The sequence below is a fragment of the Xenopus laevis genome, chromosome 3L (genome assembly GCF_017654675.1).
Source record: "Xenopus laevis strain J_2021 chromosome 3L, Xenopus_laevis_v10.1, whole genome shotgun sequence".
In the NCBI taxonomy this organism is placed as follows: Eukaryota; Metazoa; Chordata; class Amphibia; order Anura; family Pipidae; genus Xenopus; species Xenopus laevis.
The window spans coordinates 68,265,899-68,410,077 of record NC_054375.1 but is presented as its reverse complement, the minus strand read 5'-3'; the positions used below and the strand labels follow the sequence as shown (position 1 = coordinate 68,410,077).

At 39.4% G+C, this 144,179-nt stretch overlaps 3 protein-coding genes across 6 annotated transcripts; 2 read left to right on the top strand and 1 right to left on the bottom strand.

The window, feature by feature from the left end:
• Nucleotides 1–42,917: 42,917 nt before the first annotated feature.
• Nucleotides 42,918–55,009, top strand: e2f7.L (E2F transcription factor 7 L homeolog). 3 transcript variants are annotated; one of them, XM_018251294.2, is made up of 13 exons: nucleotides 42,918–43,282; nucleotides 43,798–43,918; nucleotides 45,911–46,189; nucleotides 47,518–47,677; nucleotides 48,322–48,609; nucleotides 49,147–49,305; nucleotides 49,478–49,615; nucleotides 49,963–50,154; nucleotides 50,238–50,319; nucleotides 50,506–50,926; nucleotides 51,701–51,932; nucleotides 52,015–52,406; nucleotides 53,142–55,009. In XM_018251294.2, exons 2-13 carry the CDS (start codon nucleotides 43,826–43,828, stop codon nucleotides 53,310–53,312), a joined length of 2,607 nt encoding a protein of 868 aa, XP_018106783.1. In that variant the 5' UTR covers nucleotides 42,918–43,282; nucleotides 43,798–43,825; the 3' UTR covers nucleotides 53,313–55,009.
• A 22,270-nt stretch (nucleotides 55,010–77,279) lies between these two features.
• csrp2.L (cysteine and glycine rich protein 2 L homeolog) lies at nucleotides 77,280–97,687 on the top strand. 2 transcript variants are annotated; one of them, NM_001093973.1, is made up of 6 exons: nucleotides 77,280–77,298; nucleotides 90,769–90,891; nucleotides 93,340–93,508; nucleotides 94,212–94,338; nucleotides 95,652–95,745; nucleotides 97,381–97,687. In NM_001093973.1, the coding sequence occupies exons 2-6, from the start codon at nucleotides 90,780–90,782 to the stop codon at nucleotides 97,455–97,457; spliced, it is 579 nt and encodes a 192-aa protein (NP_001087442.1). In that variant the 5' UTR covers nucleotides 77,280–77,298; nucleotides 90,769–90,779; the 3' UTR covers nucleotides 97,458–97,687. The 2 variants fall into 2 exon arrangements, with proteins under 2 accessions (NP_001087442.1, XP_018106552.1); XM_018251063.2 differs by lacking the exon at nucleotides 77,280–77,298 and adding an exon at nucleotides 77,309–77,466 and having other exon boundaries at nucleotides 97,381–97,683.
• Nucleotides 97,688–105,518: 7,831 nt separating this feature from the next.
• zdhhc17.L (zinc finger DHHC-type containing 17 L homeolog) lies at nucleotides 105,519–143,937 on the bottom strand. The gene is made up of 17 exons (XM_018252481.2): nucleotides 143,426–143,937; nucleotides 138,367–138,473; nucleotides 137,654–137,776; nucleotides 136,653–136,730; nucleotides 131,438–131,582; nucleotides 127,545–127,609; nucleotides 126,632–126,794; nucleotides 125,997–126,122; nucleotides 124,203–124,345; nucleotides 122,205–122,305; nucleotides 120,080–120,204; nucleotides 119,839–119,901; nucleotides 117,608–117,701; nucleotides 112,404–112,487; nucleotides 110,894–111,051; nucleotides 109,790–109,884; nucleotides 105,519–109,584 (listed from the first exon to the last, which is right to left on the bottom strand). Exons 1-17 carry the CDS (start codon nucleotides 143,486–143,488, stop codon nucleotides 109,446–109,448), a joined length of 1,872 nt encoding a protein of 623 aa, XP_018107970.1. The 5' UTR covers nucleotides 143,489–143,937; the 3' UTR covers nucleotides 105,519–109,445.
• Nucleotides 143,938–144,179: the final 242 nt, after the last annotated feature.

Below are 144,179 nucleotides of genomic sequence, written 5' to 3'. Positions count from 1 at the left end.
GTGTTAGATAACTGGACTTGATGAGTAATATTGAAAATGTTATCACTCATCCTAGCAGCTTCTTCATCTTGTTCAGATGAGTGAGGAGACACATTCAAGATTACTCAGCAAGTACTAGATCATCTACATCATGGCCTGGATAAATGAAAACCTTCACAGACATATATTTATACCCATCATATTTTGAACATATCAGTTTAATGAATTTAATGTTTCTTTTGTTTGATTACATGCCCCAGACACCTCCGTGCTTTTTAACCAGTGAAACCTGGCTGCTTTGACCTGCCTAACTATTGCACAAGGTTATGCACATAGACCTCGATGAGTTACAAATGAGACTTGAAATTCTCTATTCTTGTTGTATAAGGATTAGCATTATTTTAGTGAACACTTTAATCTCATTAATTAGGCAGTTCCAGAAATCAGTGTTTAGATGTTTTCTGTAAATGCAAATTACAGCTTTCATTTTTTTTTTAAATGTGCAAACTGAGCATTTACCAGATAATCTAGATAGCAAAGAATGTTGTTATGGGTTGCATACATAAAGAGTCTGAGGTATTTTTGTCTTTTGCCTATTTAAGACTCTAATTTTGTGAAATGTTCCCATTACTATGTTAAGGGAATGAAGCTATTGTCTCACACTGATACTGCCCAATCGAAAATTATTTGGATGGAAACATTTCCCTATTGTGATTGATGTATCCTGTTTGCCAGTCAACATCAACCCATCAGAGGTCAAGAACACCATATTCAGGTCTATGGGACTTATCAGGCATATAACTGTGTTACTATTGTTATTTCTACAGAATCTGCAAGGAATTAACTTTTGAAAGCTCTCTAAATGTTCTCTTTACTATTTCTAAATAACATAATTAAATAAATACTTTGTGTTTTTTACATGAGCAGTGATTATAAAAAATATAAAAATAATTACCAAAGACTGAATTTTCTGTCATTTGTGTGTGTTTGTTCATTGTTTTATGTATTTTTATGGGTTTTCTATTTGTTTTCAACAAACTATTTCCAACCTTTATAAAGATGATCTTTAAGCCCTGCAGTGGACATTTCTCAAGTGCTCTGTGGATAAGTTGGCTATAGAGAAACCATTATCATAGCTAAAATTAAATTCTAATTTGGTATTGCAAAAACAACATTCCTTTACTTCTCAACGAGCAATTAAAAATGCAAATAAGGCAGAGCAATGATAACAAGCACATGTGCTTACTGATTATACTGGCATTTTAACATTAATGCTATAGTCACTGAATATGTCCCTCAGCACCAATTAGCTCTGTTTGGAGTTGCTGTCTCTCAGTATTCATGTTTACTCAGCCTGATAATGTGCTTTTTGATAAATAGATATGAATAAAATATAATAAAATGTGTAATATTTTGGCTGTGTCATATCTTATCAAATTAGCAGCTGTATTTATTTATGAAAAAAGCTATAATGGGTGTTCTGTCCTCCCCACGTATTACCCTGGGGCAATGTGTAGTTCAACATGCAGCTAAACCTCCCCATACTCCAATAAAGAGACTGAGAACTGAAGTCTGTAGATCTTACTGGATGGCAAGTGGAATAGATAAAGTGGAGAGGCGAAACAGCGATGCTACCATGAGGAGGATGAGAAACTATGTGCTTCTTACACAGCATGGACTGTAAAATGGAGTCTTAGCTCCCACAAGGTGCTGTGCTGGGTCACATGGTAAAACTACGGTAGCCGGATAAGTCCAAATGCAGTTCTACCATAAGCCATGTGGAGGTGCAGAAGAAACATGAAATGGCCTTGTGCAATTACAACAAGTGTCCAGTGGAGGGAGCCCACAGAATGTGTCGGGAAATCCCAAAGCATGGTAAAAGCTTATGCTGGAGACATGACACTCCTCGTCTGGTATCTATAGATGCCACCACTTTATTCCTCAGGTGATAAGTGAAGTCAGTTCAGAAACTGGTCTGAGGGACAATTTTGTTTCCCTTTGTTTGGAGGTTTTGACCTCAACTTTGCGGACTCTTCCATCCTCATTTGGAAATGTTTTGGTGACATGACCTAAGGGCCAACATTTCTCTGTGATTGACAGTCTTTCCCGAGAACAACATCACCAGATTTGAGGTTGGGTTTTGCAGTTTGCCATTTACAAAGTGGCTGCAAAGTGGAAATGTATTGCTTTCTCCATCTGTCCCAGAAAGTGTTTGCAAGGCTGCTTCCTACTCTCAATAGGCCAGTTTGGTTAAGGAATGGCTCAAGGTTTGTTTTTTGTGATGCACAAGAATGCTGGTCCTGGGAGCCAAGTTGTGTTTTTGAGCTGACTTGCAGCAACAGCTCTGGTTGCGTGGTCTGCAGGGTTGTAGTCCGTGGATTCGTATTGCCAGTGTTCTGGGCATGTAGCTCTCCTGATTCCGAGTACTCTGTTACTGACATAAACACGCCTGGTTTCGTTATAGATGTAGCCCAGAACTACCTTGCTGTCCATGTAGATTTGAGCTCCATGCCTGTCTCAGTTGTGATAAGCTCGGCTAGTTCCACAGCTAGAACCGCAGCAGAGAGTTCTAGTCTGGGTATAGTGTGTTCGGGAATTGGTGCCAGTTTTGCCCTGCCCATAACAAACCCAATGTGACATTGTCCATAGATATCCACAGTCTTAAGGTATGCAATGGCAGCTATGGCTTTGACAGAAGCATTGGAGAACACACAAAGTTTATGGCTTTGCACCTCTATAGAAGGAATTGAGGCATATGGGTGTGTCACATGAAAGCTGAAAAGAGCTGTTAAGGAACTCTTCCCCTCTGCCCACAAATTCCTTTTGTCAGGGGCCAGTGGTGTATTCCAATCAGATGTTTTTGATCAAGGGTTAAGTCTCTTAAAAGTGCTTTACCTTGTATAGCAGGGGTCCCCAACCTTTTTTACCCATGAGCCAAGTATAAAATAATGTTGGAGAGCAACACAAGCACGCAAAAGGATCCCAGGGCTTCCAAATAAGGGCTGTGATTGGGTATTGGGAGCCCATATGCGGACTTGCAGCCAACTGGAGGCTCTGTTTTGCAATAGACATGTTTTTATTGCAACTAAAGCGTTGCCAGTGGGAGCAACATCCAAGGGGTTGAAGAGCAACATGTTGCTCACGAGCTACTGGTTGGGGATCACTGTTGTATAGTGACAGGAGCAGCGAATCCTAAGGGATCATATAGACTACTTATTGTGGACAGTACACCTCTGCAAGTGAAGGGTTTTTCCTCTCTGTTTACTTGGAAGGCAAAGGTATCAGACTTTAGGTCCCACAGGAGCCCAAGACTCCGTTGCACTGGTAAAGGGTCAGACCCTAAGTCTAGGTCTCTTAGATCATTTGAATGGTCTTAAGAGAAGGTTTTTTGTGAAGCCTGAGGTTGGAGCAGGCAAGTGCTTCCTGCACTCTTTTGAGAAGACTGATTGCAGCTTCACTTAAGGGTAAGGATTTTAAGCAGTCATCCACATAGAAGTCCCTAGAAGTTCTACCAATTGAGCGACATCTGACCCCACATTCCTGAACAGAGCGTCTGAGCCCGTAGATTGCGACTGCAGGTTAAGGACTGTTACCAAAGATGTGCACCCTCATGTGATACTCTGTGATGTCTTCAGAAGGATCATTTTCTCTGAACCAGAAGAAAGTTTCTGTCTTTCTCTCTGACCCTGCCCGTCTCTCCCTAGAAGTTCCCTCAAGGGGAACTTATGCAATTAGGGGCTACACGCTTGTCCCCTGAGGAAAGGGCCTGAAGGCAATCCCTGGGTCTGTGCATATATTGTGGGGATAAGGGTAATTTCCTTAAGAATTGTCCCAAGAGGCCTGGAAAAACCTCAAACCTAAATGGAGAAGGGGAACTCCATTTGGGTAGAGAGATTTTGTCACGGTCGGCACCCAACACCAGAACAAATGGCAAGCACCCTGGTCTTGGCTCGTGCTTCACCTGTAGTGTGACCGCCTTTGGCCTCGGGAGAATGCCTCAGCTACTTAGATGCCACCAGGGCTTAAATGAGAGGTGCAAGACTAGAGGGTCTAGATAGGCAGAGGGGCATGACTGTTAGCGAGAGTCTTTGGGCAGAAGGTCGTAGTACAAGGCGTTAGGCAATAAAGTAGTCAGATCAGGCCGGGTCGAGGCAGGCAGAGAATAAGCGTAGTCAGGCAGGCAAGGGTCAAACCGGGATATCAATCAGAAAGGATTTAGCAGAAGAGATAGTCGGTATTCAGGCAAGGGTCAGGATCCAGAGGTCAGAATAGTCAAAAAGCATGCGCCTTTAATTAGAAGAGAAACGAGGCGCCCGCGCCTTAGAAAAGATTACTGAGGAGGAAGAGTGTGTGGTGGGCGTCCCCGCCAAGGGGGCGGCAGGCGTCCCTGCCGTCCCACCACTAGACCACCAGGTTGAGTCAATTTTGTTACAGATTTCCTCTCCCCAATTCACCTAAAAAAAAATTAGTACCTGTTGTTTTGTCCTGGCCTGGAGGTTCAGTTAAAGTTTCCGCCTTCGTGGATTCTGGGGCTGGGGGGAGTTTTTTAGATGCTGCCTTCGCAGAAAGGTATAATATTCCACTTACTACCCTTATACTTCCTGTGAAAGTTTATGCTATTGATCAGAGCCCACTTGGGTCAGGTCTAGTAACCCAAAGATCCAAGGCATTGTCCATGTGTATTAACAAAAAAAATATCTTTTCACATTCTTGATGGTTCTTCGTCCCCATTAATTCTGGGGTTACCCTGGCTACAGGTACACAACCGCCACATTGATTGGGTAACTGGGGAGGTTATTCAGTGGGGTTCCAAATGTAAAGACACATGTCTAGCTTCCACTCTAAAGGTTGCAGTTGCTTCCCTAGAGAAACTCCCTTCTGTTGAGCATTGCTCTAAGTCTCATTCTGGGGTACATAGTTCCCTTTCGGCAGTTACATCTGCTCAGAAAAAGCAGTCGATAAGACACATAGAGAGGTACCCAAATATCAAGCTTAAAATTCAATTTCTTAAGCGAGGGCCCAGGTTTATTGGTTCATACCCGATTGTGGAGATTGTGAACCCAACCTCTGTCTGTCTCAAATTACCTGATATATGTAAATTATCTAACTTGTTTCATGTTTCTATGTTGAAACCTGCCATTCAGGTCCACTAGTAAGTTTGCCCTCCTCCAGTGTTGGAAAAGAGTCTGACCAAATCTGATGTCTGGGCTGACCACCTTAGGAGACAGTCTCCTGGTAAGCTTGAGGGTCCAATGGCCCCTCCTCGAGGGGGGGTAATGTAAGGAATAGGAAGTGACCAATCAGTCACTTGAGGGGGGGGCACATGGCTCATAACTCTTGCTTTTGAATCTGAGCTGAATGCTGAGGATCAATTGCAAACTCACTGAACAGTTATGTCCTATGTGGCCCCCCTTCAAGTCGCTGACGAACTCAGAGTTATAGAGCTGAAAAGCAGAAAGTTGGATTCTGTTATGTTAGACACTCCATACATTACATTTTTGCTATATTAGAAACATTTTTTAGTTTGCACAGCCTATTTACTCTGTTTTTATTTTTACACTGAACTGTTCCTGTAAACTATTTACGCCAGTATAGGTGAATCCCATAATTGCTGATGCAGCAATGGTGTTAGAAATGACAAGCAATGCATTCGGTGCTGTTGGTTTACCTGGTAGAAAAAAAGAGAAGTAACACCTTCTCTAAGCAAGTGTTAATGCCAGGGTTTTTTTGCATCTGTGCACCATGTACATTGCACAAGGAGCAGGTACTGACAAATACCTTTGTGATTTGATTTTGGGTGAATGCAACTTGCATTCAAAAATAAGCCGTAGTATCTCTCAGACATGGCATAACCCTCAGTTTGAAAAGCTCTATGACATTTTATTGTATTAAAACAATGCAGGTAAGCAAAATGTTCTAGTATACAGTAGGAAAAAATGGTAATTTCACAAAATAAAGCAGCATTATACAGGATATATAAACTAAGGATTACTTTATATTTGCTTAAAATTTGGTTTAATGCGGAGTGCCTTGTCTTGATGTAATTGTTCATACACATTCAATTCAAAATGACAGCTTGCGGAGTCATTTCTCTGCCATGTGGAAGCTTGAATATTTTTCTTGAACTGCATTGTCTATAAGTCAATTCCTATCATTCTGCATCCTGTTGGATATGTATAAAGCAAATGAGGTTGTCCTTTTGGCCATGGCAATATATTTTTGCAATTCAGCAGTACCGTAAATCACAGTTATATTATGGATTCTTTATTACCATGACCAAAAGGACAACCTCATTTGCTTTATACATATCCAACAGGATGCAGAATGATAGGAAGTGATTTAAGCTGGCCATACATGAAGAGATCCCCTCATCTGGCGACATCACCAAATGAGTGGATCTTTCACCGATATGCCCACCAACGGCAGGGCTATATGGGGGTAAACCGAACATTCTATGGCTGAACGATCGGATTACAATGTGGAGCAATGGGTTTCGATGGGTTGGTTTGCGGAAAAATTAAACATTTCTAATCGATATCGTGGCCAGATATCGATCGGGAACACCCGGCGGAAGCCTCCATACACGGCCGATTGCTGAATTGATCTAAAGGGCAGTTTTATCTGCCTATGTATGGCCACCTTTATAGATAATGCAGTTCAAGAACTGGTGGAGAGAGAGAGAGAGAGAGGTACAGAGATAAGGCGTAAGAATAGAGAAAGAAGAACACTAGCAGAAGTTATTGGAGATGTGTGTGCACAACATACTCTAAAATCCAAATTGAGGTCTGAAGGACATTTTCAACTCGCCCAGGTAGTAAAATTTCATACATAGCAGTTGTCTAGGGTGACTAGGTGCTTGGAAATGAGGCAGTCTGTGTTTTATGAATCAAATGGACTTTTTGAAATAAGAGATATTCCCTTAATTACTTTTTTTGGCTAAGCCTGTCATGCAGTGCATCTGACATATGTGCAGTGAATGCTATTTTTTTTATTTATTATTAATTTTCATAAGGCATGGGACCCGGTTATCCAGAATGCTTGGCACTTGGGGGTTTCCCGGACAAGGGGTGATTCTGTCATTTGGATCTCCATACCGTAAGTCTACTAATAAAAAATCAATTAAAAATAAATAACCAAACAGATTGTTTTGACTCCATTTTTAATTACATCTTAGTTTGGATCACGTACAAGGTACTGTTTTATTATTACAGAAAAAGGAATGTTTTCTAAAATCTCTCTCTCTCTCTCTCAAAAAGAATAATGAAACCTATACCTTCCTAGGAGGTATAAAAAAACTGAAAAAGAATTTGAAACAAAGCTTTATTGTAGAGATTGATATAATTCACTATATCAAGATCATTTGTTTCCTCTAATTTAGTTCCTCCACATCCATATTTTGCAACACTATTTTTTCCTCCTTATATGTAATAGCCTATGTTCATGAAGTTGCCTGGCAACACTGAATTTACTAAACAATAAGAAAAGAAAGCTGACTGTGATCAAAGTCAGTTCTAACCTTCAATCCAGCACAATGGACATAAGCACAACATAGTGCCACCAAGTGGATCACAAAGAAAACTGCATGGGAATAGTAAACTATAAAATTGCGGCATTTTTCGTTTGCTTTTTCACTTTCCTTTTGTTACGAATATTGTGAAAAAAATGACAGTAATAATGTAAAGAATAAAATAATAATGTAAAAAAATCTGAACAAAAGATGATCTTTTACCAGCTGCATTGCTTTAGTAACATTTTATTTAAATGAATTTGTCTACAAAGAAATAAAACAACTAAGGGTGTAGACTAATCTACAGGGCCAGTAAAGAGAATTTAGCATTTCTTTTTAGTGTGAACTACCAGTCAGAATTCCTGCATGATGCCTGAGTGGCTCCAGCGAGTTGGCATTACTGTAGCAGCCAGTAAAGCAGAAACTCAATCATCTCTGATATATACCTACGCTACCAGGGAAAATTCAGAGTCATCAAAACTAAAATCTTCTCTTAGAACAGTGTTCTATAAACCACTGCCAGGGAATTCTGTAACCTTGCGAATATGATTTGATTTAGATTCATTTCTGACACAGTAAATCCAGTGAACTGCAGATGATAGTACATGGGAACTGAACTCATTTCTCATTTTTCCATTCTATTATTATACAGTCACAAAGAAAAGTGTAAATATACTTCTTTTTTAGTGCAACCGTGACCTCATGACGTGACCCTTGCTTTTTGTGTTTGTGATTCTTTATTGAAGGCATACAAGTAAAATGTATCTATCTTTATGGGGGCGGTTGCCATAACAACAAAGTATCCATTAGACAGAATGCCGGATTGAGTTTAATTGCTAAATTTATCACTTGAAATGGTTTTGTACAAATGAAGGACATTGTTCATCACAAATATCATTGTTACTGCCATAGATTAATTTATTCGCCCATAATGCGATTCAGATTTACTGCGGCAGGGTTTTATTGCTAAGGATGCAGCGGCAATGTTAGTAACTGATTGTTCTTTAACAAACTGCTAACATATTCTTGAAAATGGAAACATAAAATAATAAAACAAAGTTTGACCATAGTAGAACATACAATCAGAGGCAAAACATAAAAAAGAAACCTATTATATTCCGAGGCAACTGTGAGCCAATGATTTGCTTAGAACTTTTCTGACCTGCTGGCAGGTGTTTTTATATATCTTCAAATATGTAATGTCTTGTGGCTGACAGACATGAATAATGCTAAAAACATAAGAATCAATGAAAAATTGAGATGAACAGTAAAATATATGAAGATTTATTACTCCAGGCTTAAAAGAAAGACAACATTGACTCTAGTGTTATGGGGGGAAAAACCCTATACAGAGATGTAAAATATGCTGGAATACGGCCCCTAGAAAATCATTAGCCAAGGATGATCTTTTATTCTAGCACTGTTTATGCTATGAGCTAAGTACACATTACAGGACTCATTTAATAATGTAACAATAGTACAAGCAAAGTAAAAGGTAGAAAAAACGCTGGAAAATGGTACATTTTTAACCAATAATGCAGTTTTCCCAGCATCACAGCAATACATAGAGTGCAGGTTGCAACATGTAATGAGAAGGGTGATTCACCTTTAAATTAACTTTTAGTATTTTATAAAATGTCCAATGTTAACCAACTCTTCAATAGGTCTTCATTATTTATGTTTTATAGTTTTTTTTATTATTTGCTTTCTTCTTTTGACGCTTTCCAGCTTTTAAATGGGGGTCACTGACCCCATCTAAAAAACAAATGCTATGTAAGATTACAAATGTATCGTTATTGCTCCTTTTTATTGCTCATCTTTCTATTCATGCCTCTCCTATTTATATTTCAGTCTCTTATTCAAATCAGTGCATGGTTGCTAGGGTAATTTGGACCCTAGCCACCAGATTGTTGAAATAGAATTCTGAAAAGCTGTTGAATATAAAGCTAAATAGGTCAAAAAACTGAAGAAAAAAAAAAAACAATTTCAAACTGTCTCAGAATATCACTTTCTACCTAGGGTTGAAACATGGCCAAGGCCGGGGCCAGTATTACAAATTTACCAGCAATGTAGCTGCCGGTAAATTTTTAATACGATCAAAAGGAGCCCTCGGCCTGCCCCCAATCACCCCCAATCCCCTGCAACTTACATTTTCTTTTGCCTCTTCTTCTAGCGTCCATAGCGTGGCCCCGCCCCTTTTGACATCACATCCCAGCCCTTTGAGGCCCCGCCCCCCAGCAGCCGGTAACATTTTTTATAAAAGGTGGCAACCCTATTTCTACCTCATACTAAATGTTAACTCAAATGTGAACAACCCCTTTAAAATCTACTCAGGGCAGGTCTAAAGTAATAATAACTTTGAAATTCGACCATCAAATTGCAATAATACGATTTTCTAAGTCGAAGTTTTTTTTGATCGAATATGGCCATATGCGATAGAAGTAAAATAGCTCGATCGATTGATTAAATACTTTGATTCGAACAATTTAACTGATCGTTCGAATGATTTTCAAAAAAACGTCGCCAAATTTTGGCTACAGGTTCTAGGAGGTCCCCATAGGCCAACATAGCAATTCGGCAGGTTTAAGGTGGCAAAGTGTCAAAGTTTTTTAAAGAGACAGTACTTCGATTTTCGAATGGTCGAATATTCGAAGTATTTTCAATTCAAGTCGAAGTCGAATTTGGCCTATTCGATGGTTGAAGTACCCAAAAATTACTTCAAAATTCTAATTTTTTAAATTTGCAAATTCACGTCGACCCTTAGCAAATGTGTCCCATAATGTAGTAACCTGTATGGCCTCCCATAGACTTATCAGTTTCCATGAGTGTGGTTTTGGTCTATTGACACAACTGTCCGAGACAATCAGAAGCATCTGGAGTAACTCTCAGAAAGACATGGAGTGGCCACGACAGAGCTCCTCCTGTGTCATTCATCTAAAAACTATCACATGGATAATTAATTTAAAAATTCTGATTCAGAAACATCAATTTACAGCATAGAATTAATAATCACAGATTTTATGTATATAGGCATTGGTTTAAAGATAAAAGGATGTGGAAAAATCACTCAGTAATCTTCTGTGTACAGAAGAATTAGCTTGTTTGATTGCAAGGTCATTTACATCTATTTTTGGTGTTTATAAAGCAGATGATTATGTTTGGTACAACTGATGAAAGAGTTTCAATCAGAATATCATTTATGCAATGCATTCATTTATGGATGTTAACAAAATGAATGTGACATTACCTGAATCTGTTAGCTAGGGCAACTATTTGTTCATACTGCAAATACTGGTTTTACAAAAAAAATGATTCTACTCATATTTGCCTATGAAAAGGGGAAAAAATTAACAAGACTGACACCGAAGACTGGACTACAACACAACAATAAAGTGCAGTTAATAAAGTTGTATTTAGAAAAACAACATTACAAATCAATAAAAATATATATGCATTTCATGCCGATTAGGTGCACTTAATTATAGGCTAAATGCAAGAACAGAACCATTGTAGGTATGACCTGTTTAGAATATAACAACAAGTGCAGGGTATACAAAGTACCACGAGGCACATGAGGCATATACCTTAAACATCTACATATCAGAATGCCTATCAGTCAGAACTGTTTTAACAGAACCAGAACTTAGAATTCCTAGGTTAGAATTTCTTATACGGTGTAAGGTACTGTGTTGAGGTAGACTCAATTAACAGTGAAAACCAGAGCAACTACGGTGCCTAAGGAATAGAGCCCTTGTTGGCTGGCCCAACCTAGTCTTATGAAAGTTATAACTGGATACCACTAAGGTTACAGATCCAAAATAACCTCAGTGCAGCTAAAGGGAAATCCCATGACTCGTGGAGGCAGGTTGGATGCCCTGGAGAGATGGTTAGAGTCACCCACGAAACCGGTGTTTTCATCCCACCTGTAAGGGACATATTTATATGTGGAGTCCACTTCACTACATATATAAACTCCCTAAGTGAAGCTGACCTTAAGACTGGAGCGGCCCTATGGATGTTCCAGTAAGTGTCAGAAGGGCTTCTAATCCACTAGAGCCATGCTGGGTCATACGTATCAGAAGTGGCACAGCAATGTGTATCAGAGAACAAGCAAGGCTAATAGAAGTGTCACATCTGGAAAGTTACCTGGACAGAGAGCTCTGTGAGAATGTACAATAGACCCAATTCAGACCCAGCCAGTGTAAATGTAAATCCCTATAGTATAGGAAACAATGTGATAGACATGGACAAAACAGACATAAACACATTCAAACATCCTGTTTGAAGCTAGACAGATTTGCAGGACAGATACTTAGAAAATCCTCAATTCATTCAGAAAGAAATGAATTAGTCTGGCAGATGTAGGAGAATGCACTCTACTGTAATAACTGCAAACGTCTCACATAAGGGAAGACTATGATCCTGCTCAGGAGAATCAAGTACGTTACAGCCTGAGGCAATAGAACAGGTAGAAACACCAGTATATAATTGTGAGGAGGCAGATTCCAATATTGCTTGTGGTTCAAGAGGGCACTGACCTAGAGAGGAAAGATTAGCACTCATTGGATGCTTCCATCTGCTGTCTAATCAGTTACCTATCTGGTATGGAAGAACAGCCAGCCCTTTATTCTAAAAAAACACTAACTATGGGATTGGAAAATTGAAGAAAAAACAGACCCAAGTAAGTCTGCCTTCTTGGCACAGAGCAGAAACCTGGCCTTTAAGCCACAATTATGCTTTGTTTTGCTGGTTGTTTAAGCAAACTACTCCTATACTGGGCCAGTCCAATTTATAACTTGAACAAAGGCCATCTCTATTGTCTAACGGACACTTTGAGGATTCCTATAACCTAAAAACTTTTGGTCTGAAGTATAGACTTTAGGCATGCAAACAGCCTCATTTAAGAGAAGACCTAAAACTTCCCAGTGGCCTGATGTCTGTGTGTACCCATCTATCGTGACATTAAGCTTATCAGTAGTGCACACATATATGTTGCTTGGTAGACTCCGTTGTATTATGGAGCTTAACCATTAATTGAGCATTCATTCTGAAGGCATTATCCCCCTGCAGGGTGTGGGCCATGGTGCTAGCATGTATTAAACTGTGTGATTATTACATATGCCTCGGTCAGGGCCCTAAGATACTGGTTCTGGCAGAGCACCATGCCCAACCCCAGAGCCCCAGCAGTGGATAGTAATTATACTGCACATTTGACTGAAATAAGCAATTATTACCTCGCCCTCCATTCATGCAGGCAGTGATCTGTAATACAAGGCTGCTGAATATGGGAAAATTTACAATCAACGGCCCCAAATGTACTACATACCTGTGGTTATTGTTAACCCAGCAATCCTTATGACAGACAGGCTTAAAAAAACTCCTGTTGGGCTACTTGTTCCAGGTGAGCAATAGCCAGAACATATACTGCAGAACAAGAGCACACATACAATCACAGCAACATGGAATACAAATTTTAGATAAGCTTCTGCTTAGTGCAAGCATATATCAGGGCCTAGCAGCCACCCAGCCCAGTGATCCATATTCAATAAGGCTACAGATGTCATGTATGCAAATGGCCTAAACTCAGCACCCTGCATGTCAGTATACAATACATGTCAGCATAAGAGCATGCTAGCCCATTTATCTGTTTGTATTATGGATACTGGTTTCAGGTGGGCAAACAACCAGAAGCACAGTGCAGGTAAGCATATAATTACATTGCATGCAAGCAGTTAGTAAGAATTTAGTACACTGCAGAGCAGCATATGGACACGCTCCTTACCTGCTGCTTATTATGCAAAGCTGTAAGCAGACCCCTTAATGCCACATATTTCAGGACACTCTCTACATCCATTAGGAGGTTCATTGTTAACAGGAAGACAGGCCTCACAAGTTTACTGACAACAGCAGTACTTACCTGAGGCTTCTGAAGTTCTAGTCTGCTGAGTTTAGAGAGTGGGGGGGCCATCTCCACTTGCTATAGCTGGCAGTTGCACAGGAATCACTTGATTATACGTAGCTGGTGTCAGCACAGACAGAGGAATAATCTGATTTGTCTGCATAAACAGGTAACCAAAAGCAACTGCTGAGGTTATACAGAGGCAAATTGGATAATGAGTCTTGGTGCCTCCTGCAGTGGCCCAAGTTTGCTGCTATTTTGACTACCTCCACCTTAGGAAAGACTGTTGAGGGAGGCAGCTGGCCATAAACCTGCCCCCATTAAAACTTAAAAGAAAACAAAAGTAACAGGAAGCAGTAAGGTTCAGGCCCCTAACTAATTATGCCTAAACTAACTGCCGCCTCCCTCGCCCATCCATAAAAAATGGGGTGTAGGGGCCACATACACCACTGCCACCAGTTTTTGATGTATTTAGCTTTTTATTTGGCAGCTTTACAGTATCCCAATTCAGCAATTGATTGCTAGACTCCAAATTACCTATATATCTATAAACCTCAAGCATAATTGGTGCTTCTCCAGAACTTTATCCTGTAGTTATTTTGATGGCATCAGGGAGCCTGAGTAGCTATTTTTTCAAATATGTTATTTAATTATTTGACATTTGTAGGCAACTGCTTGCACCAGACCTTATTTAAGGGGTTCACAGCAAAAGGGGTGAATACTTGTGCAATCTAGGCATTTCATTACTTGTAAAACATTTTGAAAATGATATGTTTTTAACACTTCAGTATTATGCATTATTTTTTTAGTGACATGTAATCCTATTAAATACATTTTAAATGTATAAAAAAAAAAATACGGAAAATGTCAGACACTGTATGTTGGTAAATAAGCCCTTAAGTGTTTGCTGTGTATTCCTCCTTACAATCTATTTTCCAATGCTTCAAACTCTGAAAATCAGAGGTGCTAAAATGCATTTTCTTGAGATTAATTCTCAAGAAAGGTGTAAGACTCAGTTTACATTTTAAAATGCCCTCATTAAACTGTATTTAGGAAATAAAAGATCTGATGAAACTGTATTGTGGCTTGTATTTAGACAGTTCTGCTGAACAGGCCATGGACTTTTTATAGCCTCTGTTTTTATTCGTAATGCTTGAGACAGTGTTTTCATGGTTACTATAGCTTGCATGACCCACCAATATAAATAAAAGGAACATCTAATACAGAGAAGTTACAGTATCGGTATTAATAATAAGACACTTTTTACTGATAAAGCACTGTAAAATTATAACTTTCTTATAATTGTAAAGGTAAGAAAAAACATTAATGCTATTCTCCACAATGAAAAACCAACAGGGCATTTTATTTAACTCAATATATTTCTCTAGTGCTATGCACAGTTCTGCAGGGCTGGACTCTACACTAAGGGGCAGATGTATGAAGGGTCGAATATCGCGGGTTAATTAACCCTCGATATTCGACTAGGAACTAAAATCGTTCGACTTCGAATATCGAAGTCGAACGATTTAGCGCAAATCCTGCGATCGAACGATCAAAGGATTATTCGTTCGATCGAACGATTAAATCCTTCGAATTGAACGATTCGAAGGATTTTAATACAACGATCGAAGGAATATCCTTCGATCAAAAAATCTCAGGCAAGCCTATGGGGACCTTCCCCATAGGCTAACATTGACTTCGGTAGCTTTTAGCTGCCGAAGTAGGGGGTCAAAGTTTTTCTTAAAGAGACAGTACTTCGACTATTGAATGGTCGAATAGTCGAACAATTTTTAGTTCGAATCCTTCGATTCGTAGTCGAAGTCGTAGTCGAAGGTCGAAGTAGCCCATTCGATGGTCGAAGTAGCCCAAAAAACACTTCGAAATTCAAAGTTTTTTTAATTCGAATCCTTCACTCGAGCTTTGTAAATGTGCCCCTAAGTCTTGCATGCTCGCTCCTTGCTCTCCTGAGACGGAAGGGCAGCTTTGCATGTTTAGGCCTTTTCCATTTGAAATGTAAGGAGATGCTTTTTAGTCATTTCCCTGAACTAAAGCGTTGGAGATTCTGGATCTCTTATACATATTCTCAGGGCTATGGCACATGGGGCATTTTGTCTGCCTCTGCCATCTGGTGAAAAAAACAATGGCGGATAAGAGACACCTCTCTGCCTGTCACTGCTCTTAATACTAGTGAATGTGATGCACCAATTTTAATGCACACATAATGATAACAATCAGACCTTGGCGCCCAAATATGGCACGTTTTATTCATTAGTCTTAGAAGCAATGACAAGCAGAGAGGAGAATGTTTTTCTGCCACTGTTTCCAGTTTTGGACAAAGAAAATTTTATGGTGAACAACCCATTTCATCTAGGTTCTCTCCATGAGCCCTTTGATCGCCTACCCCCAGTGGCCGCTAAAGATGATGGCAAAATAAGCAGGTATTAAACAGGTATTCATAAAAAAAAAATATGATTGTGAAAAAGGATGTAGCAGACAATACTAATGAGCATTATTATTATCATATATATTTCCCTAGCATAGCTTTGATACGTAAGTGCCAACTGTGACAATGTTATTTGGGTATTTGCTTTCCTTGGATCAGATTTGATATTACAAATACAAACATTTGAACAATTAGCCGGCCATTGGTGAAACCTTAAAGCACCCTGGTCTCTAACAATATTTTACTTATAGACTAACCAATAATTGTATTTTATAAGCTACATCTGACTACAACCAATTCCACAATCCCTTTCAATTATTGATACGGATGGCACAAACAATGGTGAATGGAAAAATATTGATAGACTGAAGGTAAAACAAAGTAACAAGTATAGAACAATTGCAGATCTCTTTACAGCCATGCAAGTTATCATTGTGTACTGATAACCCTGCAATATCAATAAACCATTTTTTGGTATATTTACCTGCTTACATTTTGCTCTTAACCTTCCTGTTTTCACCTGTCTCACTACTCACTACTATTAGAAACACTTCTGGATGCTGGATAATGTTCTGCTCTCAGTTTCCATAGTAACACGCACTACATCATTCAAACTTCTGAGCTTTCTCTGCTGGATGTTAGAAGATTATCAGGGCACTGCCTGCTGTCATGCAGCATCCATTTCACTTAATTAAAGTGGCACAGATGGATAAATACAAAAAGAGTTTGTATTTTTCTTAAATATTTGTTAATCATATCATCTCTTTGAGATAGAATGATCTTTTTAGATGGGGTTCCATTACCTTGGTGGGTACTTGCTAATTAAATGTGGATAGGTTTCGGCGTATTTTGAGCTTTTCACTTATTGCAATTGCAATGAATCCATTATCTTCCTGCCTATTCCTTTGTTACCAACTGTTTTACATTTCAATATTGAATCTAGCCATTCTAGAATTAAACAATTCTATTAGAAAGGGGTAAGATGAACTGCATTTTCCAAAAAGAAATTAGCAAGGATGCGTAAAAAAAACACATTGTATTTTTAATTTTTGAAACCTGTTGAGTGAGGTGTGCAGACTTGGACTAGCACAACAGCATAAAACTTAAGATGGATGTGCAAGTTTATCGTCCCAAGAAGAGACTCTAGCACTACTGCTTGACATGCTGGGTAAATCCCTTAGTATATGACAGAAAAAAGTCCCAGTTTTAAATAATTATATAAATAAAACATATTGTCAAACTAAAGAACGATACTTTAACGGGGCCCTTCTATTTTTTCCCAAAAGTTAAGACACCTGAAGGAAATCTCATATATACTAGGCATTATGTCCCTGGCAATAGTAACATAGTAAGTTAGGTTGAAAAAAGACACAAGTCCAACCTTTTAATTCTTTCAATCTGCCTAACTGCTAGTTGATCCAGAGGAAGGCAAAAAAAAAAAAAACATTTGAAGCCTCTCAAATTTTACTCAGAGGGGGAAAAATTCCTTCCTGACTCCAAAATGATAATCGGACTAGTCCCTGGATCAACTTGTACTATGAGCTATCTCCCATAACCCTGTATTACCTTCCTTGCTAAAAAGCCATCCAACCCCTTCTTAAAGCTATCTAATGTATCAGCCTGTACTGATTCAGGGAGAGAATTCCACATCTTCACAGCTCTCATTGTAAAAACCCCTTCTGAATATTTAGGCCGAACCTCCTTAATTCTAATAGGAATGGATGACCTTGCATCAGCTGGAAAGGCCTACTGGTAAATAAAGTATTAGAGAGGTTATTATATGACCCCCTTATATATTTATACATAGTTATCATATCACCGCTTAAGCACCTCTTCTCCAGCGTGAACAACCCCAACTTGGCCAGTCTTTCCTCATAGCCAAGATTTTCCATACCTTTTACCAGCTTAGTTGCCCTTCTCTGTACCCTCTCTAATTCAATAGTGTCCTGTTTGAGTGATGGAGACCAAAACTGTACGGCATATTCTAGCTGGGGCCTTACAAGTGCTCTATACAGTGGAAGAATGACCCCCTCCTCCCATGAATCAATGCCCCTTTTAATACAGCTCAAGACCTCATTTGCCACTAAACTGCCCAGATTGCCAATTTGTCCTGTCCTGCCTTATCCTGGATGGAATTAATTGGGCTGGATAGTTTTGTGTCATCTGCAAACACTGATACATCACTTACAATACACTCCCCTGTGAACAAGTTAAATAAACATGGGCCCAATATAGAGCCCTGAGGGACCACACTAAGAAACTTACTTGAAATAGAGAATGTACCATTAACAACCACCCTCTGTACCAGATCCTGTAGCCAGTTGCCTATCCTATCCTATCCATGTGCAAACGGTTTCTGCCAGACAAATCTGATTTTTATGATGAGGTAAGTAAGATGCTGGACAGTGGGGGAGCAGTAGATGTGATCGCATATTCTTGCTTTATCTTTATATACAGAGGCTCAGTGGTTGGTTCATAATCTGTATTTTCTGCCACAAGTACAGGTATGGGATCCATTATATGAAACCAGTTAACCAGAAAGCTCCAAATTACAGGAAGGCTGCCTTCTATTAACTCCATTTTAATTAATTAAATAAAACTGTAAAAATATATTAAAATTTTCTCTTTAATAATAATGCAGTATTTTGTACTTGCTATAATTAATCTTTATCAGAGGCAAAACAATCCTGGATTCTGGACAACAGGTCCAATACCTGGATTACTTTAGCAATGCTTACCTTGATGTAACTGTGTTTTTACAGTAGGTCTTTAACAACAATGTAAATGACCCCACATTTACATTTCAACCGGTTTCTGATATGGTTTCTGATATAATGCAGTCTGTATGAGTAGGATCACCATCAGAAATCACAGGGCCCAATACGACAATATTTCCTGGGCCCCCTCAGCTGCGCCCACTGCAAGCCCCACCTACAGGTCCGCCCCCACCACACAGTAAAAAAAAAAAATATATATTGGTGGCGAGGGTTCCCACATGTTAATAAAAAATAAAAAGATATTGGTGGTCAGGGCCTCCCATATAAAAACATGAGGGAAAAAAATTGGTGGCCAAAATTGGTGGATAGGCCCCCCCCCCATTATAAGAAAATTGGTGGCCAATCAAGTAAGTGTGGCGTGGCCCCCCTTACCCTCAGGCCCCCTACAACTCTCCCCCTGCCCCCCCCCTGATGGCTGCCCTGTGTATGAGATCATTAGCTGCCACTGCCAGTCTCTCTCAGTGGCTCATCAGATACATGCGCCAAATGATGTCAATGGTTGTGTTTTTTTCTGTGCTTGTTTTGTTTTAATCAGCTATGGCAAGATCAGATGTTGGCTAGCCAAATTGCTAAGCTGGATTTATAGAAGACCGTACAGTTCAGTCTGAAATCAGATGTTTTAATGATTGGCAAATGTCTTGATTTTCTTAAGCTTGCCCACTGACCAAAACATGTAGAGTACAGAGCTATTGTGCTTCTGAAAAACTGGATATATATCTCCAATAAAATCTGGAGATATTACAGCAGTAATGTGAGTACTAAACAATGTTATATAATAACCATACTAGAGCTTGAAAATATACACAGAGCTTCTTATCTTTGTTACACCAAATAATCACAAGAACATTAAAGAATGCATTTCAAAAATCCATGTGTAAGCAGTTGATATGCTTTCTGTATTTTATGTCTTTTATTTCACCATTACCAAAAAGACACAATGATGTTGCTACACAAGGATCGTCAATGTATAAATTAAAGTATAGTAAGTATAACTATAGAGGAAGCAGGATCAATTACTAAAATAAAATGGACCAGGGAATGTGCATTGAAGTGCTGTGGTTTTAGCCATAGGCCGGCTTGGGCCAACATTTATTCTATCAGGTCATGGGTGGGTGGTATCCCTAAACTTTGCCCAAGGTCCTCCCCCACTATTTACATGACTCTGTGTCATAGAGTTTAGCATTTACTGAAGCTGTAATTATGCACTGTTGCAATCTTATTTTAGCAATATGAACCACCAGCTTCCGATTTATTCAGCTTCAGAAAGTTAGTTAGTTAGTAATTATAGCTACTTTCTCTGAATAAGAGTTGCAAAATTATATGGCACATACTTCGGATATAAAAAGATAAGATACAAATTGCTGCAGTAATATACTATTTGACAATCAATTAAACAATACTCTAAGAATGAACCCAAGGCTACATATTTATGATTGCAATATCATTAACTCATTATAAATTAATAACAATACATTGTTTATTTAATTAGATAAGCATAAGGCTAAGCAATTTCTGTACTACTTTCTTTATAAAAAGCTATTTCTCTCCACAGACTTTTTAAAATTGCATGCAGAAAATCTTCCTACAAAGATTGCACTTTGAGGTGTAACAAACCAAGGCAGTAAGAAGATTCAGTGCACAATAGCTTACAAATCTAATGGTTTGGAGACATGGCACAAAGCTTGGTTTGTGGTAGTTCTGTTCCAAGCCAATTTGGAGAAACCGCACACCTCACAAACCTGAGCAGAGCTTCCTGGTGCTCGGTGGTAGGGGAATCGGCAACCACTTGCTTGACAAAGGGGCGTGCCCCAAAACGTTGCACTGCATTAATAAAATTGCAAGGGCTTGCCCTGCTGACCAAACTCCTGTGTGCCGGTGATCTTTCTACGTATTGTGGTAGTTCTGTGAAATAGTTTACCATGCTTTACAACTGTCACATCATGCTACTTGAAATTACAGGGGTGCATTAATTATCTGCTGTACAGGAGATAGTTGGAAGTGTCTAAGGGTGATAAAGTTCCGCAATGGACTTCACCGTTTTCAAGAATAAAAAGCCATTGCTGAACTTTGTTGTACTAAGTGGATTGTGGCCACTACTGGAGCGTGCACCTAGAAACTTGAGGAGTGTGTACTGACTCAAACATTTCCGTGTTTAAAGGGATACTGTCATGGGAAAAAAAAAAAATTTCAAAATGAATCAGTTAATAGTGCTGCTCCAGCAGAATTCTGCATTGAAATCCATTTCTCAAAAGAGCAAACAGATTTTTTTATATTCAATTTTGAAATCTGACATGGGGCTAGACATTTTGTCCATTTCCCAGCTGCCCCATGTCATGTGACTTGTGCCTGCACTTCAGGAGAGAAATGCTTTCTGGCAGGCTGCTGTTTTTCCTTCTCAATGTAACTGAATGTGTCCCAGTGGGACATGGGTTTTTACTATTGAGTGTTGTTCTTAGATCTACCAGGCAGCTGTTATCTTGTGTTAGTGAGCTGTTATCTGGTTACCTTCCCATTGTTCTTTTGTTTGGCTGCTGGGGGGGAAAAGGGAGGGGGTGATATCACTCCAACTTGCAGTACAGCAGTAAAGAGTGATTGAAGTTTATCAGAGCACAAGTCACATGACTTGGGGCAGCTGGGAAATTGACAATATGTCTAGCCCCATGTCAGATTTCAAAATTGAATATAAAAAAATCTGTTTGCTCTTTTGAGAAATGGATTTCAGTGCAGAATTCTGCTGGACCAGCACTATTAACTGATTCATTTTGGAAAAATTTTTTTTTCCCATGACAGTATCCCTTTAAGGGTGATGGCACACAAATTAAAAAATATGCAAAGAAAACATAAGTGCATAAAATAAGCTAATTTTTAATTGTTTCACTACATTTAGGGGCCCATTTATTGAAACTCGGTTATCTTCTGGTTGAAGCTTTTATGGTGAAAAATCAAATTTTGCGTGTGCAAAAAACCTTGAATCTCTAGATCTTTATCATACCCCAAAGCTGCTAAAAAATCCAAATCCTAAAATACGCCATCTCAAACCTGTTAGAAGTCAATGGTAGATGTCCCTTAAATTATTTCTTGACATCGTGATCTGTGCTGATTAATCTGAAAAATTCAGGGTTTTCGGCTGATAATCAGAATAAATTTAGTTTTTGCAGCGATAACTCGATAAAATCGAGTGTTCGGAGCATCATTCGTACGATATGAATTGACGCTAGATTTTGTTGTGACGCTTTGTCGCTTGAATTTTTTCAAGAACAATTGTTTATAAACGGCAGAGCGTTTTGTCGGATTTGTTCAAAAAAACAAATAAGATTATTTGAGTTTTGCAGAATCCACTTGACAAAGGCCTTGGCGCCGAAACGTTGGGGCTATTCTCATTCCTTTGATAAGTGTATCCACTCCTTGTTGATGTTTGTTTTTGTCATGTTTAACCAATGGGTTTGAATATATTTGATATGTATTGCTATATGATGTAATGTATAATATATGCTAATTCACTATTGTACTGTTCTTGAGAACTTTTTTGCATAAAAGTAAAGCATTATCTTTTATATATACCACTCTTGTCTCTTAAATTGTATTTGCGAACCTATAGACAAATTGTATAGTATTGTGTTACCTTGTGTACGGGTAACCTATGGTCTCTGCACCTCCTATATTACTATCTAGAATGTTTTCACTAATTTGGTGTGCCCTCCATCCACTGTTAACTCCACTGTATTATTTGAGTTTTAGTAAATGTGTCGCTTAGTGTCTTGTAGTACAACAAGCCTTTGAAAGTGCGTCCCCCTAAAAGGGGGTAAATCATACATCTGAGAGGGGAGACTGGGAAATAAAATACCACTACATAGCAACCATAGCACTGTACATCAATAAATTGTATTTAACATAATACTGCAAGCCTACAATGGTAACTTATAAGAGCACCTGAAGCCATTTATCAAGTGACCAACACAGCCTGCCTTGGAATGGGATAATCACATTTGTGCCTATGCTTTGGACTAGATTGGCTTTGAACCCGCAGCTATGAACACTGCTCTCTAAAAAATGGTCTAGAGAGGCAGACAGTGATACCTTGTTTTACTTTGTCTTTCTCTATCCTGGATGCTTAAACAATCCAAATACAGCTCATTAAATGCTAAATTGCATAGTTGAATACTGTTTTTTTCCAAAGTGCTTAGCAGCAATACCTCTTCCACAATAAGCACTGCTACAGCAGATTAAAAGGTAACCTCCACTTGTATTCTGGGAGTTATCCTGTGCTTTGTTATTTTGGTTTTGATTCTTTCTACTATGCTTGCTTCTGCTGGTGTGCTGTCCTGTATCAGTTTGTCTATTTTATTTATAACTCCAGGCCTGACTTTGTTGCCATCTACCAGTTCTAAAGAGCCTTCATTTCTGAGCTATTAATGGCATATCTCAAACTGTACCTGGCCACCTTTATGATCAGAAATGCGTTAGGATAACTTATAAAATGAGTAGTTATATCCAACTATTTTGTCATATGTGGTAGGTGTAGTGCACTGCACCCAGTCCCCAACATTGCATATTACAAAGGCCCAGTGCAGCTCCAAAGAACAAGCATTCCATTCGATCCTTTTATACTTTGGACTTATATTCATGCCAACCTATCAAGGCCTACATTCGACTGAACAGATACCTAGACATACAAAAAAAATCAACAGTTTTACAAAACAGGTTTTGTGTACAAACTGCTTTAGAAAGTGGCTCATTTGTTTTAACAGCATTATAATACTTTGTGTAATGTTGAAGGAGCACATTCATATACTCAGAAAACATTGTTTAGACTTTTCACTGTTGCTTCCACCTTTAGTACTAATCCTCCCAATGGTCTTTGTTCTTTTCAGACTTTCTGGAGAAAAGCTTGATGTACATTAACATATCAATACAAAATCTAAACATTGTCTGAGACAAGTTGCAGACAAGAAAGTAAATTTTAGTTAAGATCTCTCATGCATCACTAACCTAAATTCTCTTTGTTTATATAATATAAGCATAGTATAAAACTATGGCACCCATTTAACATATTACTAATTTTTTCTCTACATTATGATTCATCCTTTTATAAAAATTTGTGGATTTGTGCACCCTGTATATCTGAAAGAGGCAAAAGTTAGGGGGTGGGAGGGTGTCTATTTGCCTTTCCCCTTAAAAATACATCTTGATTGCTATGACTTACTACACCTGGGCAAACATAGTATGGTGCATTAACTTACCTTTACGCAGTGTGCAAAGTTAAATTTCAAGAAAAATCACCCTGTTTCTTCCCACAATGCAGAATTTTCCCCAAAACTCTAGCGTCAATGCTGGCGCAATGGGGTGTTGACTTGACCGCAACTCCGCTGTGTCTGGATACAAGTACTAGAGTTAATGAGAGGGTTTTAGACAGAATTCACAGTGAGGAAGCGCAAGCATGGAAAAGGACCTTGGAGTCCTTGTAGATGATAAACTTGGCTGTAGCAAGCAATGCCAGTCGGCAGCATCAAGTGCAAATAAGGTCTTGAGCTGTATTAAATGGGGCATAGAGTCACGGGAGGAGGGGGTCATTCTTCCCCTGTATAGAGCACTTGTAAGGCTCCATCTAGAATATTCCATACAGTTTTGGTCTCCATCACTCAAACAGGACATTATTGTATTAGAGAGGGTACAGAGAAGGGCAACTAAGCTGGTAAAAGGTATGGAAAATCTCAGCTATGAGGAAAGACTGGCCAAATTGGGGATGTTCACGCTGGAGAAGAGGCGCTTAAGGGGTGATATGATAACTATGTATAAATATATAAGGGGATCATATAATAATCTCTCTAATGCATTATTTACCAGTAGGTCTTTCGAGGTGACGCAAGGTCACCCATTCTGATTAGAAGAAAAGAGGTTCCGCCTAAATATTCAGAAGGGATTTTTTTTTAGTGAGAGCCGTGAAGATGTGGAATTCTCTCCCTGAATCAGTGGTACAGGCTGATACATTAGATAGCTTTAAGTGGTTGGATGGCTTTTTAGCAAATGAGGGAATACAGGGTTATGGAAGATAGCTTGTAGTACATGTTGATAATCAAGGGACCAGCAAAGGGTATAAAGTGTAGCGTGTTTAACTGGTGTGGGTCAGTATTTTGTTATTATTATTATTATTATTATTATTATTATTATTAATATTATTATTATTATTAACAACCAAACATTTTCTGTGTGAGAACAGAAAATGCTCAACAAACAGATTTTCTGCTACATTGTACTCTGATACATATTAGAATTCTGAACTGCAGGCTGTTAAAAAGTAAATAACAGAACTGAAATAAAAAGACTACACATTGGTAGAAAAGATGTGTACTTTTGAAGCTAGTGGTGAATACATCACATGGTAAATACTGAGGCAGTAGAAGTGTCAGTCCTTTGGTGCTGATGTCTGCCCTCGCGAGAGGTCGCGTCATTTTCGCGCATCGGCGCGTCCGCGTCGAGTTGGTCGCGCGCGCGCGCGGACGAAGGTTCGCGGGCGCGCGCCCGTTTTTGACGCATGCGCACAGCGCGTAAAAGGACGCCGAGGCCTGCAAATCACTGCGAAGTGATCTTGCCTTGACACTAAGCGTTCCTGAACTTTTGACTGTCTGATCCATTGGTTTCCTGAATATTTTGGCCTGTTTATCGACTCTTCTTTCGGATTCTCCCTCGGTACCGCAGATCCTGTTTCCTGACCTTGCCTGGCTTGACTACGTCCTCGTTTTACCCTATTCGGCTACTTCGACTCGGTTTCTTCACAAGTGCTGCTGAACACCTACTACCGGCACCTCTGTTACTCTCTACCTGGACTTATTCCTGTCTCCATTCGGGCTCTAAGTTCCAGTAAGAGGCATAGGGGAGGCTATTAATTCGTCAGACCTACCACAGCGCCTGATAGTATCACTTCGCCAAGTATGGAGTCTGACGGTGATCAAGCCTCTAAGCCATTTGATGCCCTCGTGCAGCAAATCACTTCTCTCACCAAGGCGGTGCGAGACCTCCAAGGGGGTTATCAACAGATCCAGCTGCAGCTACAAGATCTTGCTTCTCCTGACAACCCTCCTCCAGCTCCCGCATCTCAAGCTCTACCTACCGCTTCTGCTCCTGCATTTTCTGAACCCAAGGTGGCGCTACCTGAAAAATTCGCTGGAGATAGAAAACTTTTCCGGGCTTTTTTCCATGGCTGCCGCCTGGTCTTCTCCTTAAAGCCACAGACCTATGCCTCCGAACAAGTCAAGGTGGGAGTGATTATTTCTCTACTGTCTGGGGAACCGCAAGCTTGGGCACATCGTCTCATGGAGAGTCAAAGTCCACTCCTGAATGACTCTAGTACTTTTTTCCAGGCATTGGGTCAAATCTATGATGACCCTAGACGTGACGTGTCTGCTGAAGCAGCTATTCGTTGTCTTCGTCAAGAAAGACGACCCGTGGAAGAGTACATCTCAGACTTCCGGAGGTACGCTGCAGACACGGAATGGAATGATAAAGCTTTAAGACATCAATTCCGTATTGGTCTCTCTGATGCCTTAAGAGACGAATTGTCTCGTGTAGCAATGCCTACTGATCTGGAAGGCCTTATTGATCTGGTGATTCAGATGGATCAACGCCTAAGAGAAAGACGTGCTGAAAGATCTTCTTCCTGGCTCCTTCCCAAGGCTCCTTTGCTCCCTCGTTTTTCTTCTTCTTCATCTGCTGTGGAATCGGGTGAGCCCATGCAAATTGGTCTTTTAAGATCGGCCATTTCACCTGAAGAAAGACTTCGTAGACGCCAATTAAATCTCTGTCTATACTGCGGTTTGTCTGGCCATTTCTTGAAGGATTGTCCCACTCGTCCTTCAGGTAAAACAAGACTGTCTTTTTTGTCCGTTAACACCTCATCTAGGGGAGTTTCTCCATTAATTCTTCCCATTTCTCTACAGTGGCTCCAAGGAAGAATTAAAGCTTCTGCCATCATTGACTCTGGGGCTTGTGACTGTTTCCTTGACTCTGAGTTTGTTAAGAATCACAACATTCCCATTCGTCTTAAACAAGATCCCTTTTCTGTAAGAACAGCCGATGGGTCACCACTTTCTTCCGGGCCTGTGACACATGAGACGATTCCCCTGAATGTTTTGATTACTCCCTACTATTCAGAGTCTATTGTATTCAATGTCATTTTTTCTCCTTTGTTCCCCGTTATTTTTGGATTACCCTGGTTGAGACGTCACAATCCTTCAATAAATTGGTGCACTGGTGTTCTGCAATTCAACTCAAAGTTTGGTGTCACTCATTTAGCCACTAAGAGTTGTGAAAATACTTCCCTAGCCCTATATACACCCGGTGATGCTCGTCTAACGACAATACCTTCCTTTTTGCATGAATTCCTAGACGTTTTTGATGAGAAGGGGGCTGACAAGCTTCCCCCTCATCGGGTTTATGATTGCCCGATTGATCTTCTTCCCGGAGCGGCTATTCCCTTCGGACGTATCTACCCTCTTTCAGAACCTGAACTACTGGTATTAAAGAATTATATTGACGAGAATTTAAAGAAAGGATTCATCCGTCCGTCAACTTCGCCAGCTGGGGCTGGCATATTTTTCGTAGAGAAGAAGGATCACTCTTTACGTCCATGCATTGACTATAGGCAGTTAAACCATATAACTGTCAAGAATCGTTATCCTCTTCCTCTTGTTCATGAACTATTTCAAAATCTTCGAGGTGCAAAGATATTCTCAAAGCTCGACCTACGAGGGGCCTACAATTTGGTGAGAATTCGGGAGGGCGATGAGTGGAAGACAGCCTTTAGATCTCGCTATGGGCATTTTGAATACCTTGTCATGCCGTTTGGTCTCTGCAATGCCCCCGCGACGTTTCAGCACTTCGTCAATGATATTTTTAGAGACATCCTCGATCAATTTGTTATTGTCTATTTGGATGACATACTTATTTTTTCTGCATCGTTAGAAGAGCATATTCAACATATGAATAGGGTTTTCAACAGACTCCGGACCCATGGTCTTTTTGCTAAATTGGAAAAGTGTGAATTTAATAAAACTTCCATCGAATTCTTAGGCTTCATCATCTCTGACCAAGGAATATGTATGGACAAGAAGAAGGTTGCGACGATTCTTGAGTGGCCAACGCCTGACAGTCGCAAAGCAGTTCAAAGATTTGTGGGTTTCGCCAATTTTTACAGAAAGTTTATTAAAGACTTTTCTAGAATCATTGCCCCCATTACAGATTTAACCAGCTCTTCTAGACATTTTTTCTGGACTCCTCAAGCTCAGTCTGCCTTTCAAAGATTGAAAGAATTATTTGTCTCGGCCCAGATTCTTAAACATGCAGATCCTGCTTTGCCTTTTGTCCTTGAAGTAGATGCTTCTGAAGTCGCGGTAGGGGCTATTCTTTCTCAAAGGTTTGGATCCCAAGGTTCTCTTTTTCCTGTAGCTTTTTTTTCCAAGAAACTTTCATCCTCTGAGAAGAATTATGATGTTTCCGATAGGGAACTCCTCGCAATTAAGGCTGCCTTTGAAGAGTGGAGACATTTGTTGGAAGGAGCTGCACATCCTGTTTTAATTTTCTCGGATCACAAGAATTTGGAATATTTGCGTACAGCCAAACGTCTCAAGCCTCGACAGGCGAGGTGGGCCTTATTCTTTTCTCGTTTCAATTTTCACATTACTTACAGACCAGGAGCCAAGAATGGCAAGGCTGATGCCCTTTCCCGTATGTTTTCCGAAGAAGGTGAATGCCCTGAACAGACCCATACCATCCTCTTACCACAAAACTTCCTTTTGTTACAGTCTGAACTTATGTCTAGAGTCAAAGAAGCTTCTTCTGCCTCTGATACCGCCCCGGATCTAGAACCAAAGGATGGTTTTCTCTTCTTCAAGAATAGAATTTTTGTTCCTGAGAAACTTCGTGTGGAGGTTCTTCAATTTGTTCATAATCATCCTTTGTCTGGGCATTTGGGAACAAAGAAAACCATTGACTTAGCTAAAAGACTTTTTTTTTGGCCAGGGATAAATAAGGATTGTAGGTTGTTTGTCCGTTCTTGTGAGACCTGTGCTCGTTTTAAATTCTCTCGTTCACGACCCATGGGACTTCTTCATCCTTTACCAGTCCCTGACAGGTTTTGGGGATCTATTTCAGTGGACTTTATTGTGGAATTACCTCCCTCACAGGGTTTTAATACAATTTTTGTTGTGGTTGACCGTTTATCCAAGATGGCGCACTTTATTCCCCTCACGGGTATTCCTTCTGCTGCCTCTACGGCTGAGGTCTTCATTAAAGAAATCATCAGACTACATGGAGTTCCTGATGAGATCGTGTCCGACAGGGGAGTTCAATTCACATCCAAATTCTGGAGAGCACTTTGCCAGTCCCTGAAGATTAAACTTCTTTTTCCACAGCTTTTCACCCTGAAACTAACGGGCAAACAGAAAGAACAAATCAAACCCTTGAGCAGTATCTTCGTTGCTTTACTTCCTTCCTACAAGATGATTGGTATCAACTTCTTCCATTTGCTGAATTTTCATACAATAACTCTGTGCACTCTTCTACCAAGGAGACTCCTTTCTTTGCCAATTACGGCTTTCATCCTCAGGTATTACCCAACCTACCCAGAGAAGTAACAGTACCCTTACTACAAGACCGACTTGCCTTTTTGTCAAGTAATCTTCAAAAGATCCAGCAAGCTATGACTTTGTCACAGAGATCGTACAAGTTTTTTGCTGACAGAAAGAGAAGAGGAGGTCCAGAATTTAAGGTAGGGGATCAAGTATGGTTGTCCACTCAGCATGTTAAATTAGACTGCCCTTCCAAGAAGTTAGGACAGAAATTTCTTGGCCCATTTATCATCACTCAACAAATAAATAAAGTGGCTTTCAAGCTGAAGTTACCGGCATCCTTCAAGATCCATCCAGTATTTCATGTGTCTCTTTTCAAGCCAGTTGTCAAGAACACGTTTCCTGGTCGTTCTTCTTCTCCTCCAGTGCCAGTGTCTATCCAAGGGGTCGAGGAATTCGAAGTAGGTGCAATTCTGGATTCCAGGTACCACAGAGGTCAGTTACAATATCTTATACATTGGAAGGGGTATTCTCCTGAAGAGAGGTCTTGGGAACCAACAAACAATGTTCATGCTCCTCAGCTTATTAAGCTGTTTCACAAACGCTATCCTGCTAAGCCTGGGCCCGTCCTGAGGCCGCGCCTTGAGGGGGGGCAATGTCAGTCCTTTGGTGCTGATGTCTGCCCTCGCGAGAGGTCGCGTCATTTTCGCGCATCGGCGCGTCCGCGTCGAGTTGGTCGCGCGCGCGCGCGGACGAAGGTTCGCGGGCGCGCGCGCCCGTTTTTGACGCATGCGCACAGCGCGTAAAAGGACGCCGAGGCCTGCAAATCACTGCGAAGTGATCTTGCCTTGACACTAAGCGTTCCTGAACTTTTGACTGTCTGATCCATTGGTTTCCTGAATATTTTGGCCTGTTTATCGACTCTTCTTTCGGATTCTCCCTCGGTACCGCAGATCCTGTTTCCTGACCTTGCCTGGCTTGACTACGTCCTCGTTTTACCCTATTCGGCTACTTCGACTCGGTTTCTTCACAAGTGCTGCTGAACACCTACTACCGGCACCTCTGTTACTCTCTACCTGGACTTATTCCTGTCTCCATTCGGGCTCTAAGTTCCAGTAAGAGGCATAGGGGAGGCTATTAATTCGTCAGACCTACCACAGCGCCTGATAAGAAGTGAGAGAAACAGCAGCCTGCATATGTCTCACTTTAATATATTAGAAAAACAAAATATCCATGGGGCTGTTGTTATAGCTTTTTACAGAGAACTCATAGTTGAAAGCTTACTTGGTTTACCTTTATCTGGAAGATGTAAGGTATGTTTTGTCACCAGAAAACATAACGCAAACATCTCAGCAACATTTATAATAATCATAAAGTGCCTAAATCTATTATTTGCTCACATTTAGTTTTTGTCTACAAAGGAACTGTTATTACAAAGAATAGGCAATGGAAAAAAAAATCCCTATAAAGCTATAAAACTGTGAATATGATCAAAGCTGTACATAATTTTCAACCTGTTTTTGTTTCAGGATGTTCCCTTTGCTATACAGTACTTATGCTATACAGTAATGCTTATCCCAATACAGCGTGTCTCTTTTACTGTCTATGAATAAACCATGACGGTTGTTCCTGGTGCAGTTATGCTTCTATCAACTCCATTAGTGACAATTAGTCAGGCAAAACTCTCTTGGCTGCTAGGCGTAAGGCCATGCCACTTCTGGGCTCATGTAGAATATTAATAAAAACTACAGGAAGGATGCGATAAGAAAAGTTAAGCATGGTCAAATAGCATAATTGTTGCAGTCTATTATAAGGATATAAAATATATAACTTAGCAGAGTGACTACCTCTTTGACAAAACTAGGAAATTTGTATTTATATTAGATAAACACGATTGGATCCAACGAATCAACAAACCAAAGGCGCCTCATTTTGACCCCTCTGGAAAGCTTTGGAACTTATATACTGCTGTCAGGATGGGCTTGCTGATTGTATGGTTCTCCCTGTAAGGATGTAGCAATGAAAAATAAGGCCTTTTCTCTCATTTCTTCATGTGAATTGAACTATTGATGTCTATTCTGCACTATATCTATAGAGCTTTTGCCATATGCCAAAAGATATTAATAAATCATGTGATAACATTGCAAAATGGCAGAACAAATTACATCTGTACATTTCTTAGTTAGAATTCCCTCCCTCCTAAATTAAACTTGATCAGCTGGATAGTGATGTGCAGGTCCCAGGGGTTTCAGACCAGCCCGCACATCACTATAGCTGGAGTCAGGGGTGCTTCGCCAATGAGGCAAGTTGAGGCTGTCATCTCAGGCGGCAGTGCCCCACTAGGTACCAGGGGCAGTAAAAATGCCACTCCTGGTACTTTAAGAGCCGAATTTTCAGTTCTCAAACCGGAAATTTGGCTCTTCTAGCACAGAGAGCGCAGTTAGGCTCTCTGCGCTACGTACAGGCCCTCTCTGATGCCCTCCTGGACCCCCTCAGGAACAAAAAGGTAAGCGCACATGGGAGGGGGGCGGCAGCAACTGCTGCTGCCTCAGGCGGCGGAGGGGCCAGGATCGCCCCTGGCTGGAGTCTTTCTTTAATGCTGTCCTGCAACTGAATGCCATAATCTAATGGAAACTGCCTAACACTGTTGGGAAGATATTTCTGGTGAAGAAGGCTTTTGACTCCACCAAAAAAGACATTCATTTTGTACATTAAGTGGCTGATTTATTAAACCTCAATTTTTTCTGGTTGAATTTGTAATGGAGAAAACTCAAATTTTTAGAGGGAAACCCCCCCCCCCCGAATTTTTACAGATTTATTATACCCCAAAGCTGCTAAAAATCAGAAAATACTCTCAAAACTGTCAAGGTCATGTAGAAATCAATGACAGAGTTACCTGAAGATGTTTCTTGACACTGTGATCAGCACTGGTTTTTATCCAATAATGTCACCGACACTTTTATAAAGTGGAGTTTTCAGAGCGTCAAATGAACAATTCACATTTTTTTGCGCAGAATTTTTGAGAATAATTATTGATAAATGAGTTACATTCGTGGATGGGAGTTGGGTCGACTTTGTCTTAATTAAAAAACTGAGATAAACTGGAGTTTTAGTAAATACCCCCCTAAAAGTTACCTTTAGGTCAGGATTCTTTTTCACCCATAGGTCTGCTTTTGTAAGTCATTTTTACTTAAAGTTCCTAAACCTGCCTGTTTTGACAATCTGACTGTCCCTTCTCAACCAGTCAGTTGGGGTTTCTATTGCCAATGGACTACTGCTGCACACTTATGGTAGTCCCTTCATAGAGGAACGTGGGGGATCAGATAGGTAGTGTTAAAGCATGGCCCAAATACTTTTATGGCAAATGATAAATAACTTGCAAAGACAATGTTATGATAAATGTAAAAAAATGCTTACGGTAATTTCTGGTGACATATTTTTAAAGGAATTATTTACTGTAAAAATGAAACTTGGCAAATAGATAGAAATATAAATAAATTAAATAAAATAAAAAATGTTTTCAATACAGTTAAAGGCTGGAGTGACCAGATGTCTAACATAATAGCCAGAACACTATTTCCTGATTTGCAGTTCTTTAGCCTGTTACCAGTCAGTAACCAATCAGTGACTGGGTAAATAGATAGGCTGTTTGTGATAAAAAAAATGTTTCTAATATAGGCAAATGTATAAAGACTAGAGTGAATGGATGTCTAACATAGTAGACAGAACACTACTTGTGCATCCTCTTGAACGGGGGGCACATAAGACATAACTGTTAGTTTAATTTGCATGTGATCCTTAGCATACAGTTCAGATTCAAATGCAAACTAACTGAAAACTTATGTCCTACTGTATGTGCCCCCCATTCAAGTCACTAGCTAATTAAGAGGTTACACAAGTAGTTTTCTGGCATTTATGTTAGACATCCGTTCACTCCAGTCTTTATACATTTGGCTATATTAGAAACATGTTTTATTTCACACAGCCTATCTATTTACCCAGTTTTATTTTAAACACTGACTGTTCCTTCAAGGTGGAGGTAATGCCAGGACTCATCCAGGTACAAGTTTTGGATTATGTAATTGAATAAGCAGTGTGTTTATCTTCTGCCTCATTTGAAGCTTTGTAAATTTGCCCTTGTGAACTGCTCTGATTTCCCTGTCTATGTTGACTGTGTAACTGCAAACTCATTGTATAGAACAACTGCTGAGTACTGCTTTATTAAGGGCTTTTATAAGCCTGCCCCATGCTATTACCAGCTGCTTGGTCATTAAGCTTCGTAGCTTAAATCTAGCCCCCTTTGATTTATTAAGTTTGAGTCCCTGCGTTGTTTCTGTGTCCCAGTCAATATTTCTTGCCTGATTGTTGTGGATTTCCTGGTGCTCACTTCTGGCCTGTATACTAGATTTGGACTGTATATAGAACTCTGTTTGCCCTGACCTCTATCCTGTATACCAGACTCTTCTTGCATCCAATAACCATAAGTGGTTATTACACTGTGCAGTACAAAAGAACATATAGAGTGGTGCTCGCTCCCATAGCATAAAATTAGAAAGATATTTTCTTTTTATAAAAGTAATGCACTTTCAGTAAGTCTCAAAACTTCCAGCATATAAGCACAAACGCCAGATAAAGCAGCTTTTTTGATAGTACACATTCGCAGTCCTTTTGCCTTTTTGTAGTTTTGGAACCAGGTGGGCGCCTCTGTGCTGCTTAGTATTTTACAAAGTGTGCCCATTTGTCCTCCTGGAACTGTTATGCACACATGCACATTCACAACCTTGAGGGGAAGTCTCTCCATCCCACATCATGCGCACATGCACAGAAAGCCTATTGGTTGCACACATCATTTCCCTTGGCATCCATCAGAGGGGTTTAAATATCATATAATACCCCTGATTAAGTTTTGCTACATATAAGTACATCCCTATCTTTATGTTCATGTGCAGTGCTCTGCAAGTTTGACCAACTTTGTGAGGAGGCTGCACTCTGCTATCAGGATATTTTCTGATTTCAATGGATGGACTCTCATCATTATACCATACTTACCTTTTGATTATGGGGCAGATTTACAAAGGTTCAAATGGTAAATTCAAATTTATTTATTTTTTTTGGTAAAAAAAACAAATTTGAATTTAAAACCACCAAATCGAATTTGAATGAGATTTATCACACCTCAACCCTGCAAACAGTTTTAATTTGATTATTCTCCACCTAAAACCTGCTGAGTTCATGTAGAAGTCAATGGCATTTGAAGATGTTTATAGTAGTGATGAGCCAAATTTATGCCAAGTTTCGCTTTGAAAATGACGCCCCATAAACTCCAATGGCAAAAAAATGTCAATTTGATAAATAACCTATGTGTGGGACCCTGATAAGTATACTGACCCTGAGTGCCCCTTTCCATTTGAATACTTTTTATTACACCTTGCTCCTTCAGAAAACTGCTTATGGCCACATTTACTGGCGTTATCCAGCATGTAGACTCCAGCCCATCTACAACCAGTCTGTTCTTGACAAGCAGCAAGAGAAGAATTAAAAAGCTGGGGCAGTAGCTGCCTGAAAGAATTTGAATGATGTTTTGCTGGATGCAAGCACAGAATCATGCAGCTGCCCACACAAACGGTTATTAAAATTAAAGGAAAACATTCATTCGTTTGGAAATAAAATTGTTGATTTATTTGTAAGAGGCATAGTATAATATAGTATTAAATACCACACCATCAAAATCAGTGGCCCTTTAATATCTTTAATTACCAACACTAGCCAACAAATTCAGTAATGTACAGGAACACAAAGTGGTCTATGTATAAAACTATGTATATCATTTTATGATGGAAAAACAAATTTAAAAAAATAAATGATGTATTTAAAATATCCAATGTATTTTCTCCTACATAATTTTACGCCACACCACAATCAAATAAAATAAATAATTAAACAGGATTACTCACTTTATGAAGAAAGGTGTGTTTATTTTTAATGCCACAGATATAAAACAATTACAAAGAAAAGCAAATATTCTGTCTCAAACACATATATCCATAATAAAAATCAAAATGTGCATCAATAAATGTAAACTTTTTTTTTAATCCTACTTCAACCAGTGTAATAAGCTCATAAATTAAATATTAGGCCAATGGTGCATGAAAGTAAGATCCCAAAATCGACGATCTCCATCATAGGAAAGTACTTTCACCCACACCCACAGTCGCACCATCGCCCCCCTGCAACATATGGCCGGAGAGGGCAGTGATGAATTTGCACGGATGTGCATACCAAGTTGCCATTCACTCAGTCCCAAGAAACGGAGAGATCCATAGATATATGCCCACAAGTAGGTTGCTGAAGTTGTATTTAATAAAGTTGTTCACGAAGAACACAATGGGCTATAGCATGTTAAGACCTGCCTGCATCCTTTGCAGGTAGGTGACATTTCTCTTGATGAGGTTCATTCTGTGTTTCCACACAGGAGCAGGAAAAAGACCCCAAATCCTGGTATATAAAGAGTGTGGCAAAAGGCAAACTTAGCTGATGTAAAGAAAGATTTGAAACAGATATGTCTTGATCAAATCAGCCCTCTGCCTTAAGGTGGTCATACACGGTCCTTTAGATTCGGTGTCTTATCCGCCCGTGTGTGGGTGCTTCCGACACCTCCCCCCCTCGATCGATATCAGGCCAAAAATTGATCGATCGAGCAAGTTTTATTCTTTTTCTTTGATCCAGGACCGCAATTGCTAGTTGATTCAGTCCTGCGACCCGTTGGTGCCCATTCGCATCATTGTAATCAAATTGGATTAACCCATTATTGCCCTGATAGTGGTTTATCGGGTTAAGATCCACTCATTTGTTAACCTCATGTATGGCCATCTTTAGGGTATACATTAACCCTTTCCATTGGTTGGCCAACACAGATACAGACTCCAACTTTGGCACTGGCCATATTCAATTCCAAGCATTCTAATTTTGAGCCACATTTCTAAGATTTTACCACAGGGAAGACAATCAGGAGATCAAAGGCAGGATCTCCCTTCCCCATCCAGAAATATTCACACTTGTTCCTATTAATCAGTGACCCTGAGGCCTTTGAATAGTTCTGCACACTCAATGCCATAGCATCTGACCACTGGACAAAATGACCATGACATTGTCGGCTTAGGCAGTGACCCTCAAGCTTTCCCAGGGGAACCTCTGCCAAAGACTCACCATCAAGCTGCCTAATTAGCAGATCTATAGTGAAGACATACAGCAGGGAGCTCAAAGGCAAACCTTCTTGTACTCAAATTCAAATGAAACATAGGCACACTCCACTCAATGCTTCTGCAAAAATTGAAAAATGCTTCTTTATTTTAGTGAGATCCCAGCAACCTTGCCTGACTCCAGAAGAAATGCAAAAGGGCCCACCAGACCAGCCATTCACAAGAGGGAAGCCTTCGACCCTGCGATACAAAACTTTAAGCCAATTAACAAGCCCCCCATCAGGCCATATCTGTGATAGTGCAACCTGAGGAATTTGTGGTAAAAAATTAATAGTGCTGCTCCAGCAGAATTCTGCACTGAAATCCATTTCTCAAAAGAGCAAACACTTTTTTTTATATTCAATTTTGAAATCTGACATGGGGCTAGACATATTGTCAATTTCCCAGCTACCCAAACTCATGTGACTTGTGCTCTGATAAACTTCAATCACTCTTTACTGCTGTACTGCAAGTTAGAGTGATGTCACCCCCCTCCCTTTCCCCCCCAGCAGCCAAACAAAAGAACAATGGGAAGGTAACCAGATAGCAGCTCCCTAACACAAGATAACAGTTGTCTGGTAGATCTTAGAACAGCACTCAATAGTAAAAACCCATGTCCCACTGAGACACATTCAGTTACATTGAGAAGGAAAAACAGCAGCCTGCCAGAAAGCATTTCTCTCCTAAAGTGCAGGCACAAGTCACATGACCAGGGGCAGCTGGGAAATTGACAAAATGTCTAGCCCCATGTCAGATTTCAAAATTGAATATAAAAAGATCTGTTTGCTCTTTTGAGAAATGGATTTCAGTGCAGAATTCTGCTGGAGCAGCACTATTAACTGATGTGTTTTGAAAAAACATGTTTTCCGATGACAGGATCCCTTTAAGTAGTTCAACAGCATCTCACAGCCTTAAATCTGGTGGTCATCCCACATTCGCAGCCATTAGACACGTCTGTCAAGCTTCCTCTGGTGGGCATGATATGCACGGTATTTATCAATCTGGATATTATTTGCTAGAATGTGCTTTTAAACATCTCCCACCACCCTGCCTTATTGCTGCTGGCATCTACTAAAAATTCTCGTGCCTGAAAAAAAATCCCTATAGACTGTTTTACCCACTCCTCCCCAAGGGCACATTTAAGCGCCATAAGCCCTTACCACTCTGAGGAGTCTGAGAGACTCCTCAGGGAAACCAACAGTGATCAGAAAACACCACAGCCAGCATCTCAATAGGCATTAGTAGTCTTCTTTAACAAAAAACCTGCCCAGGATTTTATTAACCCCACCCCCTTTGGATGGGTGCATCTTCTTTAATACATAAACAATAAGTTTATATGTGGCTTTGTTCTTCTGAAGGGCACTCCTCTCATGCAACAAGAGGTTAAAAACAAACTACTTTTGTTCAGATCCACAATATAAATTAAACTGCATTAATACCATTTTGCACTTTGCAAACAATCCATTTTATTGAGTCAAACATTTAATGGCAACCCCCTCCTCAAGAGCATTGAATTTTCACTTAAGTGTGCCACATGGTAACGAGGGGTGGTGAACTGGTGGTTTACCGGTTCCTTAAGACTGTAAGCAGAAATACACAAAATGATCTGTGTTTCATGTATCAATGCTGTAAGATCATGGACACATGTGCACTTGGATGTTACCTAGTATAGGTAAATCTAAAACACTTGCTGAGTAATCATTGAAGATGTTTCACTACTCATCCGAGCAGCTTCTTCAGTTCAACGGAGTGAAATGTCTTCAATGATTACTCAACAAGTCCAGTTGTTTTAGATTTACCTATTGTAGATATACCATGACCTGAATGAATGAAAATCTTCATATTCATACATTTATTGGCATTTGTAATGTTAACATTTATTTGTAAATTGAATTACTGTTGGAAACAGTATATCTCAGTGCTTTGCTATTCAATTAAATAGCACCTTGCAACCTTTTTTTTTTTAGTTGCTTTCGATTTGTAACCTTTTATTTAAAAGAGAACTCCGGCTTTCAAACCAAAATTTGATAAAGAGGCCCAAATAACACAGAAACACCATGGGGCACATTAACTAAAGGTCAAAGTGAATTCAAAGTGAATTTTCGAACTCAAAAACTTGGGTACTTCGACCATCAAATAGGCAAAGATTAGATTTGAGAAAACTTTGAATATTCAACCATTCAAAAATCGAAGTACTGTCTCTTTAAAAAACGTTGAATTCGGCACTTCGCCACCTTAAACCTGCCGAATAGCTATGTTTGCCTATGGGAACTCTTAGAACCTACAGCCAATATTTGGCTAAGTTTTTAGAAGTCAAAGTATTTTTTTTTTTTTAAATCGTTCAATCGATCGACTAAATCATTCGATTCGAACGATTTCTACGATCGATTTTAATTCGATCGAAAACAGCTAAAATCAAACAAAAAAAACTTTGACTATCGAATTTTTTCAATTTAATGGTCGAATTTCAAAGTTTTAGCACTTCGAAATTCGACCCTTAGTAAATGTGCCCCCTAATATACCAATCACAGTTGCCTGTTTCTTCAAAAAGTATAAATAAAGGCAATTCTCTATGCTGAAATCCAGCTGTTTTAACAGTTCTTCACTTTCTGCGTCATTTGAAATCCTGGCAGGGAAGGAGGGACTAAACACTGATGTTACAAATTGTAACAACTTCTCCACAGCTTACAGACAGCATGCAGGAACTACATAACCCATGATGTTCTGTTCCTTATTGAAATAATGTGTGCAGGGAATTGTGGGGTTTGGAGAATGTAGACTAAGGACAGCTGGTTGTTGATACAAAGTAACAGTAGTCAGCCAGCTCAGCAAAGTAGTCAGAGAGATCAGCAGGAGAGCAGGGGACTAGGCTTAGGGAACTGTTTCAACCCCTCAAAAATCATGAAAAGGCTGCATATTTTTTTAATTGATGTAAATTGCAAAGTTGCTTGAAATTATGTTTGCTTTTCAATAAGCTTAAGTTATGTTTGTGTGGAGTTGCATTTTTGACCATCTTATATCTTTCTGAAGCAGCTCTTTTCAAAACAGATACATATGTTCAGAATCTGCACCTGGATAACTGAGCTGCCAGACTGAAACACCAGAGAAAGAAAAAAACTTTAGATTTCAATTTTGGGAAAACGGTCAAAAATAAAACAACCTTACTGAAGAAACGTTTTGGAAGGTGAACAACCCCTTTAACTGCTTATCTGACAATTTAGCTGTGTAAGATTTATGCAGTCTGTATTCTTTTCATGTCTGCTATAGAACATGCAAAGCTATCAGGAACTAAGGTGTATGCATTGATGTATATTGCATGGTCACAAGGTTGTTAAAATAGGCAACCCTCTAGCAGTTGTAATTCTTGCTGCTGCAGGAGTAGCAGGCAGGAAAGGATTGGTAAGGGTCCCTTTCAGACACATACTTTTAAGAATAATGGCAGATGGGCCTGAAAATTGGCCTGCTGAAATAAACATTTCTGAATATTTTAGAGATGTGCCAGCCACCCCCAAGATGGATAAAAAGTAAAGTGTAGCCAAAAGGATTCCTAAGAAGAGAGAGGGAGACATATATGCCTGCTCTATCCATATTTCCAGGTTGATTTACCTTTCAACATAAAAAGAAGCAAATCAGACAAAGCAGGGGTAATTCGATCATTTGATCACAGTCTGGAAGGCTTTCTGGTGTACAGTTTTTACCCTGAGCAGCATTTGAATTAACTGATTTTATATCAAGCCATGGATATTGATAGTCATGAAGGGTAAGGGTCATTAAGATGATGGAAGAAACACTCAACCAAAAATGTTCAGATTCATAGGTTTCTAATTTAAGGCAAAACACAATTACAGACTAAATAAAGACTGTGCAATATATCTTATATAGCAGTTGCCATGGTGCATGAAAATTAAATCTGGAGTTGGATCATTAGTCCATTACCTTTATGACTTTCTGCCCACCCAGGGGAGACATTTGCAGAACAATGCCAGAAATAGAATAAAACAGTACAAAACACACTTCCTTCCCTTTCTAGGTATTAAAACTGAAATAAAGAAAAGATTGGTAGCTCTTGCCTCATATCAAATCTGTAAAAGCTAAAAAAAGTGTATGGAAGTGTTACTCACACTTCCATGCATGTTTTAAAAATGTCCATGCCCAATTATGAACAGAAAAGGGCCACAAACGGGGTCAGAAAACAGCATTGAATGGTTACTCTGTAAGGACACCAATAATTAATTTGTGTTAGCTTAGCTAAATATAACTGTAGCGATATCATAATGATTAAAGCATTAAAGAAGGAAAGGCTTCGTGCACTTGGGGGTACTAAATGTTAGGCACCCCCAAGTGATTGTATTGACTTACCTGAAACCCTGGGCCAGTGCTCCTATCGACAGAAAACTGCACAGGCCCAGGGTTCTTCCAGTGAGCACCACGGAGCAATCATCTTCCTCTTTCTTTTGTGCGGCTGTGCATGCACAGTAGAATGAAAAGCCGTACTTTAACTAAAAGTCGGCTATTTCATTCAACTGCGCATGCGTTTGCCCCGGGAAATCTGAAGAAATAAGTGTCAATTGCCTGCCATTCGCCATTAATTGAAATTCGTCTGCATTTTCATTCAGCAATGAATTCAGTTTATACTAAAGGCACTTACCAAGTGGTGTTATACCAGCATTCAAGATGCAAAGCAATAAACAAATGGACTACTCAGTAGAACATTAGACTCTCGTCAAAATATAGCTGCAGTGCAATGCTACAAGTGTCTCTCAAATATCATCTTGAATGATTTGGCTGAATCTGATGCAAGCACATATAATGGGGCTATAATGCAGTCCATTCTGTACACACCCTCAGACTATACTGCTATCCTATACTATGCTTTTACTATAGTTTATTTTATAAAGCTCTAACACATGTATATCACTGTGGAAAAGGAAAAAAAACACAATAGACCAATTAAAGAACTATAAAACAAGCATAAACATGTCAGAGGACCCAGCCAATAACAGCTTACATAGGAGACTCAAATGATGCATGCACTACAGATTTATGGCAGCGCTGTGCAATAAGAGTAAAGAACTGAATCCTCCACAACTTTTTTTCATTAGGGACACACTTTTAATAGCAATTTTGCAGTGAACATGTCTAATATTAGGGGAACATACCTAATACAATAAGAGCCTTAAAAGATTTTTGTGAATCATCTACATTTATTTTATATGTATATCTAGCTTTGCAAGGAGTGCAATCACCTATGAGAACAGTTTGACTCTAGAATGTTTGCCTGCACCCCATTTCATTCATCAATCATTGGGTAAGTAATAGGGATGCACAGAATCCTAATTTGCAAATGCAAACATTTTTACTTCCTTGTTTTGCGACAAAAAGTCACACAATTTCCCTCCCTGTCCCTAATTTGCATATGCAAATTATGATTCGGTTTGGCCAGGCAGAACCGAATCCTGGATACGGTACGTCCCTAGTAAGTAATAAACTGGCAATATGAAGCCAAGCCTGTAGTAATCACTTTTTTTCTATTAAATGGTCTAGGATATAATTAGAGTTCCTGGTTCATTCAGTAGCATAAATAGAGGTTATTGGGACTACAAACAAATTCAGTTTAGGGCCCCAAAACATTTATACGTCTGCCAAGATGTATTAAAATGCTTATTAACCAGCTTTTTCACTCGTAACATCAACGGGTATCCCCTACTTTGGGAACAAGACTCCATAGTTGTACCTCTTTTAACGGTGACTTTTACCCAGTGGCATAAATAGATATTACTGGGTCCCTTAGCAAATTATTTTCCAGGCCCCCAAAATGTTTAGAAGTTTGCCTTGTTTTAACTGTACATGAATTAGGGTCATGTGAGACCCCTTTATCTCCCCCTGCAGTCACAGGGTCTGCTTCCTCTTTATACGCCCTTGATTTTACATTAATAAGAAATAGCAGATCTGCAGGTTTATTTATAATCTTGTGCAACACTACAAAATTGATTTTTCTTATACTACCCAACAGTATCTTCAAGCATTAAATTGCTTTTAATTCTATGATCACGTGGATCACTTCATATTGGTCCATCTGATAAGACAAAGCGGTGGTTTCCCTACACATATCCAGGGAGTGATTATGACTGAAGATTTCGAACCCCCAAATCCCATTATTTGTGCCCTTCCCACATGCCTATACCCTACAATTACAATTTAAAAAAAAAAAAAGCCTGAAGAGGCAAAGTCAATTTCCATCGCGAAACACCGCTTTTTAGCGGGAACGACCACCGGTTGGGAGACGCGACGCCCTGAAATACCACAGGCACCCTCGTACGTAGGAAAGTCATAGGAATTAGGCGCGCGTGTAACCCCCCTCTCAGGTACAAGTGGTCTCTCCCACAGGCGGGCATATCCGTTACATTAATACTACGCGTTGTTGTTTTCACCCTGCCCCCGTCCTCCCCTTTTTTTTTTTTTGTACCCGGTTAATAAGCGAAACACAATTTGCGGAAAACAAAAGCTCCCCAGAGCTCGGTGATGCTAAAGCGGCGTCTCAGGTGAAGGCGGGAGCGGGAGAGAGCGCGCCAACTCTACCTTCAACCGCCTGGAACAAGCGGCTAAAAGAAGGCGGAGCTGCGGCGCGCTTACTGATTGGTTTTTGTAACCCAAGTTGCGTGTGATTGGCGGAACGACTATGGGACATCACAGGGCGCCAGAATAGAAGCTGCAGTGGGTTGTGGAATTCAGCAAAGTTTACGATGAGATCTGGGGAGCTGTCGATAGGAAAGTTTGATATTTTTACGCGCGCTGGGTAGGAAAGGATTCTACAAACGGGTGCTTGGTTGGACCAATTGCTTGCAACTTCATTGGGAATTTTACTTCCATGGGAGAGGTAAGTACAACACGGGGAAAAAACGCGCAACTTCTGTTCCTTTGGTAAACTTTAACTAGCGTTTCCCTGTTCAGTTGGCGGCTGTGAAAAGCTGCAGTTGGATAACATTTGTTGGGACGTCTGTTGCAATTTTAGGCCGTGTGTTACTTTTGGCTACAAGGCTTGCACTCTTATCTCCCGTTGATCACACTGCCCCTCTTCCCCGTGTTGGAATGGAGGGAGATCAACTCTGGACACTTGTTGCGTGTCAGCAGTGAGGGGGTTAAGGCGGCGGATCGGAGCTGTCCCGTGTCTTTGGTTTCATGTTACACACGACTCTCATTCCTACACATTCCCACCCATTCCCGGGCTCTGGCCATTTCCTTTGCGCCAAAACCAACTGTCCCGTGCGCCTAAATCATTTACCCCTCCCTTCTCATCTGCACTGCTCGCCTCGCATTTATTCACCCCGAGTTGTTTCTGATATTTATTATTATGCCCAGCATACTGTCAGTTGGTTAATGTCTCCCCTATAGAAACGATTTCTCCTACTTCTGTTTAAAGATGGAGGTAACGACCTGTTTGACGCTAAAAGATCTGATCAGCACGAAAAAACCCAAATCAGACCCAGTGACAGACGGAAGAAGCGCCTATAAAGTAAGTCCATTAATCTGACTCCTTTTTAACTTCTATTTGTACCGTGTAAACTCTCTGTCCCAGTGACATTTGGGGGCAGATTTATCAAGGGTCGAACTGAATTCGAGGGAATTTTCTAAGTAAAAAAATTCGAAGTCATTTTTTTTTTGGATACTTCGACCATCGAATAGGATACTACGACTTCATATTCGATTCCAAGTAAAAATGGTTCTAATATTCGACCATTCGATAATCGAAGTACTGTCTCTTTAAAAAAACTTTGACTTCAATACTTCGCCAAATTAATCCTGCCGAAGTGCTATGTTAGCCTATGGATTCGATGGTCGAATTTCAAAGTAATTTACACTTCAAAATTCGACCCTTGATAAATCTGCCCCATATTGTACTATGTGGCCAGATGTACGTAGGCTTTAAATGGGTTTTGAATTATTTAGCTTTTGATTCAGTAGCTCACCAGTTGGCAGTTTCAGCAGTCTGGTTGCTAGGGTCCAAATTACCCTAGCAATCATGCACTGGTTTGAATAAGAGGCTGGCCTGTGTACAGGAGAGAGCATGCATAGCAATGTGATGAATGAAAAGTAGCAATAACAACAGATCTGTAGCCTTACAAAGCATTTTGTTTCTAGATGGGGTCAGTGACCCCCATTTGGATGCTGGAAAAAAACGTCAGGAGAAGAAGGCAAATCATTTATAAAGCATACAAAAAATGACGAACAATTGGAAAATTTGCTTCATATTAGCCATTCTAATAACAAGCTGAAAGGCGAGCCAATAAACAAATACCGCTGCCAACGTTCTAAGGATCGTATCATATGAGAAGTGACAGAGCCGTGGCTCCCCATTTCAGCTGCCATTTTGCTCTGCGCTAAAGTTGGGCATCTGTTAGTTCTGTTGGGTGCAAAGTTGATCCCGCTAGTTAGACCCACTGATACAATTTGATTTCATTATCATTAGACCATCTCATATGGGTGGTTCACCTTCAAACTCATTGTTGTTTTCAGATAGATCACCAGAAATAAAGACTTTTTCCAATTACTTTCTATTTTCTGTGTCACTGTTTTTCTAATATTGAAGTGTAAAATGTAATTTTTCACCCTCTAAAGCAGCTCTGCGGGAGGGGTTGTCGGACCTGTAAACTGTTCTAAATTGATACATTTAGTTGATACATTTTTTTATCTTTGTCCCTGCTGAGTAGAATCTCTGTGTTTCATTACAGGCAGCTGTTAGACTTGATACAATAGTTGCTAATACTCCAGAGATACTGCTGAGAAATGTATCAACTCAATGTTGCAAAAATGTAACCGTTCAGAATCTGCGCCTGAATTACTGAGCTGCCAGACTCAAACACCAGAGACAGGAACATTCAACTTTAAACTTTGAATTTGGAAAAACTGCAAAAAATAAATCATGTAATTGAAAAAAAATATTTATTTCTGGGGATCAATCTGAAAACAATTGAACTGAAAAAGAGTCTGGAAGGTGAACAACCCCGCGAAATATATGACATATTTAATGCACTATAGCACAGGTTCATTTGTTTTAAACATTATAATCCTTTCTAAATAAGTTGCTAATTCATCATCTGAGAAAATGCCAACCCTTTAAACACTTTTGCACATTTATGGGGAGAATTGGGTGACCTACCACTGCAGGACCTATACTCCCACTTAGCATTCAGAATACACTAATAGATTGTTTGTGCAATTTGACCGTCCACAAGCAGGCAAAATTGTACTGTGTCTGGCATCTATCCTGTTAGTGGCCATCTTGAGTCAGATCCAGTGGATAATTTGTCATCACTTTAGTTTTGGGGTTATTGTTTGGGCATTTCACTGTGTGATCACACAGACTGCATGATGTGGCCTGTATAATTGCCAGTCTTACTGAGCTCAGGTACACCATAAATGTAAAAATCAAATAGCAGTTTGCTTATATTTAATAAAAAATATTGGTTAAGGAATTTTTCTTTCATGTATTTTATTTATTTTCAAGGAGAATATGTTTGATCGGTTCAAGATCAGCCCAAGGTTACCATTAAGAAGTGAGCCAATTGATTTATCGAAGCATAAGAGTTTTACCCCAGAAAGAATTCCAGTCACGCCTGTGAAAGTGGCTGAGAGGCCTCAAGCTGATCCTTGGACCCCCACAGCCAATCTGAAGATGCTAATAAGTGCTGCAAGCCCAGAAATCAGGGACAGAGAAAAGAAAAAAGAACTCTTCCGCCCCATTGAAAATAATGGGATCGAGAAAACGGACACTGATTTACAACTGGTAGGTTTTATTAATAGGTTGATTTGTTGTTTTATTTTTGTACGACAAGGCTGCATCACTTGCGGCATGTGCTACTACATTATATACTGTATTATATATTGTTCATCGTAGAGAATACGGAAAGAAAGTTATAAAACAGGAATAGCTGCTAAATTGTGATTTTATTACAAGTGTTGTGATCCAATGGCAAAATATTATAAGTTGCGTAGTTCATTTGTCAGGGTAATGGAAAAGATGTTTGACCTAGTTCTGTTGTATGGAAATGAATAGCCCTATATGGACTTGTTCCTTTCAGAGATCAAGGCTTACTTATCACAGCTGCTATTGTATGCATGTCAGAACATGTTTTAGTTGCTTGACACATCAACATAAGCAACAAAGGCTCATGGTGTAGAGGGTTTCTTAATCGCCACGGTCCATGGAAATCAAAGTATATTTATCTGCAGACCGTCGCTTCCCATTTACTTGAAATCAAAGTGTCCCATTTGGCGCACGATTGTGACAGGAGGCTAATAATGACTTGAGAAAGTTGACTTTTGCGTTACCAAGCAATATCCCTCTACCCTCAAACGTGAGCTCATGCCTGTGTTAAAGCACTTTTACACAGATGGAAAAGTGTAAAAAAATAATTTTTTTCAAAGTTTTTAATATATACCATATTTTGAATACATATGGTACTTGATCTTAATGGTCTATATTAAAGGAATTGTTCAGTATAAAAATAAAAACTATAAATAGGCTGTGCAGAATTAAAATGTTTCTAATATAGTTAGCCAAAAATGTAATCTAATATTAAGGCTGGAGTGACTGGACGTGTAACAGATCATAACACTACTTTCTGCTTTGCAGCTCTCTTGGTTTCCACTGATTGGTTACCAGGCAGTAACCAATCAGTGAGTTGAGGGGGGGGGGCATATGGGCCATAACTGTTGCTTTTGAATCTGAGCTGAATGCTGAAGATCAATTGCAAACTCACTGAACAGTTATGTCCCATGTGGCCGTCCTTAAAGTCCGTTGACTAACCCCGAGTTAGAGAGCTGCAAAGCAGGAAGTTGGATTCTGTCTATTATGTTAGACATCCAGCCACTCCAGTATTTATACATTACATTTTTGCCTAACTAACTATATTAGAAATGTTTTCTATTTTGCACATCTAATTATCCGCTTTTTCTTTTTACACTGTACTGTTCCTTTAAGCTTTGTAAAAATGCAGAAGTTGCTTCCTATCTACTGTCAAAGTATTGGTTGCAAGCTGAGTGTATGGACGTTTATGGTTAAACAGCTACTTTTACTAATATCAAACTTCTATTTGTTATTTTTTTTGGCAGATGGATTGTGTTGATGATATCGATGATTTAGAAAAGAGGCCTAGTAGAAAGCAAAAAAGTTTAGGTCTCTTGTGCCAAAAGTTTTTGGCCCGCTATCCCAGCTACCCTATTTCAACTGAAAAAATGACCATATCCTTGGATGAAGCCGCTTCTAGCCTTGGTATGTACAACCTCTCACATAGTCTAATTTGTATAAAGCTTGTCACATACTATCTATGCAAACATTTAGGGGCCGATTCACTAAGCTCGAGTGAAGGATTCGAATGAAAAAAATTCGAATTTCGAAGTATTTTTTTGGTACTTCGACCATCGAATTGGTTAAATTCGTTCGAATTCGAACGAATCGAACGAAAAATCGTTCGACTATTCGACCATTCGATAGTCGAAGTACTTTCCCTTTTAAAAAAACTTCGACCCCCTACTTCGGCAGGTAAAACCTACCGAAGTCAATGTTAGCCTATGGGGAAGGTCCCCATAGGTTTGCTAACCTTTTTTTGATCGAAGGATTTTCCTTCGATCGTTGGATTAAAATCCTTCGAATCGTTCGATTCGAAGGATTTAATCGTTCGATCGAACGAAAAATCCTTCGATCGATCGAACGAACGTTTAGCGCTAAATCCTTCGATATTCGAAGTCGAAGGATTTCAATTCGAGGGTCGAATTTCGAAGTATTTTTTACTTCGAAATTCGACCCTTAGTGAATCTGCCCCTTAATGTTTTTAAGCTTGCCTACACCTTTTTATCTGCAATTAGATTTCTGTCCTAAATAAGAGAGTTTAATTTAATCTACTTTCTGTTTAACAGGGGTGGAACGAAGGCGTATTTATGATATTGTCAATGTACTGGAATCTCTGCATCTTGTCGGCCGTGTGGCCAAAAACCAATACTGTTGGCACGGACAACATAACTTGAATGAGACACTAAGTGACTTACAACGGGTTGGAGAAAAACAAAATTACAGAGCGCAAATAGCTTGCTTTCACTTCAAAGACATGGGAATGGAATACAAGTGCGATGAACAGAAAAAAGGCTGTAACATGGATCAGCAGAATACCCCTTTCATAGAACTGTCTGAAGCAGACTGTCCTTCAGGTATGGGGGTTTGGTAATCTAGTGATAGTGAAGATAAACTTGATTATTTCAGAAACTATGCAGAATATTTAAAGTTTCTTTCAGTTTGATGAAGCTTACATTAAATTTTAATTTTTGTAGTAGTTCCTTTAAATTATTTATAGGGATGCACCGAATCCAGGATTCGGACAGGATTCTGCCTTTTTCAGCAGGATTCGGCCGTATCTTTCTGCCCAGCCGAACCAAATCTGAATTTGCATATGCAAATTAGGAACGGGGAGGAAAATTGCATGACTTTTTGTCACAAAACAAGGAAGTAAAAAATGTTTTCCCCTTCCTACCCCTAATTAGCATATGCAAATTAGGGTTCGGTATTCGGCCGAATCTTTCGCAAAGGATTCAGGGGTTCGCCGAATCCAAAATAGTGGATTCGGTGCATCCCTAATTATTTATCATTGAAGCAAGTCAGTTTTTCACATATACTATATGATCAACTGTGAATGTTTTATACGTGTCATGCCAGTGACTGGTTTAATAAAAGATTTTTGTTTCTCTCAGTATCCTCAAGCAGCCGCAAGGACAAGTCTTTGCGTATCATGAGTCAGAAGTTTGTCATGCTATTTCTTGTATCTACAACAAAGATAATCTCTCTGGAGATTGCTGCCAAGATCTTGATTGAAGAGAGCCAGGATGCTGCTGATCACAGCAAATTTAAAAGTAAGTATTGCTTTACTTTGAGGCATTACTACTGTTTGTTTGTGGCTACTATTCCTGTTTTAAAGTAGCAAATATTTCCTGGATTGGAGAGTTTTTGTCCAATCAAAACCATTAACTATGCGTGAAAACAACTGCACAGTTTAGTGAGTGGTTATTTTTCTGTTTTACCCAGCAAAAGTCCGAAGGCTGTATGACATTGCCAATGTTCTGACTAGTCTGGGACTTATAAAGAAAGTGCACGTTACAGATGAGAGAGGACGAAAACCTGCTTTTAAGTGGATTGGTCCTGCTGATTTCAGTGCGGGTGTTGGTAAGTAGGGTTATAAGAAAATACATTTCATTTGCATCTTTAAAGTAAATGACATCAGCAATTATAGTTTCAGGTCAACCTTTGTGCTTTCACCCTGCTGACTCGTATTGTTGTGGAGCAACTTTGTGGAAATCGTGGGTTCCAGTGTGAATTTTATTTGGGTTCCAGTGTGATTTTTATTTGAGCTTTAGCCTACAAACAAGAACACCATATATACCTAGAAATACATGTCCCCACAAACCAAAATGTATTCATGGAGAGGCATTCTGGGCTAATGTCAGTAGCATAACAATGTACATTAGGTTTCCTTTGTGTGCCTAAACTAAACAATCTTTTTGTGTTTTTAGAAGACCAGAAAATGGAAGTTACAACAACGACCCCATCACCAGATTCAAAAAAAGAAGCATGTAGCCTGTCTCCAGCATCAGATCGAGTCAAACAGAGACTTTTTCGACACTCGTCTTTCAACGTAGTTCAGTCCTTCACCGATGTAAAGAGGAAAGTTTGCTCTCAGCCATGCAGTCCCCAGAAACCTCAAGGTAGGAGCTGGCAGTATTTCTAAAGGTATATGATTTGGCTAAACTAATCTTGTACTAAACTCATTGTTACTTTTTATCTTAAGGTGTTGAAAGCAGTGACAGTTATGCCTCAAAGATGGCCCATCTAGCAACTATATATAAACAGAAGACTGAAGAAGATTCAAAGTGAGTATTGTTTTTGTATTTTCGTGGTGAGTAGTGAGGTTATACTCGCATGCTGGGGTTCTTAGTGGCCCACAAAATACTGTGACTTTCAGGTCTGTGTGTATCCATTATGACCGCGCAAAGCCATGATTTTAATTTTATCGACAATCGTTTCATTCTGTTTTTTTATCTTATTTGTTTTTATAGGCATATAAGTTCTACTTCAAGGAATGGAAGTACAGGAAATGCTGCACTGCCTTTCTCTGTTGTTGTCCCTGTTCCAGTGAAATCTGATTATTGTGTACAACCTGTAGTTCATGAAGTACCTCACAAAACAATTCATGAGCCATTAAGCATAGTGCCACCTTCCCAGTCCCATGAAGAGTGCACAAACCATGGTTTTGTCCCTAACCAGCCATACATGTATCTTCCCTCAAATTCAGTCATTATGCTTTGTGGAAACCTATCAGAAGGAAAAGCCAGTGAACAGCTGGCTAAGAGTTTACATCTAGTCCCAGGCAGTGACTTTCCTACATCCGAAGAAAGCAATACATCTAAACAAGAAAGGCCAACAAAACGGCAACATACTGGCAAAGATGATGCACCTCTGTCTCTAGTCTTACCAAAGGTACATTTGCACACAACATGTTGTAGTAAAAAAGCAGCTATTATTTAGCATTGAGGCTTTTTCTTTTTTTTTTTTATAGTTTTTCTTTCTTGACACTTAAGTCATGTATATCATTGGTCTTAGCTTACATGATGTATTGGAGCTAACTGGCTTTACAAATAATGAAGCAAATCCTGCATGGAGAGATACAGATTTATGAGAGGATGGTTAATGAAAACATTATTTCAGAAATACTACAGAATTCTTAGTTTTTTCTATTTAGTTTTTTCTTTCCATGAGATTCAGTTTATAATAAATTTTCATTTTCACAATAGCTTCCCTTTAAGATATCTATTATAACATTGTGCAACCAGGTCCTATTTCGAACCAAAGCCCATAGAACAATAATTTTTGGCATTGTCACTTTAGTTTGACTATATTTTAGTTAATCAGCCAAAGTAGCTCATGGCTGCAATCATCAGCAGGTGTATGTGGTCATGTGTATTGCTATATAGCATCTTAGATGACTTCTAAATTCTCATAACAACAAAGGCATTGACGTAACAGGCCCAAAGGAAGTGTGGAGAAAGTATAGCCTTTCTAAATAGAGATTTGATTAGTTCCGAATTAATATTTGTGAGAATATTTACGGCTTGGAAATATCCCATGTAATTTCAATCTCAAGAAATGGTTGAGAAACATTGTCTGTGGGCAGAAGGATTTCTTTCTTCACCCTAGAATTACAGGTGGCCTCTGTATAATGGAAAGCAGCTACAGTTTTAATTTCTATTACAGAAATCCAGATTGCATGATACCCAGTCGCTATGGAAAACAGTCTGTAAACCCACAACGCCAGAGCAGTTGCACCATGTTTCCAGTGGGAAAGAGTATAACACAGAACCAGGCACAAAGCCCAATAATTTGGGAGAGCACACTGAACAAGTTGGTAGCACACTACTGCCTTCTGACCATGTTCATGTACAGCCTGCTGTGCCACCACAGTTCCTCTACGTTCCCACAACAGCAGGTTTGTTGGCATTTTAAGTGTTACTAAAGTACAAGTCTGCAATTTGTTTTCATTACATTATATGATGTTTACTTTTTTCTAGGTCTCAATGGCTTCAATTTTCTAGTTCATGCAAATCATTCTGTTGGTCTTTCTCCAAGTCAGCTAGCGTCCCTTAACGTTCCCTATGTGATGGTACCATCTTCAGCGTTGACCGCATTCCCTTTTATTTGCTCTCCTGCTGTGCCTTCTGGTGCCAATTGCTCCTCTTCAAATGGAGGCATGAATTTCAGCCAAGCTGGCACATCATCACCCACTCATCTTACGATTGGTGCCTCACAGATGGCTGCCCCCCGGCTGTTTGAGGCTGCTGTAGATCAGGCAAAGAATTCTTCCCCACTGAGTACGAGCACTGGATCGGGAATGTGTGGTGGTTCTAAAGCAGACTCCCATGACTGTTTGAGTCAGTCAGTGCACAATGCAAAATTGCATAAGGTAAGGATACCGTTTTTATTTATTTACATTGTTCTCACTTCAGTGAAGTGGCAGTGCCTTTGGTTAGCTATAAATATGGCAGAATATTACCTTAAATCTCGAACAATTTCATCAGATCATGACATGCAAGTCCCATTGTGTTAATGAGCATGCAATGTGATGAACATCTCTAACTAATGACAACTGATCATAATCAAAGTTCCCTGTGAAATCTCAAAATTAGCTGCATTCAGATCTTTTAAAGCAATACGCAGTTTTGTTAAATGTTCCCTTTTCTTGTTACATATACTGCACCAAGCAAATGCAACTTCGTCTCATGTCATCTTGCAGTAATTTACTATATTGTTAAACAAATTGGCCCATCATCGTGCACATGTATTTTGTGTTCATATACAGTGAGGCACCACATGATCTTTCTTTTTTTGTGATTTCTAACATGGAGAATGAACATTTGATGCCAGGTTTGCTTCAACAGCGAATGTGCCTAGCATGAAATTCATGGGAATAGAAGATCAGGCAGAACAAGATTGCGCCCACTAACCCGGTTGCTGTACTCTGCTTTTCCAGAATGGGTACAGCAAATGGGCCAATATTGGGGGGGGTACAGATTTGCATTTTGGGAGCAAGGTCTCTGCAGGGGTACTAACTTGTAAAAAAGAAAAAAAAATGCATCAAACTCTCCTTTTAAGGTAGACTACAGTATAATCACTATTTTACTTCTGCTTTCTTTTAAAGTCGCCAACACCCTCAACTCCAAAAAGCATTCGTCCAATTCACAAAGATGCCTTCTTCAAAACTCCAGGTAGTCTAGATGTGTCCTCTTCCAGGAAACGACAAAGGACCCAAACCAGAACTTCCAGCTCTGCACAAAGGAAACTGGATATAGACAGCAGTGTAGTCAACTAAGGGGACACAACTGCACTACTCCACCACTTGAGAAGAAATCACCAGCAAACCACAGTTTTGTGTAGGCTTACACAAAGACCCATCCATAGCTAGAAATACTTTTATTTGCTGCTTTAAAATAAAGAGATGAGCCTGCAATCACTGGTTAAAAGTGACTGTTGTGATTTGGCAAAAGCACAAAATATTACGAGCACTTAAATAACTTTTTTTGCTTTCATGGTAGCTTGTGGCTGTTACAGTTAGGGATGCACCAAATACACTATTTTAGGATTTGGCCGAATCCTTTTGTGAAAGATTCAGCCGAATACCGAAAGAAATCCTAATTTGCATGTGTAAATTAGTGGAAATAGAACCACACGCAAAGTATGCAGTTAAAAAATTTTGACTTTGTTTATGCAATGAAAAGTCATGTGATTATTTTTTTTTGGATTCAGTTCGGCCAGGCACTTTGATTCGGCTGAATCCTGGATTCAGTGCGTTCCTAGTTAGTCTGTGTTTACAAGCCTGATTGCTTGATGTGAAATGAGTTTGGACTTATGGCTGGTACGCACTCCATCCTACAATGCCTTGAATCTGGATGCCTGAAAACCAACTCCAAAGACTCATGCTATCGCCAAGCTGTGGTAACATAGACATTGTACTTGAATATAAATGTATTCTCATTTTTGTAACCCTTATTTTAGTACCAGCCCTCCTGAATTTAAGGGTATTTTAGTGGTAAAGAATGTAACTTCCTTTGAACATTAAGACCAAATTAACTGTGAATCATATTCTATATTTTTATAGAATAAGGTGTTTACATGGTATATAATTTAGCTGTGATAATATTTCTAATAATTTTAGTGTTGCCATATTTTCATGGCTTATTGTCATTTTTTTTTTTAATTGAGTGCTATCCTAAAATTCTGCGGTTCATTGTGTCCTCAAATATATAATTGGTTATTAATTATTGTATTTAAACAGCCATTTAAAGTATTTGTATGTATGTCAGAACTAAAATAGGCAACCTATTTGGGTGGTTTCAACTTGTGTATGAAATTTACATAAAACAAAGATGATTTTAAACTGTAAAGCGGTGTTGCTGACCCCTGGAATCCTATGGGACAAAAGTCCTTTTGGAAAATTATGAACCACTTGATCATACTTTTAAAAAAAAGACACTACAATAGCACTCTTGTTCACGTTCTGGTCTTTCATTTTTCTGGTTGTCTTTACCAATGAACACACTTTTCAGAATTACATTCCTTGTAATATTTAAGTTAATCTTAAATATGCCTTTGGTTTTTACCAGATACTGTCACTAGTAGGCAATGTGTTTGCACTGATAATGCTGTAATAATTATGCACTAGGATTCTATGAGCTTAAACTGCTAAACCTCAGCAACAAGTATTAACAGGGCTTTCTTTAAATACTTGTATCTACCATGTTTACATTCTCAACAGTCTCCTCTAAAGGAAATGGTGCTATTTTCCGTATTTTTATCCAAAGCTGTTTAGTATGATAATGCACTGTTAAGTCTATATGTTTTGGTTTTGTACTGCTACTTGAGCGTTTTTCTTATGTGCAAATTATTGCCACATTTCCGAAGTACCTCTGGCTCAATAAAGACAACCATAAAAAAAAGGGAATTTGTTTCATTGCAACAAGAGGTTTGTGACTTTATGGTTAGATTCATTAAATGGCTACCATAACCTAATATACCTGCATGCATCATTTTGTTGATCTCCGTATAAGCTGTTAGTGTTTCTAGTGAAGTATTCCATTCAAAATGTTTTGGGCTGACCACTCTCTATGATGATCTAGGCCATGTCCACTTCTGGTTTTCTGTGTATTCTTAGTAAATAAGAAGGGTTGAGGCCAGATAGATACACTGCTCCAGAAACACTCCATATTGAACACAGGTCCAAACAGCTGACAGCAAGAGCTATTCAAAAAAAATAAGAAGCTATCTTGCACTTCTGTCATCCATGCTTGATGCTATTAATCGCCAGGGTCACAAAATGCTAGAAGTGTGTCTTTAAAAACAATTTATGACTTATTCCAAGTTTCTTCTGATGAGGAAGACCAGTTTTATAGTTTTTTTGGCGGGGGGGTTCCTGTTATAGCGATCCATGTTTATTTTTTTTCGTTTTTTTTTGGAAATTGGTTCACTACCTATTTAAAAACGTGTTAGTCATCTCATGATAATCCAGGGCTCTTTGCACATATCCATCAGTTTGCACTCCTCTCAGGTCCTAGCAGATGCAGAGGGCCTTCTAAAGTGGGGGTTACTTGTTAAAGGTCAAATTTGTGTTTTTGTTGGGTTTTTTTTTTCTACCTTCAATAAACTCACAACTTGAATGTTTGCTTAATTGTGAAAAAAACAGAATGTTAGGGTAGAACTACTTGGTGCGACTTCGGTACATTTCCGGCGGAAAATAAGGTGCGAAATACAAATATCGGATCTTCTCACAGCGATCATCTGACACGACTGTTGGCTGCAGACGCAACATGCATCGCCTGCATCTGACAGTTGTGTTGGATGAATGCTGCGACCATCCAACGCTATTGCTTACCTTATTTTCCGTCTCATCTGATTTGATGTCTGCGTTTTGGCGCATTGTGTCGGATCCGCTGGAAACGCACCGAAGCTGACCATGTAGTTCTACCCTTAAAAAACTCAAATCAATGCAATTGAGAGGAAACTGGCTACCAGATCGGGTACAGAGGGTGGTTGTTAATGGGACATTCTCTACTTGGAGTAAGGTTCTTAGTGGGGTCCCCCAGGGCTCAGTATTGGGTCCACTTTTATTTAACTTGTTCATTAATGACTTAGGGGAGGGTGTTGTAAGTAATGTATCAGTGTTTGCAGATGACACAAAATTATCCAGCCCAATTAATTCCATCCAAGATGTGGCATCCTTGCAACATGATCTTGACAAAATGGCAATCTGGGCAGCTAAGTGGCAAATGAGATTCAATGTTGATAAATGTAAAAATATCCAAGCCACTTATACCCTTAATGGCACTGCACTAGGCAAATACATTATGGAAAAGGACATTGGAGTCCTTGTAGATGATAAACTTGGCTGTAGCAAGCAATGCCAGTCAGCAGCATCAAGGGCAAATAAGGTCTTGAGCACCCTCCCCAAGGGAAGACACATCTGCAAGGGCTCCCAGGGCACTGTTAAAATCTGCACCCATCTGTGCTTTACAAGTCCCGTTCTGCCAACATCTCCTACACCAGCAGCCTAAAAGGGACATCTGCTGCCTAAAGGAGGAAAAACTGTCTCTCTAGCACAAACAGAGCCGGAGAACAAAACGGGGCCTACCTCCTCGACAGAAGCAAGGGGACTTGAGTAGTAGAGGTACCAGGGACCGCGCTGGGGCCTGAACTGCAGGGAGACTGCTGGCCTGGTGACGTGGGGCACCTCAGGGGAGACTGTGGGCCTAGTGGCGGCGCAACAGTAGATTGCAGCGGCCTCTCCGGATCACAAGGTGCTTTCTTTTTTTTTTGCTTTTTTACTTTGTTTTTTTGTGAAGCTATGGACATCAGAACAACTAAGGTCCAGGTCTATAATCGCCAGACACTCCTTCGGTAGAGCAATCATGCATATCTTACGATAAATGATGGCTTATTGCACACACTACGGGATCTCTGCCTACTTCAGGAACCTGATCTTCTGACCGCGGTCTCGCCTGGGGCCAGTGGCGGGAGGAGAAGCACTTGGAAACGGTGTATGAGGACGCGGAAGCGAGCAGGAATCCGTGCTAGGCTAAGAACTAATCCCAGCCGACCAGCTCTCCCATCCATACTACTATCTTAATGTCTGCTCCATAGGAAATAAAATGGACTGCATTCGACTCCAGCAAACTACCAAGTGTGAATTCAGAGACTGCTGCATGTTCGTATTCACGGAGACGTGGCTCAGCGAAAGAGTCCCAGATTCCGCCATTCAGCTGGATGGGCTAGTCATGGTTCGAGCTGATAGAGTCACTGCTCTGAGCGGTTAGAATCGCGTTGGTGGTCTGTGTGTTTACATCAACACAAAATGGTGCAGGAACTCTGTGCTTGTGTCCAGCCACTGCTCACCGCTGGTGGAGTTTGTTGTTGTGAAGTGCAGACCCTTTTATTTACCCCGTGAAATTGCCTCCATTCATATTATTGGAGTTTACATTCCTCCCAGCGCAAACACCAAAGATGTGCTCTGGGAGCTGTACAGCGATATCACGGACATACAAAAGACTCACCCAAATGCACTGATTATTATCGCTGGAGTTTTTAACCATGCGAATCTCAGGTCAGTGCTCCCTAAATTCCATCAGCATGTGGAATTTACTACGAGAGGGCAAAACACGCTGGATCAGGTTTACACAAACATTTCCAGTGCGTTCCGAGCAGAGCCCCCTCCCACACTTCTGATACTCAGACCACATCTCTGTTATGCTAATTCCAGCATACAGACCACTCATCAGGAACTCTAAACCGGTTCTGAAGCAGGTGAAAACATGGCCAGCAGGAGCCATGACTGCTCTTCAGGACTGTTTTGAGTGCACTGACTGGAACATGTTTAGGGAAGCTGAAACCTACAGCCACTACATCAACTTGGATGAGTATACGTCAACTGTAATCAGCTACATCACAAAGTGCATTGATGATGTCACTGTCTCCAAGTGCATCACTACATGCTTCAACCAAAAGCTGTGGTTCACTGGAGAAGTAAGTGTGTTACTGAGGGCCCAAAACTCTGCTTTCAGGGAAGGTGACGAAATTGCCCTCAGAACAGCGAGAGCCAAACTTTCCCATGCCGTCAGAGTAGCTAAGCACGCGTGCACTCAGAGAATGCACAGCTTCTTCCACACGGCGCATGTGGCAGGGCATCCAGACTATCACAAAGTACAGGTCAACACCATCTGCCTGTGACAGTAACGCCGCCATTGCAGATGCACTGAACGACTTCTATGCACGGTTTGAAGCACAGAACAACACAAGAATGAGGAAGACCATCACTCTGCCTAGTGACCAGTGAAGACAGCAGAGAAGATCATAGGTGTCTCTCTACCTTCCATCACGGACATTCACACCACTCGCTGCATCCGTAAAGCCACCAGCAATGTGGCTGAACCAACACACCACTCACAATCACTGTTCACACTCCTGCCATCTGGAAAAAGGTACCAAAGCATTAGGGCCCTCTTCCCCCAAGCCATAAGGCTCCTGAATACTCAGGGACCAGACTGATCTCTCTCACACACACTCTGACCTTACTATATACCACAACGTTACACAGCCACTGTACGCCATTGTATAAATAAATAGCCATTGGATACAATTGTTCTCTATGAGCACATCTGCACTTTATCATGTTCTTTATCATGTTCTTACTACTATCATATCACAATGACACACCCATCATGTCTGACGTTTAGCATTATTTACTTAACATAGTACATCTGCTGAGTGTGCACTGTCTTGTCCTGTCCCTGCACTATGCTGACCTGTCTTGCAGGAGTTGCATATTTTTGCACTTGCACTTTTTGTCTGTTGTCCAGTACATCTATGTTGTGTTGTGTAGCACCATGGTCCTAGAGGAACGTTGTTTTGTTTCACTGTGTACTGTACAAACGTATATGGATGAAATGACAATAAACTCACTCTTGACTTGACTCTAGACTCTTATTAAAAGGGGCATTGATTCACAGCAGAAAGCGGCCATTCTTCCACTTTATAGAGCACTGGTAAGGCCCCATATAGAATATGCTGTTTTGGTCTCCATCACTCAAACAGTATTAGAGAGGGTACAGAGAATGGCAACTAAGCTGGTAAAAGGTATAGAAAATCTTAGCTATGAAGAAAGACTGGCCAAATTGGCGATGTTCACACTGTAGAAGAGGCGCTTTAGGGGAGATATGATAACTATGTATAAATATATAAGGGGATCATATAATAATCTCTCTAATGCTTTATTTACCAGTAGGTCTTTCCAGCTGACACAAGGTCACCCATTCCGATTAGAAGAAAAGAGGTTCCGCCTAAATATTCGGAAGGGGTTTTTTACAGTGAGAGCTGTGAAGATGTGGAATTCTCTCCCTGAATCAGTTGTACAGGCTGATACATTAGATAGCTTTAAGTAGGGGTTGGATGGCTATTTAGCAAGTGAGGGAATACAGGGTTATGGAAGATAGCTCATAGTACAAGTTGATCCAGGGACTAGTCCGATTGCCATTTTGAAGTCAAGAAGGAATTTTTTCCCCCTCTGAGGCAAATTGGAGAGGCTTCAGATGGGTTTTTTTGCCTTCCTCTGGATCAACTGGCAGGCAGGTTGAAAAAAGTTAAAAGGTTGAACTTGATGGACATGTGTCTTTTTTCAACATAACTTACTATGTTACTTACTATGAGAGGAAAAGCTCGAATACTCAAATTGATCATGTTATCTGCCAAAAAAAGCTCAAATTAATTGAGTTTTTGAGAGCAAACCACTGAAAAATACCCAAAAATCATGAAGGCCAAAAACATATTCAAATGGTTCAAGGGACCTCTGCCATTGACTTCTGCATAACCTCGACAGGTTTCAGCTGGAGTATTTTCAGATTCAAGCTTTTTGCAGCTTCGGGGCATAATAAATAATGTGGGGTTTTTTTATCCTAAGTTTTTACTGAAACTGCCCTCGAAAAAACAAATTTTTCAGGAAAAACCCAACTTTTTTGTTGAATAGTTGTATTGTTATTGCTATATTTCATTACTCTTTCTGTTCAGGCCCTCTCCTATTTATATACTGTACAAATCAATGCATGGTTGCTAGGTAATTATGTCCCTAACTACCAGATTGCTGAAATTGCAAACTGTACAGCTGCTGATTAAATAACTAAATTAAAAAAACACAACACAAAAAATGTAAACCAATTCAAATTGTGTCAGAATATCACTCTACAGGATAACGTTCATTTAAAGATGAACAACCCTTTTAATACTGGCAATATTCCCGATACAGTATCACATTCTGTGCCATTTTGTCTTCTGGTGACTCTGCTGTGTTTTTACTCAAACAGAATGGATCTCTTACTTCAGTCTCACAGGGTGTGGGGAAAGATGTTTATACAAATATACAATGTAATAATATTGTATACAAGTGTTTTATTTTGTTGAGTATAGTTGGTTATTTGTTTATTTTATAAAGATGCCCAAGTGGCTGCAAAGTGGTGCTAATTAAAATTCAAGTTAACCTAAATGCCAAGGGGAAAAGAACAGAAAATAGGTAATTGCTTAGTGTTTTTTCTCCACATGAGGGCAGTAAATATCTAAATATAACTAGAAGTTCACACAGGCTTGTTGCATCATGCTGGTTATATTTACATAGCACAAAATAATGTGTAATATAATGGAAAGAATACAAACAATTGTATAATAACACATTTTTTGGTCAACTTCCTGAGAGACGGTTTTATGGAGCGTATAGATCCCCTTTAAGTTAACTTTCCCTTATATGTCTCAAACAAAAGGTGTCAGTTGTTTTGCAGACAGTCACTTTGGCCATTATGAAGTAGTAGAAGTATGCAGTATAAAGTTTTCTCAGCTTGGTTAGATAATTACTTATATATAAAAGACCTGGCTTCTGCCTACAAAAATTAAAACCGGTTACAAAATTACAATAGCAATGCCCTGTGGCAAACTTTCATCTTATTACAATCAAAGAGACAAAAAAAGTCTCCCATAGACTCAATTTTAGCCAAATAATCCAAACTTTTTCTTATTTCTCAGTAATGATAAAACAGCACCTTGTAAAGGTATGGGGACCTGTTATCCAGAGTGCACGGGACCTGGGGTTTTCCAGATAATGGATCTTTCTGTATTTTGGATCTTCATCCCTTAAGTCTACTAGAAAATCATTTAAACATTTAATAAACCCAATAGGCTGGTTTTGCTTCCAATAAGGATTAATTGTATCTTAGTTTGGATCAAGTACAAAGTGCTGTTTTATTATTACAGAGAAAAATGGAAATCATTTTAAAAAATTTGGATTATTTAGATAAAATGGAGTCTATGGAAGATGGCCTTTCAGTAATTCGGAGCTTTCTGTATAACAAGTTTCCGGATAACGGATCCCATACCTGTACTTGATCCCAACAAATCTATTATTAATCTTTATATATTATAGATTTATATATTATATAATATTGGAAGCAAAACCGTCTGTTGGGTTTATTTCATGTTTACATGATTTTCCAGTAGATTTAAAGGGGTAGTTCACCTTCAAACAACTAGTTGTTTTCAGATAGATCACCAGAAATAACGACTTTTTTCCAACTACTTTCTATTTTCTGTGTCAACGTTTTTCTACTATTGAAGTGTAAATTTTTCACCTTCTAAAGCAGCTCTGGAAGAGGGGTCGCCAACCCTGTAAACTGTTCTAAATTGATTCATTTAGTTGATACATTTGTTATTACAATTGTAACAATTTAGAGTCTGCACCTGAATTACTGAGCTGCCAGATTGAAACATCAGAGACACGAACATTCAACTTTAAACTTAGGTTTTGGAAAAACAGTAAAAAATAAATAATGTAAAGTAATTGAAAAAAATCTTTATTTCTGGGGAACAATCTGAAAACAGCTGAACTGAAAAAAGTGTTTGGAAGGTGAACAACCCCTTTAAGGAATGAAGATCCAAATTACAGAAAGATCCATTATATGGAAACACCCAGGTTCCGAGCATTCTGGATAACAGGCCTCATACCTGTACTTTAATTTAAATGTATTTCAAAAATGTCTCTGCTGTTTAGCTTTATATATACAGTATATATATATATTTTTTAAAGAGTGGATGTGTACCAGTTTTGGGAGATGAGGGAATGTAAGGTGGATGGCACTCCAGGTAGTTTTGCCACATGTAATTTGTAATAAAGGGTAAGTTTTGCTGAGGAAACATGAGCACTGGGCAATATGCTGTTGTCATTTACAAAAGCCACCTGCTTGACCCCAGTAGAAATCTATTATTGTCTCTGCTTAAAAATTATTTTTCTACATTTCCTGCAACATGCTTATGTACTTACACAGCCTTCCTTAGTAATAACATGACCAGGAAAAATACAGCCCATCAGGAAAGAACATAAATCTTTGCACAAACTATTATCCTGTATAAAACTGTAAAACCAATTCTCATTTAGGCACTGTACTAACACAATCCAGAAAGAAAGTTTAGCTTCATATGTGATTGTTAGCGAGGCACTAGCATTTCTGTTGCTCTGTGTGGTTCATTACGGATTCCCGAGTGCCTTTGGATCACATCTGTGAGGAGCAATTATGCACTCAGTGGGAAGACTAATAAATGGAGCTCATTGTGGTTCCTTCATAACTTTGCCCACTTATGTTTATCTGATGGAAAGATCAGTGACACACTTGGGGGCAGATTCACTAAGGGTCGAATTTCGAAGTTGAAAATACTTCGAAATTCGACCCTCGAATTGAAATCCTTCGACTTCGAATATCGAAGTCGAAGGATTTAGCGCTAATCCTTCGAACGATCGATCGAAGGATTTTTCGTTCGATCGAACGATTAAATCGTTCGAATCAAACGATTCGAACGATTTTAATTCAACGATCGAAGGAAAATCCTTCGATCAAAAAAAAGATTAGCAAACCTATGGGGACCTTCCCCATAGGCTAACATTGACTTCGGTAGGTTTTACCTGCCGAAGTAGGGGGTCGAAGTTTTTTTTAAAGGGCAAGTACTTCGACTATCGAATGGTCGAATAGTCGAACGATTTTTCGTTCGATTCGTTCGATTTCGTTCGAATTCGAACGAATTTAACCAATTCGATGGTCGAAGTACCAAAAAAATACTTCGAAATTCGAAGTATTTTTCATTCGAATCCTTCACTCGAGCTTAGTGAATCGGCCCCTTGGTCTGCAGACACAAACTACACCAGTTACACAACATACTGTCCTAGGTGGGTGGGGAGGGTGTGACAAGCAAATCCAGCTGGGGGGTCCAGAAAACAGAGGGTTGTGATATTTTAAACACCTATGCAAAACAGATCATCTTCCCAAAGGATTTGCGGATGAGACGTCCCCAGGCAGAAGTCTCTTGTGGGGCCCGTCAGCTTCTAGTTGGGTACCTGCCTATAATGCCTGTTTAACAATTGTTCCTTGTTTCCATTGATATGTTTTGATTCTACTTAGGAAATAATGAAAGTACAAGAAACCTGATATTTAAACAAAATAGTTTATTGTTCTGCAGACACAACCTAAACACTCCCAGTTACTCAACATACTTTCTTAATAAGAACAACATTTATGCTGCCACACCTTGATATGTTTATAATGCTGTCAGAGTAAACTATACATCTAGCATATAGGTTTTCCCTTTGCTTCATATTTATCCATCTGAATCCAATCATAAAAAAACATGCCACAAGATGCCACAACTCGTCAGGTAGAACACTATGGCAACAGAAAACAAGGAATTCCAGTTATCGGTTTCATTATAGTTAAGGTGAAGTACCATACACATGGCATATAAAGAATATATAACCCAAATATATAGCACATTTTACAGCAAACCCATGGTATGAGCTGTCAAATAGCTGACTATAATGTGAATCAATGCTCTGTTTGTCGATGTGATAGAAAGTTTGGGGTTTTATTTGCCTATTGCAGTGGTTCCCAAACTGGGGCTGGTCCTCTTGGGCTGCTTTAAAGCAGTAGCAGTAGCAGTGGAGGCTAAGCCTAAAGGCTAGTTAGGGTGAGAACTGGGGAAAATGTTCTTTTGCTTTCCTAAATATACCTGAAAGCCCTGCTTGGCTATTAGGGTGATATTTGATGTAAATATATATTTGCTGTGTCCTAGATTTTAGTTAAACTGCTACTGAATGACTGATACATTCACAATTTCTTATAGCTGTACTCATTTTCATTAGATAAATTGCACAAAGGATGGCTTTTTCAATGGGAGTCCTTCAAGTGAGGCTTGAACTGAAAAACTAGTGCCCATATTTAACAAATTTCACTTAAATGTACTCTAACCTCAAAACATTTGCTTGCTTTACTGGACACAGTATAGAGAACTGCACATGGTATGCATCATTACTTGACTAATAGTTCCTTCAGTTCAGGGCATGAGCCTGGGAGCATCAAGTTTTTCAGCTAACCTCAGTTCGTATTTGCCACTCATTTTTCTAAAAGCTTTTTGTAACCTGCTTCTTTATTCCAATTGTATCTTAAGTTTTTAAAATGGTTTAGAAAGCACTCCATACCTAGGGGTGATTGATCAAGGGTTGCTATAATTTTGCCAAGGCTTTCAAATTCAAGTTTAAATTGACTGAACCCTTTCTCCCTGAATGCTATACACATATGATATTTTCCCCAGTGATTAACATGTATCTGACTGTCAGTGTTTTAAAGAACTGACATTAATCAAAGGTGTCATTTTTGCAGAATGCCTTTAACTGCTTTTTTTATTATTTATTATTAACTGTATTTATATAGTGCCAACATATTGCGTAGCACTGTAAAGTAAATGTGATTATACAACTAAATGACATGAATTATATACATAGAACATATGGAGTTACATACATCACAATCAATACCGGTACAAAAGGTGAGGAAGGCCTTATGAAGAAAAGAGCATACACTCTAAAGGGAAGGGGGTAATACACAAGGTGTGGGAGTGGGCAAGATCGAATTAAGTGGGTGAGAAATGTGGTACTGTATGTGGTGTTGCGTTTGGTAGTTAAGCAGCGTGAGGGTAGGCTTCTCAAAAGAAGTGCGTTTTAAGAGATTTCTTGAAAGCAGAAAGGTTGGGAGAAAGTCGGAGAGACCGTGGGAGAGTTCCAGAGGAGGAGTGCAGCCCTTGCAAAGTTTTGAATGCGAGCATGTGAGGAGGTAATGAGAGAAGAGTTGAGTAGCAGGTCAGTAGAGGAGCATAGTAAGCGGTTGAGTATATAGAGATGAGTTCAGAGATGTAGGGTGGGGCAGAGTTATGAAGTGCTTTGAATGTCAGGGTCATTAATTTGAATTTGATTCTGAAAGGTAACGGAAGCCAGTGCAGGGATTGACAGAATGGCGAGGCAGAGGAGGAGGGGTTGCTGAGGTGTATGAGCCTCGCAGCAGTGTTCATTATGGACTGGAGAGGTGACAGTCTCTGGAGGGGAAGGCCAATTAAGAGTTACAGTAGTCTAGACGTGATATGACGAGAGAGTGAATAAGAATTTTCGCAGCATCTTGGGTGATAAATGATTGTATTTTGGATATGTTCCTTAGGTGGAAGTGACATGATTTAATAAGTGACTGGATATGAGGAGTGAATGACAGGGCAGAATCTAGGATAACCCCAAGGCACTGGGCCTGGGGAGAGGGAGTGATAGTGGAATTGTTAACTATGATGGATACTTCCGGGATGTTACTGGTGTTAGTTGGAGGAAAGAGAACCATTTCAATTTTAGAGAGGCTTAATTTAAGGTAGCGTTGCAACATCTAGGTAGAGATAGCGGACAGGCAGGAGGAGACGCGAGTTGGGAGTTCTGGGTTGAGATCGGGATTTGAGAGATAGATCTGAGTATCGTCAGCGTAGAGGTGGTAGTGGAAACCATACGAGTTGATTAATTTGCTGAGGAAGCATAGAGGGAGAATAGTAATGGTCCCAGGACAGAGCCTTGAGGAACTCCAACAGAAAGAGGTAGGGGAGAAGATGCTACTCCATTGTAGGAGACACTGAAGGAACGATTGGTGATGTAAGAAGAGAACCAGGACAGGGCAGTGTCACGAAGGCCAAGCGAATGGAGGGACTGGAGGAGGAGAAGGTGATCTACAGTGTCAAATGCGGCTGAGAGATCAGGCAGTGTTAGTAGTGAGAAATGATTGTTGGCTTTAGCAGTTAAAAGGTCATTAGTTAGTCGAGTCAGGGCAGTTTCAGTGGAGTGTTGTGGCTTAAAACCAAATTGTAGGGGTCCACAAGGTTATTGTCAGAGAGGAATGAAGTTAGTCGGTTATAGACTAGGCGCTCAAGTTGTTTAGAGATGAAAGGTAGCAGAGAGATAGGTCGGAGGTTGTCAAGATTGGAGGGATCAAGAGAGGGTTTTTTCAGAATGGGGGTGACAAGAACGTGTTTTAGTTGAGAAGGAAAAGATTAAATAGGTGAGTTAAGGCTTTGATTAGACAAAGATTGGTATTGTGAAGTTTTGAGGAAATTGGATCAAGCGGGCAGGTTGTAAGGTGAGAAGAGGCCAAAAGCTTTGAGACTTCCTCATCAGTGACAGGGGTAAAGGAGCACAGGAGAGACTGGGGAGTGTGGAGAGAGGGTGGTGGAAATCTAGGGGAGTTGAGTAGTGTAATGTCCCTTCTGATAGTGTCAATTTTGTTTTTGAAGTGCTCAGCAAAACGGGATTTGTGCCAGCGACGCTCTTAACAATCAAACACTAATCTGTTCTTAACTCAGCAGCAGACCTGAACTCTAACACCCCTTCTAATTATTAAAGCCTAATGCAAATTGCAATTAAGTGATTAATTACTTGTATTAGTATTTTACATGCAGTTACAAACATTTATTTAAAATGAAACATTCAGTATTCAGTGGTAACTGTAATTAGCACTCAGTAAATGTCAGGAGCGCCCGATGGAGCTCCCATCTCCTGCAGTGTCGCATTCAAGATGCTGTTGCCCAGTAGGGATGTCGCGGACTGTTCGCCGGCGAACTTGTTCGCGCGAACATCGACCGTTCGCGTCCACCGAATGTTCGCGAACGTAACGCAACGTTCGCCAATTTGGGTTCGCCTTAGCTGGCGCTTTTTTTTGCCATTTCTCCCCCAAACCAGCAGATACATGGCAGCCAATCAGGAAGCTCTCCCTCCTGGACCACCCCCACACCCCCTGGACCACTCCCCTTCCATATATAAACTGAAGCCCTGCAGCGTTTTTTCATTCTGCCTGTGTGTGCTTGGAAGAGCTAGTGTAGGGAGAGAGCTGTTAGTGATTTGAGGGACAGTTGATAGTAACTTTGCTGGCTAGTAATCTACTTGATATTGCTCTGTATTGTAGGGACAGAACTCTGCAGGGATTTGAGGGACATTTTAGGTTAGGTAGCTTTGCTGGCTAGTAATCTACCTTCTACTGCAGTGCTCTGTATGTAGCTGCTGTGGGCAGCTGTCTGTCCTGCTGCTGATCTCTCATCTGCATCTGTTCTTCAAACCACTGCCACCTAGCTGTGTGAGCTTTTTCACATTCTGTCTAAATATCAATAATAATACCGTCTCCAGAAACACCACCTGAGTGACGTAGTGTGATTTCTGCCCTTTACAGCACAAAACGCAGCGCTGTGTCAACAATGGATTTTTTAGAAACATATTTGCCCTTGATCCCCCTCTGGCATGCCACTGTCCAGGTCGTTGCACCCTTTAAACAACTTTAAAATCATTTTTCTGGCCAGAAATGTCTTTTCTAGCTTTTAAAATTCGCCTTCCCATTGAAGTCTATGGGGTTCGCAACGTTCGCGAACCGTTCGCATTTTTGTCCGGACGTTCGCGAACATGTCCGCGAACATTTTTTCCGACGTTCGCTACATCCCTATTGCCCAGGACCCATGTGGGCCGGCTCGATGACGTCACACGGCCGGCGTGAGAATCTCAAATGTAAGGACTTCCCGGTCATGGGTTCAATGCCCGATTATATTAATTGCTGATTTGTGTTCCTGGGTTTCCTAAATTGCGGTTTCCTGGATTCCTGACCCTCTGCTAGACCCTGATTCTTGCTGCATGCCTTACTGAACTCTTGCCTGAACTTGACCACGCTTACGCCTGACCGCTTTGGATACCACGAACATGGACTTTAACCCCTAAGCTTCCTCCTTGGAGCCAATAGGCCCCTGAAAGTAAAAACCTACAAACATTAATAATTTATTCTGATTGGAGAAGGGCTGGCAATCAAAGGGGAGTAGCATTATATATTACTGGTACCATCACCAGTCCAACAAAGCCATAACACTCCCTATAGTAGGACCAACTCTCATTCTGCCTCTAAAAAGAGATTCCGCAAATTTATGTCAGAAGAGAGAAAAATGGAAAGTTATGCTCATCATTAAACTATTTTAACCTTTAGACAGGGTTGCAGTGAGGGTATGAACACACAATTCATACATAGACAAGAGCTCCTCTGCACTCACCCATTATCAATTTATTTATGAAATGGAGTCATTTTGTGCATAATGCTACTAAAATGCGCTTCCTTTAAACAACACAGAGATTGTTTGTCCATATATTGCAATACATTATTCATTAAATATTTGTCACAGGCAAGTATTACCTGTTAGATGCTTGATACATTAGGTGAATAGAAAGAGAGGGATGAAATAGGGAATGACTATAAACATTTGAATGATAAATAAGCATATCCAGTGATCTGTGTGTGTATAAAGCAACAACATCACTTTTATTAATATTTCTGCAATAAACCAACAAACATAAACTGGAAAAGTACAGGGTAGTCACACTAAGCCATTGTACCACCCATGAATTGACCCTATTGTTTACTGTTTGAGAGTTCTCTTTAGAAAGGAAAATTTGATTCTGGTGAACTGTGTATTATGCCCTCTATTCTCATACTCCTCGCCTTAACATTATTATCATGCATGCTTCCCAGAAAACAATACATGTTTGTTACAAGATGCCAGCAAATGAAGCTGAACTTTAGAAAGAACTTATCCCCTTCCCGAGTGCTTGTGATTTTCTTTTTACTGTACACAGATTCAATTACAAGTCACCACAATCAACACCATTGTAAAAATATTTGGCCACAGTTTCATATATTTGCCTTTTTTAAAAGCTGAGGGCAAAAATAAAGTTTACCCAGTATTAAACATTAACTTACTACGTAAACAGGCACCATGTTGATATGGTATTTAGCTGTACAAATCATTTTGTGTACATTTTGTAGTATTGCTGTGTGCTGCTGACTGTCAAATGCTATGAATTACAATGAAACTTAGCCCCATCCTGTTTCAGAATGACCAACAACCCCATGTGCTATACCTGTATATAATAAGTATATAATAAGTAGATCATCAGCCAGCTAAGCTTTTGGTTTTCTTGCAGTTTACTTTTGTGGAACCGCACAACCATTGTTTTCCATAAACACCTAGATTTATTTGGGCAAAACCTTTTTGGCTTTGTATGTTACCGTATCAAAACTTGCACCAAACTGACTTTCATCTATATCAATTACTTTGAAATGCTGAAATGTCATTGTCGGACAGGTAGATGGGCCTCTACCAATCAGGTTTACAGGCAAATAGTCTTCATAACCAGGCACTTAACCCTTGAAAACACCTACATATAAAGTCTCTCGTTAGCAACAATGCACCAATGGGTTAAATCTAATAAAATTTCAAGATCACTTTTTTCTGAGATTCAAGAAAACTCAAAAGTTTAAAAAACATCTCACTCTCAGTCTTAAACGTTGAATAAAAAAAAACTTGTCAACAAAAACTTGGTGCATTTCTATAAAAAGCAATGGTAGGTATATTTTCAATATTGAGCTTTTTATTTTTGATTATGCAAATTAATGTTCAGTTTTGGTATTCGGACAAATCTTTTGTGGCAGATTTGTTATTCATGCAACTTATAACCATATCAGTTTCACCTGCATGGCTAGCAGGGGAATACTAGAAGTGTATTTATTATGTTTTGTAAATTATGATAATAAAGAATGCTGCAGAATGTCTACACCTTGGGCTATATATGTAATTAAATTGTGTTTTTTACACTTAAAAATTATGTTTAGGGGCGGAACTACAGGTAGGCAGAGTAGGTGGTTGCCTAAGACACAGCTGGATGGGTTGGTGAAGGTCAGTAACTTAGTCAACAGCGCAGGGAATGTAAACAAGCAAGTGTCCAGAGGAGGAAAGGAATTATGGTAAAAGAGAGCCACTGAGCATGTGCAAAGTTGCATTGTTTAGTAAGATATGAAAGAAGTGGAAATAAGGACTTGAAAATCCTAACAGTTACAGCTGCTACAGAGTACAGTATGTGATATGCATAAGGATATAAAGGACATAAAGATAAAGCCTATTAATTTTACATAAAGCATTGGATAGATATATCTGTGTATAGAATATCTGTGTAAATGGCTTAGTTACATCAATCCATATAAATGAAGACATCAACACTATTTAAGCCAGTAGAAAAAGGGATTGTTTAAAAATGGCATTATTTATGCAGTCGCAATATGCTTAAATAGGAATGTGAGAAGATTATGCATACCTCACAACATTGTCCTTTGAAGACTAACAAAAAATATGCAGTCTTTAGCCTACATACATGTGGAACTGCAAGAACTGATGTACAGCTCTAGATGTGCAGTCATATACTTTTTCCAATCAGGGAATGCTATCCAATGCTGCTGCAGAGAACAGATCTCATGGCTACTGTGCAATATAAAAGGGGCAGTTCAACTTAGGGCAATGATATACAGGGAGATATGTCATACTCATTAAAAATCCGCTACCAGCGTCAATAAATCTCCCTGAAAAGTCCTTGCCCTTTGCTAACATTGTAATCAAGACATGGAAAGGACATTACTTGCAGCAACTTTTTATTGGGTAATTTTCTGCAAATGTCACTGATCCTTCAAGGGACAACTGGTTATTAATTTATTTTGTCTATTGTACACTTCAGCTCTGGTTCATCATACAGTCAGATCTGGTGAATTGATGGAATTGAGTGCTGCTGTGAGGACTCTCATTTGATTTACACTACAGACACTATTGGGGAGGGGGGAATTCACAAAAAATGCATTATCCCACAACTGGAATTAAAGTGGAGTAAAATGTTTGTGTACCTGTACAAGTAAATCTTATAATGACTAATGTCTGAATTAGGGATGCACCGAATCCACTATTTTGGAATCGGCCGAACCCCGAATCCTTCGCAAAAGATTCAGCCGAATTCTAAACCGAATTCTAATTTGCATATGCAAATTAGGGGTTGGAAGGGGGAAAACATTTTTACTTCCTTGTTTTATGACAAAAAGTCACTTGATTTCCCTCCCTGCCCCTAATTTGCATATGCAAATTAGGATTCGGTTCGGCCAGGCAGAAGGATTCAGCCGAACCCGAATCCTGCTGAAAAAGGCCGAATCCTGGATTCGGTGCATCCCTAGTCTGAATGCCAGTTGTTTTTATACTATTACTTAAAAAAGTAAAAAAAAAAAAAAACCAATGCCAATTTACTGTAATTTTCAGAATTTTACATTAGTAACCAAAATAGAATCAATAAGTGGTGCATTAAATAACAATATAAAGACAATTAAAAGACATGAAAACATGTATCCATGCTGTGTTAAAATGTGTGCATTCCAAGACCAGGGGCAGTCTTCTTCTTTAAGGGCGAATACAGCACCAAGAAGATCCTTTAGCAAGTTAGGAACCAATGTAGGTCTATCATTTATAAAAGTATTGTTACAATATTATTTAATACATTTTAATATTATTTAAAATTTAGTGGGTGAGCACTCTAGACCTTCTAAAATATAGATTTGCCATGAGGGAAAACACCAGCATATTTTTATCATTCCTGAACTGGAACCATGCAAGCTTGTAATTCATGTTCATTATGTAATACATAATGCTCTTGAATACTCTTCACTCATGTCCTTTTATAGCTGAACACATATTTTTAAAAAATAGAAACAAGGGATGTGCTGAGACCTCTGCAGCTTGGCATGGGATGGGGGAGCTGATAGTTTCATAACCCATTACGCTGGAGTAGTAATTTGCTTTCAATCGCCTTATTGTAGTTGACCAATTAAAGTCAATTGCTTGTCATGAGTTACTGCTATGGAGTGTTGTGAATTCATCTCCAGAGTTATGCCTTGCAAACTAGTAGTGGAAAAAGTAGGAATTTATCAGGAGAAAGACGGGTTTGAATTTTGCTCCAGAGTAGTAAATCAAAATGTTACTCTTTTTATTGAGGGCCCATTGTGCTCATCAGTAGTTGCAAGACCAGCTTTCTCTAATGTTACACACCTGTCTGAAGGGAGAATTACAAAACAGGAGCAGTATGCCAGAGTAGTAACTCATAACAACCTGTCAATGGGTAGCTCAGATTAGCTACAGGCAACATAAAAGCAAAATGTTGGTTTGGTGCTAACACTGGTGAATTCTCACCCTGGCCTTTTTATAGTGGCACTGAGAGTAAAGACACAATACACATTTACATCTTAAATAAAGCCATAAATTGTAAATAAAAAAAATAAAAAAATACCAGCAATGTACACAGTAGTTATGTCATGTGAAAGGTATGTCCTGCTAGTGTGGCTTGGTATCTGACATTTCGGTTCATTTTCACAAAAGTTGGTTGGTGGTTGGTGAATTAGCAATGCACATATGTCATTCAGATATATCACTTCCTCAGAATGTACTAATAAGTAACAGCTGAGAGTGCAACGTCCATTCTAGAGAATATATAGATGTCAGCTTGCTCCATTTAATCAGAAGGACAGTCTGATTCAGTCGATTTTATGTTATATGGCAACATTGAATAATGGGGTACATATATGTTACCTCAGTATTTATTAATGAGAGGTATCCTTCAGGAATTTCAGATTTAATAATTTAATTCTGGTGCTGGAATTCTTCAATATAGTAACATCAAAAATGTAAAGTTTTAAAGTAATAAAAAATATAATGTAGAATTGCCCTGCACTGGTCAAACTGGTGTGCTTGCTTCAGAAACACTACTATTGTTTATATAAATAAGCTGCTGTGTAGCAATGGGGGCAGCCATAGACAGGAGAAATGGCTAATGTTACACAGCAGATAGCAGATAAGCTCTGAAGGACATAATGGTGTTATCTGTAATCCACTATTTAACCTGTGCCATATAGCATTTTTTCAATTTCTGCCATTGCTACACAAGCAGCTTTTTTATATGAAGTATAGTAGTGTTTCTGAAGCAAACAGATCAGTTTCAGCGCAGGGTAACAGTACATTATATTTTCATTATTTTAAAACACTTTGGTGTTACTGTTCCTTTAATAAAGAGGGATGTTAGAGCTTAGCACTGCTGCTGGTCTTTAACACACAAAAGAGCAAAATTATATTAGGCTGCGCAAAGCAGCAAATACATTCTTATGAACTGACACATGCATCCTTAATAAATCCCTTTCCAGACTGTCAGGAAAATATTGAAAATGGTAAAAATATCAAACTGCTAGTAATTCTTTGGGATTGCCAAGTTAATATTTAATAAATCTGCCCCCGGGTCTTTAAACTACACAGGCTGGATCCTTATGACGCAGAGATGGTTGATGGATCTGCAAATATGTAAGACATAAACATCATTGTCTGTAGAGGTATTTTCCATTTACTTTTCTTCAGTAAACAGGAAACTACAAAGATATAGCTACCTGTGAGCTCAGACCTGTTTCATATATGTGCCTGTTTAGGGGACTGGGGATGTAATGCTTATAGACTGCAGATTGTTTTGTTTGTCACTTTACTCTTACTCAGCATCAAAATGCACAGAATGATGTTCAATAACCGGCAATTTGTGGATTCTGTCAAATGCCAGAAGGGCTGCTGTAAGATGCCATAGACATAGACAGTGACTATTTTGTGGGCTGGTGGGGTGCAGTTTAGGCCACTGTTTACTGGAAATGACAAGACCTATTTGGAATTCCATTTCAGACGTGATATAAAGTGCTCTAAGTATTAACTGGCCAATCGTCTAAGGGTGGTGGCACACGTGAAGATTCGGGGGAGATTAGCCACCCATCAAATAATCTCCTCTTCTTCATCTGACTAATCTCCCAGAAATGCCTTCCTGCCGGCGATGTGAATCGCCAGCGGGATGGCATTCGGATCACTTTGTTTTGCAAAGTCACCCGAAGTTGCCTCACAAGGAAAGTTCAGTCGACTTTGGAAATCCGAAGTGATTTGTTTGTCCTCCCACCGGCGATTCAAATTCTTGCTGGCAGAAAGGCATTTTGGGAAGATTAGTCAACTGAAAAAGAGAAGATTTGTCGCTGGGCAACTATTCTCCCCATCTGCCACTCAGGGGCGCGCCGCCAATGAGGCGAGCTGAGCCGCTCACCTCAGGCAGCAGCGCGTGAAAGGATTCCAGGGGCGGCAAAAAGCCGCTCCTGCACCTTTAAGAGCCGAATTTCCGGTTTTTGAACCGGAAATTCGGCTGAACTATTGCGAGAGAGCACAATTGCGCTCTCCGCAATAGTGTTTCTGCCTCCCCTCCTGACGCGTAAGTTGGTGAGGGGGGCGGCATTGCAGGAGCCGCCTCAGGCGGCTCCTTAGTCAGAATCGCCGCTGCTGCCACCACCCTTAAAGGAGAAACAAACCCTTGCTACTAGAAATCCCCTACCCCCCTACCCTACATAGACCCCCCTCCCTGCTCCCCCCCCAGCCTAGATGGTACCTTTGCTAAATGCCCCTAATTCTTTATTTACCCCTTGATGCAGATTCTGTCCAGCGGAGTTCATGGGCGCCATATTTAGCCGATTCGGTAATCTTCGGTATTCTTCCAGCGATTCGACAATTTCCGGGATTTTCGGCGCATGCACAGTTGTCGCGGCACTTACTTCCCGAAGATTACTGAAGAGAAGAAGATGGCTGCTGTGAACTCTGATGCTCTGATTCTGCACCGAGTTAGAGGATTTTACCAGGGGTAACAGCTAGGCTAGGGGAGCAGGGAAGGTGTTCTATGTAGGGTAGGGAACTAGTAGGGGATTTTAATAAAAACAGTTTACTTCTCCTTTAGGGCTAGTCCACACGGGGAGATAGCCACGCGTTTGCGGTCGCGGCGACAAAGCGCCGCGCCAGTCGCCGCGACCGGCGCAGGCGACAGTTTTGTATGGGCGCCTATGTAAAAACGCCTGTGCTAACCACACGAGGCGATGCGCTTTTCAACAGTCGCCTGAAAATGCCAGGCATTTTCAGGCGACTGTTGAAAAGCGCATCGCCTTGTGTGGTTAGCACAGGCGTTTTTACATAGGCGCCCATACAAAACTGTCGCCTGCGCCAGTCGCGGCGACTGGCGCGGCGCTTTGTCGCCGCGACCGCAAACGCGTGGCTATCTCCCCGTGTGGAATAGCCCTTAAGGTTGAAGACACACAGAGCTACTAGTAACAGCTACTTGTCACGGCTACAAAATAGACAACAGTGATAATTGGCTTTGCTTAGACTCGTGTGTTTTACATGTGTTTTAGCAGAGGCAATTCTCAGTATTGTCTATGGCAGGGTATTTTGTAGCCACAACAAGTAGCTGCTACTAGTAGTGGCTACATAATGCCAAAAAATACCCTGCCGTAGACAATAATAAGAATGGGGGGGGGGCGGCAATGCAAAAGCCACCTTAGTGCAGAATTGCCCCTACACTCACTGACAATGTGTATAAGCAGATGAAATTTTAAAACATGTCAGAAATTTTTTTTGGGGTGCATATTAATATTCAAATTCAAACACATATTTAAGGCTCTGTGCCCACTGCCATTTATAAGTATGTTTGCTGTTTGGTGCACATTTTGTATGTATTACACGGCAACACATAATAATTTAACAGATTCTACCCCATGGGTCCCATGTCAAACGGTATAAGCTGTAGTGTAACTACTATACAGAAAATCCTGAAGAAGGGGGGGTGGGGGAGCAGTTAATTGCCCTTACTTGTAAACGGAAGCTAACCCCCTCAAGTAAGCAAGCTGCAGATAGGGGCTGACTTGGACTATAGCTACAGCTAGGGTTGCCACATTGGGATTAACCGGCCAGGCCAGGTGGTAACCCTAGTACAGCATGTGTAAAGCTGAGGGTGCATGTCAGGCTATGTCGGTTGTCTATGTCTGGATAGGGGTGGCTTAAGTTGCATCAGGGCTGGAACTAGTGGTAGGTCTGCCTAGGGCGCAATCATAAGGGGGCGCATTTTTAATTTTTTTATATAAAAGCTGGTTTATGCCAACTGACCCAAGTGTGTGACTGTTGTATGGGGCTGAACCACGCACTATTGGTTCCGGTTTGGTCCGGCTCCTGCAGAGATCCCCAACATCCCTCTAACTTGCTGGCATCTAGCGGCGTGCTTCTTCTCAACGAGCAGTGGTGCATGTGATGTAAGAAGCGGCGCATCCAGACGTCAATGTCACCACTGGCAGTGAGCAGCAGAGAGAGGAGGAGAGCTAGGCTGGCGTGATGGTGTGGCGAACAGTGAAGAGAACTGGTGCTGGAGAAAATCAGATGACTGGCCTTATTTTCTGATGCTTCCTGGTTCCTGCTGGCACAGGTGCAGATTTGGGGGCAATGTTTATGGCTGACTGTTGGCAAGGGTACAGATTTCTGGGCAACGTTTATGGCTGGCACAGGTATTTTTTTTATATTTATATAAATGAAAAGTTTCATTAATGTGTTGTAAGGTTTGTTTATTAAAAAATTTAATAGTAAGGTGGGAAATGGTAATACAGGATGGGGAGGGGCACAAATTGAAGCCCTTGCCTAGGGTGCCAAACTACCTTGGCCTGGCCCTGAGTTGCATATTGGAAATCTGGATTTGTCTATTAATATATGAAAATGTATTTGGCCCATTCTTAATTCCCCCTATTATTGAATATTTGTCACACACTGGCTGGTTTATGAAGCTGCAGTTGGTGCAAGCAGTTATTAGGAACAGTTACTTCTTTAGATGTGTGATATGAGTAATACTTTTTGTGGTGTGTTTACTAGCTTTCATTAGGTAATATGCCATTTTGAACAGATCAGAATGCAGTTAGTATGCCAAATATGAAGTAATAAGGAACATTAGTAAGGGAGCAAATCGAGTTTGTATCCAGTGAGGCTGCACAGATGTGACTAGTGTTCATGTGAGAGGGGTGTGAGCTTTCAGCTCCTGTTCTGCACTGACCAACTGCAGCTGCTGCCTGGCTGCAAACTCCTCCCAGCACAAGAATGTTAGAAATTGCAGCAGTTCCCAGCTACCCGCTCACTCACAACTAAACTGCGACTAGAAGTCCGTGTCTGCTTATGTAAGTACTACACACAGCTTTCTCACTTGCCAGCCGGGTTCTGGGATAGAATTGTGTTGCATTACTTCTCTGAATAACAAGAAGCATCCTAAACATGGCCAGCCGGCGGCCCTCCACCTGATGTCGCTCATTGCCTTGTCGAATCCTTTTATTACCTATTGGCGGACGGTAGGTTGGCCATCTCTACTCGCTGACTGGCACTTTGTTTCCAGGCTCCAATCCTTGTATCCATAAGCCGAGCCTTGGCGAGTAACTAGTTCTCCGGGCTGCTGATAACTACTAAGCGGCTTCTTCCCACAACGTGTGCGCGCTACTTGCGCATGACTTGCTGCTGCTGCTGCTGCTGGAAATGTGCGTGACGTGTATTGGAGACAGACCCCTGCTCGGGGAGTGGGGCAAACTCGTGCTCTACAGCAGCTACAGCAGGAGTGCCTGTACTTTAGTAATACTTTTAGTGATGTTGTCCCATTGTGGAACATTATCTACATCCATAATATCACTGTTAGCATTCTGTTCTCTGGAAAATATTACTTAAATATTATATTGATTTATAAGAGAATTTATACTACTATATTTAAAAAAAAAAAACTATTTCCCATGTGGCTTTAACATAATCAATATCTGAATGAAAAGCATGAAACGGGAGTGTGATATAGACAAGCTGTTTTTTTGAGAGGGTCTTGAGATCTACTGATCACCAGCTAAAGGTCTACTGGTAGATCCTGATCTACATTTTGGGCACCCCTGCATTACAGCTTTCATGGGCTTTTCTGCCTGTCAGGGTTGTGATTATGTATTTATTCTTTATTATTGTTGTTTCCCGCCCATCCTTGTTAGCGGTGAAGGATCACTGGAGACAATGTGGCACCTTTGTGCTTAGTAGACTTTCTTAGAAGATATAATTATCAGTGTTAGGGCACTGCAGACCAGCTGTGATCCTCAGTAGTGAGTGAAAGGTTTCCTCGTAGGTCTGGTCCTTCTGTGCAAGGGAGACAGCTGCTGGCCTATTGGGTAGCCCCGTGTATGTATATACAGGGCTAATTCAAAGCTGCAAAGTGAAACCAGCGCTCATCCAGCACGAGGTATAGGCAAAACAAAAGGGAGCAAGAAATTTATTCTCATATAGTGTAGTAATTTTTTATATAGATGGATTACACCCCTTGTGAAATAAAATTATTTCTAAAAAGGTGCCTCCTCCAAATTATGTTATTTGCCGTGCTTAGAATTTACACACTGAGGTGAGACTCATGTGAGTATACTCACGAACGTTTAAACGTAGTTTAGGCGTTTAGAAATATAGTTAGATGTTCATCCCCTCAGTTTTCTCCAGGCTCTGTGGCTTGAAAACAATGCGCTGACATAGTGTAAAAACGTCACTCTTTTAATCTCAATAATATCAGTAAAATCGCACTTACAATATTGCTGTTAAAATATCGCATTTAAAATACAAGTCACCAGTCCGCCATCTGTAGGAGTCACTCAGGCAGCCGGTATAGTTGTTACTTGCCGGCGTCTCGACCGCCTCGTGTGTCCCAGTGCGCGTATGGATGACGTCACTGCCCGACGCGTTTCGTCTACCGACTTCCTCAAGGGCTTCCCTTGAGGAAGTCGGTAGACGAAACGCGTCGGGCAGTGACGTCATCCATACGCGCACTGGGACACACGAGGCGGTCGAGACGCCGGCAAGTAACAACTATACCGGCTGCCTGAGTGACTCCTACAGATGGCGGACTGGTGACTTGTATTTTAAATGCGATATTTTAACAGCAATATTGTAAGTGCGATTTTACTGATATTATTGAGATTAAAAGAGTGACGTTTTTACACTATGTCAGCGCATTGTTTTCAAGCCACAGAGCCTGGAGAAAACTGAGGGGATGAACATCTAACTATATTTCTAAACGCCTAAACTACGTTTAAACGTTCGTGAGTATACTCACATGAGTCTCACCTCAGTGTGTAAATTCTAAGCACGGCAAATAACATAATTTGGAGGAGGCACCTTTTTAGAAATAATTTTATTTCACAAGGGGTGTAATCCATCTATATAAAAAATTACTACACTATATGAGAATAAATTTCTTGCTCCCTTTTGTTTTGCCTATACCTCGTGCTGGATGAGCGCTGGTTTCACTTTGCAGCTTTGAATTGGATTTGTATGCGGGTCTGAGGGAGAACAGACCTTTTGGAAACCGGCAGAGGAAGTGAACCATCAAGACCTTTGATATCCTTTTTATTATTATGTATATACAGGGCTGCCACCTTTTTTGGAAAAAAAATACAGACCTTAATATACTTTTCTGTTTTTTTTTCCCTATTAATGACATTGGCATCAAGCACTATTTTTACTGGTCAGGCCGGCAAAATACTGGCAAGGTGGCAACCCTATATGTATAGTACAGTTTGAAACCCATACGCCTATGATCCGAAGGAAAATAAGTAAAGTAGAAAAGAAATAAAGAAGCTCTAGAATGCAAAATATGTTGCCCTTTATACATTAGCTGTCATAAAAAGAAAATCCACCTGGTTACTTTTTATTATTCAGATTTTTTTTAATGACCTGTTGTTTGTATGACTGCTTACCTGCCAGGGATCATGATATGCCCTAAGTGTTAACTGGCCAGATAAGAGAAGCTGAAGGGTTAAATATAGCAATATGCATCAGTAAAGATGGGGCACCCCTGCAAGATCCTTGCATTTAGTTTCATTAGGTCAATGGCTGAGCTTCTTACACTGTGGCAGCTGCATTTATTAGTTGCCCAAGAGGCTGGGAAAGACACTCTGAGAATTGTCAGTAAGCATTCAAGCACTTGTTCAGCATCTGAGGAAACACACTGCCATAGCCCTTAAAGGCCTCTGTGCATGTGTTCTTTCTGTGAGATAAAACCAACCCTTTCTAAAAAAGGTTTGTGTGCTCTTGTCATAACTTGTACTTATTGTACAATGGATACTAGTGATGTGCACTCCTCCCATTCATTGCTTTGTGCCACCCCTACCCCTGCTTAGCAATGCACATTTGCTCTGTATATATTAAGTTGAAATAAGGCCCTTGTATTATAGCAACCCCCCCCCCCAACATCAAGAGTAGTTTCCCTATCTGTTTTGCATGTATCACAAACATAGTTGGACGTCATGTAAACTGAGCTTCAAGAATAACATACCAGTCTCTGTTCCTTTCCTTTTCATCTATCTACCTAACTTCTATCTACCTAACCTCTACCCTCTACCTAACCTCTACCCTCTACCTAACCTCTACCCTCTACCTAACCTCTACCCTCTACCTATCCTCTACCCTCTACCTATCCTCTACCCTCTACCTATCCTCTACCCTCTACCTATCCTCTACCCTCTACCTATCCTCTACCCTCTACCTATCCTCTACCCTCTACCTATCCTCTACCCTCTACCTATCCTCTACCCTCTACCTATCCTCTACCCTCTACCTATCCTCTACCCTCTACCTATCCTCTACCCTCTACCTATCCTCTACCCTCTACCTATCCTCTACCCTCTACCTATCCTCTACCCTCTACCTATCCTCTACCCTCTACCTATCCTCTACCCTCTACCTATCCTCTACCCTCTACCTATCCTCTACCCATCCTCTACCCTCTACCCATCCTCTACCCTCTACCCATCCTCTACCCTCTACCCATCCTCTACCCTCTACCCATCCTCTACCCTCTACCCATCCTCTACCCTCTACCCATCCTCTACCCTCTACCCATCCTCTACCCTCTACCCATCCTCTAAGCCCTCTACCCATCCTCTACCCTCTACCTATTCCTCTACCCTCTACCTATCCTCTTACCCTCTACCTATCCTCTACCCTCTTACCTATCCTCTACCCTCTACCTATCCTCTACCTATTCCTCTACCCTCTACCTATCCTCTACCCTCTACCTATCCCTCTACCCTCTACTATCCTCTACCCTCTACCTATCCTCTACCCTCTACCTATCCTCTACCCTCTACCTACCTCTACCCTCTACCTATCCTCTACCCTCTACCTATCCTCTACCCTCTACCTATCCTCTACCCTCTACCTATCCTCTACCCTCCTACCTATCCTCTACCCTCTACCTATCCTCTACCCTCTACCTATCCTCTACCCTCTACCTATCCTCTACCCTCTACCTATCCTCTACCCTCTACCTATCCTCTACCTCTACCTATCCTCTACCCTCTACCTACCTATCCTCTACCCTCTACCTATCCTCTACCCTCTACCTATCCTCTACCCTCCTACCTATCCTCTACCCTCTACCTATCCTCTACCCTCTACCTATCCCTCTACCCTCTACCTATCTCTACCTCTACCTCCTCTACCCTCTCCCTATCCTCTACCCTCTACCCTATCCTCTACCCTCTACCCTATCCTCTACCCTCTACCCTATCCTCTACCCTCTACCCTATCCTCTACCCTCTACCCTATCCACCTACCTACCTACCCACCTACCTACCTACCCACCCACCTACCTACCCACCTACCTACCCACCTACCTACCTACCCACCTACCTACCCACCTACCTACCTACCCACCTACCTACCTATCCATCATCTATTTATCTATATCAAGCTAATCGCTAATTTCTAAGTGGGAAGGTGAAATATCAGGCAGGTGGCAAGCCTACATGTAAAATAGTATAACATTTAGAGCATGATTGTTTTGTGGCAGTCATTGGTCACAGTGTGGAAAAAAATGCCTTTTTTTAAGTTTCCAGTGCATTTCTATCCCAAATTTTGTGGCTTTCCTGCAAGTAGGAATCCGAATTTCACTTGACGAATTGATACATTTATTAAAGCGGATCAGTGTGTCCATTTAGCAGCTTGATAAATCTGACCGTATCACTGCTTACTGCTCAGTAAAACATGCTGATGTTTAAAAAAAATCTGTTGTTCTTTTAATGAATAATGTGTATGTTGTTTATTTGGGAAGCCATTTTGTTTGTGTCCTCATTTCCCAGTCAGGAAGCTGTTCAGAAGACTGAAGGGCAGTACTATGCCCCAGATACTGATATAGAGCTAAGTAATCATAAGGCTAGATTTTTAATGTCAATATTTTGATAACCCCGTCTTTTTATTAGCTTTCTGTCAGCCAGTCAAACCATTGCTTGGATGTTTGTATATGCGATGCTCTAGCAAGCAGAATATGTTTTAATTTTCGACTAAAAAGTTGCAGTCTGTTTATGGATGTTTATTTGGTTAAGCAGGGGTTAAAGGGGTTATTAAACTTCCAACACTTTTTTCAGTTTATTTGGTTTTAGTTTGTTCACCAGAAATAGATTTTTTTTTTTTTTACTTTTAATTACTATTTGTGACTGTTTTTCTAATATTGTAAAGTTTAGTTGTTCTTATTTCTTTCTAAAGCAGCTCTGGGAAGGGGTCACTGACTCTGTAACTGTTCCAAATTGATACATGTAGTTGATAAATTTCTTATCTTTGTCCCTGCTGAGCAGAATCCCAGAGTTTCATTAATGTCAGCTCTTTGGAATATTAGCAACTATTGTATCAATTCTGAGATGCTGCCAAGAAGTGTGTCAACTAAGGTTAGCAAATTGTAACCTTTCAGAATCTGGGCTTTAGATTCTGGAAACCGGTAAAGAAATAAATGATGGAAAGCAATTGAAAAAACTCTATTTCTGTGAATAATCTGAAAACAACTGAACTAAATAAAAGTGTTTGCAAGGTGAACAACCCCTTTAAGACCTGATTGACTTTCTTTTTTCACAGTGTGGAACAAATTGGAGACTAAAAGGCAAGCTCTATGCTTAGGGTTACCAACAACTGCCTTTATTTTTATTGCTGCTTTGAAATGTATGCACCAAACCCCCTATTTTATTTATTTTGTTTGGCTGCCCAAACTGTTCTGAACATATCTCTCAACTGCACCTTTACAATGTTGCAGGCCTAAACAAAACATCTTTTTTTTTTTTTTTTTTTTTTTTTTTACATCTTGCTGTGTTAAAACAACACACTGAAAGGAAACGCTGTGTGAGGATCTCCTGCTTTAATGTACTTGAGTATAAAGTAGAGAAAAAGACAGTCCCTTGATTCCCTTCAATATTCAAGTAAAGTAGTTGTTGTAGATTCTTTGTTGCTGCAGAGCTATTATAGTTTTTTGAATAATGCGCTAAGAAAAACATGTCAGGAGGATTTACCTGTAACTACCTACCTGTGGTTTCCAGTAGCCACCTGTTGCTGAAAGATGTCTGTGTTCTCTTGCGACATTGTCTCCTCGGTGCTATAGACCGCATGTTTGCAATAGTTTATTATGGGAACTATCTGCCAGTGGTTCACAGTGTTCTGTTTGCCACCTAGTGATGGCAGTTAGTAGCACTCATCTCATGATTGTTGCAAATATGTTCGTGTAGTCCTTGTCTGCTGCTCCGTGATCTAAAACAAGGGAGCTGTATCATATTTACGGGTAGGTACTTTGTTTACTGTGATGCTGAGTTTATTTTAAACTCAAAAAAGCTGCAAAGCTATGGAATTGCTTTTCCTGTGGTGTTGAAGGAAGTCACTGATGTAGAGAAAAAAATTCTAAAGCACAATGTCTATATGGCGGCTAGGTTTAAGGTACTAAGCTTCTCCGCAGGGTGCCTTGGCATGGAAATAAAAAAAGTATTTACACAATGTCTGATGCAGACCTTCTTAGCTTAAAATGCAGATATACTCGTGCGTTTATTAAATAGGGGGCTAATGTAAAGATCTGCAAACTAGGAAATCTAATGTTCTTAAAGGACAAGGAAAGGCAAAAAAATAAAATCCCATTTTTAATTTCTTTAATGAAAAAGAAACCTATCTCTAATATACCTTAATTAAAAAATGTGTACCGTTTTTATAAGAAACCTGACTGTATGCAGTGAAATTCTCCCTTCATTTACTGCTGTGGATAGGAATTGTCAGATTGTCCCTAACTGCTGAGCAGGGAAACAATCATACTTATGAACAGCAGGGGGAGACCCCGCCTTACTTACCAGCCATGCAGAATTCAAGCAGCTTTGTTTATGACGATCCCTAAGCAGCCCAGACCACACTGAGCATGGTCAGGGTCAGGCAAAGATGTTTAACAAAGTTACAAGATGACAGCCCCCTGTGGCCAACTTTGAAAGCATAAATCATTTGTTTGATAAGTCTTTGTGGAGCAGTAAGTTCATGCTTATGTTTAGTATACAAAATATAGCATTTCTAGCCTAATTCTATTTTAGACTTTCCTTGTCCTTTAATCTAAACCCAGTCTATTACTCATGTTGCCATGTGTCTGGTTTGATGTTTTCCTACTGAAACTTTTTTCAAAGCTATCCCATCCTTTCCAAGGTCAAGATAAGTTATCTTCTATATATGTGTATTATTTATAAATGTACAGATGAAATCACAGTAGCACCAGCATTTGCATTTTGGGGTACAGAGTGGCCAGCTGGTTCAGTCTATAGCTCAGGTACACCATATGGTACCAGATGGATGTTGTGTTACTTTGACCTTATTCACAGCTACAGTGGGTTATAGAGTTTAGGAATGGAAGCTGTGCACTCCCTTGGTTGCCTTATGTTTTATACATCAGTAAATGAATGGATTGTCTCCTGCATCCCAGAAACCAATGTTTGGTAACCAAGGCAAAATGCTGTGCAGCATCAGGCTTAGAATAACAATGCAAACAGGTCCTTAGTATTCCAGGCATTGCTACATTTGCTGCACATTGACTGCATAATAAAAAAAAAACCTCAATCTTCACCAAGCTTTAAAGCAAAGAGCTTAATGTAGTCTTTCAAAATTGCAAAAATAAATAAGTCTTCCAGGAGACATGCTGGAAAGGTAAGTAAGATGGCAGCTCAGTCTACTTTTTTTCCCCTGGACAGGGCATTGTTTTTCTAAAAGTACTTCCAACTCAGGGTAAACAACTTAGTGATTCAATCAAAAGGGAATGGGGCTAACATATTGGCACCCAAGCCAGTGAATTTGGATTCACTTTTAGATAAATAGGAAGTACCAAGAAAGGTGATGTAATGGAGTTGCTTGTGGACAGTGCTGTTCTGCTGTGATCTACTGGTAGTTAATGATTTACTTTTTGGGCATCCTGAGCCTAAGGTCCCAGTTGAAGCAGGGTTCCTTCAGAGATTATTAAATGGTGCCCACATTGCAGATCCTCAGGTGGCAGAACAAAACTTGCCAAACTTGTGTTACTCTGATATTGACTTAATACAAGTACGGTCCCTCAGCTGTCTGTGGCCTGTGTAAAACTCCTCTTACAGAGTGAAAAAGCCAGGATAAGCACACTGGGGCCAAAGACAAGGAGGGGGGATTACAAACACAGGTGTCTGGAATCTCCTTCCAGACCAAAAACAGGAAATGGGCTGTTTGAACGATGAAAATAAAGCTATAGCATAGCTCAGTCTAGCCCTGCAGGGGTATATGCTCTTTGCATTGCCGTTAAATCATTTTTCCAGGATAGGAAAAGTAGTGTTTATTTTTCCTAAATTAAGCCAATTTGTCTCCTATGCATGTATACAGAATACAGTTAAAGGTGGAAACACTGCAATGAAATACTGTCCTTGCCCATGATTCAGAGGATTGCGTTTATTCCCCTTTTCTACTCTTTTAATCCTGCAAATTTTTGCATAGTTGTTAGTATGTAACATACTACATACATTAAAACTGAAGTGATAAACAACTTTGCCGTATGATTTAAACACACTTATGATGTTGTTGGCTCCTTTTTTGGGTAGTATTAGGGCAGTTCATAAACTATTGAGACTGCCTCCACCCCCAGGGTGGCTTAGAGCAGTGGATGGGGGCCAAAGAGTTTGGCAGAAATTTGAGGTTGATTGCTTATTTAGGGTCTGGCCACACAAGCAGATTCGGGGAGACAATCTCCCCGAACTGCCTTTCCTGTGCCCTCTGCTGGCTAAAATGAAAATCGCCTGGGGGAAGGCACACATGGCGCTTCGTTTCCTGAAGTCGCCCAAAGTTGCCTGCATTGCCGCAGGCGATTTTTATTGTAGCTGGTGGAGGGCAGGGGGAAGGCAGTCCGGTGAGATTGTCGCCCCGCAAAAGAGCAGATTTGTCGCCTGGCGATGAAATCATCCCGATTCTGCTTGTGTGCCCCTGCCCAGTGGCGGAACTACTGGTGGAGAGGGCCAGGGCCCGCACCCCCTCAGGGCCCCCAGCAGCCCGCGCGCCACTGAAATGCGGGCCGTACGGAGGGTGGCGGGGGCCCGGCTGCGTGTCACGCATCAGGGCCCGCCCCCCATAGCAGGGCAATAGACCATGTTTTCATATACCTGTAACATTGTTATTAACTGAGAGGGGCTCAAATCCAAACAGACTGAAGAACTGAAGGATAAAGGAGTCGGCCCTTGATCAAGAAGAGATTCAGGAGTTAGGAATGCTTTCTTCTTTAGGCTTCAGTCATTCGTCAGCCTCATTTCTCTGATTCTGTCCTAACACACATCTGATCCAGCTGAATCACTTTTGTCATAGTTTATGTAATGGAAACTTCATTGTATTTGAGTTAAATCCTGAGTAGCAGATGTTTCTCTAGAGTACATACTTTTTGGCAGTGCCATACATCGGTGCATTTGTAACCAAGTCTCGTACAGAGGCAGTTGCTGAAAGGCCTGCTAGAAAGTGCTGTATCTAGCAGTCTCAGAACAATACTCTCCTTCTTAAACATACTGCTCTGCTTCTTGAAATTGTTACTTTATTTTTGTGGTTTGTCATTTAGACCATTTTAGTAGCTCTCCTCTGTGCAGTTCCACCTGTATATTTTTCTCACCGGCAGTTGTAAATTGGCCTGGAACTTTCACAAAGGCTTTGAGCAGGTCTGACATTCTGTATCGTTTATGGCTCTATATACTAAACAGACTGACTAATAAACAATGAAAGATAGAGGTTGTTCTAGCAAATCAGTTTCCCTCTGATCTATGTCAGCTGCTGTTTGGTAGTTCAGCCAAATACAGAGTTAAAAGAAAAGGAATGTTAATCTTTCAGCTCTGCTGTGACAGCCAAACTTTTTAGAAAAACGAGAAGACGTCACCACAAATTGTAAAGTATAATTTACTAACCACTTTTCCATTAGCCTGGCAGCAACTCTGACGGCCTACAATGTGCTGAATGTACAGACCTTGAAGCAAGTATCATTTTTTTTCTTTAATGACTCACTGATATCCAGTGTCTGTCTGGGATCTGCACAGTGAGGCACTTCAGCTGTCTACAGACTGCAGCTCCCTGCTTTTCCCAGTAGCTAGAGCACATTCCTAGTATGTATTCATTCTAAATGTAAAAGGGGGCACAAATCCTCTGGAGAAATGGAATATGCTTAAAGTACACTTCTAGCACTGGCAGTTTATAAAGCTGGTTTTTAGATTTGTCGCTTTTTGGCAGCTTCTGCACAGCAGCTGTCCTTCAGGACATCTGTTCCGGATACCTGGGATGGGGGTAATGCAATATGCAGGCAGCTTCTCCAATGGAAAGTCATTTTGTGCTAGGGTCAATTACATCTCTGTGCCCAAGCCTGACCTGCCATTACTGCAAGTAATTCCCCCTCTAGTTGTAAAAAAAAAAAGTTACTCAGTAGCTTTAACAACAAATGATGTTTAGAAAAAAAACGCTCTCTTTTAAAGACAGTGTGGTTTCCTGACACGTTTTACCCATGGGTGCCTGCAGAATGGGGCAAGAAGGGGCAGTTGCCCCACCCTGAATTCTCCAGTTAGTTTCAAGAAAATGTTTGTAAATGTAATTCCCAACAACACAAAAAGGAGGAGAAAATGAGAAGTGGAGAGAAAAGGACAGAGGGTGAGAGAAAATAATAGAAAACACAAGAGAAAGTGGTCAGTGATCGACCATTGTGTAAATAAATAATTAGCTATGGAAATTTGTTGTTCTTGTAATAATCTGCCAGGAAGCCCTAATATTATGAAACTTACATTTGTTTTGTGTGTAGATTTAGCAAGTAATCTGCCCGAATAACTTGAATGCCAGAATTTGATTTCGTTCAAATAAGGGGATGAGTGGGAGTGTGCAAATAGCTTAAGCTGTAGTGTAAATACATAGTAAAAAGTGGGTAAATCCGAGAACACAATCCCCAATCGGAACGTCTTTTGCCCATTTTCTAAAACTGTGCCTTATTGAACAGTCAGGCCAGTGCATTTGTAGCCAGCAGTTCTTTACTGGTTATCATACTCTAAAAAGTACATTAAAATATAAATGTGGGTCTGAATAAGAAATACAGGAGTGGCCAGTTGTGGGTGTCTGCTCACCCATGGTTTTTTCTTTTGTTCCTACTAATGTGATTTGTTTTTTTGTGCTCCTTCATAGTTTATGACTGGGTATTATTGGATAAGTCTTGCCAAAAGACAGCTTTCTCTGAACATGTTTAAACATTACAATAACTTTTATAGCAAAATATATCCTTTTCTATATGACTCTATATCCTCCAACTCCCTTTAATCTGTAAACAATAGAACGCCAGCTAAAGATCTTGCACAGTGTGTGTTGTAATAAAAAAACAAGTCTGGTGAGTGTCATAAAATATAACTGACAGCTCAGAACATGTTGCATGCTTATGAACACATTACACTCCTAGAAAAAATATACTTTAAATATTACATTAAATCAATTTTTCTTGGTATATGTATGCATATTCATGCCTTTAGACTGCACATGCAGACTGGCTCTATTTCCCATGGTTTCCCAATAGTACCCAGGGAAAAATTCACTTGGCTCTTGAAAACTGTTTTTTTTCTGGACAGCTGAAGATCCATAGTTCATACAATAACATCAGTACATTTAAAAAGATAAACATTAGTACATTGGAAAATTATTGGAGATAAAATTGCTGATGTGACGTCAGACATAATTTTCTTTTTAGGCATTTATTAAAGCAGTCCTAGCCTTCACAAAGGAATGAATTGGAGTGTTTTTCCCCCCATACACTTGATGTTTTGTTAAAGGCTGTCACACATTTCCATAGGGCTTTAAACAATGCAGAATTTCTCTTGGGGATTTATAGCAGGGCTTCGTGTAATGCTTGAAGGACAGCAGAGTGATAACACGTATTAATTGTATACATTTCCGTTCCCAAACACAAATCATCTCTTACTTCTGTACAACTTTAAAGCCAGTGAGCAAATCTTCAGGAAGAAGGGGGGATTGAGGAAGTGGTTAGAGGATGTGAAGGCATAAAGAAATACACAGTTTAGCTTCTCCTACTTATTGAATAGACTAAAATATAATAGGTGTTAATTATATAAGTTGGCTGTACATTAGGGATGCACCAAATCCAGGATTTGATTCAGGAACTTCCTGAGTCACATCAGGGTTTCGTAGAATTTTGACCCGGCCAAAGCCTGAGAGACTGTCGGAAAAGCATCTGAACCATTGATGTCATGTAACCTTAAAGAATTTGTCAACTGAACTAGTGAAAAGCCAGATGAAAACACCAATAGGATATATGTGGAGGGCAATAATTGTTGTTAGGGGAACTTTAGCAAGTTTCTATTTAATGAGCACCCATAGCCAAAAACTGTCTTTAGTGAAAAAGACATTAGGCAGTAAGGCTAAGTTATAGCCAAGAGGGGTGGGTAGGAATTAAATATGACAAGAATAGGTGCTGCCATTGAAGGCCATTGTCCCTAGAGAAACTACATGCAATTTAATCCATATGAGATGGGTGGAGGCATGTGAGGATGGTAGCCACTCTGCATTTATGGTAGTTTGGCAAACCCAACCAGGCCCCTGTGTGCTGTTCAGTTGTCACAGTGTAGAGGATGGATGGAGCTGCACTTATATCCCTGAAGCTTCAAGGGGCACTGGGTCAGTGATTGGTGAGGTATAAGCTTTCCCATGGTGACGTCTTGTGTTATGAATCTATTGATATTTCTATGTTATATGATGTATTTGAGCAAGAGCCCGGCCAGTCTAATTCACTGAGGGTGTGAAGATAGTTTGCTTTAAGCCCTGGAGCTGGTTGCTCTGCACTATACACCCGTGTTGAAATCCTTCATGAGATAAGTCAGCTGGCAGCCAGTCTGAACTCCAGTTCTGTAGGTTCAGAGACTATAGTGTAAATCATATTCGTGCATGGGAAAATCTTTTAGCATCCAGATATTGTGTGGAATTTCCTTTTCTCAGTGTTGAAAATCCTTGGAAGAGACATTCAAAATGGCAGTGGTGCCCCGATACAGGTTTGTACAGCAGGCTTCCCAGTGAAGTGCTACTGATGGCTGCTAAAAGCACAGGCACTCTAGGTACAAGTGTTCATTATCTGTTAATAAAATGACTCAATCTAGGATTTGCTTTCAGACTTTAATCATGTTTTTCCAATCCCCTAGTAGCAGTCAGAAATTTGAAATGATTTTTTCTTTCAAACCACACAAATGTTATGGACAGAAAACTAATTGTTATTGTCACTGTTTAAATCACATGGGTGATGTGGAAACTGATTTTTACTGGGTTTTTTTTTCCTTCAGCCAGCTGCAAAATGCCCAACTGGGGAGGTGGAAACAAATGTGGAGCCTGTGGCAGCAATGTTTATCATGCTGAAGAAGTGCAGTGCGATGGGAAGAGTTACCACAAATGCTGCTTCCTTTGTAGTAAGTTGGTTTGCGGGGTGCCTTCACAAATGGCTGGGCTCCACCATAATATGCTTGTAAAACCAATGCATATGTTGTTACTGGTAATTTCTTTACCCTGTTGCAGTTAGGCTTGGTAAATCCCTTTTACAGTATATGGGGACCAATATACTCTACATCAGGGATCCCCAACCTTTTGAACCCGTGAGCAACATTCAGAAGTAAAAGGAGTTGGGGAGCAACACTAGCATGAAAAATGTTCTTGGGGTGCCAAATAAGGGCTCTGATTGGCCATTTAGTAGCCCCTATGTGGATTGTCAACCTACATTGAGGTTCTGTTTGGCAGTGCACCTGTTTTTTATACAACCAAAACTTGCCTCCAAGTCTTGAATTCAAAAATAAGCACCTGCTTTGAGGCCACGGAGAGCAACATCCAAGGGGTTGGAGAGCAACATGTTGCTCACGAGCTACTGGTTGGGGACCACTGCTCTACATACTGCTTGACTGAACATCCATTTTAAGGCATGTCCTTGGCTTGACTTCATAAATATCATGGGGTATATTATGAGGGATTTTAACTGGCTGCATGCACATTTTCCCTAGTTCAGTTAGCCATAGCAGCCAATTTGCTTACATTATTCCAGACTGGTTAATGATCCGTGTGAATACATTGGTATGAATTCCTAAAATGGGGCAGATTGCACGGTGTTGCTGCATACAACAATGGTTTCTTTCTTAAACACTGGTGTATTTTAATTCACCTAATTTGCATTAATGTGGAGGTCCCCAACCTTTTTTTTTTTTTATATGTGAGCATCAATCAACTGTAAAAAGAGTCTGGGGCAATGTAAGCATGAAAAAATTCCTGGGGGTGTTGCATGTATGTAGTGTTGGAGCAGCAGTTCCATGCAGTATTTACACGTGAGAGATGTTGGTGGGTTTTCATCTTGGAATCTGAACTGCAGACTCTAAGGGGGGGGGGAACTTGGAGCACTGAGGGCAGCGGCAAATCTGAGGGAGGAAAGGAGACTCACAGAGCAACCACTGGCAGGGGCCAGTGTAGTGGGGGTGGAAAAGGGGCAGTGGAGGTTTGTTACAAGGGGAAGGATGGGTAGGGGTGCTGGTCCACAGCTCATCCAAAGCAAATAAGCTCATCCAAAGCAACAGATTTCCCATTTTGGGTGAAGATACTAGAGAGGACCGCTCTGAACTGGATTATATTGTGCAGACTGAAGAGCGGTAGGTGGAGCGCAACAAGGGAAAGGCAGGGTTTAGTTATAGGTGTTCCAATTATTAGAAAGGTGGATAGGGTAATCTGATGTAAGCAACCTTCATGCCGGACAATCCGCTGCTTGCCTGGTGCTAGGGTTCGGCATGTGGTGGAATGAGTGGACGGATTATTGGGAGGGGCTGGGGAAGACCCGGCAGTTTTGGTACACATCGGTAACAAAAACAAAGGGGGGGGGGAGTATAGGAGTATGCGAGTATGCTATAGATCCCCTAATATAAGTGAAGAGGAGTAGGCTGAGGTCCTGATGCAAATAGAAAAGGCTACTAGTTTGGGGAAAGAAATGATAATGTGGGGGGGTTTAATTACCAAGATATTGACTGGAGCAACAGTACTGCCGGTAATGAGGACAATTTTATGGCAAAAGTTGAGGAGCCAACCAGAAAAATTGTATATTGGATCTAGTGATCTCTAATGACCCAGAATGTATAGCAAATGTCAGTAACATAGCTACCCCTACAGCCGCCCCCCCACACACACACCCTCCAAAAGTTTGGGTATTTTTTGTGGCGTATTCACTAGAGCGCAAACCGCCAGCAGGCCCCAAGGGGGTGCGGACCCTTGTGCAGTTGCACCCCTGGTAGTTCTGCCACTGCCAACGTGTAAGTAATTGAACCCCTGGGCAATAGTGACCATAAAGTGTTTGGAAGTACATCTGGTTTTTATGCAACCAAAACTTCAAGCCAGGGATTGAAAAATAAGCACCTGCTTTGAGGCCACTAGAAGCAACATCCAAGGAGTTGGCGAGCAACATGTTGCTCATGAGCCACTAGTTTGGAATCACTGCATTGATGACTGAATCCATTCTTGCTGCTGTGAAACCCTCTGTGTGTGCTAATAGCCCAAGTCAGCCTGTGGCACAGTGAAGCGTTGAAATTGAATGACCCCTGTTTGGCTTATGTAGCAAATATATTTCTGTGTAGTTTCTGCCTTGGGGATTTTAATCTGAAATATCACAATTGAGACTTTTTCAGTTGAATGGTCAAATATATCTGTGCAGCCTGAATCAGAACCAACACATATTTTCCATTTATTAAATGTCACTATAACAATATGCTTCACAGAAAGCTTCAGATGGCTTTGTTTGCAATGACTGCACTTTCATTCTACAGCTTGTACTTTGTCAAAAAGTATTGTAGGAAAAATGAATTCTCTTTGTAATTTTTGCTTATTTACCCTAGTGGTATGCCGAAAAAACCTGGACAGCACAACTGTAGCCATTCACGATGATGAGATTTATTGTCGATCATGTTATGGGAAAAAGTATGGCCCGAAAGGATATGGATATGGCCAAGGAGCTGGCACTTTGAATATGGACAGAGGGGAAAGGCTTGGCATAAAGCCGGAGGAGTAAGTAGTTGATACTTCAGACACATCCCTAACTGCTCTGCAGGAAAACTGATCATACTTTCAAACCGCAGGGAGGAACCCCGCCACCTTACTTACCTGACCTCGAGCAGCTTTGTTTGTTTCCCAGTGCAGTTTGCATATTCTGATTATTAATCAGTCTTGCTGTATTGGTTTCTATGGCGGATATTATTTGACTTGTGCTGTTTTGATAATTTATGACAATCCCTAATCTTAACCTCTCAACTGAAGCCCAGACCACACTGAGCATATGCGTAGTCTTGGTCTTGCAAAGATGTTTAACAAAGTTACAAGATGGTGACCCCCTGCTGCCAACTTTGAAAGCATAAATCATTTGTTTAGTTAGGCTTCTGGTGCAGTAAGTTCATGTTTATTTAATATACAAAATACAGCATTTTTAGCAATATTCTACTTTAGACTTCAGTTCCCCTTTAAGGGTACTGCTACATGGGGCTATTTCTTGGCCTGTGTGTAAAGCGCCATGTAATGCCAGTAAATCACCACACTGAATATTTAGCTAATATCCACAAGAACAGCATCAGCACCAAAAGATTTTCAGTGATTAGACAATAGTGCATTCATAGATTACACATGCTATTATGAAAAATTCTTTTTGGGGGCCAGGCTAGATACCTTGTATATAGTGGTGATATTTCTAGTATTTCTAAATATTCTTTATTTACAGAAATCTGGCACGGCAGAATACCAGTTCAAATCCTTCTAAGTATGCTCAAAAGTTTGGAGGTGCTGAGAAGTGTCCTAGATGCAATGAATCTGTATATGCCGCTGAGAAAATAATGGGAGCTGGAAAGGTAGAGTGAACAGAGCTATGTTCTATGTATCCGTATGTCCTGTTCTATACAGTGGGGTGCCATGATGCAACTATTTACATTCCTGATGGAAAAAATCATCCCTGCATGGCTTTTACAGGGAGGTTCTTCTGGACTACGATTTCATTAAAGATACTGACATACTTTGGTTTTAATATGCACAAAATAGCCACACAAAAATATATTCTTGTCTCCTACTCTTACTCTTAAAAAGTAGAGATGAAATAATTGGTTATCATTCACCATTCACTTGCAGGTACAGCAACTCTGCATGAATAAGCCACTAATTTAGGGGAATGAATTGGAAGCTTTGATTTCAGCAATGCCTGTTCTTAAAGGAATTGTTCAGTGTAAAAATAAAAACTGGGAAAATAGGCTGTGTAAAATAATAAATGTTTCCTAAAATAATATATGTTTCCAATATAATTACTTAGTCAGAAATGTAACGTATAAAGGCTGGAGTGACTGGATGACCAACATAATAGCCAGAACCTTACTTCCTGTTTTGCTCTCTTGGTTTCCACTGATTGGTTACCAGACAGTAAACAATTAGTGACTTGAGGGGGGCACATGGGTCATAACTGTTGCTTTTGAATCTGAGCTGAATGCTGAGGATCAATTGCAAACTCATTGAACAGTTTTGTCCCATGTGGCTGACTAACTCAAGAGTTAGAGCGATGCAAAGCAGGAAGTAGTGTTCTGGCTATTATGTTGACATCCAGTCACTCCAGCCTTTATACATTACATTTTGGCTATGTAACTATATTCTGATATATAGTAGAACCTCAATTTTACATCCCCTGATTTTAAGTTTTCCCTCATTTTACATTGTTGTTTTGTGGTCCCACCTATATATTACACATAATACATTTCCCTGCTTTTACATTTTCCTGAATTTTACACCATTATTTTCTGGTTCCCTGATAAATGTAAAATGGAGGTTCTACTGTATTTGGCACTGGATAGCTTGTAACCCATGTTTATATTCACACCGCAGTCTGTGAAACAGGACATTTTCATCTAGATCAACACTTGCATTCATTTTATTTAATGATCCATATGCTCTTTTTCCTAGAGAGGTGTTTAGCCCATTTTTATTAGCCTATAATTACTTACTCCGTCACCACCCTAGGCAGGGAACCATAACTTGACACAACTTGTATGTGTCAGACATAAGCCATAATCACTGCAGTTTAAATAAACGTCACCTGTCTTAAATTTCTTAATTCTGCCCCATCCTTTGATCAAGTCACACCCTTTGTTGTGTGTAATACAATGTAACATCTTCCCTCCAGCCTTGGCATAAGAACTGCTTTAGGTGTGCAAAGTGTGGAAAGAGTCTAGAATCTACAACCCTGACTGAAAAAGAAGGAGAGATCTATTGCAAAGGTGAGGTTCTTACTGTGGTTTTCTGACACCATGTGTTATCTGTTACAGTAGAGAGGTTCTGTATGTACAAATAGCCGCACCTCTCACCTTTGCTTAGATATTCCTGCTTAGGTGGTGCAGAGTTCTCAAGACGGTCGGCACACGTCCTAACACTAGCGAGAATAGAAAGAGAATCGCACAGACACCAAATATGTTGCAGGTGGGGAACTTCCCCTATTCTTTATTGTGACCACCTGTGCATCAACGTTTCGGGGGGGGGGGATTAACCCTCCCTTCGTCAGGATCGCAGTAGAGACTGAAAATATGACTTGGGGTAATGCCCATAAATTAGGTGCTGGTCTATCTAGCATTTTAAATAGAGAGAAACAGAACATTGGCAGTTTGTTTCTATATCTAAACACAGTAGTCCCCAAACTTTTTTGTTACTCGCGAGCCATATTCAAATTTAAAAAAAATAAATAATAATAAAAAAAAAAAGTTGGAGAGCAACACAAGCAAGCAAAACGTTCCTGAGGGTGCAAAGTATGGGTTCTAACTTGCTATTGGTAGCCCCTATGTGGTCTGGAAGCCTACAGGCGGTTATGTTTTACAGTAAACATGGTGTTTAGGCAACTAAAGCTTGCCTTCAGGAATTCAGAAATACAGGTAAGAACCTGCTTTGAGGCCACTGGCAGTGACATCTAAGGGGTTGGTGAATAAAGGTGGCCATACACGGGCAGATAAAGCTGCCGATATCGGTCGTTTGGACCAATTTGACAGCTTATCTGCTCGTGTATGTGGGTTTCCAACGGGTCTTTCCGATCGATATCTGGCCACGATATCGATCAGGAAGGTTTGATTTTTAACCGACTGACCCGTCAGAGCCCCTTGGGGTATCGTAATTTGATTGTTCGGCCATACGGCCGAACGTTCGAATTACCCCCAATATAGCCATGTCGTTCGTGGCATATCGGGGAAAGATCCACTCGTTTGGCGATGTCGCCAAACGAGCGAATCTTTGAGTCTATGGCCAGTTTAACATGTTGCTAATGAGCCACTGGTTGGGGATCACTGCCTAAACCTATAACTGAAAAATATAGGCTGCAAGTCTGATTATTAGATCAATATGAGAAGGCCTGAATAAAAAGCTATAAATAATAAAGGAAAAGAAGGCTAACAATAAAACTGTAGCTGCAGGGGCCATTTCCAGCTGAAGGTTGGATTGAGGCAGAACAGAAAGTCCAATAAATAAATAAATAAATAAATAAAGACCAGTTGAAAAGTTTCTTAAAATCAGTCCATTATATAACATACTGAAAGTTAATTGTAAAATGGATCTCCCTTTCTTTATTGCCATTGTTCAACATGGTACATGTGACCATCAAGCAGAGCCATGTGAGCTTGGGAGGCACGGCTATCAGAAATATCTAGAAATGGAAAAATGCAGACATCAGTGGAAAATAATAAAGCCAGAGCCTGTAGAGATAAAGACCGTGTCGGCATAGGTATTCCACTGGGCTAAATACCTAATGTACCAAATGCTAATGTATTGTGGCCACGAAGACTAGGGCTATATTGTTTATAAAGTGAAAGGAATAACCTTACACTGAATAAAAATGTCTGTCTCTCTAATGGAACCTTTGTGATCTATCCCAGCTTGCTATGCAAAGAATTTTGGGCCCAAAGGATTTGGTTATGGGCAGGGAGCTGGTGCTCTAGTCCATGCCCAGTGAAGAAGGATGCAGCTTGTTCTGGAGACAACACAACATTCCATGAAACCTGGCATTTCCTTGAAACTAAGCAGCCAAGAATTCCAACCTGTACTAATCACTGTGACACTTTACATGTCTTTGTTATAATGATGTACTTTCATAAAGCTTGTTGATGCTTTCTCTGTAACACTACATTTAATAGAAATAATCTGATGTTTCAATAAAGTATTTGGTTTTGTTCCCTGTTGCCACAAAGTTGCATTGTGCGTTGTTTTGGTGCCATTAAATGGAGCAGGTTATTGTTTACCAAGCCAGTATAGACTACCCTGTCATTGGTAACACACAGAATCCCATTGCTTCCATTTTAGAGTGTAGATTGGTGTATAAAACGAGGCATTGAACGAGTCTGCCTAGGAATAATCTTGTTCAATGCAGGTATCAGATATTGCATTACTACCGGTATATATATTCCAATGGGGTTTACATTAAAATAATGGAAACTAAATAGCTCAGTGGGTGAAAGTGCCTTAAAGTAATGAAAATATAATGTACTGTTGTGCTTCACTGTAAAACTGGTGTGTTTGCTTCAGAAAAACAACTATACGTTATATAAACAAGCTGCTGTGTAGCCATGAAGCCTGCCATTCAAAGCTGAAAAAGCCACAGGATACACAGCAGATAACAGATGAGCTCTGTTGTATACAATGAGTTTCTTCTGAACGTATCTGTTATCTACTGTGTATCCTGTGCTTAAATGGCTGCCCCTATGGCTACACAGCAGTTTGCTTCAGAAAGATTAATATAGTTTAGATAAACAAACACCAGTTTTACCAGTGCAGGGCAACAGTACAGTATATTGTCATTCCTTTAGCAGAGCTGTGTTATGTGTCTCCTTGGGCAAGGCAAGGGTAAATGGCCACACTATTCCTTATTCATAATGTCTGAAAGATATTTTATTGAACACTCCTAGGGCAATATGCATGTAAATGATTTGTTAGAAATAAGGCAACTGTATGGACAGACAAGACATGACATGGAGTCTGCCTACACTGAGAGTTCTCCTTCCATTAATAATAAAACATCAACATAAAACATTCATTGCACAGTGACACTAGTAAAGCTGTGAGTTGACAAGTAGGGATGTCGCGGACTGTTCGCCCGCGAACTAATTCGCGCGAACATCGACCGTTCGCGTCCGCCGAATGTTCGCGAACGTCGCGCGACGTTCGCCAATTTGGGTTCGCCTTAGCTGGCGCTTATTTTTGCCCTCTCACCCCAGAGCAGCAGATACATGGCAGCCAATCAGGAAGCTCTCCCTCCTGGACCACCCCCTGGACCACTCCCCTTCCATATATAAACTGAAGCCCTGCAGCGTTTTTTCATTCTGCCTGTGTGTGCTTGGAAGAGCTAGTGTAGGGAGAGAGCTGTTAGTGATTTGAGGGACAGTTGATAGTAACTTTGCTGGCTAGTAATCTACTTGATACTGCTCTGTATTGTAGGGACAGAACTCTGCAGGGATTTGAGGGACATTTTAGGTTAGGTAGCTTTGCTGGCTAGTAATCTACCTTCTACTGCAGTGCTCTGTATGTAGCTGCTGTGGGCAGCTGTCCTGCTGCTGATCTCTCATCTGCTGACTGCTGCCTGTAACCCAATAGTCCTTGTAAGGACTGCTTTTATTTTCTTTTTTGTTTTTTTACTTTGCTACTGTAAGAGCCCAGTGCTATTAGTCTAGCTGTGTTGGGGAGTGGGACTGGTGTGCTGCTCCTCCTAGTAGTTCACCACTACCAGCACCAACCAGAGTCAAAATTGTTACAAAGTATCTTATTTGCACCTGTTAGCTGTTCTGAGCTCTCTGCCAAAAGCTAATTAAGTTAGAAACTGTTTTTTTTTCTGGCTGTTCAGTTCAGAGAAAAGAGGGACTTTCCAGTACAAAAGAGGGACAGGGGGTTGAGTGGTCAAAAGAGGGACAGTTGGGAGGTATGCAAGTGCCACCTAGCTGTGTGAGCTTTTTCACATTCTGTCTAAATAACAATAATAATTCCGTGTCCGTAAACATCACCTGAGTGATGTTTTTACAGCAGCAATAATATATTCCGTATCCACTACTGTATACTTTGCCCTTGCAGGCATTGTTTGCCCAGTCTTTAACCAAGTGCCACCTAGCTGTGTGAGCTTTTTCACATTCCGTGTCCAGAAACATCCCCTGAGTGACGTAGTCTGATTTCTGCCCTTTACAGCACAAAACGCAGCGCTGTGTCAACAATGTATTTTTCAGATACATTTTTGCCCTTGATCCCCCTCTGGCATGCCACTGTCCAGGTCGTTGCACCCTTTAAACAACTTTAAAATCATTTTTCTGGCCAGAAATGTCTTTTCTAGCTTTTAAAATTCGCCTTCCCATTGAAGTCTATGGGGTTCGCGACGTTCGCAAACCGTTCGCATTTTTGACGCAAGTTCGCGAATATGTTCGCGAACATTTTTTCCGCCGTTCGCTACATCCCTATTGACAAGCAGCCTCTGTGCCTTATCAGGTTATAGTGATTTTATTGAATTCTTGCAATCTGAATTGTATTGCTTTAGTCTTTTTCTATTGCAGAAAAGTATTTAGTAAATGTGCTAAAATTTGAAATTCAGGGAATGCATTAGGATATCCCGAATAAAGTTTTAGCAACTGAATGGAATACCCTTGAATTAGGTTTTCTAATCATCCCTAAAGCAGAAAAATATCCTTTGAAGTATTAAAACGAATGTGTTTCATACATCCAGGAAGCCTGCTTTTTGGAAGACTTCGAAAGTGATTTGGGTGTCGGGGCTCATTTGGTGTTATGCAATAAAGTGCACTTAGTTTGCCCAATAGCAGTAACCCACAGCAACCAGCAGCAATTAGCAGGTAGCCTTTATTGGTCACCTGTTTAAAAGCAAACAGCTTATTGGTTGCTGTGAGTTTCCTATTTATCAAAGGTTGGATTTTAGTGGTTTTTGAAATCACGACTAAACTCAAACTATGAACGTGAGATTTATTATTAAAAATTTTGAAAAGAAAAAGTAAGAACGGAAAATGACACTGAACGATGCACTCAAATCCTAATACCTCAAAAAAACTCTAAAAATTCAAGTTTTACGGACAATTCCTAGCAAAAAAAAAAATCTGAAAACCTCAAAGTCCGAATTGGTTTTAAACTGTCCAATAGGATCAGTAAATGACTCTAGTGCCTTTTATTACATATGGGGAATTGATTCTTATGGTATATAATCGGGCTTAGGTTTCCACTGCCTAACACTGTGTTTAATATATTTGGGGGTGTCTCTACCCTATAATGTATTTAGGATGTGGGGATATTGTTCTTGGAAGTCACTGTACCATTACAGGTATGAGACCTGTTATCCAGAATGCTCAGGACTTGGGGGTTTTCTGGATAAGGGATCTTTCTGTAATTTGGATCTTCATACCGTAAGTCTACTAGAAAATCATGTAAACATTAAATAAACCCATTAGGCTGGTTTTGCTTCCAATAAGGATTAATTATATCTTAATTTGGATCAAGTGCAAGCTACTGTTTTATTATTACAGAGAAAATAAAGGTTATTAAAGTGCAATTCATGAGACTAAAGGAAATAACCAGAATGGCTTTTTGGGTGGAAAATCTGAAAAATTCATATTTTTCATGATTTTTTCCTGCAAACTACATTTTCTCAAAAGTTTATTAATAAATAAGGTGAAAAAATTTGGTTGGAGTTTTTTTTCAGAAAATAGAGAAATTTGGACTTTGATAAATAACGCCCTAGGTATTTTCAGTGCATTTTATGACCTGCAAAGATTTGGATGAGATAGGGTTAATCTTCCCTTGTAGCAAAGTAATTAAGTGACAGCTGAGGTTAAAGCTGCCAGTGGGTGAAGGGGTGTGTGCCAAGACTAAGGGGGACTGGCTGTTCCATTGTGGGCACTAGGAAGGGGGGGAGAATCTCTCAGGAGAGCTGCAGAGAAGTGCAGCGAATAGGGAGCCGTGAAGGTATTGTGTACCTTGTAGTGTTTTGGGAGGATAATCCTAATCAATCAGACCACTGAAGAAGAAGAGGCCAACTTGATTTTATTTTCTTTAAAAGTGACTGTATTTGCTACACTGTGAGTGAAACCAACATTGATGTTAATAAAGTGCAGTAACACAACTTTATAATGAACTATGGTATCCCTGTCTCCTGTCTGCCTCACCAGTACCACTACCTGTATAAATTCCCACAATACAAACTACAATTACATTTTCTAGTGCAAAGTGAAAGTTTTTTTTATTAAGGGTGCAGATGCTTTTTTGGCTGAACTCTATGAAGTTGGTAAAATTTCAAATATCACTAACAATTATATTTAACATGTCTCACTTATGAGGTCAGTTTGGCAATCTGTAGTGAAACACATAAATCAGTTGTGTTGGCAGTGTTTCTCTATACCGACAGCCAACTACATGCTTTGTACATCATTTTTCTAGAGTTGGGTACTCTCTAAATTATCCATGAGTTTGGAAGTATCTTGAAGCCATTAGAACTAATTTTAAGCCCAAGAAAACAATCTTAAGGGTAATAAAGCCATTATTCCATGTTCAGTGATTGTTGCAAATTGTTTTTTTTTTTTTAAATATATAATTGTGAGCAAAAGAAACAATTGCACAATAGAGGTTTTGGCACACCTCCTGTCATTTGGAGAGGACACCCTGAAAAAGACAGCCATGTACCTGTTGTATTGCTCATTGGTGGTATCGGACCGGGGCTGCTGCCTCAGGGTTACAAATCTCCCTCCAGCCCCCTTGCCCGAACTGCAAACCCCCTTCCAAACCCCCCCCCCAGCACGTACCATCACCCTCTTGCGGCCGCCGGCCCAGTCTGATCTAGGTTCTGTGTGTTTCCCTGTATGTTTAAAAGTGAATTCCACCTTTGTAAAAGTTTTAAAAAAATAAGTAGATTTGCACCTTTAAATAAGATTTACATTTAGGTTTTAGTAGCCAAAAATGCAGCGTTTTATGCATCTTCAGATCTTCTCCGTCTGGCAGCCAGCGGACAGACCTCCCACCACACTAAGGGGCATATTTATTATGCTGTGTAAAACAAATTTTGCAGAAAAAACTATAAAAAGCTGTGTAAAATAAGTAAGGAATTTATCAAGGTGTGTGTAATTTTACGCCAAGCGAACTCCAGATTTGCAGCCGTTATTTTCCATTGCTTCCGGCAGAAGTGTGAACATTTGGTGAAACCTGGCGATGTGTGGTGTATTAACCCACTGTTTTTTACACATCATAATAAACATGCCCCTAAGTAATCTGATATGACACACAGGCAACAGTCAAGTTTATTCAACTTGCTTCTTCCTTTAAATCCCTGTGCTGGGCATTGATCTTATTGGCTGAAACCTTCCATATTCTACTTCTTGTCCCTCATTCTCCAAGTTTCCAATGGACCCTACATATTGAAGCTCACGTGGAGTCATTCATGATGATTGAGATAATTTGCAATTGGTTTTCATTTTTTATTATTTGTGGTTTTTGAGTTATTTAACTTTTTATTCAGCAACTCTCCAGTTTGCAGTTTCAGCAATCTTGTTGCTGGGGCTCAAATTACCCTAGAAACTATGCAGTAATTTCAATGGAATATGAATAGGCGAGGGCCTGATTAGAAAGATGAGTAATAAAAAGTAGCACTAGCAATATATTTGTAGCCTTACACAGCATTTGTTTTTATATGGAGTCAGTGACCCCCATTTAAAAGTTGGAAACAGAACAAATCATTTAAAAATATAAAAAAAAACTGAAGACCAACTGAAAAGTTGCTTAGATAGGCCCATAAATCTTTGGACAGAGACAACTTTTTTCTAATTTTGGTTCTGTACACTACCACAGTGAATTTTAAATGAAACAACTCAGATGCAGTTGAACTGCACCCACTGAATTAAAGCTGAACGTCTGCAGTTCAACTGCATCGGAGTTGTTTCATTTAAAATTCACTGTGGTAATGTACAGAACCAGAGTTGTTTCATTTAAAATTCACTGTGGTAATGTACAGAACCAAAATTAGAAAAAAAGTTGTCTCTGTCCAAAGATTTATGGGCCTAACTGTAAGTGTCTGGTGACAGGAGGAGATTCCAATGTAAAAATATTCAACATTGTTTATTTCATCTCAAATGGAATGTATGTGCAGAATCCTGTACAATTGGCTGCCCAATACACCGGTATTGAGAAAAACTTATCAAGTAAGACAAACACTAAATGGAATTGTCAATATTTATTTGATTAATAACTTACAAAAATCGGATGTCGTTAATTTATGTAAGGAGAGCTAAATAATGAAATGTACAATTTCTGTTGCTCACAATGAAGCACATCAAGAATCAGACAGTAGTAAAATAATGCTTGGCACAGTTAAATAAATACAAAAAGAAAAATGTACACGTATTCTATAGCTTAAAGTAAAATGACAAAAGTCTCGTGGTTGGCTCACAGCTGAAAGACCGTGAAAGGGAGCAAACAAGGCATTTAGGGTAAAAACAAAAAAACACAGATGATCTACCTGTATGCTAGACTTTACAATAGAGATCTCTAAATTCTACATATGTTTCCCAAATCTAGCATTTCCTCATTTTCAGCTCCAGCTTTATGTGTTAGTGTAGTTACTAGTGTAGTCACTGCGTGAGATCAGGCAGCCAATCAAGAGTCACCAGATTATCAGTGCATATATAAATACAGTCTCGCATGCTCTTCTGTTCATTTCTTCAAAAAATGCTCCGGTATGTACATGGAACTTGACAATAGCATTTATGTGCAAATAATTGAAAATACATATATATTAAAAATATCATTAGAACAAAACATACCTCAAAACTTAACTGTAAACGGTTCCCTATTACATTTAGATTTATACTTTTGACTACATTTTGCAACATAGGCCAGATTTGAAAGCAGTCACTTTGATGCTCATCTGTCCAGCGTGAGGCAATATCCAACATGTGGTACCTGTGTGAGTTTGCTTAACTGAGCTCCACACATCATGGAAACCAATAAAGAGCTGCTGCTAGTTTTGCTTGTTACTGCATCATATATTAAAAGTGCAAAAGAAAAATGTGTCTACAATTATATATATATATATATATATATATATATATATATATATATATATATATATATATATATATATATATATATATATATATATATATATATATATATATATATATATATTTTGTGTGTGTGTGCCCTTTAAAGCAAACTGTCTGCAGTCTCTGGCATGCAATAGCTAATCAGCCAAAGTGGGAAAATAAACCAGTATTAAAGAAAAACTATACCCCCAAAATGAACACTTAAGCAACAGATAGTTTATATCATATTAAGTGGCATATTAAAGAATCTTACCAGAATGGAATATATATTTAAGTAAATCTTACCCTTTTACATCTCTTGCCTTGAACCCCCATTTTGTGATGGTCTGTGTGCTGTCTCAGAGATCACCTGACCAGAAATACTACAACTCTAACTGTAACAGGAAGAAGTGTTGAAGGAAAAGGCGGAACTCCATCTGTTAATTGGCTCATGTGACCTAACATGTATGGTTTGTTTGTGTGCACCGTGTATCATATGATCCCAGGGGGGCGGCCCTTATTTTTTTTTTTAAAATGGCAATTTTCTATTTATGATTACCCAATGGCGCATACTACTAGAAAAGTATATTATTATGAAAATGGTTTATTTACATGAAGCAGGGTTTTACATCTGTTTTATGCAATATCTTTTTAGAGAGACCTACATTTTTGGGGGGTATAGTTTTCCTTTAAGTCACTTAGTAGATGTGTCAGGAGAAGGTGCTATTAAAGTTTATGTATAGAAAGCTATCGGCTTAAAACCAAACCGCCATATGTAATAAAAGTCACGTTTGCCCAGGAGCAGTAACCCATAGCAACCAATAAGATGTTTGCTTTTAAACAGGTGACCAGTAAATGCTATCTGCTGATTGGTTGCTATAGATTACTGCTCCTGGGCAAACCTAGTGCCTTGTATTACATAAGCCCTTTTTCTTCCACAGCACAAGTCCATGGCCATTGTCATTTTACACGCCTTTTTTTTTGGGTAGGTACAGGCCAATATGTTGAGATTGTGAAAGAATGGGGCCCATTCATCAACACAGGGCAAATTTGCCCGTGGGCAGTAACCCATAGCAACCGATAAGTGATTGCCTTTTTTCAGATGCAAGTTGAACAATGACTGCAACAATTTGATTGGTTGCCCCAAAGTGTAAGACAGAAGAAAGGCTCATAATTCTGCCCCATAGTGACCTGTGCTGGAAGGTATTTTGGATGGGCGTGAAAACAAATATTGAACAAATTATTTTGACAAAACTGCTAAATTAAGTGATTAGGAGGTTTTTTTTATATGGTTTCCTGGATATCACTAAAACACTTGACTTGGCATGGGCAGTATATGTTACCCCTGCTGAACACACACACTCCACATCACAAGTACAGATCCCTAACTAGCCCACACCTTGTAGTGATCACAGCTTGCTATCTGCTTAAAGACTGGGGGCGACCATCTAAACTGCAAAAGTGCTTATGTCTTTTTGCACATGGAAAATACATAAAAACAAATGCATAAATAATAGAAACTCTGCAAAGAAAGAAAGAAAGGAAGAAAATCCACATTTACAGTTAATTCTTCTGCCTTGTATCCAGAGAATGGATCCTCCAGTAGAAAATATTTAACTATATACAAAACCAGCAAGTCAGGTGAAGGAGAACTTGCAAATCATGTATGGGAAGAAATGTACTATAAAAAATGTATTTCAAATACTGAACATCAACTATTTACAGTGTCACTGCTTGTCCTACTAAGGCAAGGGTTGGGAACAGCACTAGCTTGCTTTATTACCTGTAATGTGACGATCAGACAAATCTACATATTCCAAGCAGCAAACATGCAGTGAGCTTGCAGGGGGGACAGTGCATGATGAGAAGTTGGACTGGCCATTACAAAAGCTACATTGGGGGGGGGGGGGGTTGGGTTTAATGGAATGAGCAGCATTTAACATAACCACATCAGAAAACAACTAAATAACATTGTCTACACAGAGATTAACATAGTGTACACTAGTCTCCAATCTGCAGATATTTACACACTTCCCAGCTGAGGAGGTTACACCATTACTAACAACCCAGAGAGCAGATGCAAAACCAAAACACACAGTGAGGAGGGCTTGCTCACTTTAAATTGTAGCATTCCACTGTTTCAATGGGCCGGATTATAAAAGGGTAAACTAAAAACAGCAAATGTATATTTTATATAGCTCTAGTTACACACCAAAGCTTCATAAATATCTCTCTCCAGGGATGCAGGGACCACAAATCAGTTGAAAGAAAGCTGCAAAATGGTAAAGGGCACATTCAATTGTTTGTTATTGGAAAATGTGCCATATTTTACTGTATTAGAGCAATGCAGGCAGCACACCGATCACTCGAACAATCAACCATTGCAACCTTTACGGGGCCATAAATTGAACTCTTCATAGCAGGCAACGTTTCCCATAAACATCATTATCATAAAAAACATCAATGTATTCCATTATACTAAGCCCAGGTCTGATTTTATATAATGAAAGCCCTCTCCTTGTTTAAATACATCAACATGTAGCGATTCCATCTGTGCTCTCAATAGTCCATTTAGCACAATGAGGAATGAGTATTCTTTATCCAAGAAAAAGCAGTGAGCTAAAGAGCTGGCAGCGTCTCAGTAACATGTGAATAATATTCTCCTCATTAAATCATCCCTACTCTCAATCAACTGCCAATGCAAGTATAATTGTGTAGGAGGGGATAAAAGCTGCACCCGTAAACCAGTGTAACTGAATGTCACATGACTAACACAGCAGTTAAAGGGAAAATATACCCCCCTTTCTTTGACATGGGCTCATGTTAAAGTGTATACATAGAGTCCAACCTGCCAGAAATAAATGCATATATATGTCTTGTTTGCTACACAAACACACCTAATTCTACGGTTTGAATTAAACCCATCTTAGGTAAGCAATTCTCTTCTGTCCCTGACTTGAAAGGATCACCCCCCAGAGGCTGTAGGTCATGGCTCTCCCTCACCTTGTTCCAAATAAAAGTGATGCACTCTGGGAATGAATGTTCTTTCTGCTTTTCTGATCACAGCTTCCCCCCTGCATCTTCAAAGATCCCACCTCAATCTGCAGCTTCAAAAACATTCTGCCTGCTTCCCCCGCCTCCTTCTGAGGATATCCATTCTGCCTGCTGATTGGATTGTTTGTCACATCCTGCTCATCCCTTTCAATGCCAGTAAAGAAAATTAGGCAAGAGGAGGCAGGATATAGTTGGAGAAGGTGATATCTGTTTGTGTAAAAAATAAACATATTTATGCATTTATTTCTCACAGGTTAGACACTCTGGATACACATTTTTTTTAACATGAGCCCAGCTAAATGGGCTTATGTCAAAAATGAGGGTATATTTTCCCTTTAAACTGGTGCATACTGCTATTTACCTGCACTCTACACTGGAACATTGCACATGCATTTTTTTTCCTGCAAATCATACAGTGGTCCCTGCTTGCCCCTACAAATGGCATCACTCCACAATGGGGCCTCGTTTACTTTCACCAGAGCTAAATAACACCAGTGCACTGAGCCAGAGCAACCAGTCAGATCTTAGCTTTTATTTTCTAACTTGCAGTAGTCTGATCCAAACAAATTGCTGCTTAGTTGTCATGATGAACTGAACTGGTACTATTTAGCACCTATGTTAGTAAATAAGCCCCATCTGTGTATAGCCAGCAGCTTGAATCAAAGGAATTGTTAAGGTCAAGACTGCACATAACAGCAACATTGTGGGTTTGTTGCCTTAATTACAGGTAAAATTGGTCCATTTAACATCCTTAAACTAGATCTCTGCTCATCTATTATTTCACATTTGATCATTTTTAAAAGCTTCTGCAAAAAAAAAAAAAAAAAAAAATCAGAAAGTGAGACATAGGTATGCCTGATTTTCACAGTTACAAAATCCTGAAAAGTGAATTGGCTAATTATTCTAAACAATCCAGCTCATGTTATTTTGGTTAAGAATTAAAAAAAAAAAAGACTTAATTCTTTGGTTCTAAATCTAAGTCAAGTTCCAGGGCGGAGTCCCAGAAGTGAAGTTTTCAGTCAAAAGTTTTTACAGTGTTCATTTCTTATGTTTTCCTCTAATCCCATTATTTCATAATTGTTTACACCGAGTCTTGCATAATACCTGTAAGGAACTGTCAGGGACTTAACAACAGGGAAAGGAGTGTAAAGCATTTCATTTCCACTGATGCAGGAAACAGGTGGGAATAACAGCTGATGTGATAAAATGTAGGAAACATACATTCAGTTGTTAATATTATCCTCATGCTCCCCCTCTTGCCAACATAACCTAAGGTCAATAAACACTGCAAGATTTCTCAGGCTAGTATCAAGATTCACATTTTCAAAGACACAAAACAGCACAACTGTGGAAGATCATATTACAGGAATAAAACTGCCACAGTAGTTCAGAACCAGCCTGGCCATATTGGGGATTAAAATAATTTACTGCAAAGCCTCACTGTACTGGGTTGCTTAAAAAAAATGGCAATGAAGGGATTTTCTTCAAGCAGAACAAGACTGAAGCATGTCAAGAGCAATATGCCATGCTTTGCTGTGAATGGTGTGAAATAATAAAAAAAAAAAAAAAAAAAGATTTACTGCTGTTCAAATTAATCCTGATACTAGGATCAGTTCAAATCCATTCTCTGTTTCTTCCTCTTTCTCTGTATGGGCACTTTGCCCCGTCCATATTAACGGTCGTTGATAAATGCTGACAGAGAGAAGGTACTGTGATATTCATCATTAGCCCTAGAAACAGCATGCTTTTTTAGTTCAAGGGGCGGTTTTATGCGAGAGACAAATAGCCATTTTCAGGCACCAATCAGACAGGAGCTTGCCAGAGTTGGGATGTAGTGTAGGCTACACCAGCTGATATCCTGAGCCCGACGTTTGATCGTATTCTATTGTGTACTGTCTTGTCCAGTCCACTGTTACAGGGCGGAAGAGGCCACAGCATCGGAATTCAAAGAAGTCTATAATGTTTCTGATACATCCATGGCTGCAAAACAACCGATTCAAAAAGTTATACATACTAGATATTAGAAAATGAGGAATCTAGCACATCGGGTGACTATTACATCAAAAAAAGTCAAATTTAACAGTCCGTCTTCTTCTGTACGTTCAATCCAATTGGCAAAAGCTTATACTGTATAAAATACCTTTCACACATGCAAGGCTTCTACCAGAAACACAATCAAACTTACTTGAAAGGGCTTTCAATGGATGTTGTTGTTACTTTAAAGTGCTTGTATCTTCTGGCATTCATCCGTTCATTTGTAGTTATTCCCAGGCAAGAAATCTGTGAAAACGGTTTCAAAAGTTAACAAAGAAGTTTCAGAAGCTTTCAGATAAAACCTGTGCACAAATAGTTCATCCAAGTTAATTAAAGGAGAGCCAACCCTAAAAATTAAAATAGCTAGAAATGCTGTATTTTATATATTGACTTTCAGCATCTCTATAGTAAGAATGATCCAGGCCTTTACAGTTCTGCACAGCAGCTCACAATACTGGATGTTGCTAAGAGTTTCTGTGACATGCAAATGTTCAGTGTGATCTGCTATGCCAAGCTTAGAGGTTGTCCCTAATTATAAAATGAGGTTTACCTGTCATATAAACTGATGCTTACAGGGCTTTTTATTAAATTCTAAAGCTAACTGTGCTGGTTTCTGAGATGCCATGTAATGATAAATCTCAATTAATTACTAATCAGCCTTGTATTGTGACCTTTATATTCTGTATATACAGTATATTGTGAGTCGGTCCCTAAGCTCAGCTAACTGAAAGCAGCACAGAGCATGTGCAGTGAATAAGCAGAAAAGAAGATGGGGAGATACTGGGGTAAATTCAGAGACACAGATCTTTACTGCTAAAGGGCTGCGGTTGCCTGGTACAGAAGTCCAATATAAAATGTACAACATTTCTGCCAAAGAAGTGCTGACATAGGGTCTTAGGCCACTAGCAATTTTTCTATAAACTGTACACACAAATGTTGTGGCCAGCATACACAAATTGTTGTGTGGACAAAGAATTTGTGTAAAAACATAAAAGTCTGTACTGCGAACAGTGTATTTAAAAGCATGCACAAAAGTTGAAAAAGTGGACACACAATTTTTTGCACACACAGCCAAGATTGAGAGTGATTATGGGTGACTAAAATCACTAAACAGAAAAAAAAAAAAAAAAATTAATCTACGAACCCATTGGTATGATACCCGCATTAACGTTTTCAGATGTTTGTAGTAATTTTACTTTCTGTTTGCCTTTTTCAATTCTAAAATGTACACTGCTATTCAGACTAAACTACTTACCTGGTACATCTGACACATAAGTAAGACAGCCACCCACATCAAATGAAAGACACTGTTTAGAAACATCCAAAACATCCAGGGTGAGCATGTGGCAATCTGTGTAATATATGTCCAAAATCCATCTTTAGTATAGGTGGTATCACAATGTATTCCCCAATCTGAAAAGATGATTAAAACTCCATTAAGGAAGCGCATCATGCAGTTTGATCTAGATTTCTAGATCAATGTAAAATTATAAAAGAACATAAGGGTGACATGAAATAAAGAGGGATCCTGGTAGCTCATCTTCCTTACAACTAAGGATAATTATTTTTCTGTGAAATAAGAACTATTTAGTGGCTGAACGGCAAGGCCCTGCTGGTCAGTAATTGTTACCTCTCATGGATCTCACCATGGCCTCTTTTCCCCATTTCTGTAATCCCAAAATCAATTGGAAGTGCTGCTGTACTATTTACAGTGGTTACTTGCTGCTACATTTATTATACTAAACCATTTCCAGTTCTGGGATATATAATTATTACACTGTAAGGGCTAATGTGCTGGGCCCCTTTTACCGCCTGTATCAGTAGTTGACTAGTGGAGTGTACATCCAATATCTCTATATCTAACATCTAACATACTGTACAGCACTGCGGACTATGCTGGTTCCCATAGATATGGGTTAATATAAATATAAACTGTCCAGTCAACATACTGTAAACTACACGTAAACTGCTTTAACCCTTTCTGTGCCCGTTTCTTTTGACATTGTGCTGCTGTGTGTTGCCAGTTACATAGTTACATAGTTAAATTGGGTTGAAAAAAGACAAAGTCCATCAAGTTCAACCCCTCCAAATGAAAACCCAGCATCCATACGTACACCCCTCCCTACTTTTAATTAAATTCTATCTACCCATACCAATACTAACTATAGAGCTTAGTATCACAATAGCCTTTGATATTATGTCTGTCCAAAAAATCATCCAAGTCATTCTTAAAGGCATTAACTGAATCAGCCATCACAACATCACCCGGCAGCTCATTCCACAACCTCACTGTCCTGACTGTGAAAAACCCCCTACGTTGCTTCAAATGAAAGTTCTTTTCTTCTAGTCTAAAGGGCCACCCCTTGTGGCCCTTTAGACTAGAAGATCCACTTTATGGGTAAAAAGGTCCCCTGCTATTTGTCTATAATGTCCTCTAATGTACTTGTAAAGTGTAATCATGTCCCCTCGCAAGCGCCTTTTTTCCAGAGAAAACAACCCCAACCTTGACAGTCTACCCTCATAATTTAAGTCTTCCGTCCCTCTAACCAATTTAGTTGCACGTCTCTGCACTCTCTCCAGCTCATTTATATCCCTCTTAAGGACTGGAGTCCAAAACTGCACTGCATACTCCAGATGAGTAAACACCTGGATTGGCACAGATCAAATTGGAGCGAGGAAATAAAGAATTTATGGCGTTGTTCGACAGATGCATACATAGGTTTAAAAAGAAGTTGTAGCATTTCAGCAGGAATAGATATACTTACAAGAGATACATCCATATATCATCCAGCATATCATGCAGAGAAGGAAAAACAGATATCCCATGAAATAACGATGGTTTCCAGAACCTAAATAAAATGTAAAAAGAAGTTTACAGAACAGAAGGTTAAACCAATGGCAAAAACACACCACACCAAACAGACACCACAGGCATAGCATATACCTATACACGCAAGGGGCAAATTTCAGAGTAAAAACACAAAACGATTTATTTCTAATAGGGGTGCACCAAATCCAGGATTTGGTTCGGCATTCTGCCTTTTTCAGCTGGATTCGGCCGAATCCTTCTGCGTGGCCCGGAACCAAATCCTAATTTGCATATGCAAATTCGGATTTGGTTCGGTATTCGGTCAAATCTTTTGCAGACGATTTGCGGGTTTGGCCTGAATCTAAAATAGTGGATTAAGTGCATCTCTAATTTCTTATGAAAATCTTTATGTATTCGATTTTACAATTTCCTAATTACATAGGAAATCTGTTGTTTGAAGACAACCTCCCTTAATTGTGCTATGACTTGAACTTACCCTGCTATTATTAATATAGTTCAATAATATTTCCTAACAACATTTTACCAATGTATACGTGGAAACTGATAACTCTTCTTAAACAAATATAATTCATAATTAAAAGTATACATGAAACCTCTTCATTTTTTTTTATCAGTGTGTATGGGGGTATTATCATCCTGGAATATGAGAATACAAAAAATGTGTTAAAAGGGGTTTACACAATAGGGTGCACCTGGTTCTGTAAAAGGGCCTTATAATGATTGTATGTTATCCAGCCATAAAGAGCAATCACAGGACCTAGGCTCCAACAAGGCCGCTACTTATAGCACTATTGCCATGGAAATTCAAGTTATATCAGATGCTGCGGGTGAAATCTTCCTATACAAATTGAGCAGTTAGCAACAGATATGGGAGTAAAGCAATAAAAGAAATCATAGCTGACACCAGGTTAAGTCACTTGTGGGTTGAAGACATCATTTGGCTTTTTCCAAAATCGAAACAAACCAGGTAAAGTGAAAAACAGAGACAAACGAGTCATTAGATATTCAATTTTTTGGCTGGTCAGGGCTATAGGTTTTGTCTTTGCAACTAGCTACACATCTAGGCACCAGCCTTTGATACAAGAGGTTACCAGCTGCAGCCTCAGCACAGATTTGTGATGCTTCCAGTGGACAATTATTGCAGAGAGCAGGCCACTAACAATATTAGATGCTAAACTGCAATTATCTATAGGAAGCTATATGTTTTAATGAGTCTACTACAAGTCAGAAAACGATATAAAAGCTCTGATTGATTTCTAGCAGTAGATATAAAGTGTAAATTGGGCAAACTAATAAATGGTGTCAGGGGTGATCCTGGCCCCTCTGCCGCCTGAGGCAGCAGCAGTTGCTGCTGCCCCCCCTACCCCAGAAATTCGCTCTTAAAGTACCAGGAGCAGCATTTTTGCTGCCCCTGGTACCTAGTGGGGCGCTGCTGCCTGAGGCGACAGCCTGAACTCGCCTCATTGGCGAAGCACCCCTGAATGGTGTGCAACGTTCAATTATGTAGTCACTTAAGAGAATGTGTCTGTGATATCTCAAGAAAACAAGTGGATGGCCAATGTTTCATCTGTACTTCTGACTGATCTAATGCGACTCAGTAGTGGGGTTGTGTTATAGTTTAGACTTAACATACTTTTCCTCAAGGTGTTTGTTATTTTGTTCACCAGCAGAAATGCATCCAGTTAGTAGTGATTTAGTTCACAGGTTTATAAGTGTGTGTTGGCAAAATATTTTGGGGCAAAAGGCAAGGAGCACTAAAACTGGCAGATATAAGAAAGCCTTGGTTTAGCTGGGAATCTTTCTTTCTGGCAGACCCAATCTGAATCAAACTGCACCAGGGGACGCAACAGCACTTTCTGATCTCACAAAAAGACACAAATGAAGTATAACGAAAAAAAAATAATAATCATGCAAAGCTGCAAAAAGTTGGTGGAAAAGCAGTAGGACTGTTATTATTTTAATGTACTCGATCTTTAAAGGGTAGCTGGGCTTCAGTAACAGTATTTCCACTTCTAGTGTGTGGAATGCACTGAGGTCTGACTAATACGAAGGCATTCAAGGCTACATAACTTTCCTAATTGATGTAAACGGAGCGCAGAAAAGCAATAACGAAGATTAATCACTAAAACATTACTTTGTTTTCCATATAACATGAAGCAAAGGCATAGCAACATGTGGCCACCAGCTGTTTCAAGTACAACTACTACTGAATGCAAAGGGTTTGCTTATAATAGCAGCAATTCACAAGAAGATCTGACATAATATACCCATCTTACAAATCAAATCAAATAAACACAATGTGAAATTCTAGCATAGGGACAATTGGTTTACCATAAGTTTGCTTGGCATTCTGGATTGGTACACTTGTATAAATACCAATAAAATCACTCCAAGAATAGTCTATCACTAAGGAATGCTATGGGAAGTGGAATAGCTAGTAGATATCCCCTAACTGTACCTGCCATAAATTATACAGAAGTACGGTAAATTTGTTAAATAATGGAATAAGGAAATAATGCTAAGCTTGTATCACAAGTTAACTAGGGTGGTCATAATTCCCATGTTTACCGGCAAATGCTTCCAAATTATTTTGGAAATGGGTAATAATAAAATAAGGAAATGGCAACGTGCTGCCTATAGATGTGATATCAGCGCACACATTTTTAACATATTCCTGTCAAAGTGTTTGCCACAGGTAAGACATGTATGGTATAAATGCAGAAATGTCCTGTGGTCTAGCTTTTGGGACAGATCTTCATGTGCCATATGTATTCAAGTAGGGAATCACTAAGGCTATATTAAGAACATGACCCCAAAAAAGTCTAGCAAATTGTAGCAAGTTAAGATCCCAGAGGTGGTGGTATGAGTGAATTTAGTGTACAGAGAGAATAGGTGCATTACGCTAATGATGCAGGGTAACTGTATAAGTAAGTTGATAATGCCTGTTATACTTCCAATAAAAGTTGGCATGAATAGGTGCCACCGATTTTCACCTAAAATTGTCTTTCTATATGCGATTCTAATAGAGACCTGTAAAATGCAGCTGCCGTATTATCTTTGTGTGACATCGCTTTCTGCCTAAGTCTCTCCCTGCTCATTCATAGCTCTGGGCTCAGATTACAGCAGGGAGGGGAGGAGGGAGGGCGGGGAAAGGGAAAGAGGAGCAAACTGAGCATGCTCAAGCCCTAGCCCTGGAGGTTTATGCTGATACAGAAGCCCATGTGCACACAATAGAAGGAAATACATGCTATGTTTCTTTTGACAGAGGACTTTGAGCAGCATTACTTTGAGGGTTTACCAGCGTATTTATATAGACTTTCTGATAAAGCTTACGTAATTTTAGCATTTCCTTCTTCTTTAAGGCCGTACATTATCATTGTAACTTTGTTCACTTGCCAAATAGAGGATGTTGTGACCTTCACTAAAATAACGGTGTTTTGCAGGTTAAAGACTGCACTTTACAGAAGTGCTTTATTGAGCTGCTTGGATTCGTACACACTCACAGGAACTGAATACAAATAAGCCAAGTACTACTCTACTACTGAACTGTATTCATAGCAATATCCTAAGCCCCAAGAAACAGTTTCCTAATATATACAAAGGAACTCTGAGAATTTAACCCTCTGTCAACCCAAACCCCACTCCCTGCACAGATTATTGTGTCCCTATGTGTGTACCTGCTAAAAAGCAAGTGCATTTGAAACTAGGTACTGGATCAGCTGCAAATACACATAAGCAACTGCAGGCTCTGTGTCAGCAAACTGACAAAATTCCAGCATCTTGAATAAAACTACACTGATTGCACCTTGCAGTGTCATGTGAGTGTCGTTTGGAAATAGTGATCAATAGATGTGTGTGGGGTTTGGGAAAGAGCTGAATTCTCCTTTAAACTATTGCTACTATAAAAGGGATTCTGTCATGATTTTTATGGTGAAGTTTTTATTGCTAAATGACACTCTACCATGTAAAATTTCATTCCTGAACCAGCAAGTGTATTTTTTTTTAATTTATAATATTGGTGTGTAGGCAGCCATCTCAAGTCATTTTGCCTGTTAATGTGCTTTTTGAAAGAGCCAGCACTTGGCAGGCTGTTGTTTCTCCAACTGAGAATGTGTCTCAGTGGGACCTGGATTTAATAATGAGTGTTGTTCTTAGATCTACCAGGCAGCTATAATCTTGTGTTAGGGAGTGGTTATCTGGTTACCTTTCCATTTTTCTGTTAGGCTGCTGGAGGGGGGGATGGAAGGGGTGATATCACTCCAACTTGTAGTACAGCAGAAAAGAGTGACTGAAGTTTATCAGAGCACAAGTCACATGACTGGGGCAGCTGGCAATATGTATAACCACATGTGAGATTTCAAAATTAAATATAAAAAAATAAAAATCTGCTTGCTCTTTTGAGAAACGGATATCAGTGCAGAATTCTGCTGGAGCAGCACTATTAACTGATGTGTTTTGAAAAAAAAAAAAAACATGTTTTCCCATGACAGTATCCCTTTAAACTGAAAAGATACCTTGTCTAATTCGGGATATATGCAACGTTCTTCCTTAGTCAGTAAATTACAGCAGGGTAATAATACGTAGCGGTAGCTACCACACTGCTACCTTTGGACAAATTTGTCTCAATGGGTTTCAAAAGAATTGTTTCACTGGGAAGGTTATAGGTAATTGCTTCTTATAGTGTCTATGTAATTGTTCAGCTAAGGCAAACATTTACCTGAAGCAGACATTCAAAGGTTACATGGTGGCTGAATGATTAGCACTACACTGAATTCCAGTTTGATCTCTGTACCATCTGCAAAATGCTTACTGTATGTTCTCCATTTTTGTGGGTTTGCTCTAGCTTCACCCCACACATAAAGCAAGTTCATAAGCACCAAATGTGACCCTGAACTTGGATTGTAAGCTGCATTATAGCAGCGACTGATGTGAATGACTCTACAATGGTTTGTGTTCTCCATGCAATTGGTTATTTTAGATATATGGGGATGTGGTTAAACAGAAAAAAATATTTTCCCAACACAATTTGGATTGAATGAATAAGTTGAAAAACAGTTTTATCCAATATTTCAACACCACAAATTGCATTTCACCACATGACTTTTTAACACGAAAAGTATATAAAACTATAATACATACCAACACAGTTGCCAACCCAAGGACAATGGTGGTCAAACTTTGCTATGCACCGATTGCATATTCCACAGTGTTTGGATCTCACTGGCTTTCTAATCTGCAAACCAATTTTACAAGACAATTATATATTATTCAGCTACATGAAACAACAGAAACAACAGTCAGTTGCACATTCAAAGCAATGTGCAACCTATTTATTAACATTTAATTTCTCCATAGTTAAAACAGAATATTTAATCTGGAATGTCAAAATAAAGTGAAATGTATTGGCAACCCTTGCCATATTTAGTTAATTTTTCCAAGTGAAATGTAGTGTACTGCAGGAATGTGTGTGTCAAAAAACAACATATTTACAAATGTTAATGTACAATTACATTTTATTTCACAAACTTTAAAACACAGGAACAGAGAAAATATAATGGTGGCATGTGTTAGGACACCCTTTGCCACAGATCAAAGCTTGTAAGACCTTCTATATTCATGCCAATTCTTTAAAGGACCAGTAACATAAAAAAAAATTAAAAAAAAATTTGTTAATACACATCAAAACAAAAACACCAACACAAATTATACTTTAAAATCACAAGGCTTTTATTAAGAAATAACTTACAGAAACTGCACTTCCTGTCCTGTACAGAAACAGCGAAAAGGCGACCATCCATCCTGCTGGGCTCGATTTCTCCTCCTGGCTACTCTGCTGACAGCGTGTGAAGGAGCAACTATTCACTGACAGGCATCACCTCTCCTCGGCTCTCCTCTCCTTTACTGTGCATGGCTTCCCTCCTCCTCACTGCCCCCCCCAGCCAGATCCCCTGAACAGAATGATGAATGATCGGCCCAGTTGTCACTTCACAGCCGCATAGTACCTTTATTGCTGCGTATTAACGGTACGCAGGGGGAAGAGGAGACTGGGTTAACACATTGCCAAAGGGATTACAGAGAAAGCTGCTCAGTCCATTGCCCTCACATTTTTATCCTGACCCCTTGTGCCTCTGGCTTGTGGTGAGCTGAAGTTTAGGAAATACATCGCTACTTCCCTCCCGTCTGTAAACATGCGGCTTCCCAGAAATGGTTATAAAATGTTCTGCTCTGCTCGCAGCTCTGCGGGGGTCTGGCCATAAGAATTGAGAAGGCGAGGGCCCGCTCTCTCAGGCTCCGTGCATTGCAGCAGGGACAGAAAGGGTGGTTGAAGCACAATTAGGAAAAGAAAGGGATGTAGTGCCTCAGGACTTTCCCCCTGCGCACCGTTAATACGCAGCAATAAAGGTACTGTGCGGCTGTGAAGTGACAATCGGGCCGATCATTCATCATTCTGTTCAGGGGATCTGGCTGGGGGGAGCAGCGAGGAGGAGGGAAGCCATGCACAGTGAAGGAGAGGAGAGCTGATGCCTGTCAGTGAATAGTTGCTCCTTCACACGATGTCAGCAGAGTAGCCAGGAGGAGAAATCGAGCCCAGCAGGATGGATGGTCGCCTTTTCTGCGTTTCTGTACAGGACAGGAAGTGCAGTTTCTGTAAGTTATTTCTTAATAAAAGCTTTGTGATTTTAAAGTATAATTTGTGTTGGTGTTTTTGTTTTGATGTGTACTAACGAATTTTTTTTTAAAAATGTTTTTATGTTACTGGTCCTTTAAAGGAACAGTAACATCAAAAGTGTTTTAAAGGAATAAAAATATAATGCAGTGTTGCCCTGCACTGGTAAAACTGCTGCGTTTGCTTCAGAAACACTACTATTGTTTATATAAATAAGCAGCTGTGTAGCAATGGGGACAGCCATAGAAAGGAGTAATGGCTCAGGTTACACAGTAGATAAGCTCTGTAGAACAGTATGGTGTTATCTGTTGTTCACTATTTAACCTGTGCCATATAGCCTTTTTTGCCTTTGCTACACAGCAGCTTATTTATATGACCTATCAGGTCCGGACTGAGAATTAAAATAGGCCCTGGCATTTCAGGTACACAGAGGCCCAATCAGCCCACATAGAGGCCCAAACAGCCCACTAAATACTGACTTTCTATGGGACCTTATAGCAGCCCCTCTGGCATTTGCCAGAACCCACAGATTGCCAGTCCGGAAGCAACACTTTAATGTTTTGGGTTTACTGTTCCTTTAAGCAATGATCTCACCCTAAGCACATTAAAACTGACTGGACATAGTGTGGGGTATTAAGTCAACTGGCCAACCACAGAAGACTAAACGGAAGAGTACAGCAAACTATAGAATACGGTTACTTACCAAACAGGTACTGCAAAAAATACTCAGATCTAGACTCCCTGTTTCAGCAAGTTCCACTATTGTCTGGTAACCATAAAGAGGAAAACATGAAAAATATAGAGTAAATTGCCTGAGCACCACATTGTTGGAACATAGACAAAAACAGAAAAACAGAAATATTGAAACCGTTTAGTTTCTAAAGAGTACAACAAAACATTTCACGAAAAAAGGTAACAATGGTACAGTTCTATGATAAAGTTACCTTCTTCTTTTGTTCTTCTGTAGCTTTAATAATTCCAGGGTCAGATTTCCATGATTTTCCAAAATTGTAAAAGAGAGCAACACTATTTGCTAGGAATGGCAGATGGATGAACAGAAAACTTAGATGTGTTGATGATTAAGGAACTTTTAATATTTCCATTATTGAAAGCCATACAGAAAATGTAAAAACACAACGGTTTGCTGGACTTTAGTTATATGCATATATAAGCAAATAAATATGAATTGCACAATATCATACAATGTACAATAATATCAATGAAGTTGTCTTTTTCTTTTTTTCTTCTGCTTAGGAAAACAATTAGAAACCTTTCTCAAATCTTTCGTAAGCAGAAGAACATCAGATCAGCCTCTTTCTTTCTACTAACAATTTCCTTGACTACTTGGTGGTCAGACTCAGGTGGCGCTGTTGGAAGAAAATTCATTCATATTAATATATATCCCTTAATATCTTGGAATAAAAAGAAAATAAATAATGAATGTAAATGACAAAAGTGCTTAGAATACCACTGTCAACAATTTTACATTTACTTATTTTAAAGGTTTACTCAAAAATACAGGTAAGCACCTGCTTTGAGGCCACTGGGAGTGACATCATCGTATAAAAAGGTTGGGAGAGACACATACGTGAAGGCAGGAACACTTTCTTTTCTTTAACTACAAAGAGAATCAACTACAGTTCAGACACTGCGGGGCACATTTATCAAAACACAAGCTCATTGCAAAACCTGCCCCCAAAAACACACCTTTCTATTAATTTCTTTGTGATTTTTAGAAGCATATTTATGAACTCTAAAAATCTTATAAAAATGAATTGAAAATTCTCTCTACATCCTCCTTATAAATATTACAAACTTGTGAAACATTCGATCTAAACTCAGATGCAAAAAGTAATTTATGTAAAACGAGTCCGAAAGCATACATTAAACGTATAATATGCTTAAAATAAGTTACTATAAAATGATAGTACAGGTACTGCTAAACAATTTGTTGTACACTAGAATTGTGTTTTTAACAGAGGCTACAAAAAAAAGCCTAAATACTGCAAATAAATAGATGTTTAAAAATATTGTAGCTGCAACAAAACTTGTATTAAACATAATCACTTTAGTCAGAGGTCTTTGGAGTTCCAGACAAAATGTTAAATTCTATGATATGCATATGCTGCAAGTCTAGACAGACATCCTGATCTAGTTAAAAAATTATCCAAGGCTTTCATAGTGCTATAGCTGCATTTTAGGATATCACAAACCATGTAATAAGAGGAAACTAATACCTCTCAACGGACCATCATAAACATCCAACTCTGTATTATTCCGTATTAGTCAGGAGACAAGACCAACCCTTGGAATTAAATACTTTTTAGCCCCTGAAATGAACTCTGTCTGTTTTACTTATTACTTTCAAACAATTCAACAACAAAAAGCCACAGACTCTGAAAATATATATCATGTTTCCTTCAATCTGTGCACATTTTAGGTACCATTAAGTGTACTGGAAACAAACCGGAATACTGCTAAAGAAGGGTAAGAGAGGAGCTCACTATTAAAAGGGATTTGAAACCCTTTAAAAGATACGTTACAGAGGATGTTATGAATTCAGGAAGATCGCATTCTGCTGGCGGAGAAAGATATTTGTCATTCCCACGATGAAGCGTGTGTGGGGCTACTTTTTGTTAGTTAAGCTCCTAACTAACAGTTATTGTGCTTGGAGCTTGGTTGTCCAGCTAAAGACATCATTTTGGCAATTTAGCGTTACTGGATACTTTTGGTTACACAACATGTACTATTTTATATGGTTAATGTATTAATACTACACACTAAATTACTTCTATCTTGCAAGTTACCATTGTATATAATGTCATACTTTACCATCCATTTAGGTTGTATTTTGAAAGAAGCACATTTTTCCCTGATTTTCTTGAAAACACTGCAGCAAAATATTATGAATGTAATCAGTGAAAGAATTTATACTAGGCTAATGGAACAACATGATCCCCAGAAGAATGCTGGTGCACTGTTATCTTTACATCTGAAAATTAAGCATTGTATCAACAAAATATATTTTAGTGGAAGCCAACATGCCAAAGCAGACCAAGCAAAGGATATCATTCCAGAACCAAAAGAACCAGGTGACATACATCCAGAATTTGGTTGCCAGGTATATACCAAGAGGGAGAGCACTATGCATTGAGTGATCAAAAAATGATCTGTAAGAGAAAGATTAAAAAAAAATACATTATTAGACTTGATTGCTTTCCTTGCTGAAAATTTTCTTCCTAAGTTAAAGTTGTCTAAAGGTGGCAATGAACTATCTGGCTTAAGGCAAATGTTGTTATGTTGTTTAATGTTATCATCCGTGGATGTGTGGACACTAGAATAAGAATCTAAGAAGGACCTGCTGCTCCTCTGTCCATATCGTCCTTTAAAAACAAAAAATGTAATTGTAAATAATCTGAACAGCAGGAAGCTTTAAGGCTAATAGTAAAGGGACCATTTTCTGTCTGAAATCTGCCCCATATGCCCAGGAAGGGGTGGATACCATTCATGTCCATTAATGCTGCACAAATATAGGCTTCAGAAGGTCATATCAGCGTTTCGCTTCTGATGGGGAAAAATATACTATATGCCATCAGCCTATATGAATAAACCCTCTCCAAGGCTGCCAAATATTGTAGAATTGAGCACCAATAAACCAATGTAAAGCTGGCAATACATGGACCATTCTATGTAGGTATTTGACTAGGGTGTAGGGTTGTTCACCTTCAGATGAACTTTAAGTATGATGTAGAAAGCTCTGAAGTTTAGATATATTGTTGCTAGGGTCCAAATTACCATAGCAACCATGCACTGATTTGAATAATTGATTGGAATATGAAGAGGAGCGTGCCTAAATAGACAGACAAGAACAGGTATGGGACCTATTGTCCAGAATGCTCGGGACCTGGGGTTTTCCAGATAACGGATCTTTCCATAATTTGGATCTTCATACCTTGAGCCTACTACAAAATCTGATAAAAATTAAATAAACCTAATGGACTGGTTTTGCTTCCAATAAGAATTAATTATTTCTTAGTTTGAATCAAGTACAAGGGGCTGTTTTATTATTACAGAGAAAAAGGAAATACTTTTTTCAAAATTTGGATTATGTGGATAAAATGGGATCTATGTGAGAAGGTTATCCCGTAATTCAGAGCTTTCTGGATAACGGAAATTATAAATAAATAATAAAAAGTAGCAATAACAATACATTTGTATCAGTACAAAGCAATTATGGGGTTTTGTTTTTTTTTACAGTGACCCCCCCCATCTGAAAGATGGAAACAAAAAATGGCAAAAACTATTTAAAAAAAAAAAAAAATAAAAAAAAATGAAAGCCAAATAAATGTGCTTAGAACTAGCCATTCTATAACATAGTAAAAAGTTATAAGATGAACCACCCCTTTAAAGAGATACCGACACCAGAAATTGAACCTTTTTATACATCTACCATAAAATTGACTTTGCATGCTTCTTATAATTTTGCGATAAAGTATTTCCCAATACTTTTACATTACCTATCTGACTCCCTTTGATCGCCTATGAGGGGGCTGCCATATTTGTGCAGCAGGAGTCCTTTGGCATTAGAAAACGACAGGCTGAGATGGGGCAGTGAAGTTGGCAAAACAGGTCAGGTTTAGGAACTTCAACTAACAATTACTTACAAAAACAAACCTCTGCGCAAAAAACAGCATGACCTATAGGTAACTTTTAATGTATATTCATATTTTAAAAAAGTCGTTTTTTAGTGTATCACTTTAAAGTAGCAGGAATAGAAAATGGACTTTTCTAATATGATTTGGTATAGGATACCCAATGCATGTGAGCTATGCAGATTTAGTATGCCTTTAATACACCTAAGTACTTTGATGTGAGAATGCAGGAGTCAGGCATGGAGGTGAGAAGCAGTGTTAGGGACGTATAAATATTTCCATAAAAAAAAGGTTACTTATTTATTGCTGGCCAACAAGACACATCTTTGTAAAACAGTCAATACAGCAGACTAAATTTTTTTTTACTGATGCAAGTATTACGGCAAGCAATTTGAAGTTTAATAAAAATACTTACTTTGATAGGAATTGCACTGTTGCCCAGACTCCACCATACATTAGGCCTTTTATTAACCAGGAGTCTATATCAAGGTCAGCAATAAAACCAACGAGCCAAATTACCAGAAATGGAGTTCCCAACATGATTTTTTGACGAAATTCCTGAAAGATAAATACTGATTTGTCAAAATCATTTATCTCCTAGAAGCAGCGGAACTCCGTTAAACAGATAATTCTAGCAACATGTATCAATCCGACTCCCACAAACGTTAAATCAGTACTAGAGGATTGCTACATAGAAAAGAAATATATAATGCTCAGTTTGATATAACAAGGAGAAGGAAAAAATGTAAATTTCAAGACAGCAAACAACTTGTCAACCATATACTTTTCAAATGCAAGCGACACTGACACATTACATTATAACAGATAGTATCACTAGTAAAGCATGAATAGGCAAAGCGACAAGCATAATTCATGTCAGCAATTCTGATTTTCAACTATTATTCTTGCTTAAAGGGATACTGTCATGGGGAAAAAAAGAAATTTTCAAAATGAATCAGTTAATAGTGCTGCTCCAGCAGAATTCTGCACTGAAATCCATTTCTCAAAAGAGCAAACAGATTTTTTTTATATTCAATTTTGAAATCTCACATGGGGCTAGACATTTTGTCAATTTCCCAGTTGCCCCTGGTCATGTGACTTGTGCCTGCACTTGAAGAGAGAAATGCTTTTTGGCAGGCTGCTGTTTTTCCTTCTCAATGTAATTGAATGTGTCTCAGTGGGACATGGGTTTTTACTATTGAGTGCTGTTCTTAGATCTACCAGGCAGCTGTTATCTTGTGTTAGGGTTCTGCTATCTGGTTACCTTCCCATTGTTCTTTTGTTTGGCTGCTGGGGGGGAAAGGGAGGGGGTGATATCACTCCAACTTGCAGTACAGCAGTAAAGAGTGATTGAAGTTTATCAGAGCACAAGTCACATGACTTGGGGCAGCTGGGAAATTGACAATATGTCTAGCCCCATGTCAGATTTCAAAACTGAATATAAAAAAATCTGTTTGCCCTTTTGAGAAATGGATTTCAGCGCAGAATTCTGCTGGAGCAGCACTATTAATTGATTCATTTTGAAAACATTTTTTTCCCCCATGACAGTATCCCTTTAAATAATGCCATACTGAGGTTTCAGCTGGCAGAAGTCATCATTAGGCGTTAGTACAGTACAGTGATTCGTGACGGGGAGGGAATGGGCTTCTGAAGTCCTGTAAACAAATTTTAAAAAAAAAGTATAATTTTAGCCATTTTTATCGGCCGAGTATGGCCGCCTTTTTGATAAGTTTAGTAACTTTTGGTATGTTATAAGAATGCCATATTCTTGGAAACTTTACAATTGATCTTCAGTTTATTTTGTATATATCTATTTTTTTAATATTTGTCTCGTTTCTTGCTGTCAGATAGGGTCAATGACACCAAAAAACTGTTCCTCGTTGAGGCTACAATTTTATTATTACTATTATTCCTTTTTTTCCTGTTCAGGCCCTCTCCCATTCATATTCCCTGGCTTTCATATAAACAACTGCCTGTACTATGGTATTCTGGACCCCAGCAACCAGCTAGCTGCTAAAATTCAATACTGGAGTACTGCTGAATAAAAAGCTAAATAATTCAAAAACCACAAAAAAATAAAAAATAACAAATAGTCTTAGAATATGAATGTCTACATCACACTAAACGTTGAGTAAAAGCTGAACCACCCCTTTAATACTTTAATGTACAAACATGGTCTGTTGTTGTCTAACCGAAACCCAGTATTTACCTTATCTGCTTTTAGCTTTTTAAAGAATGAGGGGTTATCATAGCCTTTGGCCTGTCTGGCTTCTTGCAAATGGTTGATCATCCAAACATTTTTCCTCTGTTTAGCAAGATCAAGCGGTGATTCTCCCTGAAAACAAAATTTAAACATATACTCATGAAATACACAGAGCACGCAAACATTTTTAGGCCTTGTCCTCTCACATGCAGACTAGAAAGCAAAGTAACATGTGACATCTTTATTGTATGAACTCTTTCCTGTTTTGGAAGCAAGGTCCTGCTGTCACTGTGCTTTTTTTATTTGTTTGTTTGTTTTTTACTGGTGTTCTCCACTCAGGGCAGTGGTGGTCAAAAAAATAAATAAAAACAAAATAAAGTTCACTTTCTGTTTGTGAAGATTCTCATTCATCCAGGTCATCGTATATCTGTAGAAATAAGTCAAATCAACTGGACTGGCTGTGGTTTTTTTTTTTTTTCTTGAAGACTTTTCACTAGTCATCTCACTGGCTTTCTCAATGTCTTGTAAAAAGATCTTTCTGAAATAAATACCCTGGAATGTTGCTCCAGGGTATTTTATTGTCTGCCACATACAATGCTGTTTTGGAACCTCTCCCTGGAAGGTTTAAAAACTAAGTTTACCTTTATATTCTGGGCATCAACATTGGCTCCCGCATCTAGAAGCAAACTAATGACAGTAGTGTTGCCAGCAAGCACTGCCCAGTGCAGTGCTGTGTTCTTGTGGTATTTATCACCAAGGTTAACAGATACATTAAAGGTAAGCAGTAACCTTGTGGGATCAACACTGCAAAACACAATAAAGTCAATAACAAATTATATTATAAACACAAAAAAAAATGCAAACCTGAATCAAACTTTAGTAGACTGCAAATTAAATGAAAAAAATAACAACAACCCAATATTTTTTTTAAAAAAAAGAAACTGCTTTATGTCTCTGTCCAACTTACACGTAAGAAGGTTTTTTTTTTTATTTCTTATTTTTCTTAAAGGAACAATAACACCAAAAAATGAAAGTGTCCTAAAGTAATGAAAATATAATGACTGTTTATGCTGTACTGGTAATACTGTTGTGTTTGCTTCAGAAACTCTTCTATAGTTTATATAAACAATCTGCTGTGTAGCCATGAGGGCAGCCATTCAAAACTGAAGAAGAAGAAAAGGCACAGGATACACAGCAGATAACTTAAGATCAGTAGCATACAATGGGATTCTTCAGAATGTATGTTATCTACGGAGTCCTCTGCTTGAATGGCTGCCCCCATGGCTACACAGCAGCTTGTATATATAAACTATAGAACCATAGCAGCCCGCTGCTTTTTTTTCCTTTAATTTTTCATGCTCTTATGTTTCCCAATAGCAGCTCAGTTAGTCTGGTTTCCATACTTAAGGGAGTATAAACAATGATGGGTGAATACATTCAAAGCTGTAAAACCAAATCACATATTTGAAAGCTACAGGTTACCCATAGTAAAACCTAAGGGACAAGGACAATCTTTAACATATAATAGTGAATGCATTAGAAATATGGGCTTACCTGTGTGTCCTGTAAGATGCCCACATTAAAGGAGTCATTCCATTTTGATCCATCATGTCTACATCCTATAAACACATATGTTTACAGTTCAAAGTATAAACATAATTGGTTTCCTCATAAAATCTCAACATACAATATGTTTGTAGTTGTAGTGTACTGGGTTTTATATAATAGTCTTTATAATGATTTACAATATATATTTCTGATTTATAGTGAATCAAACCTTAAACGGTAACTATTGCAAAAATGAAAATTTAATATAAACTTAATCATACTGAAATAATACATTTTCTAAATACAATCAATTAAATATTCTGGACGGTTTCTGAAATATTCAAGTTACTCTTCACTATCATTCATCATCTGTCTCTCTTCATGCAGGAGTTGGGAGTCTAATTTTGAATGACAGTTAGATCCAATATTTCTTATAGACTTATTTCTTAAAGACACACCTCTTGGTCCAGGCATTATATAGCTTTCAGAAGGCTTTTACAATAAGTGTGACAAGGGTTTCACAGAAATACCATACATAGTCTGACTCCTCCTTGTACAATTAATGTCTAAATGATTTACTTAGTCTTACATGTTATCAAAGGAATGTTGTAACATACTGTGCCTAGCTCCAACGGTCCACAGCCTCGCAATCAGCTATCGGCTAACCAAGGCCATTGTGGTATTTCCAGTAATTTGAGCAGCACTTCAGCAGTAAGGGGCCCCCATCAGACAGACTGGCGTTATGCTGACACTCTGGAATTTAAGTAACAGAGTGATGATCTTTTGTTTGTATGGCCTAGTATAAGCTATATGAGTGACCATTGTCCACAGTAGACCATTAGTCCTTAAAGTCCATCCTGCCTTGGGCCTTATAGCGTTATGGCGTCATAGAGGGCGGGGGTGACAAATATCAACCCTCTGACACTAGCCTTTCGTCCGTCTTAGGAATTGGACCGTTCCAGATATATATTATATAAACAAGCTGTAATATATCTGCTAGGAAAGGGAGCTCCTCTATAAGATATATTGGATCTAATGTCAATGAAAATATTACACCCAATCCTGCATGAAGACAAAATGAAGAGAAGCAGGTGCTGAGAGAGGAAGTGAAGATAAACTTGATTGTTTCAGAAATGGTACAGAATTTATCGTTTGTATTTAGAAAGTTTATTGTATCAGTATAAACTTATAATAAATACGGTAAGTTAATACTATCTATTAATTTTTTGAGATTTTTTCCCTTCAAAGTATATCACAATGTCCAACTCACATAACTGTTTGGATGCTAGGATATTTTGGATAATTTTGGACCCTAGCAACCAAAATACTAGCAACCAAAAAACGACTAAAATTCCAAACCGGAGAGCGGTTGAACAAAAAGCTAAATAATTCAAAAACCACTGATAATAAAAAATTACTTGAGGAAGACCCTCTGATTTCCATAAAGGAAAACGCTCATATTCTTTTAAAAGGACAAATTCCAGAATCCATCACTTCAGAGCGGAACAAGGTGAGCAAGGGGTTGCATTACTGTGAGCCTAAAGAATGTGGAGAACTGGCCCCCTGCAATCCGAGACAGACTATCATGGTGTCTGTTTAATCAGGTATGTCTATGTAAATAAAAAACATACAACTGTATATTTATCTTTGAAAGTTCATATAGCGTTGATGCACCTTATCTACTAAATAACCTCATGTCAGAAAGGGGGTATATTTTTACTTTAGGTTGGACACACACACACTTTATAACAACAATAATATCTAATGAAACTTTACATCATATAACCTATTGTGTGGCCCATAATAATCTAGAGAGAGATCACAGCCAACTCTAATTTAGCATATGTCGTCAGCTGGTGCACTGGTATGATAGGCAAACACCCTTCAATTCCTGGGTGTGGTAGGCATTAACCCACCACTCAATTCTGTGCAAAGTTTTCTGTATTCTGTCGTGTTTTCCTTCCGCCCTCTTAAAAACTGCACACCTGTGAATGTACATATTGAAACAATATACTCAAATATGCTGAGAAACATTACCATAAGCATATCAATAATATTACAACACTGACCTCTACTGATAAAAAGGGAAAAACTGCACTCCTGCACAAGATAATGTACTGCAAACACCACCAACAAACCACAAAATGGTACACCATATGACTAGACTGCATTGTCGCAAGTTAAAGTTTGATAGCCATACCTAATTTCAAAACTACATTTAAACATGTCAAACTATAATTTAAATAAACATTTAACATTGGGAAATTACTGTTAAAATGAAAGTTTATTTGGACAAACTGAAAGAGGTTTCCTGAATTTAGCAGTTTAATACAGGTTTTAAGTAAATAACTGTATTTACATGTAAAAGAGTTGTGTAAAAGAAAAAAAAATCTTGTAAAATATTACTTATAAGCATCTTCTACAATAAACAGTATATAACACCACTCCATTATCTTGTTCCATATTCTGCTCATTGCACTCAGCAGTAGATATGTACATTTACATTGCTACTGCTCAGTGAGCACTAAATGGGCAGGTGTTTGTAAATGCAACATTTAAATTACTGCATAAATCAGAATCACAAGTGCCAAATCGTAAAACAGGATTGCTACTAGAAGGTACCTGTATCTGTACATCTGAATTAACTCATATTTAAAGGGGAACTCCGGCTTCCAAACCAAAATTTGATAAAGAGGCCCACTTAACACAGAAACCCCTAATATACCCATCACAGTTACTGGTTTCTTCAAAAAGTATGAATAAATGCCATTTTCTATGCTGAAATCCAGCTGTTTCCAAGTTTTTCTCTTTCTGCATCATTTGAAATCCTGGCAGGGGAGGAGGGACTAAACACTGTTGTTACAAATTGTAAAAACATCTCCACAGCTTACAGACAGCATGCAGGAACTACATAACCCACAATGCATTGCACTGAGATGTTCTGTTCCTTATTGAAATTACATGAGCAGGGAATTGTGCGGTTTGGAGGATGCAGTCTAAGGACAGATGGCTGCTGATACAAATTAATGGTAGTCAGCCAGCTCAGCAGGAGGGCTAGGCTTAGGGTTGCTTAATGTTCCAAACCATTAAAAATCATGAAAAGTCTGCATATTTTATAATTGATGTATACTGCAAAGTTACTTTTCAAAAAGTTATGTTTTTGTGGAATCCCCCTTTAAAGGAACAGTTCAGTGTAAAAATAAAAACTGGGTAAATAAATAAGCTGTGCAAAATAAAAAATGTTTCCAAATAGTTGGACAAAAATTTTATGTATAAAGGCTGGAGTGACTTGATGTCTAACATAATACTAAGAACACTACTTCCTGCTTTGCAGATCTCTTGGTTTCCACGTATTGGTTACTGCCTGGTAACCAATCAATCAGTGACTTGAAAGGGCACACGGGTCATAACTGTTTGCTTTTGAATCTAAGCTCTCAGCTGCATGCCAAAGATCAATTGCAAACTCACTGAACAGTTATGTCCCATGTGGTCCCCCTTCATGTCACCGACTAACTCAGAGATAGAGACCTGAAAAGTAGGAAGTAGTGTTCTGGCTATTATGAACTAGAACAAGCCAATTTACACAATCTTTTGATTTTTTTTCAGGAAGAGCATGAACACCTTGGGGCTCATTTATCAACACTGGGCAAATTTGCCCATGGGCAGTTACCTATAACAACCAATGATTCGCTTTTTAAAGCCAGCTGCAAGTAGAACAATGAATGCAGCAATCTGATTGGTCGCCATGGGTTACTGCCCATGGGTAAATGTGCCCAGTGTTGATAAATAACCCCCCTTGTGTTTAGAGACATACCTAACAGAGTTCCATAAAAACAAATGTAAAAATGCAAAATAAAAAAAACCACAAAAAAAAACCAAGGGGGGGGGTCAAATATTACCTGTCCTTTTGCAATAAGATATGCAACAATAGATGTATGTCCAAATTGTGCAGCTAGATGGATACAGCTACAACCCTCTCCATCGATGAGTGATGGGTCAGCACCATATTTCATCAGCTGGACAACCATAGATAGATGCCCCTGTCTAAAAAGAAATTACTGACTTTGTTAATTAAAATTTCAAATACATTAAATAAAAGAAAGTGATTCATATAGTTAAAAAAAAGTGATGCACATACCTAGAAAATGTTTCTTTCAATCACACACCAAAACTAAATGAATTATATTTGTTTTTCAAACCCTATATGGAAAAAGAACATTTCATAAAGAAAATACAGGTATGGGACCTGTTACCTAGAATGCTCGGGACCTGAGGCTTTCCAGATAATGGGTCTTTCCATAAGATGGGTCTCTATACCTTAAGTCTACTTAAAAAAAATTATTTAAACATAAATTAACCAAATAGGATTGTTTTGCATCTAATAACGATTAATTGTATATTAACTGGAATCAAATACAAGATCCATTTTAATAGAGAGAAAAAGGAAATAATTTTAAAAAGTTTGAATTATTTGATTATAATGGAGTCTACAGGAGACGGCCTTGCCCAAATCTGGAGCTTTCTGGATAACAGGTTTCCGGATATGAATAGAAATTGTATCCATAGTAGAGGAACAATAAAGCACATTTATCAAGGGTCGAATTTCGAATGCATGTAAAATAAACTCGAAATTCGACCATTCAAAGTTTATTAACAAAATCTAAATTTCTCAAAAAAAATTTTTCGAATTAGAAAAACTATTCTAATTTAAAAACTTGAGAAAAACTCGAATGTCAGGAAGACTGCAAACATCACCAATTAGATCACAATTCGAATTTAAGAGTTTCGACCAAAATATAAAAATTTTCGAATTCGGATTTTCTCTTCAACCCTTAATAAATCTGCCCCTTAATGTTGGCATTATTAAAATGGGTGTGAGCATATACATACTGATTTCCTGTAAAATGTTTTTGCAGATAATAAACAAAATGCCCTTAAGGTGAATTTTTTGATGGCCTTCTCTTGTATTAACTACAGAATTGCTAGTAAACATTTGCCAACAAGCATGCTAGTTAAAAAGAAGTGTTGATATTAAAAAGTTAAATATATTCATCACCTTTTTCCAAAAACAAGTATGACAGAATTTTAAGGGGGAGGGGGCATAATACAAAAATTAAATTCAGGTAATGTTAAGCCAGGCCTTTCTCTGCCAGTGATAGAAATCATTAAGCAGTAAACCAGGGGAAAACCTAGGTAACCATAATAGATTCAAATCATTAAAAAATAAACACAATTCTTATTCTTAAGGCCAAGGGCAGAAAGAGCTTTGGCTCCACTGTGTATTTTATTCAGGCTGAGAAAAGCAGATCTGGTCCATCTCTATACAATTGAACTGCTTCCATTTGCGTGCAGGCACACACAGAGGAGCGGGGAAGAGGTTGGCTTGAAAATGCCTGCTTTCACGTATTTGGGCCAACCTTTACACTGCTGTGTGCGACTACACACAAGTGGGTCTAATTCAAATTGATAGGTGAGTCACGGAAGAGATTTGCTTTTCGCAGCCTGAAAAAACACAACCAATCACAACAAAAGTAACTGTTTTAATATATTAAAATACAAACTTCATTTTTTGAGAATAGCTGCCCTTTAATTTTGCAGGCATTACAAGTATACATGCAGGACTGTGTTTAAAATGAATCTTCTTCACCCTTGGAATAAATTATATTTCCTTAGAGGATCTCAGATAAATCTAACATGACTTTATTTCCCTGATTTATAACCTTTGGTACATGATGTTGTTAAGACTACAACTACCAATATGTTTGAATGCTGGTTGATTTACTCTATCCCTACTTAGTGTACAAAAAGGCATATAGGCATATATTACCAAGTATATGTAGCACACAATTGCTCTTCAGGTTTGGCTTACAAGAATATCAAAATAATCATTTAGCCCAAATTTCATTTCATCCTTACATATTTTTGGCCTGGCATTGATCGGAGAGACCCATCGGAAGCCCCCACACAAGGGCAGATAAGCTGGCGAATTGGTCTAAAGGACTGATATCGGCAGCTTTAATCTTTTTAATATTATTAACCCCCATAATGCCAGTGTAATACTGCTCTGGCATGAAACCCCTCTTAAAGACATTAACAGAATAAGTCCTCACAACATCATCCCAGAACCACCTACACTGCTTCAAATGATCTTTTCCTCTAAACGAACTCTGGTCCGATGATCCCTCACAAGTGTCTTTTCTATACCGAAAACCACACCAACCATGACAATCTAGCCCCTCATAATTTAAATCTTCCATCCCCTTAACCAGTTTAGTTGCACGTCTTTGCACTCTCTCCAGCTCATTTATATCCCTCTTAAGGACTGGAGTCCAAAACTGCAATGCATACTCCAGATGAGGCCTCACCAGGGACCTATAAAGAGGCATAATTATGTTTTCATCCTTTGAGTTAATACCCTTTTTTATGCAAGACAGAACTTTATTTGCTTTAGTAGCCAAAGAATGACACTGCCCAGAATTAGACAACTTGTTATCTACAAAAACCCCTAGATCCTTCTCATTTAAGGAAACTTCCAACACACTGCCATTTAGTGTATAACTTGCATTTATATTATTTTTACCAAAGTGCATAACCTTGCATTTATCAACATTGAACCTCATTTTCCAGTCTGCTGCCCAGTTTTCCAATTTAGTAAAATCACTCGGCAAAGTGGCAGCATCCTGCATGGAACTTATAGTTCTGCACAATTTCGTATCATCAGATAAAATAGAAACAGTACTTTCAATGCCCACCTCCAGGTAATTAGTATCAGGTTAAAAAGCAAAGGACCAAGTACAGAGCCCTGCGGAACTCTGCTAAAGTTCAGAAATCAGAAAATGTTCCATTTACCACCACTCCTTGTAGTCTATATTTTAGCCAGTTCTCTATCCAATTACAAATACTATGTTCCAGGCCAATATTCCTTAATTTAACCATTAACCTTCTGTGTGTCTACATCATACTAAAATTTAACTCATAGATGAACAACCCCTTTAACAAGCACTTGCATTTTACATTGCATTTATTAATATCAATATTGTGCTGCCTCATTATAATGGAGTTAGAACTGTCCTTTCCTTCCCTCTGCCTCCAGTATTTTAATAAACTGGCTTCATTAAATTTGAAATAAGGACCAAGGGCTAAGTGAATTTATAAAGGAGTTACTACAGGGATACAGTTTTTATGTGGTGATTATCGACTTATTTATGTGTAAAGGGGACCAGTCACCCAAAGAAATTATTCAAAATACTATTTTATCACATTAGTCAAGCAAAATTAACTCTAATGACACTATATAAATTATTTGAATCTTGTTTCCTTTAATCTGGGAATTCATAATTCTAGCAAGCAGGCAGAAGCCATTTTGTGGACACTTATTAAGGCAATCCTTGCATCATCTCAGAATCTTGTTTGTGCAGCAGAATGGGGGACCCGATTCCATACCCATGACCTGGCTACACAATTAAACGGTGAAGAGAACAGGGGAATGTGTGGAGAGCAGTGAAATCTAGTAAGTGCTAAATGGAAAGTGGAAGTAATAGTCTGTTCTGCCTCTATGCCTAAGGCATAGAGAAGGGGCAGATAATATTTGTTTGACAGCTGAGATTTTTAAATGAGGACTTTAATTATACAGCTTTTTGTGTCTGAGTGACAGGTCCATTTTAAAGTATGAATTAGTAGGCTGGCCAGTCATATAACGGTTTAATAAATTTATTTTAATTTTAAAGAATTTGTATTTGTGCCTGAAAACAGTGTCTAATGTAGAGAAAACTAGAGAAGACAATCTACTTAAAATACTTTTTTAAAAAAAATTTTTAAACACAAAAAAAAGGAACAATTCAGTTTAGCTTTACTTTAAGGTGAATGTAACCTAGCTGGCCAACTATAAATAGTTACAAAATTAAACCAATAATATTTAGAATAACCAAAGCAAATAACTAAATGGCCACTACAGTTTACTACACTGGTGCAAATTATGCCACGGTCAGATAGCTTTTGCACTAATAGAAGATAATCAATAAAGCATTTCAATTAAATATGCCGATCTAAAGTGCCCTGAAGCTACCTAAAGTACAAAGAGGGCTACAGATGGCCAGAAAGAAGGCAATCAAAGAGGTGCATATGTTCCACTGGGTTAAAAGTAAAATAAAAGACATATGAATGATCAGTGCTTATAAAAGTAGTTTGGTCTCATTTTAATACTTGCATCTGCGTGGCCTCTCCAGTATTTATTGACCTCTATCACCCATCTCATGCTGTTGCTACAGAAATATTAACGCAACACTCCCAATACAACCTAAGCACAGCAGAAAATAAAGTGTTGCCTTGTGCTTTTTAATATATACTACAGTATAAAATCCCGTAACATTTAAGTTATATGTTGTTTGACTGAATATCTCCACATATTTTTCCAGTGGTGTTTCACAGTACTGGTGGAAAGAAAGCAGCATGCACACCATCTTCAATTATAATATTAAAAGCACATGACAAGTCAAATTCATTGGGGGCAAGGGGGCATTGTGTCAGGCAGCATCCAGTGAATATAATTCTTACCTTAGACCCAGATCCTGTGATCTAATTTGCTGTAAAGTGCTCCGGCCCCAGGTACCTTGGATAACTTTGGAGACTTACCGCTATCTTAGTTTATGTCCCGGTCATCTTCTGTTCTGCCCTGGATGGCCTACATGCACAGTAGAGTACAAATCCAAACTAGGAGTTTCAATTTACTGCACATTCAGGACAGCGCAGATAATATCTGGGACATTTTTAGAGGGCAGCATGTACTTTTGGGACAGAACCCCAAGGTTTTTAATAAATAAAAGCAAAGTTCTAAGATAATTGATTATATTTACTGAGGGTGCCTAACATATTGTCACCCCCACTGAATGTGACTTAACTTGACTTTTAATACTCTTTCCTTGAAAGCAAGGAGAAGAATTGGCAGAAAAATGGCAGTCATCGGACTCAGCTTACAAAACAAGTACCTTCTGTACATTTGACTATTTGTTTCCATGGTTTTAGTGCAGCAAAGTTTAAGTCCAAATTTTCTATGTCCAATTCAACAGGTTAAGGTTGTTGTGTAGATAACAGGATAAGTGGAAAAATCTGTCTCACCTCGTTGCCCAGTGAAGTGGAGTGGAATTTAGGTCTCCTCCAAGTTGGTCTACTATTGAACCTTTTGATATGTAGAACCTTAAATAAAAAACATGAAAACACATTTAGCATAAATGTTAGAATACTATAATAAACAGCTGTGGGCTCATTTACAGAGTTAGTACAAACTTTGTATGGATTTTGTTTTTTTACCTACACTTCCCATCTCGGAGGAAATTATCCAATGCAGTCCTCGCCCTGATGGCCTATATCACCATCATTGTGATATGATCAAACTGATGTTGGGGAAAGATCAGCTTATTTGGAGACCTCGCTGAACATACCCCATATGTGTATGGCCAGCTTTAGTCTTGTCCTGGGTTTCTCTCCTTTCTACATGCTTTTCTTTTGGCCCATCACACCCTAACCTCATGGTTCCTCAATGTGTAAAATTGTGTTACAGTCTTTCTGCTCATTTCTGTTTGGTTAGGGAAGCTACAGATTTTATCTGAAGCCAAAGTACTATTGTACCCCATTATCAGCGGTCGTCTGTGTACTGTGTACAGTCTCCATTAAATTAAAAATAAGGGTGCAGAGGTTACTGCTATTTGTTCTGATATTTATATTATTCATTGGAGAGCTGGGTCTATAGTTACCGACAGACAGATCTCTTTAACATTGCAACAGTGGGATCTCCTTACAAGGTAGAGGGTTAGTGACGATAAACTTGATTATTTCAGAAATGATGAAGAATATTTAATTGGCTGTTTTTAGAAAGTTTCTTATTTCAGTGTGATGAAGCTTATATTAAATTTTTATTTTCACGACAGTTCCCCTTTAAGGATGATATGATCGTTTCCTCAGTGCCTGCAACCTTTACAAAGATACAAATGGCCTGAAAAAAATGTACCAAATCTTTCAAAAAACTAACATAAGTATATTTGAAAGTTGTTTGTTTTCTTTCATCGGTTTTGATTCTGGGTAGGGACTCTAACTTAGGCTTCCTTCAGCAGAATACCTACTTCACCAAATCCATCCTGTTGTTAATCGCTGCCCAGTGAAGCAAAGTAACATTTTCCTTGTCAGGTTGACGAACATCATATCCTGCATCAACTAGTTCTCTGCATCGCTCGTAAATACCATACCTGTAAGGAACGACACAAACAAATATATACATTTTCATACACTACTAGTAGAACTTTGAAATGATTAAGACAGTTTGGTTACTTCTAGGATTCACAATATACATTAATTCAAATTATTGTAAGGGACACTACATATCTGTGTTTTCAAATTATGCCCCAAGACTTTGATGGCAAAACAGCTCCTACAGCAGTGCTGCATGCCTTGGGCTTTGAGAAAACTTAAACATAGAGATTAGGATCATAAAAAAGCCCTCTGTTGCTTTCTGTATCCAGAGTAGTAATTCCCACACTTTCTGTATTTTGAAATACTAGACAGCTTCGGGTTATTTCCCTTGGCCCCATATATCTGAAGTTGAAGTTATACATCTGCTCAGCAGGTAGCATGTGTCACCTCAAAAAAAAAAAAAAAAAAAAAAAAAAAAAAACTTATTGGTTAGTAAGGGTTACAATGCAGAAGCAAATTTAGACCCTTTCAATACATTTGGGGAATGCGGTGGTAACATTTTTGAAACAAAGTATAATAACGTGATAGGAAAAAGCAAAATCTAAAAACAAAATATTTAACAAACAGTAATAATAATAATAATTACTGTGTGGCCTTGACAATATCCCATGTGCTGTAATCGTCCATGTGACTTTTGCGTCCAAGTGAATCACTGCTGTATCCATGATTATAATGGCTCTGGGTCTTGATCTCCTGTAAGACACAAGTTTACCACCATTAAAATTACAAACCAATGGCTCAGTCCCCAATTTATCTAGACAAAAAGGTCTCAAACATTCCAGCAAACATGCAATATCTGTATTAAACACACATGTATTAAAAATCAAAGATCAATCGATGAGACACAAGGCATACCATATATTTCATGCCCCTTCTCTTTACAGATTGTTAGCTCTATTGAGCAGGGCCCTCTTTACCTTATGAAACTGTAGAAACATATCTGGTACTGTAATTTTATATAAACTAGACATCAAACTGTTAGAACTACATATAATAATCATGTCAAGAGTTTAGAGTAATGTAATGTCAAAGGTTTAGAGTGTTTGGGTAGATTGCCCTTAAAAGCCTTGCAGGTCAGAGGGCCTCCCATCACACAGCCTGTATTAGCTCAAACCTTGGTGGTCCTAATAAAGTTAAATTAACAGTCTATATAGTAGATATAAATATGTGTAAGGGTATGGGCACACCTGGTGATTTGGCGAGATTTAGTCGCCTGGCGACTAATCTCCCCAAACACCTTCTCCTTCCTCACGAGGAAACTTAAGGCACTTCGGAATATGAAGCGTCGCGTGTGCAATGCCGCAGGCGACTTTTCATTATAGCCGGCGCAAGACAGGGGGAAGGCGTTCGGGGAGATTAGTCGCCACAAAGAAGAGGAGATTAGTCGCTAGGCGACTAAATTTCCCTGAATCACCAGGTGTCATTTATTAAAGGAAAACTATACCCCCCGAACAATGTAGGTCTCTATTAAAAGATACTGAGTAAAACAGCTCATATGTAAAACCCTGCTTCATGTAAATGAACCATTAAAATAATAATATACTTTTTTAGTAGTATGTGCCATTGGGTAATCATAAATAGAAAATTGCCATTTTAAAAAAATAAGGGCCGCCCCCTGAGATCGTAAGATTCACTGTACACACATACAAACCACATGTAAGGTCACATGAGCCAATTAACAGACAGAGTTCTGCCTTTTGCTTCCTCACTTCTTCCTGTTACAGTTAGTGTTGTAGTATTTCTGGTCAGGTGATCTCTGAGGCAGCACAGATAGAGTCACGAAATGGTGGTTCAAGGCAAGAGATGTAAAATGGCAATATTTATGTAAATATATATTCCAGTTTGGTACGATTCTTTAATATGTCATTCAATTTGATACAAACTATCTGTTGCTTAAGTATTCATTTTGGGGGTATAGTTTTCCTTTAATGTCCAGATGCTCTGGAAGGGGAGTCACCGATTCTGTAAACTATTCTAAAATCGATACATTAGTAAGTTGGTACATTTCTTATCTTTTTCCCTGCTGAGCAGAATCCTTGCGTTTCATTAAAGGCAGCTGTTAGAATTGATACAAAAGTTGCTAACATTGTACAGATGCTGCTGAGAAATGTATTAACTAAAGTAACAAATTGTAACAGTTCAGAATCTGCACCTGGATTACTGAGTTGTCAGGCTGAAACACCACAGACAGGACTAATAAATTTGAAACTGAAAAAAGTCTGAATTTATGGTGAACTATCTCGAAAAGACCGAGCTGAAAAAAAGTGTTCGGAAGGTGAACAACCCCTTTTAAGGCAGGGCAAAAATAGAATCTTCAGAGTTTTGCACTCCCTTTTGCCATGTAAGAACCAACAGTTATAAAGCACAGTGGAAATAGCAAGGCCATGTGTATATAGCACCAGAGCGCACATTTATAAATATGCTTTTGCCAAACTTTAACAATAATATAAATGATATAATTATAATAAAGTTAACATGAAATGTTTATGAATGTACCCCTATACGTTAGCACCATTGAATGGTGTTGATAGAGTATTATTCATCAGTGTAAAGCACAGTTGATAAATGTTACACATTCAAGACTGAACAGGGTGAAGTTTGAGATCACCACAGTCAGCTAGAGTGAAATTCCGCCACTTTCCATTCATTCATATGGCATTTTAAAAGACATATTCAAAGGGTGAACGTTCACTTTCACTCATTGGTAAATACTCTTAAAAATCCCATAGAAATGAAAGTAGAGTGGTGGAATTTCACTCTAGCGGACTGTGGCGATCTCTAACTTCCCTCTTTGATAAATATACCCCATAGTGCCAAGGGCACACTAAGCGGATTGTCCCCTTTCCTCCACAGTTTCTTTTAAAATGGAGGAAGAAAGCAGATCCGCTCTTTTGCACAGCCCCTTTGTTCCATTGACAGGCCGGAGTGGCATGTAATATGGGCGCAAAAACACAAATGTATCCATTTTCGCAGCCATAGCTGCTCCATGTAGCTCCACACAGGCCAACACTGAGCCTGTCACTGGAGTTCTGGGGTGTGTGCATATGAACTGATCAATTTTCCTATGTCTATATTAAAAAAGAAAAAATGCCTGCAGAGGTCTAAGAAACCACCATGTGCAGATTCAACTGAGACAAACATACAAGATTCCTGGGGCACATATTTTTTTATAAACATGCGTATGGCATTTAGTCAATACATTTATTTTGGTGTTCATGTGCTATATAATCACCTGTCAGATTTACCTTACATTACTTTCAGGTTCAACCTCTTATGCCAACACTGCCATCATCTCCTACATATGCTAATGGAGCATGGATTGATCAATGACATTGTGTGTAATGTGGCCACACATAAGGGTGACCAAATGGCACTGTACCCATTGTTTGTCCTTAGGGATGAATGATCAACTACACATAGAATGCAAGTAAAAAGCAGGCCCTTTGTGTTCAAGTCAGCAAAATGCTAAAAGTCATGTTGGATATGGCTGTAGGTAGGTTAGTGTATAGCAGCCTTAAGCAATTACACAAATAAGAAAGATACCAAAGTTGTTGTCTGTCAAGCAAAATGGTCAGATTGGGAAATTTTAAAAACATAATAGCAAAATCATTCTAAACCAAAACCTGGGCTGTCAATTTAATAATAATTATAAAAGATTACATTGTGAGAGGTTAGCCATTCAAATTTTAATGCTGTTATTTTACATGTCAAGAGAAGCTAGATTTAGTCAGAGCACCCCTCTGTAACCACTGGCCAACTGTATCTACACAATCATCAGCCAAATAAATTTACCATCGTAAAGGGATCACTGGAAATTCTGAACATATACATGGAAACATATCACAATGTTTGGTTATTATAAGCCTGTGTGCAGCCATCTTAGGGAAGAGACCCACGCTGCTATTTTGGTAGATAAGTCGCCCAGCAACAAATGACTCTTCTTCGGGCGACTAATCTTCACAAATTGCCTTCCCGCCAGCTAGAATGTAAATCGTCGGCAGGATGGCACTCGGAATGCTTTGTTTTCCGAAGTTGCCACACAAATAAACTTTGGGCGACTTCAGAAAGCCGAAGCGATCTGAGTGCCTTCCCGCCGGCGATTTACATTCTGGCAGTGGGAAGGCAGTTCGGGTTAGTCGCCCAAAGAACAAGTGATTTGTCGCTGAGCGACTAATCTCCCAAAATAGCAGCGTGTGTCTCTGCCCTTAAGACAATGCCAGTATACTTATTTAAGGGCAGGGGGCACAGGAAGCTACTGGGGGAGATTAGTCACCCAATTGTTGCTGGGTGACTAATCTCCCCCAGTAGCTTCCTGTGCCCCCTGCCCTTAAAATAAGTATACTGGCATTGTCTTAAGGGCAGAGACACACGCTGCTATTTTGGGAGATTAGTCGCCCAGCGACAAATCACTTCTTCTTTGGGCGACTAACCCGAACTGCCTTCCCGCTGCCAGAATGTAAATTGCCGGCGGGAAGGCACTCAGATCGCTTCGGCTTTCTGAAGTCGCCCAAAGTTTATTTGTGTGGCAACTTCAGAAAACAAAGCATTCCGAGTGCCATCCTACCGACGATTTACATTCTAGCTGGCAGGAAGGCTGTTTGCGAAGATAAGTCGCCCGAAGAAGAAGCAATTTGTTGCTGGGCGACTTATCTACCAAAATAGCAGCGTGCCCCTGCCCTTAAGCGGGAACTAGGGGTAGGCATTATATTGGGTTAGGGGTCAGCTACTCCATATGGCACCCTAAGTTTGGACTGTAATGTAGGTCCTATTATATCAATGACATTTATCGGACATTGAGTGCATTCACCATTTTCCCTGTGTCATGCCATATTTCCGCTCTATCGGGGGCATCAAAAGATGCACTTGCATTGGGTGCGAAAAATTCCTTGGCCTGGCTTTAAAACATTAATACAAGGGCTAACAAATTCCAATCTTCCATATGCAAATCAGTTAGATCACTTACAAGCAATAACAGAAAACCAGAAATGTTGGCAAGACTATGGAATAGTATATACTGAAGTAAACGAGGGAGCATAATGGCTCTTTATTCCAAAATGCAACAGTAACAGGAGACAAACTTAGAACAACAGAATCTTTTATTGACAGTTCCAGAATGAAATGAATTTCATAGGCACCTATTCTTTAGAATGTCAGAGAGAACCATTCTATTAGGAGAGGAGTATCCCTGATGGGAGCCTGGTACAAGGCCAAAGCTCAGGATAGAGGACTGAGATGACAGGATGAGCGTTACAAGGCAAACACAACACACAGGAAAGAATCAGTAACTGGTAGTCACAACAAACACAATGACTGCTGCTTGATTTCCACCTGTGCCCCCTGCACTGGCTGCTCCCCCGGGGCACGCACCTCACCCAGGGAAATGAGTGGCAATCCCAAATACAACACGCTCTCCGCCGTACAGTGAGAAGAGACAAGAACGAGAGACATTAATATTTCCTATACTGTAATACACACCCACACTGGGACTGGCCAGCTCGGCTCCCCTTGTGCATCTCCAAGGCATCCTATGCAGCAGCCAGTCCTTACAGCCGCCCTCACCCGATACCCCTCCCGTTCTATCACTGGCCCCGGAACTAATATTTTGCTTTCCGCAACTACATACTATAACAGAGAAAGCGTCTTACCTCAGGATGTAAAATAGGGACGCAGCCAGCTTCTTTCTCATATTCCTCCATAGTATCGGCCATCTTGGTGTTAAACCTCCCGCTGCATGATGGGTAATTGGAGGCGGGAGGAGGGAGAGGCTAATGTTAGGGCAGTGTGCACGCAAACGAGCGTTCTAAGGCCACAGCGCACTAGGCCAATGCTAGGCTGCGCGTTCTATGAAAGGATTTATGTGTGAAATCTTCATATTTTGTTCTATTGTTAGAGGCGACATATATTAAATGTATGGGGCTGTGTTTTCTTTGACCGTACCACACGCATTAGGCGTTAAAGGGGTCTCACCATGAAAGGGAATCACAATATGACTAATAAGGCCTGTTTGTGTGGTAACCTGGAGGCTGGTGTCTTTGCTGGGAGGGATCAGCAGCTGCCAGTGAGATTCCAAATAGGCCCTGGCATTTAAAGCAAAGTTTTATTTATTTATTTTTGTGACAATCCCGTTTTTGGTAACATCATGAAAATGCCAGAGGAAGAGATGTAATGTTTAATTTTTCCCCCAGAATGCTTGATATTCTTAAAGTTAGCCAATAAGTGGTATCATGTTACCACAAATAAAAACACTTATTTCCTTTTTCAGAATTGGTGCAACACACTTACTGCAAGAAAACAAGGGCTCAAAGTAAAACATGGGTCTGTGCCAGTTTAGAGCAGCCCCTCTGGGATCTACTACATCCCCTGAATAATATTAGACTTTAACGTGGCCATGTATGTTCA

What these genes read in the sequence shown, in the direction of transcription:
- zdhhc17.L (XM_018252481.2), bottom strand. Translation starts at nt 143,488, where the DNA reads ATGGCCGATACTATGGAGGAATATGAGAAAGAAGCTGGCTGCGTCCCT. An exon ending in GATATTGTCAAGGCCACACA is followed by an intron (nt 137,777 to 138,366) that starts GTAATTATTATT and finishes CGTTCCTTACAG; the next exon opens with GTATGGTATTTACGAGCGAT. An exon ending in ACAGTGCAATTCCTATCAAA is followed by an intron (nt 122,306 to 124,202) that starts GTAAGTATTTTT and finishes TTTCTCTTACAG; the next exon opens with ATCATTTTTTGATCACTCAA.
- e2f7.L (XM_018251292.2), top strand. An exon ending in TGTCTCTAGTCTTACCAAAG is followed by an intron (nt 50,927 to 51,700) that starts GTACATTTGCAC and finishes TTTCTATTACAG; the next exon opens with AAATCCAGATTGCATGATAC. An exon ending in CTACGTTCCCACAACAGCAG is followed by an intron (nt 51,933 to 52,014) that starts GTTTGTTGGCAT and finishes ACTTTTTTCTAG; the next exon opens with GTCTCAATGGCTTCAATTTT.
- csrp2.L (NM_001093973.1), top strand. Translation starts at nt 90,780, where the DNA reads ATGCCCAACTGGGGAGGTGGAAACAAATGTGGAGCCTGTGGCAGCAAT. An exon ending in AAATAATGGGAGCTGGAAAG is followed by an intron (nt 94,339 to 95,651) that starts GTAGAGTGAACA and finishes TCTTCCCTCCAG; the next exon opens with CCTTGGCATAAGAACTGCTT. An exon ending in AGGAGAGATCTATTGCAAAG is followed by an intron (nt 95,746 to 97,380) that starts GTGAGGTTCTTA and finishes GATCTATCCCAG; the next exon opens with CTTGCTATGCAAAGAATTTT.